The sequence below is a fragment of the Lissotriton vulgaris genome, chromosome 1_1 (assembly GCF_964263255.1).
Source record: "Lissotriton vulgaris chromosome 1_1, aLisVul1.2, whole genome shotgun sequence".
In the NCBI taxonomy this organism is placed as follows: domain Eukaryota; kingdom Metazoa; phylum Chordata; class Amphibia; order Caudata; family Salamandridae; genus Lissotriton; species Lissotriton vulgaris.
This window is the reverse complement of record NC_141685.1, coordinates 289,957,085-290,101,263: the sequence shown is the minus strand read 5'-3', so window position 1 is coordinate 290,101,263 and position 144,179 is coordinate 289,957,085.

Below are 144,179 nucleotides of genomic sequence, written 5' to 3'. Positions count from 1 at the left end.
AGTGCAACAGTAGGGAAAGCGTTGGATAGTGGGAGGGTAAAAATTACTATTCCCACTCCATAGAGCACAACAGTAGGGAAAGCGTTGGATAGCGTAGGGGTAAAAATTACTATTCCCACTCCAGAGAGTGCAACAGTAGGGAAAGCGTTGGATAGTGGGAGGGTAAAAATTACTATTCCCACTCCAGAGAGTGCAACAGTAGGGAAAGCGTTGGATAGCGTAGGGGTAAAAATTACTATTCCCACTCCAGAGAGTGCAACAGTAGGGAAAACGTTGGATAGCATAGGGGTAAAAAATACTATTCCCACTCCAGTGAGTACAACAGAAGGGAAGTGTTGGATAGTGTAGGGGTAAAAATTACTATTCCAACTCCAGAGAGTGCAACAGTAGGGAAAGCTTTGGATAGTGGGAGGGTAAAAATAACTATTCCCACTCCAAAGAGCGCAACAGTAGGGAAAATGTTGGATAGCGTAGGGGTAAAAATTACTATTCCCACTCCAAAGAGTGCAACAGTAGGGAAAGCGTTGGTTAGCGTAGGGGTAAAAATTACTATTCCCACTCCAGAGAGTGCAACAGTAGGGAAAACGTTGGATAGCGTAGGGGTAAAAATTACTATTCCCACTCCAGTGAGTACAACAGTAGGAAAAGCGTTGGATAGCGTAGGGGTAAAAATTACTATTCCAACTCCCGAGAGTGCAACAGTAGGGAAAGCGTTGGATAGTGGGAGGGTAAAAATAACTATTCCCACTCCAAAGAGCGCAACAGTAAGGAAATCGTTGGATAGCGTAGGGGTAAAAATTACTATTCCCATTCCAGAGAGCGCAACAGAATGAAAAGCGTTGGATAGTGTAGGGGTAAAAATTACTATTCCCACTCCAGAAAGTGCAACAGTAGGGAAAGCGTTGGAGAGTGGGAGGGTAAAAATTACTATTCCCACTCCAAAGAGTGCAACAGTGGGGAAACCGTTGGATAGCGTAGGGTTAAAATGACTATTCCCACTCCAGTGAGTGCAACAGTAGGGAAAGCATTGGATAGCGTAGGGGTAAAAATTACTATTCCCACTCCAGTGAGTGCAACAGTAGGGAAAACGTTGGATAGCGTAGGGATAAAAATTACTATTCCCACTCCAGAGAGTGCAACAGTAGGGAAAACATTGGATAGCGTAGGGGTAAAAATTACTATTCCCACTCCAGTGAATGCAACAGTAGGGAAAACGTTGGATAGCGTAGGCATAAAAATGACTATTCCAACTCCAGAGAGTGCAACAGTAGGGAAAGCGTTGGATAGTGGGAGGGTAAAAATTACTATTCCCACTCCAGAGAGTGCAACAGTAGGGAAAGCGTTGGATAGCGCAAGGGTAAAAATTACTATTCCCACTCCAGAGAGTGCAACAGTAGGGAAAGCGTTGGATAGCATAGAAATCAAAATGACTATTCCCACTCCAGTGAGTGCAACAGTATTGAAAGCGTTGGATAGCGTAGGGTAAAAATTACTATTCCCACTTCCGAGAGTGCAATAGTAGAGAAAGCGTTGGATAGCGTAGGAGTAAAAATTACTATTCCCACTCCAGAGAGTGCAACAGTAGGGTAAGCGTTGGATAGTGTAGGGGAAAAAATGACTATTCCCACTCCAATGAGTGCAACAGTAGGGAAAGTAAATACTTCATATATATTTGAAAAAAAAATCATATTAATACCAATTACAAATTAATTAAAATTAATTCCCAATTTAAGATATTATAATAATTATTCAATTTAAAATAATAAAATTAATTTAATTACTAAAAATAATTACCTATTAATACAAAATATTTACAAATAACAATAAATGATTAAAACATTTAAAAATAATTAACAATTAATTCAAAATAAATACCAATTTATGTATGAATGCATTTAATTAATTACAATTAAATGACTCCCCACCCAATTCCCCTATAAACCCACAACCCACTACAAAAATTAAATACATAACATTAACATAATTATCAATTAATCAATTAATAAAAATTAATTACCAATTAAAATTAAATAATTACCAATTACAAATTAAATTACAATTAAATCTAAATAAATACCAATAAAAAAAGTTATTAAATTATTTATAATTAAATTACTTCCCACCCTATTCCCCTGTAAACCCACAACCCACTCCAGAAAATAAATGAATAGAATTAACATAATTATCAATTAATAAAAATTAATTACCAATTGTATTTTAATGAATTGCCAATTAAAAAATAATAAACAATTAATTGTAAATAAATACAAATAAAAAAAATATTTATTTAATTATAATTAAATTACTTCCCACCCTATTCCCCTATAAACCCACAACCCCCTCCAGAAAATAAATAAATAAAATTCACATAATTATCAATTAATCAATTAATTAAAATTAATTACCAATTATATTTTAATTAATTTCCAATCAATAATTAATTAACAATTAATTGTACACAAATACCAATAAATTAAAATATTTAAATGATTATAATTAAATTACTTCCCACCCTATTCCCCTATAAACCCACAACCCGCTCCAGAATTATATTACGCAAAAATTAAATACCATAAATTGACTTAGTTACTTACCCAAAATTCGATATTTTTGTTGTCTATATTCTATCCATCTATATTTTTGTTGTCTATATTCTGTCCCTCAATATTTTTGTTGTCTATATTCTGTCTCTCGATATTTCTGTTGTCTATATTCTGTTCATTCGATATTCTGTCCATTCTATATTTTTGATTCAATATTATTGTCCTTCTATTCGATATTTTTGTAGTCTATATTCTGTCTTATCTATATTCTGTCTACTCGATAATTTAAACTCGATATTTAAATACCTCGATATTTTTGTTGTCGTTATTATGTCTGTATACCCTCTCAGACATAACACTGTGCTGCCATACATCCACAAGTCCAGGGTTCAAAATATATCAATCATGAAAGAAGACATAGTACAACATGACTTTTTGCACCCAGACAAAACTAGCATCAACAAAAAACACAAGTAATGCAATGAAGAGACGCATAAGATTTCAGTCAGTACACAGAGCTTCACTGGGAGCTGAAGTAACTCATGCAATACTCTTCTACCCTCACAGGAAGCCACTTTCTTCTTAGCGGCCTGTCCCATTGAACAGCACTAGGAACATTTCCAACACTCAAACTTCAGCACACTTCTCCACTCAAGTCCACCAGAGACTCTTTGGGTAAACCCTAACCCGTCACGTCACTTCATCGACCATGGCTATGCATTTCTCCCTTCAAAAAACACCTTACAAATAACCCTAAGAAAATCATCACCTTCTGGCAAACCATTTCTTTCGATGCAAGAAACAATGATTTCAGGATAGGATTCAGTTCAAGTTTATTATATGATTAATTAAAATCGTTACAAATTTCCCAAAAATAAAATATCTTTTTATTCACTGTTAAAACCAGACTACATTAAATAATATCCTGTTGGTTACAAGTGTAGGTACTTTACCAACGAATAAAATACTGAAAATACAATGATTAAAATTGAGTCCAACATCCATGACACCTAACCAGTTAAATTCTTAATATGTTTTACTTTCAGTCAATTTATTGCACAACTGGCTCCGCAGGGCCCATGCCCTGTCGGTCACACCTCTCTGATCTCCTCCTGATCAGCTTGACGTAAAAGTTTTCTTACTTCTACCAGGTATTTTACTCTGCAGGCCATATTTATGGAGGAACCGTCCAGCCAGCGTATTACGGCTTGCCTATACGTGCGGATGTTCAGTTCATTAAAAATAATGATTCCATCTCTCCTGTTCATTCACTCTGTCTCACATCTCCTTATATGTTACGTGGCTTGCCTGACAGGTTCCTGGACAATAGTGTGTAGGCTACCTTGTGCGAAAAACTTGCCAAGGGAGATACTTGAAACTCCTCTCTCCGCTCCCCCAGCTAATAAAAGTTAGTTTTTTAACTGGGTTATGACTTTTGAGAGTATGACAAAGGAACTCCTGCATAGTCAATAAAATAAATATGGAAATCTTGCCCACAGAGGCCAAGAATGTCAACATGCATCTGCTCACATAACTTGATCCTAAATATCACACACCTGTAAGACATTGTATGGGGCCCAAGAAAAATAGTGGGAGTACTAATTAGCATACATAATTTACAAGTACGTCACCGATATGACATCACCATTGAGGCCATGCTTCCCCAAATGATTTTCTCCTTATGGGCTCATAAAGAATATTATATAAGGTCTTAAGTAAGTTGGAATTGGGCCTTATAAATCATAGTAAAAAGATAGTTTTCGCATTATTTGAGGACGATAAAGATAAAAATTCCAGGGAGTGGAAAAAACTGCTGGCCCCTATTAAAACCCTGGATCTTACCCAGAAAGTAATTTAAAACAAGCATTTACAATGCAACGGTTTCGCCTTTGCAAAAGTTAGAGCTATTGGCATTGTAAATGACAAAATTTTTATTTATGTGTTGGTTTTGAAAACAGATAAATAAATGGCATTGTCATTTACATTGCCAATAGCTTAATCTCTTGCAAATGTGAGACCTATTGAACCCTACTGGACGAGCTCAGCAGACAGCAATTACTTGCAGACGTGTTCTATAACACAACAGTGACACTGCTTAATCCAGCGCTTCACAATAGAAACAGAAATGATACATGAGAAGATTACGAGTGAACAAATTACAAAAGCAGACGTTAAGTTACATGAGGCAAAAGTGACAATTGTGAGCGAACAAAACACACGAGGTAGCAAAAGGTACATTATAGGAGTAATATACGAACTCGAAAGTTTTAAACCGGCATCCCGGAGCGGCCACGTACGCTTGTTCAAGACGGCGGAAGGGAGACACAAGAGAGGGGCCAGGCATTAACGGTACAACTGTGAGAGCAGAGGAAGAAGCATACACATGAGTCAGAGTCTCAGCGACTAAGCGAGCTAAGCCAGCGCGTAACAGATGAATCATAAATAAATGGCATTATTATTTACATTGCCAATAGCTTAATTGTAAAATAAATGGCATTGTTATTTACAATGCCAATAGTTTTGTAGCTCGCAAATGCATAATCTATTGCATTTACACCCACACAGAGCCACACATACAGAGCCACACATACAGAGCCACACATACAGAGCCACACATACAGAGCCACACATACAGAGCCACATACACAGAGCCACATACACAGAGCCACATACACAGAGCCGCCCACACACCCAGGAGAGCAAACACAGCGAGGGGGCAGGGAAGCAAGCACAGCGAGGGGCAGGGAAGCAAGCACAGCGAGGGGGCAGGGAAGCAAGCGCAGCGAGGGGGCAGGGAAGCAAGTCCAGCGAGGGGGCAGGGAAGCAAGCACATCTATGGGAGGAGGAAAACGCATGCAATGCAACTCACCTAGCTCTACACCAAATGACACTGCAATCTGACTTACAGCCACAAAGGAGCCAGCATTATCAACCGTCACTGGGAGGTTAACATGCAAGACAATGCAACATAGCCAGGAGGCAGCATGACACGGGACACAGACAGAACCATCAGTTTTTGGGGCGGGAGAACCAATAAATCAGTAGACTGTCCTGTTAGATTGAATCCACTGAGGGTGGCGGGGTGACCCCACCATAACCGAGCGCAAAGACTATTGGAAGGTGTGTGGGGGGAGGGGGGGGGAGTTAGGCCACAAACATCTGAGCCCTGGAGGAAATTCCTGTTATCCAATCACAGCCTGATCTAATTCCTCAGTATGGATAATAAAATGTACGTGCCCAGTAGTCAGTAGGAAAAACAGCACGTGTAATAAAACCGACTGAGGACAAAAACCCCAACGATACACAATGTTTAATTTGCTTGCAGACAAGCTCTATTAATGTTAAAAGTTGCTCGTGATTTGCATTTGGGAGTCTCTGTCTGACGTGTCATGGTGGGTGAGAGACACTGAGCCTCGAATGTCTGAAACTTCAATTCTGAGTTTCCCTCTAAACAGCATGTTTTAAGTGTGGTGGGTCCTGTAGGGTTTCAGACATGGCAATAATTAAAAAACAGACATCGATTCCCTGGAGCACTATATATGCACCCACGCCTCTAACTTTACTAGGAAAAGCACTGATCCATTTCCCAACTATTGACTGAAAACCCCATAAGGTATTTAATACAGCGCCTGGAGACCCCCACGGGTGATTAGCTGCGCTTTACAAATCAGCAATGCAATCCCCGTTTACATTTTACTTCATCCTGCATTGTCCAGGAGTATTTGCTTTTTTTTTTTATTTTACAAAAGTTTGCGTTCTTATATTGCTGTTCACTAAACATAGGACTCTTTCAGCACATACTGCCTCTTTGTGTCTGAGTGAATTCAGGTGGTAGGTGGGCGTTTACGGGCCGCGATGGAGCGCTCTGGAAGTGGCGTCAGAAAGCAGCGCACGTTTCCCCCAGTGACTAATTAATACAGCTGTGCAAACGATATGCTTATTCAATCTGTGATGGCTGCCTATGTGTCAATCGTATTTGTGGGGAAATGTGAAACAAGTAGAAAGATGTGCGAAAAAAAAGGCACACATATCTACCAGGGTGAGACACTGAAGAAGACAAGTGGTACCAATGGGAGAGCCGGGGCGACTGCACCACTACAAATACCACCCCTTTCACAGACCTTAGCAGAGTTTAATACAAGGTCTCATTTTCAGAATATAAACATTTTCAAAAATAAGTATTCACAACAAAATCACTGTGGTTATTCATTTGCCTGATACAACTTGCAAAAAACTGGCAAAGCCAATCGGCCTGGCTTGTTTTATGCAAATGTTTGTTGTAGAGTGATATGTCTGGCAGCAATAAGGGAAAGGTCACACCGATGCATTCAAATTGACTGGTCAGGATTTTAGTTGACATGGTTTTCAGCCATACTGTAAAATGACATAGGCCAGGTCTCCTGTACAAGATTCCTACCATAAACACAATTTTCGTACAATTAAAGAGGTGGTTGAAAAACAAAAACACACGTGTAACTGGTAGCTGAATTTCGCACTAAAGGAGGGGTCAGTAGGGGTCATTGAAACAAACCAGCAAGTGAAACTGTGGGAGGACCCCTGCCAGCCGGAAGAGGGAGGACAAGGGTACCCCGTGAGGAGGGGGCGTCGAAAACAAAGAGGAGGGAGGGGGCAGCGAGGACAAAGGGTAGCACTAGACATGAAACAGAAGAGATAGGCCGAGGCACAGAGGTGTTTGAAGCCCTTTCGCCGCTACAACCTAGAGTACCTGTTTTCAAATGCCTAGCACCCCCTCTAGGACCAATGCTCCTAATGAAGGCGGGGCGGGGGGCTTCCTGTCATTGTGATACAAGGCACATAAACATTGCTCAAGGGCAAACGGAGGGAGGGGGGCTATGTCTGATAGCAGTTTAGGGTCATGAAAAGAGATTTAACCCCCCAAAACATCCCTTGTGCCCAAGTAGACAATAGAACTATCACAGCACTGATACAATTGATCAAGTACACCGTCCTCAACAAAGTGCTACAAATAAAGGTACGTTTTGTCTCGCCGTTGCCTACGTTAAGCCGTTAAGCATCAAGCCTTTGTTGACCCCACAAGTCCGGGCAGCAGATAGATGGTTTAAATGTGAAGGGGGCTCTCCCGGTAACACCCTGTCTCCCAATAACGGACAGAGTGTATGCACGACGATATGTCACCGTTAAAAACAATTAAAACTTCCAAAACCACAGAAGCGGTGTATTGAAACGAGTCACTACACAACGTTCAGCGTGGAAATAAAATACAAATTACAAGCAAATAAAAGTGAAAATCATGAATATACAAGAAACGCCTGTGTTTACTGGGGAGGAGGACCACGCAATCCCAGTGCCCCCCCCCGCCTCTTTCTATTGCAAGTCGTGACCTACTGGTCACACTGGCAGCTGGGGACTTTTTTTTTATCATGAATGTAATTTTTACATTTCATGCGTTTTTATATAGCGCAGACTTTACCCGAAGGTGTGAGAGCGCTTCACCAAAGGAACAGTACAGCCACTCTGAGAGGCAACCCCAGAGAATGAAGGGCTCCAACACGCCGCCCAGTGCCACTCTTACATCGCGACTGCTTCCCCCATGAGCCACAGCATTGCCCTCAGAGTCACCGAAGCAAAACCAACGCCAGACCGCAGGCCCGAACTCCACTCTTTCCCCCCACCAAAACACAGCGTCCACAACAGCCCGACATACCCAAGCTTACTTGTCTTAAGTCACAAATGTATTAGGCAGTAGAGTCGGGCAACTACTATACAGCCCGGCACTCAGTTAACTCCCAATTAAACTACCCTTACCAGCATGCCCTTGTGGTACCTGCGCACTGAAGGGCCTCAGGATGCTTGCCACGTCTTGCTGTCAAACAAGAAAAGCAACGGATTCAAACTCGAGCGTCTGAGTATCCAATAAATGCCACTGAGGTTCGGCAGGTTGCAGTATTCCGCAAATGAACTGGAACTCACTTTTCTCGCAATGTTATGGGAGGGTGTATGCTGGTTTGTAATAGCAAGTGCTCCCCGTTCCCTTTTGGAACAAGTCCCTCAAAAAGCAGCGACAAATAATTTCTCATGCTGCCTCACCTTCAGCGCTGAAGTGCCGGACAGCAAAGTCTGCCCATTTGTTATCCCAGGTTATTGCACGGCTACAGGAGCCGGTATCCGGCATGTTCAGGACGCTCCAGCAACACAACTTCCAGAAACCCGTAGGTACCTTGCCCACTCACTACTCCTGCTGGAGCGGGTGCGGTGGCTACCTCCCTGGGAACTCACAGCTCAACCGGCAAAGGCAAGCAAGCCTTGAACAGAAAGGCCGAGTCGAGTTCCTTTAGCACTGGTTGCACCAACAACAAGAGGCAACACGGCGAAAGGGGGGGGAGAGGCGAAGAGGAGACCACGGGTGCCGTCAATGCCGGCCCAGATTCGGGGGCGTTGACGAGAACAGGCTTTCGGCTGACGTAGCCAAAAGAGAAAAATTCTCGGGAACGCCCCCGAATCTGGTCCGGGATTGACGGACAGAGCCCTCTCCCAATGGCTAGCCTCCATTTATGGAGCTAGCCAATGGGAGGAGAGGGCGGATACCCCACCCCACAGAGTAAAACATAAGGTTTTCCTAGCGCATGTGTACTTCGTACGCATTTACTAGGCAAAACCTAAAAATGGGAGAAATATGAAGGCCTGGAATTAACATCTAAGATGTGGGATGAAGTTAATAAACGTAACTTCAGTGTGCTAGAAGGGGCCAATTGGCGCCGGACGCTATTTTTCAGAACACCACAATTTCTCTCGCAAATTAATCCTAACTCGCTGAGCATCTGTTTCTGCTGCCTAACCGGCCCTGCAGCCAGCTGGACTCATATAATCGGTCAGTGCCCTCTTTTGCAGAGGTTTTGGAAGGAAATATTCCTATTTTTGGAATCTGAATGGCAAGTTAGGCTAGTTTTGAATATTTGGTTGAAGGCTTAGGGATATGTTACTTAAACAAAAGGAATCCTACTCATAGTGGACAGGGAGAGTGTAGACCACAGAATTGGGGGACACTCAGTGTTTTGTAAAATACCCCTCACACACCAACAGGCCCCTTGGTGTCATGCTTCATCATCGGGGTCTTCGCACCCCTCTAACGGGATGCGGCGTGCTGCGACTACGCGGGAGCACTAGAAGGGTAGACTATGTGTGGTGTGTGTGTAATGTAAGTGATAGGGTATTGATGAATGTGAGTGGTGAGGTATGGTGAAGGTTTAAAAAGTACCTGGCTCGTAGGCTTCAAGAAAAAACTTTATTCATAACCTCGGGCTGGTACTAGTAAAAGAAGTGCAATGTGAGGTTAGTTGTCATAATTATGGACATTACCTCTGGTGTGCGTCGACATGTTTCGGAACTTGTGTTCCTTCTTCAGGACGGGGGCACAACTTCCCCACCTTACTCACGTATCTTTATGAAAAAAATTTTTTGTGTATAAATAACTAAAAAGTGAATTTATTTACAGTGATAAACTAAGGCTATGGTGTGCCTACAGCGGTATAAGTCTATGCAGTTGCATGACTCATTATGTAATGTTTTCTGGCTTCATGAGCATTTCCAGAACGTCGGGGTTGGCTGATAGATTCGTAATAGAATCTGGACGAGATTACCTTCGTGTTACCCCTAACGCTGCTCCGCTGGCTTAGGGATATGACCCTTCTCTCGGCCTAAGCATTACATGGGTAAAATTAGTTTATATCGCAATGGCGCCGGTGGTCAGATCCTTCCTGCTACAAAAATGGTGATCATGCCAGATTCCAACAGTAAGGGAGTGGATGCGGAAATTGTGGCAAGTTAGAAATAGTGAACGGCAATATGAAATGCGTTCTGGGGGGGATCAAGAAGTTTGAGAAACTTTGGGAAGGGTTTCTTGAGTTATAATTCCGATACAAGGGATAGAGTCATATCGCTATTTTGCACATCTCAACTCTGCTTGCACTTTGGATACTTGTCTATCATAGGAAAGCACTACAAACATTCGTTTTATTTTATTGTTTTACTTCATGTGGGCTCTAATATTAGCTAGTACTATTCTCTTTTATAATGTGTATTATGCATGTCATATTTATTGATGGCTTGTGCATGTACAATATTTATTCGCTGGTGCGAATTGACGTATTGTAATTATATTTTGGATCTCAATAAAAATATTTTTAAAAGAAAAGATAGAGGCCATGCGTTGTACACATAATATGTAAATTACTGAAGAAATGACTGAAGGTACTAAAATTTTTAAAGTGAGATGTGATACTTAGGAATTACATTTTTTTTAAAGCATTTAATAATAAGTGTAAACAAATTATACTGGGTGTATTTGTTTACTGTTACTGCGAGTTTGTGCATTGCTTGTGTTCATTTTCCAGCTTCAAAGGTTTTTGTTTTTGTTTTAATTTTTTTTATTGAGCGTGAATAGCAGCATGCTGAACAAAGTACATGAAACAGACAAAAAATTACATAAAATCCAACCACATATTAAAATAAGCAATAAATAGCATACTCTCATATTCTATTTTACATTATAAACATGATAAGTAAGGGGAAAGGAAAGGATATAAAATTTACATAAAATCCAATCTCATATTTAAAAAAAAAAAAGCATTAAATAGTGCAAATTCGTATACAATTTCACATGATATACCACACCAGCCTCCCAAATAGCACCTCCGACTAAACACATTTTGACAAAAAACGTACGGATTGTAAAATACCAACCACTAACTTGTGTTCAAAACATAGCCCTCCCAAGTCAAACTAAATCTCCGAAGCGCCCCTATCCTTTTCGCATAAGCCTCTTCAAATTTATGGGCCCAGTCTAACTTAAGCAACCACTGACCCAGTGTAGGGATCTTCTGAGATCTCCAATCCTGCAATACTAGAGATCTAGCGACCGCTACGGCTGTAAACACAAAGCATTGACTATGGCTTGGTAGCTGACTGACTGCATAAGAAAAGCCAAAGAGAGCCAACGGTATAGATGGTAAAATAGCTATTGACATACAACGCTAATAAACCCAAACACCTCCTCCCAAAAATGATTTAATCTAGGGCATTTAAAAAATATATGTGTCCAGTCGCCTGCCTCTGACTGATTACATCTAAAACAATCATTCGGTATTCACGGAAACCATTTATGTAACCCGAGGGGGGTGTAATACGCCGACCATCTTGAAAGAAAAGACATCCTTTCAAAATTTGCCGCCCTCAGAGCCTTATGACCAAGTTCGCAAACTTGTTTCCATTCCTGGTTATTAAACAAGCAGTTAGTTTCCTGGGCAATTTTTGGGAACATTGTTTCAACGAGAATCTTATTTGTGTCCTGTCGCAATAGCCTGTACCAGGCACCAATACCAGTTAAATTCCGCTCAAAGGTTGCTTTAAAATTGTTCTAGCTCTCGCATTGATTTCTATGTAATTAAACTAAAGAAATTGTGTGATCTGCCTAAAGCTTAACCAGAGATCACGGCTCTGAGGTTCAAATTGTTACAAAAGAATCCCATGTTACCAAATTAATGCCATTAAAGAAGTCGACTAGCCTGCAAAAACCTAGCTTATTATATAACTGCATCGCCTTTTGCGGGAACTGGAGGCCCCATAGCTCACAGTCTTGAAGGGAGGAACATGCATGGCATGTTGGAACATTATAGCTTTTATTACACCACTGTATACGGTTTAGAAATATGTTTCTATATATAAAATTTTCCTAATAAAATCACTTGAAATAAAAACCTTATATATTGTCTTTTTGGTAGCTTTGAAGTGCGTAGGAATGCTGATAGCTTAACTGCACTTTCTTTCAACATGAGACTAAATAGAAAATTATCAAAATTCGAGAAAGTGGCCACTAGCTGTGTTTTTAAACTAAATAGCGCAGCGTGGTAGTAGGTAGTTAAATGGAGTAATGCAACCCCCCCGCTCTACATCTAATTGTTAAATGGATAACTTAATCTGAGGTTTTTTGTGGCCCACACAAACTCCCGGATTACCTTATCTACTTCATTAAAATATGAGATTAGTATTTTTAAAGGAAGATTTAAAAACAAAATAACAGCAAGGGAAGTATCGACATCTTTACCTAGGAGACTTGCCCTATTATAGTCAGTGGTAAAAGCGACCATCTTTCTAACAGGTTTTTTATTTTAACAAGTGTTTTAACATAATTTAAATGAAAAAGTTGAGAAAAATTGGCAGTAACGTAGAGGCTCAGATATCTAATAGGTTTTAGAGGCAGAAATGTTATCCCTTCCGGGAGATCAATTCCTGATGCATTAAATAAGAAAGCTCCATTTTGGACTGATTGATCCTAAAACCCCCCAGTTCTGAAAAACGCCTGAATCTCTCCGAGAGCTTCCAGCTTTAAAGGTAAAAAGTGATTCGCAGTTGCTGTTTGTTAAGAAATGAAAGGGTTAAAAGTGTGGAGTTCAAGGTTTATTCTCAGACAAGAGCTTAAAACCTAGTCCACTCTTGAGCTGTTCCCATGGAGTGCTTCAAAGAACAGAAATGGTCGGGAGGGATAAATACCAAAGTACTACACAAGTCAGGGATTATAAATTCCCTAACTGGGGGAACCCAATTCTCGATATTATTTTAGAACTATTTTATGTAAAATGATCACATGCCTAGTCATCATCGTGTTTACTAATTTTATTTGTAGTAATCCATACTTCAAAGCAATCAATCTTTTTTTACATACTTTTATTTATCATATCAAATGCACATGTATACATACATCTCTATTTCAGCGAAATACCTATATACACATTTTTAAATTCACAATGCAAAAAACACTCTATCACAAAAAAGTTATTCTTTTTTCACCCAAAGAAATGCTACTAAATCAAAGGGAGTGCCCCCCGATTTAATCAGGGGGTCCACTAAGAAGAAGTTGTGCACCAACACAATCGGTTCTACAAAGTTCTGAACCAAAATTCCAGATTGTGTTCAACCAAACAGTTCAATCAAGTACAAAATATCAACAGACTCCTCTTGTCGAAAATGGCATGTCGACGCGGACGCGTTTCGGCCTTCAGGAATCTTGGCCTCCTCAGGACAAGGGTGAATAGAGAACTACTCTTCCAACAAAAGCGTAGTCTCAAGAAACATCCAAGGACTAGATCACTTCCTATCTGATAAAACAGGGACAATCCTTCAGAAAAAAATCGCTAGTGGCCCCTTACATGGCGGCCCACCGTCCTCTTTAATAGTTCTTGCGGTGTCCGCCAGCTCTTCGAATTCCGTGGTAATTACACGTGGAAAAACTCAGCTACTTCCAACCAAGCACAACATAATTTAAATGAAAAAGTTGAGAAAAATTGGCAGTAACGTAGAGGCTCAGATATCTAATAGGTTTTAGAGGCAGAAATGTTATCCCTTCCCGGAGATCAATTCCTGATGCATTAAATAAGAGAAGCTCCATTTTGGACTGATTGATTCTATAACCCCCCCAGTTCTGTAAACTCCTGAATCTCTCTGAGAGCTTCCAGCTTCAAAGGTAAAAAGTGATTCGCAGTTGCTGTTTGTTAAGAAATGAAAGGGTTAAAAGTGTGGAGTTCAAGGTTTCTTCTCAGACAAGAGCTTAAAACCTAGTCCACTCTTGAGCTGTTCTCATGGAGTGGGCATTGCCAGTGGATGGAGATTAAATAACACCCTGAAGTCAGGTTACACACATACACGTGGCACGACTCTTTTTCTTTCAGCCTCGGGCTGAGGGGAACTGAGTTCCCTTTCTATAAATAGTTCTGGAACTTCGTACACCTGTGTCCACCTCGACTATGGCCTTGTGGTTACATGAACTTTTCTAATGAAACCAGTGGCAACCGGGCATAAAGGTTAATCACCTTTGCGCCCCTTGCTAAGTTTTATGCCATTAACTTTTATTTTGGTATGAGAGTAAACCTTAACTCCAGGGGAATTTGGGTATACATAATTATTACAAAATTCGGAGGCTCTCATTGGTGTCATTAATCATCCTTATATGATTTATTAGCAATATTTACTGTTTTCAAATAATGCATAAAGTAAAAAAAAGACCACTACACCATTGCAAAAGTGTCATTGTAGTTTATACATACAACAAAACCCAATACATACAGTACAAGGTGTCCCTTGTGAACAAATCCACCAAACAGCAATGTGTACAATCAAGAAAGAAGTGACAAGAAAAAGCGTGTGGTTTTTTAACTATAAACATCCCTGACTAGTCTCATGTCCATAGGCCTCGCACGCCTTTGAGTGTTATACAATCAGGCCCTTTATGTTTGTTTGTTGGTATTATGTCAATAACGTTTCGGTAACTTCCTCTTGATATCGGGTCTTATCAGGACATGGAGATGTTTGGACATCGTAAAAACTATATATAGGAGTATTTTAGGCAATTCAATAATATGATGGTAGAACAGATAATCACATACCTCTTGAACAGCAGAATAAGGGAACCTATACTATAATAGTACCACCAGGCTTTCATTTTTTTTATCTCCCTTGTGAATTAATTGTCTTCAATATTGGTTAGATTTGCATCTGTTGATCTTTTTATTGCCCTCGCAGGTTTTTTCCCCTGAGTGAGTATGTTTTGATTTTTGTTGGTTTACGCTGAGTGCAAATTTCTTTAAACAACCACATTGGTTAGGAAAACATCAATCACTGTTTTGCTGTGCTAGCGGACAAAATGTATGTGCAATCAAAGACCGTTATTTTAATGTGTGTGAGAGTTTGTATGTGTGTTTGATGAAGAAATAAAAAAAAGGTAATTACTTATTGAAACTGTATAGGGAGATGATTTGTACATTCCTTTGCTATTTGTTTTGAATACCCTTTACAATGTTGATCCTAGATAATAAAGGAAAGTACATATTTAACTATTATGGGGTTATTACTGATTGAATCTGTATTTAAATATGATTTATATATTATTTCCCTATTTTGATTTGAACTGTCTTTATAATGTTTATATTATTTAATAAATGAAAACACATTTGTAAGAATTCACGTACCTAATTCTTGATGACAGAGGTATTGGAAACAAACTGTACATCAGGGGTCTCCAAACCGGTCCTGGATGGCCGGATCCATGCCCGATTTTTTGGATATCCGCATTGAGATACATGTAGTTATTTTAAAAATCTGGCATGGATCCGGCCCTCCAGGACCGGTTGGAAGACCCCTGCTGTACATGATTGAAGCAATATATAAACCACACATGAATAAATATATTGTATACTCATGAGATTAAGGTAAACAGCGTTTCTATGTCGTTTATTCTGATATATAATCCCCTCTCAGCCACATGTATTGTGAGATCCCTTTACTGTTGGTATTCTCTGTTCATATATTCTTAATTCGGTTTAAGCAAATTAGAGCCATAACAGACTTCAACAGCAAATATGTTACATCAGTCAGATTGTAATGATTCCCTTTGCAGCTCCTGATTACAAAGTAGACAAAAAATAGATACCTATATGGGCATCAGAGAATAACTACAAATAAAACAGAGCAGGTCGTACTTGTCAATGTTTGCCAGACAACAAAGGGAGAAGTAACAAGACTTCCGCAAACTTCAGTAAAAGGAACAAAACATTACAAAGGGCACAGTGGCGTGTATCGAAATGCAATCGCATCTGCATGGTATAGAAATAGAATCACACAACTCCCCATGGGTATGACTAACTTGGGATGGATCATGTTGAGTCTGAAGCGGGTTGATAAAAAAACGATGACTTATCAATCAATAACTACGGCTCTAGTGCCATGAAGTACTTAATTTGTAAATAAATTAGTGCTGGGCCATTCTTAGGAGGATACTGCAGCTTGCACTACCCATCGCCCTCACCAACGCTGCCAATGGCAGACAACACACTACTAACCATCACACCTTACAATTGTGACAATTCAGACTATTCCAGGCCCCCAAGGCTATAAGATTGGTTTGGGTGGCAGTCAATAGTCATTTTTGATCTATATTGAATAAATAAACAACTGTTGTTGTGCTCATTTTTAGACAGCAGTGCCACCATGTGGCATACTGTTACAATCAAGTGCAGGTGCAGAGCACCGGAAACCACCGGCTCATATTAAGCACTGCTTCTATTGGAACATAGGCTTCAGCAGAGGAAGTATTCAATTCCATCCGGTCTCTGTCTTTAGTTTCCAGGGCCATGGTGGCCACCTTGGTCCAGGAGAAGTTGCCGTCACAACGGCTTCAGAGCGATTAAAAATCTCAGGGCGTCCCAGTTTATCAAATCATGTTGGTATTCACTCACCTGTTCATCCATACATTAAGGCACTCTGTCGTTCATCCGTGCTTTCGTGGGTAGATTCAGTGTCACTGAACCATCCCTGCACTCGCTGATACCTGGATTATTTCATCATAAAATTTCTCCCACAACAACTTTCAAACAATGAAGCATATTCATTTACAAAAGGACAAACCTATAACGCCAAAACTCTGAACCTGCATTGACGCTGCATTGACGCTCTGCGAGGGGGCTCGCAGCTTACCTGGACATCGCCGCTCACCGGATTTACTGGGCATTTGGGCACAGCTGGGCTCCTGACGCTGTGGTCTCCCCCAACGGCGAGCTGCTGACATCGCTCGGCCGCGGAGCGGGGTTGAGACTACAGCTCCCAGCCTGCCCTGGGAGATCGCCGACCACTTCCTGCTTTGCGCAAACGGAGGCGCATAAAGGCGGACAGCCCTACCAAGCAGCGGGAACGCCAAAACTCTGAACCTGCATTGACGCTGCATTGACGCTCTGCGAGGGGGCTCGCAGCTTACCTGGACATCGCCGCTCACCGGATTTACTGGGCATTTGGGCACAGCTGGGCTCCTGACGCTGTGGTCTCCCCCAACGGCGAGCTGCTGACATCGCTCGGCCGCGGAGCGGGGTTGAGACTACAGCTCCCAGCCTGCCCTGGGAGATCGCCGACCACTTCCTGCTTTGCGCAAACGGAGGCGCATAAAAACAGACAGCTTCCTCCGCAACGCGGACGCGCGCGGACGGCACCGGGCGGAGCCCGGGCAGAGGGCGGGCCGTCTGTGGCCGTCCGGGGCCGGAAGAGGCCGGGCCGGGCTGGGCTACATCCCTTGGCTCCGTAAAGTGGGCACCAAGCCAACTGGACAATGGCTTCAGGTACTCGATCCTGTAAGACAAAGAAATCTGCAGGAGACGTCGTTTTAGGCACTATGGACCAGTTTATAACCCGAGCAGTTTCCATAGTCGAAAAGGAGATAATCCTGGCAGAACGAAGGCTATCCCGGGATTCTACGAGTATGTCTAACAAGCGCTCATCTCTGGGCGCCATTGCTCTAGCTGCTAGCCCTGGACATATTTCCCCAACTCCATTGTTGACAATTGATTCCCCAACAATTGACGAGAGAGTGAGCCGGATTAGGGCTAGTTTAGAAAGGGTAACTACCACCGCACCAAGCATTGTACTTGACCCGACACACTCCAATTCCTCCGTCCAAAGTTTCTCATCGCAAGGGGGACAAACTCTGGATTGCAATCCTGAAACCCATGAAGTCTCTAGCCCCCCTGTGCCTTCTAGGGAAGCTGCGAACTCTCCACTCACTGTAGGACACACCGAAGCCAGTACTCCTAGAGCAGTAGTTCCCCAAACCACACCTGCAGAGAATCTAGCTTTAGGCCCAGTCTCACAAAAGAAGAGAAAGCGTCCCGCTAGCCCCCGCAGGGGAGGCTCTCTAAAGCCCCACAGTAAAGTAAGTAGGAACATTGTACCCAAAGGGGGCCCTAGTTCGAATCAGGTTCCTCACCCAAAATCACACGCCACCCACACCGGAGATTCTTCATTGGAGGGCACTCCTGGTCAAATGGCTCCTATAGATACTAGCATTTTCCCTCAAGTTGAGAGCATAATTAAGTCTGTGGTGATGCCTCTCGTAGATAAGATTGACGGCCTCACTCGCAAACTAGCCTCACTTGAACAGTCAATGCTGGACAACTTTTACGCGGTGAAATCATTAGTCAAATTTCACGCCAAGGCCCAGGTTGAAGAAAACGGAGGGCTAAGGAGTGGTGCTGTCCCCTTAGTCCCCTCTATTTCTATAGCCCACCCTGAGCTCATATCTTGCCAAAAGATGCCCGCCTTGGGAAAGGCTCCCCAATTGCAGCAACCCAACACCGGAACCACACCCCCACCACCAACTCCTACTCCTGAGTCTAGTCTGGCCCGACCAAGGAACAAAGCTAGTACCCAGGCTCCCAAGGCACTTAAGGTTAACTTTGCTGTAAATTCCAAGCCTATAGTGCCTAACACCAAGGTACCTGGAAACACAGTGATCGCAACGAAGGGTGATACAACCCCATCCCCTCCAACTCCTGCCAAACAGGCCGTGCCCAAACCTCCAGCAAAAACCACGGTAAAATCTCCGGCTAAAGACAGGGCAAGAAGGCACACGCCAAATGCTAGCCTTCCCCCTGGCTGTAAGCCTTATGTGGTAATTCTAACGGGGGTCCCTGAGCTCGAAGAGGGTTCTTGTGAGTCATACTCTGACCTTAAACACAAGACGCTCTCCTGGCTCAAAGCTAATAGACCCCTCCCAGGGCATATTGATGGTAGAATAGCCTTCGTCCGACGCGTGGGTTGGATTGGCAACAGACGTAAGAATATTACCGGGGACTGTGTGTTGATCAATTTCAACGACCCCAGAGCAGCAGGCATGATCTGTAGTCAGCAGTCGCATTATAATTTCTGCGACATACAAACTAGGGATTTGGGGTACTTCTATCACCCCCCTCCTCTAATGGGGCCTAAAAAATCCTTTCAAGATGGGGGCAGAGGAGCATGGTTCCCTCATTATCCAACTTTGGACCCCAGAGCAAGGGCATGGACACCTACTCAAGCAGCCCCCCCACAGGGTTGGGGCTGGTGACTTGATAATTTAGTGGCAACCAATGCCTCCCCCCCTAGGGTCAATACAATACGCATAGCTGGGGAGGTACCCTTGTCCAATAATGTTGTGCCCCAATCCCCGTCTAACTTAATTATGCCCTCTCTCTCAGGCGACGGGTCAGAGAATAATGAGTTAGTGGATGGAGCTCAAACTCCCGGTCCACAGGGTGGGAATGCCGGATGCGATGAGCCCCTGCATCATGCATCCCTGAAAGCCATTAGTTGGAATGTGGCAGGCTTAAACAGCAAGCTAGATGTCCCGGACTGGGTGGCGCTCATTGAACCCCACTCAGTCTGTGCATTCCAAGAGACGTGGTGCGTAGAACCAAGGCACCGAGTGGGCCATGCCTCCTTCTTTGTCCCGGCAGATATTCCAACATCGGGAAGAGGTCGCCCCTATGGAGGTCTCTTAGTTTGGGTAGATATTTCCCTGGGATGGAGGGTACACCATCATCCCCAAAAATCTCCAGACTTGATGCACCTCACCGTAACATGCCCGAGGAGAGCTGAAAAACTGGAGATTATTAACATCTACACACGAGGGGCCTCTGGGAGAGCCTTGTCACCAACGCTCTCGGACCTGGAGGTAGTCTTGGGCGAGTGTAGCAGCGATTCATTAATTATGGTCATGGGGGACTTTAATTGTACATTCGAGCCCTTGTTGCCCGATGAATCCCTGGATTTGTATGACGAAGATTCAAGGAGAGGTGTCCCGTCACTTGATCTTCCAATTATAAACAGTTGGACCCCCAGAATCATCCAGCTAAATTCCCTCACACTGGAGCACGGCCTGAGAGCAGCCAATGGGAGGACACCCTCAGACTTAGCGGGGGCACACACATATAATAGGGTTGGTCATTCATCCCGGATTGATTATATCCTTTTAAACTTTTCTTTGTGGGCTCACATGAAGGATATGATAGTCCTACCTTCCCTGGATAGCGACCACAACGCTCTCTCCTTGACCCTATCATACTGGTGGAGGAAGTCTCACCCAGTTTGTGGAAACCATGATACACTAGCGACAGGGCCATTGGGAGGGGTGGTTCCATCAAACTGCTTAAGACGCCTGAAATGGGACAAAGTGGCAATAGATGAAGAGAAACTGTTATGTATCAGAGCTGTTACTTCTACAGCCTGCGCCATTTTAGAAAACGAGCCTGTCAGCCCAAATCGGATTACAGCGTTGTTCTGTGAGGTCTCGCTGTCAATTGGGGACCTATTCAAGGCTAAAGTAAAAAAGGGAATCACTAACCGCGATAAGCGGCAGGGCAAACCCGGATGGTACTCGAAGGAGTGTCGTGCTAGAAAGAGAGCACTGATATTGGCTGTAAAAAGTGGAGACGCAACCTTAATAGCTACTAAACGAAAGAGCTACAAAGCGGAGCTTAAAACAGCAAGGAGAGACTGGGAAGACGAATTTTGGCAGGAACTCCGAATCGCCAGTATTGGAAAAAACGCAAAAGGTTTCTGGGACTTATTACGCAAGAAAAACAGACCCCTTGACACAGTCATCACCTGCAACATAACTGAGGATCTATGGTACTCACATTTTTCGAAATTGTATACAGCAACTGCAGCTGAAGCGATGGATTTCGCAATACCACAGTCCTCTCGAGTTGAGGAGAGACCTGAGGAAAGTCTGTTTACCAAGAAAGAAGCGGAAGGTGCAATAAAATCTCTTGTCCCGCGCAAAGCGGCTGGCCCCAATGGACTCCCGGGCGACCTGCTCCGTGCAGACCTAGGCGATTGGAGTATGTTAATTTCATCTGTATTGAACGCTGCCATGGCGGGTGCTCCTCTGCCCGCCTCCTGGATGGCCGCCGAAGTGGTCCCTCTGCACAAAAAAGGCTCAAGAGAAGACCCAGCGAACTACAGGCCGATTAGCCTGATAGATTGTTCGCAAAAAGTAGCAGGCAAGGTCCTCCTAACCAGACTACAGCAGTGGGCAGATGAAAACAGGATACTCTCGGATCTCCAGGCAGGGTTCCGAACTGGTACAGGAACAATTGAGCAATCGTTAAGGCTACTTATGATTCACTGGAAGGTCGTCACGATTGGGAAGGGCACTTTATATCTTGCCTTTATCGACCTCCGGACGGCCTTCGATTTGGTCCCCAGAAACAACTTATGGAAAGTTCTTAGTGATCTTGGCCTGCCACCTTATCTGCTTCACTTGATCATGAAGTTCCACGAAAACAACTATGCCCAAATTCGCTGGGGTCCGAATGGTCAAAAGACCCGAAGAATAGATGTGAATAGAGGAGTGCGGCAAGGGTGCGTTCTTGCCCCAACACTCTTTTCGCTCTATGTAAACGGGGTGGTGGAACACTTGTCAAGGATACCAGCAGATGCCCCTCGCCTGGCAGGTCGTTTAATTCCCACCCTGCTTTTTGCGGACGATACTTTGCTCCTGTCAAAATCGCCAATGGGCCTACAACAGCTTCTCTCTGGCTTTGACGATTTTTGTAAACAAAGAGGACTCTGTATAAATACAGACAAAACAAAGTATCTCATCTTGAATCCTCCGCAAAAACATGGCCCTCCACCAACATTGGGCTCCGTTGCATTGAACAGGACTAAGACCTTCGACTATCTGGGTATCCGGCTGGTGGACTCCATGAAATGGGACCAGCATCTAACCAAAATGTTGCTAAATTTGAAAAGAGTAACCGGGACCCTGCTGAAAGAGCAGAGAGCAGCCTCAACCAAACCCATAGCTGCAGTTTTGGACATTTACTCGGCCAGAGGAGTAAGCGCCGCCTTGTACGGGGCGGAGCTGTGGGGAATGTCGAACTTGAAAGATCTTACTCGAGCTGAGAACACCTTCTTGAGAAGCTTGAGAAGCTTGATGTCCCTCGGCCCTTCTGTCCCCATCTTGCCCCCCAACTGGACATGGGCTGTCGGGCGATTGAAGATCTAGCAAAGCTACGCCCTTTGCTTCTGTGGGCCCGCGTCTGGAGAGTCCCTGAGCTCTCAAGTTATGCGGATGGTCTGCGGGAGATATTAAGATCGACAAGTGGCTAACGGATATCAAAGCATTACTCACCAATCTGGGGCTGGAAGAAGCATGGTACCAACAGACAGCCCCGCCCAAATCAACGATAAAACAGCTTTATTGGAACTGGGTGGCAAATAGAAGGAATTCTTCTACCTCGATTTGTAAGTCGACCAGAAATTTTATGGAGTCCAAAGATGTCCCCATTAGAGAATTGTATTTGGACATTATCTCAGCCCCTTGGGAAAGATCTCTGTATTTCAAATTTAGAATTGGTCTTCTCCCCGTAATGGAATTTACTAGTCATTGGAAAATTCCCTACCAGACTGCTCCTTGGTGCCCCTTTTGCCCAGAGCGCCATGAATCTGTCCCTCACTTTTTATTCGAGTGTCCTGCCTATAAAGTCCCACGGTCAAAATGGTTAAAACCCATGTGTCGCACACTGGGAACTAGACACTGTAATGTGGCACTAAGGATTCTTCTTTCAGACACCCGTACTTTTTATGTATGCGCCACCTCGAAGTATCTTGGGTGGGCTTGGCGGATTCGGTCAAAAAGACTCAGACAAATTGTTTAATTATGCTTTTACTTTTATGGTCTGCTTCAAAACCATGCCTATTTTAGGTAATTTAACTATTTTTCCCCTAAATAATAACAGTAAAAATTGCAGTCCCAGATCATGCAAGGGTTTTTTTTTAAAAAACTTGTTTTTATCTTTAAATGCTTTGAAATGAATTTTACTTGTATGTACGCTTTTTAAGATATTTTTATATGTCGAAATAAAGCCTTTTTGACTGATTGACTGACTGACTATAATTACCATTGTCAAAGTGTGTTAAGTGCGGAGTCAATACCACTCACATAAAGTTGGCGGGAAAACACCTGTGGGTGAGACAGGATTGTAGACAGGTGTGATGCTCGATTGAACGACGGATTTCGGGTGCTTCAGCCGACACAGGCCTACAGGTGAGCCTGATTTAAACTGAGGATCAAGATGCTGCAGAGGCTTGGTGACTCTGGATAAAGCCACGCTGTTCGGGGTCTTTAAAGGCACCCGTGGGTTTGGGAGGAGATTGTGATGCTGCAAGCCTGTCAGGTCTATTGTGTGTTTGTGCCAATACAAGCTGAACACTTGTGGGGACGAGGGGCGGGGGCAGAGCACTTGTAGGTGGCATCCTGCCACGGGGTGCACGAGGCATCTGTTTCTGGGGGAACTGCAGTACATAGCTTGAAACACAGTGCGGCATTAGCAAAAGCCACTCCTTAATTTGTAAAAAGAAAAAAAACCCTGATGATTCCACTTCAAATCTCTTTTTTCAACCACACAAGAAAGGAATAAAATCCAAAATCAGCCCTCGCTGGAATGTTCAAACCAGCCCCGTGCTGCAGGTTGCAGCCACTAAGAATGGGGATGTGGGGGCTTCGTTACTGGGTCACCCTGCAGCCTACCGGGAAGATGCCAGGCTGGCAGAATGACCACTACACCCCACTCTGTCTGGCTCTTTTTCCATTCTTGCGTTTTGCCCTGTTCACTGTTTTCCTCTTCAGAAGCTGCCTTTCTCTGTCTCAAAGTTTGATGATGAAAAATAAGTTCCGGTTTTCAAAAGTCAATGCGAGCGCCCAATATTTGCAACCACCGGCACAAATTAAGCAAGGCGTGTTACTCTATATGATACCCTGTTCTGTTCGAGTGACTGTTGGTGCTGAACCCAATGAGACAGTAGTGTGTGATGGGGTCTCATCTTAAAGTCTTTGCACCCACAGCAGCCGGCCTAAGCACAGGGCCAGACAGCCATGGGGTGCAGTTTGACATGGAGGTGCCTCGTCGATGCTGTGGTGTGTGTTGGGCGCACATCTATTTGTGGCGTGGTGTCAGAGTCCCCTGCTCCACAGGGGGACGACGACGCACGAAGAGCTGTGTAACCTGCACACTAATGCATGGCTACATTGTGAATGAAGGGTCGGCACGTCCAACAGCAGACACTTGGAGCACACACTGTGCTGGACACAGGATATGGTCAGTGCCTGATATCCGAGCGCCTGGTCAGTGGGGAATGAACGCAAAGGTCAAGGGGTATCTGGTGGCAGAGGTGCAGGAAAGCTGGCCCTCACAGCAGGAGCAGAGAAGCATGAACACCCCCAAAATGTGCTGAGCGAGCACCTGGGTGGCACATTGATGTGAGTGCAGAAATGCTCACTCCGGTGGCGGTCTGTCATCTTCCATCTCGCGCGCCTTCCTCTCGGATCCTTAGCAAGCTTCATTGGCTGCCTATTAGGAAGGTGTCATCTTTAATCTTTGTTGTTCGACACACAAAGCTCTTCTAAAGTCTTGGCCAGTTTATTTGCCTCCTCGACTCAATCTTTAGCTTCCTTCAAGACATCTGATATCTGTGGGCAAGGCGCGTTTGGTGATTCCCTCGTATTTGTACCTCAGGATATGAGGGCAGATCTTTCTCCTACACAGCCCCCATCACTGGAATAAACTCCCTCTTAGCCTTCGCTCGTGCCTAGATTACCCTTCCCTTCATGGGCGAGCGAGTTGGAACGCTACCACCATGGCCGAAGAGGCGTCAGGGTGCCTTGCATGGCTACTAATACTGCCACAAGCTAACTAGTGGGGTGTGGGCTTTGTCACATGGATATAAGCCCAATTAGGTTCATTGCTACAGAACCTCTTTTGTATCCTCCTTTCACCCCTTTCTTTCCTGCTTCTTTCTTTTTACCATCCTCTGCCTAATTTTGCCTAGTGATTGCTCCTGATGTCTTGTAGACTTCAACTTTAAATCAAACTGTTGGTGGTACCGATGGTCCTTTTGTTGGAGCGTTGTGCATTTTGTTTATAGCTGTTGTGCAACTCAAAGCTTGCTTGAATTGCTGCATGCTTTTTTGCAATTAATTCTTATAACCTGTTCTGTTTTCCATTTGTTGATGATCTAAAAGTGGATTTTGTTATATAGTTGGGAGCACCCTTCTACCTCTTACCCTAATCCCTCTCCCCAAATCATATATGCCCGGCAAAAAAAACTGACGAGAAAATCCCTCCCAGCTCTACCTCGCTCCACACATCCCAACTCCCCCCACCCCCCCACTACAACCCTTACCCTAATCTTTGCAACTCAATTCAACTCTCATCTCACCTGATTCATGCACCATACCTGCCAGCCTGAGGCTGAATGCGTATAGTATAATAATGTTACGACATCCTCTTAATGTTATATTTTCTTGCTCATCTCTCTAATACCCATTCCGTTCATTGTTATTTTTGTGTACTGTACTTGTTTGCTTTTTCTTTTTGATACATTTGTCCTGTATTCTTTTTACTATCATACCTACAATGTAAAGCGCTCTGATACCCTTGGGTGAAGCAAGCGCTATATAAAACTTCAATAAATAAATGAATAAAATAAATAAATAAATAAAAAAGTCAAGAGGGGATTAGCTAAATATATATTTCAAAGTACCTGTAACCACAGCACTTCAAACTACGTTTGGCGAACCTCGTAACAGAAATGCTAATGTATCTGTTTATAAAATTAATAAAATACTTTGAAACCAAAGAAGGAGCTTAAGACTTGGTTGTTTTAGACTCCCTCCTCTTCTCTTCTACTGCAGTGCAGCGTCAAGATACTACTTTCGGGGTGTAATGTGCAATATCAAATGACCAAACAAAAATATATTTTTTTTTAATCGACCTGCGGTGCGGGCACGGCTGCAGGCATTGCGTTCTGTGGGTGTCGTGGACACATATTGTGTAGCCCAGTGCTTGAAATGGAAAAGTAGAAGTGCAGGTACCAGAGTACCTGATTTTTTCTGAGAAGTGCTGTTACTTTCCAATTAAAAGTATAGCATTTCTCTTGAGAAGTGCCAGTACTCTCCTCTCAAAATGAAAAAGTGCTGGTACTCCGTACCAAACAGTACCGGCCCATTTAAAGCACTGGTGTAGCCCATTAGTATGTCGTGTGTTGGGTGTGCTCCAAGTTAAAGACGTGGTTGCAACTTAGTAAAAAGACATACTAGCTGTCCTCCTGCTCTGTCTCCCAAAAAACAGGCCTATGGCAGAACCAACACGGTTCATCAGAGCACCCTTTAATAACCTGAGTGTATGGAGTCGGGATGCAACAGGTCACCCTTACAACTGTTTATAATATATTTAAATATTGTTTATACAACCCACGTATGGAGTATCCTCAAGTTAACCAATGTGTAGTGCCGGCAGCAACATCCCTGACCAAGGTAAGGCAGAAATTTGTATAAAGCACACACGTTCTGCCTAAACCGGGCATCATTTTACGTAATGTCTGGCATTTTGCGTTCTAATTATTAAACAATAATGCCCATGGATTGTGCCATTATGTCACTTCGGGTAACTGGATTTCATTCAGGGAAGAACTCTGGGGCATATGTATAAGCTCCTATCGCCACAGGACCGTCACTTTTTGCTTTTTCCATGTGTGCTGCCTTGTGCAGTACACTAGGAAAAAGCAAAATGCCAAGGTTTGTTTATATACAGGAAGGTGCACCTTCCTGTACATAAACAAACCGTTTTATAAAATGCAATTTTGTGACTTTCATGTGTGCTGCATTAAGCAGCAAACATGAAAGTTACAACATGGCATTTTAGGACTGTTTATGTGCAGGAAGGAACACTTTCCTACACATAACCAATCCTTCCCTGCACACAGACACCCTTGCGCTCTGGTGCAAGGGTGCCTGCGTTGGCGCTAAGTTATTAAACTTGGCGCCATCGCCGGGGGAAACACAGGGCTGCACCACATTCTTGTAAATATGGCGCAGCTATTAAAGGAGCTGAGTATAAAAAAGACAGCAGAGGAACTAAATACTCCCCCGACACACTGTGAAAACCTGGCATCCTTCTTTATTGATAAGATTCAGAAGATATGTAATGTTTTCCCAGCCAGGCCATGTCTCAAAGCCTTAGCCACCAGGGCTACCCACAAACTCACTGAGATTCCTCCAGTGAACCAAGAGGAGTTCCTCAAACTCTGTGATAAGATTAAAACAGGTTCACCTGCAGACCCCCTAAAACCTGAACTTTTCAGAGCAAAGGACTGGACTTTTCTCAGTCCTCTCCAAGACATTATAAATCTATCCTTTTCCACTCGCATCATACCCACCAGATGGAAGCAAGCCTGGGTATCCCCCATCATTAAAAAACCCACATTAGACCCCTCTTTGCCTGAGAACTTCAGACCCATCTCGCTGCTCCCCTGGCCAGCCAAAGTAGCCGAATCCCATGTCAACACCATTCTGACTAAATTCCTTATATCTAATTCCATCTTAGATAATTACCAACATGGCTTCCGTGCAGGACATAGCACCGAGACGGCACTCCTGAGTGTCACAGAACATCTCCGGTCCATTCTGGATTCTGGTAAGACGGCAGCACTGATACTTTTAGATCTCAGTGCTGCCTTCGACACAGTGTCTCACGACGTGTTGCTATTCCGGCTGGAGGAGGCAGGAGTATCGGGACAAGCCCTAAACTGGTTTAAGGCATTTCTATCAGACAGGTCATTTCGGGTTTGCACTCCCCCGTTCCTGTCGAAAGAACGCCTTATCAGTCAAGGAGTATCGCAGGGGTCTGCACTCAGTCCGACCCTATTCAACGTTTATGTTCAGCCACTGGCTGAGGTGGCCAAGAGATGGGGGTTGTCGTTAGTATCGTACGCTGACGACACCCAGCTAGTGGTAACATTGAGTAAGGATGATGGACTGAGTGCACAGAATTTTAAACAAGGCCTTACTGACATTACAAACTGGATGACCTCAAACATTTTACAGCTTAATGCTGGCAAAACCGAGGTCTTACTGGTGGGAAAAGAGACGGCGGCCTGGGATGACAGATGATGGCCCGAGGCACTTGGTAACTTGCCTGAGCCTAAAAGCCAGGTGAAAAATCTGGGAGTCTGGATAGACTCTGCCCTCAACTTTACCCACCAGACAAAAAAGGTGGCGGAAACGTGCTATGGGATCCTTCGGAACCTAAGCCTATACTAAAGTTTTTCGACCCCCAGACATGTCAGCTAGTAGTCCAGTCAGCTATCCTCTCACGACTGAACTACGCAAACTCTCTACTTGTAGGAGCGAACCAGACATCAACGAGTCCAAAATGCAGCGGCTAGAGCACTGACAGGCCTCCCTCGTTGCAAATCTGTGAGTAGTACGCTCATTAAACTTCACTGGCTCCCGGTGGAGAAGAGGATCCATTTTAAAACCTTATGCCTCGCATTCAAGGTCTTGAAAACTACCTCGACACCTATGCTGAGCCCTCTATTAGCAGCATACTCACCCCGTCGTGCCCTCCGTTCGGAGGGCCAAAACTTGGCAGTCGTCCCCCGTTTCAAGCTGGCCCGAATGGGCGGTCGCTCCTTCCGGCACCTCGCGGCAAGGCTCTGAAATGCTTTACCTTCTCAAATTTGCGCACTCAACGACTTGCTGTCATTCAGAAAGGCCATAAAAACCCATCTTTTCTGCTAAATTTTCTAGGTATATAATCCATGATCTCCTTCCGCTGTTGCTTACTCCTCTTCTTTCTGCAAGCGCCGGGACCCCCCCTGGCTGGGGCAGCCGTGCGCTATATAAGATCCCATAACATTAACATTAACATTAACAGCCTTGCGTTTCCGAAGTTGCGGAGTGTGTCGTTAAGCCCAGGAGGCTAATGACGCGCTCCGCCACTTCTTTGTACATATCCCCCTCTGTCACAGAAGAAAAGGAACAATGCAAACGAATTGAACACGAGCATCTCCAGATTTTACACTATTTTTTAAGCGCAAAATACATCCTCGCATCCAAAAAGGATGCAAGTAAGTTTTTTGAACTAATTAAAATAGCGCAAAAAGCCAGACTGACATTTTCCCCACTAACGTGTAATTTAGTGTGATTTTGAGGCACTTAGCATAATTTCCTTCGAGGCAATAACACCCAGACTTAGGTGTATCTCACACCCTTCTTCGGTAACTGATGTCAGAATTAAAGCCCACCCTTGTCATCAGTCGCGGCACTTCCCTCGTAAGCCGCACTGTAACTCACCATTCACGGAAACAACCACTCCTTATGTAGTAGTCTGCAATGTGCCTGGTAAGAGGAATAAAGCGCTATCCACGCAGAAATCCAATACAATGCAATAGGAAAACCTGGAAACATTGCTAATAACTTGAAGGTCAGAAGTGGAGAACTTCACACATCTTCTTGGATAAACATAGAGTGTGGCCCACATGCATCAAGCATTTTTGGAGTCGCAAACGGTGCGATTCCTTAAAATCGTCCGTTTGCGATTCCAAAAATGCTTTTTGAGATGCATCATGCTTTTTTAGAAATCACAACTTTTTTGCGATTTCTAAAATTGCGATAGCATTTCAGAAATCGCAATTTTGCGATTTCTAAAATGCTATGCATCATTTGATTTCAAATTGCGAAATTTGAAATTGCAAGTGCAAATTACCACGAAGTTAAACCTCGTGGTAATTTGCGAAATTGTTTAAAAAAGCACAAACATGCATTTTTTAAACTGTAAAGTTACAGGCACACATTTCCTTAGGACATGTGTGTATGTAACTTATACTCAAAAGTACATTTCATGGGTGAAGGGGGGGTCATTTGGATCCCCCTCTCCACCCTTGAAATGCATTGCTGAATTGCGATCTCAAATTGCGAATTCGCAATTCCCATTCATTCCTATGGGCATTTTAGCCCATAGGAATGAATGCGAATTGCGAATTCGCACTTTGCTAATCACATAATATTTGAGAATCGGTAAAAATTGCGATTTTTACCGATTCTCAAATATTTTGCGAAAATGTACATGCATCCCATTTTGCATTTCCTAATTTGCGATTCCCTAAAAATCGGAAATTAGGAAGTGCAAAATGAAACAATGATGCATGTGGGCCACAGGCTCTGGATCAGGCACCAAAATGATGTTTGAGGAGACGGCACCAGCAGTAGTGTCAGGTTACTGCCACTAACATTGATGTCCTCAGAGAAAAGTGTCTCAAACCATTTTGCGAGAAAGTCTCTCTCTCAGAGAAATGAGAATTCAGATAAGTTCGAGAACTTGCTTCAATCACAGACACAGAAGTCGGGCACGTAGAAGTGCCTTAATTGTACTCTGCCCCATTCATTTAATTGGTCCACAATTTATTCCAATCTTAGTTGATGCGTGAGGGAGATCTGATACACATAAGGTAATGGGAGGAGTTCTTGCAAATAATCTAACCACTAGCAATTGCTCGGGTACCATTCCAACCCATACTTTTTGTACCCACTCTACCACCTCAGTTTACACCCAGCTGATTGCAAATCCCACTTGATCCTGCTGCAATAGGATCAGTCCAGCCCGAACTGCCAATCCAGGTCCTCTCTGAACCAGAACACAAGCAACCCAAGTGGCTTTTGGCTTAGTTGGACTTCTTCAGTTGGATGCCGCTTTGTTTCAGTGGCACAGTAAGCACAGGGCCCACGTCTGGACATACCTGTGGCCACTTAGGGTGTTACATCAAGCACACAAATAGTGTTACCATTGGCAATCTTTTGGGTGCATTGCAACCCATTACTTTTTTTGCATACTAAGCTACCCAAGATAGAACTGACCTTATGCAAATCAGCCTCCCATCACCTTTTGTGTGATTGATGTAATGTCATAAGTGCCAAGTATATGTCCAGATGTGGTTTCCTTGCTCAATGTGGAATACGATTTAATCTGTATCTCAATGATTGGTCCTAAGAAGCTGAAAACAGCCCGATGTTGCTTGTGTTCCCTTTTGAAGGAGGCCTTGTCTACCCGTTCAGGATGAACTGTTCCCATGAGGAGTGGGGTCTGTGCTGATTTTCCTAAGGCTGACCACTGTCTAGATTGGCACAGTGGGTGAAAAATAATGGGTTAGATTACTACCCTGAGTGAATTCCAGTGGTTAGGCTGTTTGCAAACACTCCTCCCATCATCTTTCCTGTGATGGAGATCTGATGCCAAGATCATCACGTTGATACTCAATCACCATCAGAGGTTCTTGGGTGTCCACGCATCAGCCACCAGCAGTTTTACCCATCACTATGTACGAATGTAGGTATGTAGTAGTTGTATAGCGCACACATAGTCAAAAGGAATTGGAGAGCTGTACCCGTTCAAAGGTAAAGAGACAGCCCACATATGATAGGAGGAGTAGCTGGTTGGTCAACTGTGACTGCATCATAATGTCATGTTCTTCAAAGTAGTGAGTGTTTACTAGCCGACACACACTACACACAATCCTTACCCAATCCACATGTGAATGTTAAAGCTGCAGCTGGCAAAATGCAGTCCTATTTCTTCACTGAAGGCACACACTCTTTTATAGGAAATAAACCAAATAATAATCAGTGATGTGTTAAAGGGCTGGTTTGTGTTACTATTTGTCAATAAACACTTTACACATAATCTAGGTTTGATCACGACAACACGGATACCACCGCTATGCTCACGTCATGAGACCACCCTAGACCTGTCCTGAACATTCAGATCAATAGTTGTCCTTCTTCAGTTTTTGTAATGGCTGCTTATCCTACATGTCTAGTTATTGCATCACTGCTCAACTAGTATAGGGAGAGTTTGTTATCGGAAGGGGGCCTGAACCTGGGTTCCAGACTGTGGTTTATCCAGTAGGATACATGGAGGATGCCTTTGCAGCAGATAGTAACGAGTCTCAAGCATTCATTACAAACATCATTAAAACAATATGGTACACTATGTACACTCACTTCCAGGGCTGTGTCAGAGAAGTAAGGCAGATGTCAGTCGATAGGCTGCTGGATGGGTGCAAGGACGCACTCGGCATTCGAGGTCTAATCCAGGGGCTCGATACTCCACCTTCACACAGTTAGGTGGACAAGAATTGAAGTGCAGAGTCCCTTGAGCAGCTTCTCATGGCTTTATTACACTCAATGGGCCCGATTCACAGACCTAACTTAAGACAAAATCCTAAACTTACTACTTATGGTATTCACAGAAGTTAGGATTTTGTCTTAAGTTTGTCTTAAGACACACTTAAGACATACTTAAGACAAACTTAAGACAGACTTAAGACAGACTTGTCTTAAGACAGACTTGTCTTAAGTCTGTCTTAAGGCTGTCTGTGAATACCATTCGTAGTAAGTTTAGGATTTTGTCTTAAGTTAGTTCTGTGAATCGGGCCCTATCTTTTTTAGATGTCAGGCGTGATGCAGAGGGCCTGAAGGTATTTACTGGTGTAGCCAGGATTTCCAGGAAAGTTGGATTTGGGGGCAACATTCAGCTCCTTGGACCTAGTAAGGCACCAATTAGACTGCAGTGTTCAACAGAAAAGGGGAATTTTTTTTATTTTAACCCCTTGGCTGCGGGGATAATTCCCCCGCTGTGCTGGGGGGTGGGGGGAACGCACAGCGCCCCGGTGATCTTGACAAGCTCGGCTCGTCATGCAGCATGATGGCGCTGTGCTTATGACGAGCTGAGCTCGTTATGGCGACTCCCATTTCTTTAGAACGTTCAGCAGAGCAGGGGAATTATCCCCGCATGTGAGCGCCGGGTGGGTCATGACGAGCTGAGCTCGTCATGAACACAGCGCAACCGTGGCTCATAACGAGCTGAGCTCGTCATGAGCATGGGAGGGGTTAAAAGAATTCTTTCTTCACTTTAAAAGCCTTGTTCTTGCAGGGTTTCAGTCAATAACATGTCAGAAACCAGAGAGTATACTTGCATAATTGTCTCAATGGGAACTAGTCGAACTTATCAACTTAAGAGGTCTACCATATCCTGCTGGCCAACAGAGCACTTTAATTTAGTTCATCAGTGCAGGTCTCGACTAGCTGCCTCTCATAATGACAATCAGATATGGGATGATATTACTAAAGTCCTGTGCTTAATTTGTAAAAGAAAACAAATTATCCCTTGGTACACATAGATTAAAAAAACATACTATCAGTGGTATAATTTGTACTTGGCATTATGCGTCTAGATAAAATATAATAAACCCCATTTACAATCCCTTACTCTAAACACTGACTAACACACTAAAAAATGATTTTTTTATTTTGTTAATGCAATTCTTGTTAAAACACTATTTTTTTCATGGCAAGACAAATACATCCTAACACAACAATTTAATTTAACCTGGTCAAAAAACAGTCTGTATAAAACCTTGGGGCATATTATCAAGAAATGGTGTTAACATTATCGACACATTAGCGGCAGAAAACTGCTGCTAAAGCGGCAATAATGGGCTTGATAATATGCCCTTGTGAATTCCCATAGCAGCCCAGGTTCTAGTGTTAACCTGGGCTGCTATGGGAATTCACAAGGGCATATTATCAAGGCCATTATCGCCGTTTTAGCGGCAGTTTCCTGCACTAAAGCGGCGATAATTTTATTGCAGTTCTTGATAATATGCCCCAAGGTTTTATACAGACCTGTTCTCGAGTTGTTTTAAAAAAAAGGGAAATAAAAGAAAAGAACTAGCAGAGCTACCAACTTTTGGATTCAGGGTATATTGAAAACACTTGTCACTGTCCCTGAATATTAGATAAAACACATTTAGGGACTGATTCACAGAACTAACTTAGGACAAAATCCTAAACTTACTACTTTTGGTATTCACAGAAGTTAGGATTTTGTCTTAAGACAGACTTAAGACAGAATCCTAACTTAAGTCTGTCTTAAGTCTGTCTTCATAGAAAATCCTAACTTCTGGGAATACCAAAAGTAGTAAGTTTAGGATTTTGTCTTAAGTTAGTTCTGTGAATCGGGCCCGCAGACTTTTGACCAGTGTGTCTGTGCTGTGCCAGAGATCTGGTCAAAGAGGTCATGAAAGAAGATCATACATTCAAAGCGGTTCTGAACAGGGGCCCCCTTCTTACTTTGGCCCGGGGCCCCTGAAATCCTTAAGATGTCCCGGTGACAGGTACACATTTTATGCATGAGCTGCGCAACACTTCCAGACCCTTTTGGGGTTAGACCTTGTCATTTTGTGTTGGGACACAGAGGCACATTATTTTAATTAGAAAATTGAAACCCCAGGTTCCAGTATGCAAGGTAATAATATCCGGACAGCGAAGACTGACTAAAAGTATGAGGTGTCACACATGACTGGAGCACTGTTAAGCCATTGTAAACTAATATGGTAACATCTGCAAAATCAGTTCGAAACTAAAAGTCGTGTTACAGACAGAACAGAGAAGAAAGACAAAAAAGGTGGCATTGTGTTTTTTGCGGGAAAATACATAATTACACAATCAAGGGCGGCATGCATTGCAAACCACCCTGCAAGTACCAGTAAGATAGAAACTTAAGCTGTGTGCCTCGGTATGATTCAACAAGGCCTCTACCTTTACTTTCACTTGCTCAGGCCGTTTGCCTCCCTAGAGAGTCTCCAAGGAATTTCCATTATTGTGGGCATTGTCATTTCTAGGAGGCGTTACCGCTGACTGTGGTATAATAGGGAAAAGCAATGGGCCCGATTCACAGAACTAACTTAAGACAAAAACCTAAACTTACTACTTATGGTATTCACAGAAGTTAGGATTTTGTCTTAAGTTTGTCTTAAGACAAACTTAAGACAGACTTAAGACAGACTTAAGACAAACTTAAGACAGACGTGTCTTAAGTCTGTCTTAAGTTTGTCTTAAGACAAACTTAAGACAAAATCTTAACTTCTGTGAATACCATAAGTAGTAAGTTTAGGATTTTGTCTTAAGTTAGTTCTGTGAATCGGGCCCTATGTTCCTGTTCTTTCCATGCATATTTTCCGACAGACATATTGGCTTCTTTGGGCAGGCGAGTGTCTGGATGAAAAACCTGGAACAAAAGGCCCGATTCACAGAACTAACTTAAGACAAAATCCTAAACTTACTACTTTTGGTATTCACCGAAGTTAGGATTTTGTCTTAAGTTTGTCTTAAGACAAACTTAAGATAGACTTAAGTTAGGATTTTGTCTTAAGTCTGTCTTAAGTTTGTCTTAAGACAAACTTAAGACACAATTCTAACTTCTGTGAATACCAAAAGTAGTAAGTTTAGGATTTTGTCTTAAGTTAGTTCTGTGAATCTGCCCCTCAATCATCACACTGTCTATCACATTAGGGGCCAGATGCTTTATCAGGTTGTGAACTCGCAGAATCAGGCCGTTTGCAACCAGAAAAAAACTAATTTTTTACGTACCAAACCCTATTTTACAATTCGGTATCCTATTACTGAATTGCAAAATGGGTTTGAAATTTGATATTTGGAAGGGCGTGTGAAGGGCGTCCCCTCTTAATAGTGAGTTGCAGCGGTATGTGTGAATAGTTTGCAACCGAAATGAATTAGCAAAACATTCACATTTAACTGCTTATTTCAAGGTGGAGATATCCATTCACAAACAAGAAGGGGTCCTTATGGGACCCCTTCCCCTTTGTGAATGGTTGTAAAAATGTTTTTAAGACCAAATTTGATCCCACTTTCAACTGCCTATTCTTAGAAAATGAAAATAAAACTTTTCATTTTTGTTTTTGAAACACATCCCGTTTTCTTTTAAGGAATACGGACTCAATTTATATATAAAAAAACATGGTATTATTTAAAAGCAATCACAATCATGGTGATCTGTTGAACCCAGCAGGCCACCATCCCTGTGATTTTAGCGATTCACCAATGGGTCGTGAATTGTGATCTTCCTCACGAATATTAATGATGTAAGTCTATTTGTGACCCACTGGGAATCTCAAACAGTGTAAAACACACTGTAGTACATAGCTGTGTAAAAATACTTAAGAGCGAATCACACAAATTTGCTGTTAGGTAATCGCAAACACAAACCTATGTACATCTGGCCCCAAATTATTTATCCTTCTATGCATTCTGTACAAAAATAATCCTTTTATGAGTCTTTCACTCTAGGATTGGCAAAGCGAATAAGGCTGACTTTAATGTGATGAACAGCATTTGTAAATGTTTGTGTTTCTATACGTTGGCAAATTAAAGCCAGAACAATTGGCTTTGCCAACCCTTGTCTTACGTTGTCTTTGTATCTCAATCTAAATGAGCACGTAAAATGCTTGGCACAGGGTAGCAGGTGAGTATTAGGGTCTTTACGGTGACCTGGCCAAAACTTCAAAAACCTGACAACCCTACCCATGACAAGGTACAATTGTTTGAAAAAGACCTCAGAATGTGTCATGTTAATTCTGGTGGTGTAATTGGAGGACAATCATATGTTTGCAATTTCTTTACATTACGTATTTATGATGAACAACAAAATGTTCCCACATTAATCGAAAATGTCTGCCAGAAAAAAATGTAAATTTCACTAATATTGAAAAATATTTACAAAAAACGTATGTACTATTCATTTCTCAGAAAAATCTATTTTGACGACTTTTTTTTACAGCGTTTAATCTGGCAATTCTATTAAAATATGATACGTTTTTCACAGAATTTAAGAAAGTCCTATAATTTTGCAAACAACTATTTAAAATCTGTAAAAGAGTTACTATTCCTTGATGAGTGGATAAAACGGAGGTGATTTCTGATGCAGCAGAGAGGCTAGCACCCACTGAAATGACAGGAAACTGTACAGAATGGAGGAGAGGATATGGGAGGACATCAGAAGGATGAGGGATATGAATATTCTTTTTAGATAAACATTCCAGATAGCATTATAAGACTGCATTGCTGTGCCTGCAACAGAGTGAATGCTTAGATGCATAGAGAGGGATGTAATCACCAGAAAAAAGCTGTGATGCTGTTGTAGGTGAGTAAATACCAATAGTTATGTTGATGTTATCACACCAGATACAGCGCTGCTGAATGGAGGATGGTATTAGACGTCAAGCAAGTAAGGGGTAATATGCTCCAAGGTTTTATACAGACCTGTTCTCGAGTTGTTTTTTTTTTTAAAAAAAGGGAAATAAAAGAAAAGAACTAGCAGAGTTACCAACTTTTGGATTAAGGGTATATTGAAAACACTCGTCACTGTCCCTGAATATTAGATAACAACAGATAATTTAGACTTTTGACCAGTGTGTCTGTGCTGTGCCAGAGATCTGGTCAAAGAGGTCATGAAAGAAGATCATACATTCAAAGCGGTTCTGAACAGGGGCCCCCTTCTTACTTTGGCCCGGGGCCCCTGAAATCCTTAAGATGTCCCGGTGACAGGTACATATTTCATGCATGAGCTGCGCAACACTTCCAGACCCTTTTGGGGTTAGACCTTGTCATTTTGTGTTGGGACACAGAGGCACATTATTTTAATTAGAAAATTGAAACCCCAGGTTCCAGTATGCAAGGTAATAATATCCGGACAGCGAAGACTGACTAAAAGTATGAGGTGTCACACATGACTGGAGCACTGTTAAGCCATTGTAAACTAATATGGTAACATCTGCAAAATCAGTTCGAAACTAAAAGTCGTGTTAGAGACAGAACAGAGAAGAAAGACAAAAAAGGTGGCACTGTGTTTTTTTTGGGAAAATACATAATTACACAATCAAGGGCGGCATGCAAACCACCCTGTACGTACCAGTGAGATAGAAACTTAAGCCGCGTGCCTCGGCATGACTCAATAAGGCCTCTACCTTTACTTTCACTTGCTCAGGACGTTTGCTGCCCTAGAGAGTCTCCAAGGAAGTTCCAATATTGTGGGCATTGTCATTTCTAGGAGGGGTTACCGCTGACTGTGGTATAATAGGGAAAAACAATTGGGCATATTATCAAGGGGGTTTATCTCCGCTTTTTTGGCTTTAAAAGCCAAGAAAGCGGAGATAAAATTATCTCCCTATTACCTAGCTGTCGCTAACACCAGTTAGCAACAGCTAGTAGGAATTAGCGACCATCTTGGGCCCCGCTTTGCATGTCAGAGATCTTTATCACTAATGACATACAAAGTGGGCGTGCCAAGATGTTAGTGACTGTAACAGTCGCTAACATCGCTATCTCCTATTACCAACTTTTGAAGATATTCGCGCTAAGCGCGAATATCTCCATAAGCTAACACCTGCCCCGAGCAGCTCTTAGCCATGTTGTCCAATGGTAGGTGGATAACATGGCTAAGAGCATTAGCTCGGTAATGCATGAATATCGCTGACTTTCCATTGATATTCATGCATATCGGCCAATTTTTATCGCTTAGGAGATAAACCTTGATAATAGCAAGGTTCCTAAGCGATAAAAATTGCCGCAGCTCGGCCATAAAAATATTGCCGCTAAGCCAACATAGCGATAATTATCGCTAGTTGTTGGTAATATGCCCCAATGTTCCTGTTCTTTCCATACATATTTTCAGACAGACATAGTGGCTTCTTTGGGCAATCGAGTGTCTGGATGAAAAACCTGGAACTTATTCATCTCACTGTCTATCACATTAGGGGCCAGATGCTTTATCAAATTGTAAACTCTCAGAATCAGGCCATTTGCAACCAGAAAAAGCATTTTCCATGTACCAAACCCTATTTTGCATTTCGGTAACCTATTACTGAATTGCAAAATGGGTTTGAAATTTGGTATTTGGAAGGGCGTGTTAAGGGCGTTGCCTCTTAATAGTGACTTGCAGCGGTATATGTGAATAGTTTGCAACTCAAAAGCAGTAGCAAAACATTCACATTTTACCGCTTACTTCAAGGCAGTGATATCCAATCACAAACAAGACCCTTTGTGAATGGTTGTAAAAATGTTTTTTGAAGACCAAGCTGTGATCCCACTTTCAACTGCCTACTCTTAGAAAATGAAAAGAAAACTTTTCATTTTTGTTTTTGAAACACATCCCGTTTTCGTTTAAGGAATACGGGCTGCATTTATATATAAAAAACATTGCTTTATTTTAAAGCATTCACAGTCTGTTGAACCCTGCAGGCCACCATCCCTGTGATTTTGCAATTCACCAATGGGTCGTAAATTGTGACCTACCTCACGAATATTAATGAGGTAGGTCTATTTGTGACCCACTGGGAATCTCAAACAGTGTAAAACACACTGTAGTACATACCTGTTTGAAAACACCTATTAGCAAATCACAAAATTTTGCTATTAGGTAATCGCAAACACAAACCTATGTACATCTGACCGCAAATTATTTATCCTTCTATCCATTCTGTAAAAAAATAATCCTTTTATGATACTTTAACTCTAGGATTGGCAAAGCCAATAAGGCTGACTTTAATGTGATAAACATCATTTGTGAATGTTTGTGTTTCTATATGTTGGCAAATTAAAGCCAGATCAATTGGCTTTGCCAACCCTTGTCTTACGGTGTCTTTGCATCTCAATATAAATGAGCACGTAAAATGCTTGGCACAGGGTAGCAGGTGAGTATTAGGGTCTTTACGGTGACCTGGCCAAAACTTCAAAAACCTGACAACCCTACCCAAGGTACAATTGTTTGAAAAAGATCTCAGAATGTGTTATGTTAATTCTGTTGGTGTAATTGGGGGACAATCATATGTTTGCAATTTCTTTACATTACGTATTTATGATGAACAACAATATGTTCCCATATTAATCAAAAATGTCTGCCAGAATTTTTTTTTAAATTCACTAATATTGAAAAAAATATTTACAAAAAACATATGTACTATTCATTTCTCAGAAAAACCTATTTTGACTACTTATTTTTTACAGCGTTTAATCTTACAATTCTATTAAAATTTGATACGTTTTTCACAGAATTTAAGAAAGTCCTATAATTTTGAAAACAACTATTTAAAATCTGTAAAAGAGGTACTATTCCTTGATGAGTGGATAAAAGGGAGGTGATTTCTGATGCAGCAGAGAGGCTAGCACCCACTGAAATGACAGGAAAGTGTACAGAATGGAGGGAACGATATGGGAGGACATCAGAAGGATGAGGGATATGAATATTCTTTTTAGATAAACTTTTCAGATAGCATTATAAGACTGCATTGCAGTGCCTGCAACAGAGTGAATGCTTAGATGCATAGAGAAAAAAGCTGTGACGCTGTTGTAGGTGAGTAAATACCAACAGTAATGTTGATGCTATCACACCGGATACAGCGCTTATGCTGAATCGAGGATGGTATTAAACGTCAAGCAAGTAAGGGGTAATATGTTCCCAATCAGCCCGCAAATATGAGGTCAATAAATATTCTTTGTAGGAAATAAATCCTTTAGAGTCAGGAGTAAAATGAAAACTATGAAGGTTTATTAAAATAATGTACGGTGCAATACAGAAGGCAAAAAGTAGAACTCAATTAAGACTGCATAATAATCAGTTTAAGGAATTAACATAAGACTCAGTCAAATGCAGCAGTGAATGACATGAAGTCAAGGCAAAAATATTGTAAGTCCAAAGCATAAGACAAACCGACAAGTGTCCTCTCTCTAAGGGGTCGATTCCGATCCTGTAAGGAAGGCCTTCCCAGAGCCTTCCTGAGCTGTAGCCTCTGACCGACTCATACTGGAAGCCACGTCTTCCAAACGAAGTAGTACGATGCTCAAAATCATTACTTACCAACAACTTGGTAACTTCAAATCCGTCTCCATTTTCCAAACAGGAAGCCTCTGTAAACGCTGAATGGAGTCTTACGGAGGCATATTCCCAGCCCGATTATGACCGGCCAAGTACGATGCGTACTTCCCATGCGCCGAATCCATCGCCACTACCCACACACTTCAGAGCATCCGATGAGGAGTATTTCAGCTCTGATTCGCACCACAACACAATCCCTGCGATCGAGATGGTGCAGCCATGTAGCCTATTGCTCAGGTCATACTCTTGCCTATGGCCAATACTACAACCCCAACCGACTCGTTCATCTCAGACAGTAAGTCAGACACCTACCACACACAAAAACGCCACTACCCCAAGAAAGGCAACATTGCCCACAGCTTCTGCGAAACCACAGTCACTATTGTGGTGGGGGATACTAGCAGCATTGTCCCCCCCCAAAAAAGGGGGGTGTATGGCTAACACCACCAGCATAGTTTACCCTATAAGGAGGGGTGGCTAACACTCCCTGCATCTTCTAACTAATAGGGGGTGAATGGCTAACACTACCAGCAATCTAATGCCCATAGGGGGGTGTATGCCTAACACAACCAGCAATCTAATGCCCATAGGGGGATTTGATGGCTAACACTCCCATCATTGGCTACCCTATAAGGGGGGTGGATGGCTAACACCCTCCTTCACGCATCTTAGTACCTGTTCCTGATATCATCCATTGTGTGCTTGAGCATTCACCTTGTCAACTATCCTCTCCCACAACTTATTTCTCATGGACAGGGGAGTCTATTGGACTTGGTACCCAAATAACTGTGGCTTAAATCTGAGTATTTAATCTACAAGTGCTCCCAACTCCTTCTCTGTAAAACGTGCCTGCTTTGGGGGCATGGGGAGGATGATTGTAAAGGTGAGTGTAGGTGTGAATAAGTAGAAGAGTGTGTGTTTGAGAGTGTATTTTACCAAATATAATGTATGCAAGTTGTGTGGAGGGTGAAGTGTGAGTGTATGAGGCAGAAAGCAGTACATCTGTGGCTATGTCTGTGTCCTCTCAGCAGTTCAGTTGTTGCAAAGGAACATGGTCATCTTTTTTGCCCTTTATGTAGGTAGATAAGTGGGAGTGACTAATGATTTTGAATTTTGTTTGGGCGTGGCCAATGCTTGTCTTCCTAAGATTTGAAATTTCCCAGTTGCATTTTCTGTTACAAGCCAACACGTTTAAGACTGCAATGTACCCATCATCATCTGTTCGCAGGTTGAACCGTGTCTGATTCATGCTCGCAATACTATGTTTCAGCATTCATAAACGAGTCGGTTACAATTTCTGTCACAAGCCGACATGTTTCACAGACCGCGTCGTACGCATCGTCATCTACTGGCGTTTGAACCGTGTCTGATTTATGCCCGCATTGCTATATTTCAGTGTTCCCATACCATTCAGTCAGATTGGGCTTGTTTCCGGATGAATTGATTGTACGAAATGGACTCCTAACATGTCGGTTGGAGTTTACATCCATGATATCATACTACATCGTTCGTACAGCTCACGGTCGACTCGTTTGGAATGCATTCCCGAACAGAGTGATTTCTGAATGAGATCGGAAACATGCCTTTAAATTGGTAGTCGAAACAAAAGACAAGACTGGCTCACCTCTGTGAATGCATTATTTTATAGTTTATTTTACAGAGGAAGTCAATGGAAATCACATGGGCATCATAGGGTGAGCAAACAGAGTAAATAATTGACAAATCACAATACAGAATTACACAACATCATCTACTGCTACCATTCTAACACTAGACGCTAACTTTAGTAATAAGCCTTGTTCTACTTTCATGTCTTCGGATTTGACAGTACAAACTAGCTACAAACCAATTGAAGCCATACAGGTGAATAGGCATATGGGATCATACGCAGGAAAAGTCTTGAAAGTAACAAAAGGTTTCCTCCATGGTTCATTGAGTACAGCATGTCAATACAACCCATTTTGAGTGCACATTTTAATTAAGTGCAGCAAACAGAAGAATGAAAACACACATATCATGAGTGAGTTGAGGCCCACTTTAGGACTAGTCGTGTCAAGCAGAGAAGAGTACAGTTCTATTAGGCGTAGTACTGTTGTTACATTGCAGAAATATTCACAATGTTGGATATATCAATCATACATTTTATTAGACCAAAATCATCATCATCAATACTCCCGATTCATTTTAATCCATCATCAAGGTCCTACAATGTTTATTTATAATGCATCGTCCATCAGCTTTTTGCACTGATTCCTCCAATCATAAACTCAAGCCTTCATGTTCCCCAACTCACACACGTCATCATCATACCTTTTTCTTTTCTTTGTAGACGTTGCTGGGGCTTTCTTGACACATGTTTCATTCCACCCGCTGAATTGGCAGAAATCCGCCAATCGCTGTGTGATTGAATTTTTCTCCTGCGATGCTCCAGAAAATGAGAGTGAGATTTGGAGTCCTATAGTAAGATTTTCCAAAGGGGCGGTCATGAGCTGTCATGGTCAGAGGGCTGCTTCTCTAATAGATTTACTACAGCTTTAATAAATGTTCTACTCAAGAGACAGCAAACCAACTTGAATCACCATGCGCTCTTGTACAACACCTGGTGCTGTTCGTGCTGATTTTACAGTGCTGCTCGTGCTGCCGATGCTAAATTGCAGCGCAAGCAGATTGAGCTGCATATTTTCCACCCATTGATCTTGCAGAGTTTTTTTGTATCTCTGTGAAAGTCTGAGGAGTGAAAACTCCACAAGTTCCATCCACCGCTATTTCAAACCTCTGAGACTTTTCATGCATCATACACAAATAACACTTTGGGCCCGATTCACAGAATTAACTTAAGACAAAATCCTAAACTTACTACTTTTGATATTCACAGAAGTTAGGATTTTGTCTTAAGTTTGCCTTAAGACAGACTTAAGACAGACTTTAGACCGACTTAAGTTAGGATTTTGTCTTAAGTCTGTCTTAAGTCTGTCTTAAGACAACCTTAAGACAAATCCTAACTTCTGTGAAAAAAGTAGTAAGTTTAGGATTTTGTCTTAAGTTAGTTCTGTGAATTGGGCCCTATGGTCCTGTTCCACTCTCAATCTTGGATGTATTTTTCCAAAGTCTGAATGTTTCTTTACCCTCTTCTTCCAACTCAATCTTTCTTTTTATTTCCCAATTTCAACTACGTCTCACCCTTCTCTCATTATACTCCTCTATAAACACACCCATCACTCAATGAACGCACTAACAATGAATCTTCTTAGCAAATTAGGATACGTAATTGGTTTAAAATGTCTATTCGTAGAATTGAAATCCTTAGTTTCAAGAAGTATTTCCAATTAGATGTTGTAGTCTATAAGATATGGCATTAGAAAAATGTAATCAAAGAAAACAAATCAAATACATTACATGACCATGAATAAGTTAACAGGAATTGAAGGTAAGTAAAAGCTTCTGCAGCAGAAGATGGCAAACATGTACAATTATAGCAACCCTTAACCTCAAATATTCTGGCATTTTTGGACAATAGGTTTGTTATTTTAATGTTAAGGGGGTGCTTCTATAGCGCACGGCTACTCCGAGAAGTGTCCCGGCGCTGTCGGAGCCTCAGCAAGTCCAGAGAGGGGAAAGACGGATGAATGACAGGAGCATAGCTCAGCAGGCGATGTTATTGCAGGAAGAGGAAGGTCTTCAAGTCTTTTCTGAAAGCCAAAAGATTGGGGCTGGATCTCAGAGAGAGAGGAAGATCATTCCACAGCTGCGGGGCGAGGTATTTAAAAGAGCGCCCACCACAGCGAGCTGTTAAATAATTCAGTTTGAATATTGTGTAATCACTGGCAATTTGTATTGATATCTCGATAAAGTAAGGACAATGATCTTTTTGGAAATGATTCCTTTGCAAATTGTAGCTGTAATACACTATAGTCGATCCGGTTCCCTATCCAAAATGGCCGACACGTTATTTCGAACGAAAGGGTCTTTTCCCTTTTCTTTATAAATAATTTGGGCCACGTACTTCCACGAGCTCTTTGGGTGATTGTACAACTAATTTTGATCAATAGCCCCTATTGTCTTTGAATTTCAAAAATTCCTTCGACCCTCGGCAAGCCTTGGGACATAGTCCGTTTTCTATATCCATAACGGACCGAAGGCTCAGACACACTCGGAACTTAACGCCGGGCGTTTGGGATCGACCAAGAATTTACTTGGTGAGTGTGGCTTATATTTTTATCAACCTTACAATTTCGATTATTTTAGATATAACGCCGGTACTGACAAAATGCTGTTGTACCTTTAGGGAGTCGATATGCATCGGAAGCCGATGGGCTGATTTAATTCACCCTAGAAACTGCCATATTCATCCAGCTGATCGATAAAAGGGGCTGTTTGGTGGTTACTTAATGGGTAAGACTGACTTGGAAAACCGTTATATGCATATCAAATGCTATTGCACTCCTTTAGGACTAAAACAACATTGGCTCCTGTCTCTCCTTGTTGTAAATAGGACCTAATTAGTCTCTATGAAAATCGAAGAAGCAGAGACCTTGAGCCTGCACAACTGGTTGAACAAATTAATCAGGCCTGCTGTATGAAAAAGGTAATTACATGCACATATTAGGCTGAACTAGTGAATGTGAATTACTATAGGATTGGTCCAGTGACCATCTTGTTATATCTTTAGGTATTAATTCCCTAACTCCTGGAACAAGAGTGAAAACATTTCCACCTTATCCCCTACTTCCATTAGGTAAGCCAATTTCCCTATCATGGTACACGGCGATACTTGTATGATCGCTATAGTAAGGCAATAGCTTGACACGTATACTAATTCTGTTTCAGGGCTTGTGCTACTCTTCTGGCTGCCCACAATTGTAGTCCTGATGAAGACTCGCATGGCCACGGTCTAATTTGCCTTAAGGCCTCAAGACGAGTCGAAACGTCGACGCTGTATAATCTCTGTCCTGGATGGTGTTACACACTTTTAGTGCAATACAAACTTGGAAGCAATGTCTCCATAAAAAGTGTCTAGAACCTATGCTACACGCCAGGCCATTTGCAAATTGTCTATTGTGCGAATCGACTGCATGTATATATAAAATTGAATTTTTTTTTACTCTATGCACTTTCTCTACTTTTCTATTTAGCACCCTACACTTTCAATTTTCTGCACTTCTCTTTTTGGGCAACCAAAACTTTTTATATATTGAGATAGCCATGAATGCAATGAATTAAAATTGCCCTGAATTTATAAATATTGCTGTTGCTTTTTTGTTTTCGTGTAAATAAATATTCATTGAATGAATTGGACTGATATGTTGGACATGTCCCATAACTAAGAGAAGGTTTTGAATATTCACTTGATTTATTTGTCTTGCGTAGAAATAATTGTCTGAGACCATTGTTTTTTAATAACATTTACTGCCCAGGTCTTTTTGACGCTTTGGGTTACCCCATTTTCTTAATGGCCACCTTTAAGCAGTGATACTGCGAGGGTTTTGTTTGTTAAATGTTTTTGTAATGTTGACTTTTGTGTCTACTGTAAGTTGTATATTGAATGACCTAAACACTAGGAATGTCAGACAAAGAGACCCTCTCGTATAGTGAGGATTATATTGAGAAACTCCTACAAGAGGAAGGCGGGGGTACGTTCCTGGTGGTTAATATTGCTATTGGTAATCTGTCCCTGAATGAGAAAATCTCCAAATTAGAACTCTTGGAGAAGAAGCTTATTAGAACCAGGCTCCATGGCCATACATTAGCCAAATATTTACGGTCCAATGTAATACCGATTGGACTACAGGTACGGAACGAGCCTGCCAATGTCCTTGAGAACCCCAAATTCAAGGACAACTTCAGCTTCATATCCAACACCTGTTCAAGACATTGGATGGTATTGGGTATTGAGACTGCGGTGGAGGAGGTCGAACGGTTGACAAGGGAAATTGCTGACCTCAGGAAGGAGATCACTGAGGACAAAGCTCTGTCCAACGCTAAAGAGGCGTTGGAGAGACTAGAGAAAACTATAAGGGAATTTGACCTATATACACAAGGTACTAAGTTGGACAAAGTTGCTAAGGATATTAAAGCATATGACAAAAAAGTTACATACCCTTATCTCAAAGAAGGTTATTACACCAGAGATCAGCGGGGTGGTATAACCAGCAGAGGGAGGGGTGGATACAAGAGATTCAACACCTTCTCCGGCTCGTCATACACTAGCAGTTCGGACAGTGAGTCTGAATGTACAGGTGGCGCTACAAACAATCTTGAGCAAAATCCCCCTGATCAACAAACTTTTTTAGCAGAGGACCAATGGTGGGGTACACGAGGGAGGGGACGCCCATGGGGCAGACCCAGGGGGCAGCGCTCCACCCGTTGGAATCGAGGTGCAGGAAGGGGGAACAAACAGGTACAGTTTCAACAGGACTCCCATGGCGAGATCCGAACACGACGCCAGCACTACAGGTGGTAAGAAAGGCCCCTGATAACCCCATCATCAATATATCCGATTATGAACTAAATATGAGTGAGCAACAAATTTTGTGTAAGGGGCTATCTTTTGTCCCTACCTCCATGCCTGATAACTTCACTCTTAGGATGGAACTCTAACAGTTCTTCAGAAAAGTCAGATTAAAACACTATTTCCTTAAAGTTCCTTTTAAACCTGTTTTCTCCGGAAGTGGCCTCAGACCTCCCTCTAAGTTCAATCCTCCAACACACCTAATTGACCATAAAATCAGAACGTATGAACAGGTGGTACTACGAGACGTAGACAAAATTCTAGCAGAAAGACGCTACGTCTCGTACAACATCTCTAAATCAGAGAGAGAAGCTCTGGTCACTTTGAAAAACAACAGCAATATTGTGATAAAACCCGCGGACAAGGGTGGCGCGATTGTTGTCCAGAGCTTTGATAAATACAAGAATGAAATATTGTCTCAATTGTCGGTGGCAGGAAATTATACCCTCCTTAAATCCGATCCTACAAAAAGAATCAGTGCATCAATTAATAGAATCACCACACAAGCACATGAGGATGGTATAATTACCAAACAAGAATTTGAATTCCTGAATAATAAGAACCCACGTATGCCAACAATTTACACGCTGCCAAAAGTCCACAAACGAATGGAAGACCCCCCTGGAAGACCCATTATTTCAGGGTGTGGTTCTTTACTGGAGACTCTCTGTAAATACATAGATATATTTTTAAAACCTATTGCTATATCTACTCCAACATATTTAAGAGACACAATGAATGTGATCCAGCTAGTGGATGGCCGCATATATGACCCTGCGACGAGTACATTGGCCACTATGGATATTATGGCTCTGTATACAAATATTCCGCAGCAAGCGGCATTAACGTGTATTAAGAATGTTCTGAATGAGAGACCTACACCCTATCAAGTTCCGACAGAATTCATTATTCAACTACTCACTCTGGCGATGACACAAAATTTCTTTACATTCTTGGGCCACTTTTACATCCAGACAAAAGGTGTAGTGATGGGGGCAAGGTTTGCCCCCAACCTAGCTATAATATATATGAGTGAGTTTGAACATCGATATGTCCTCAATGTGCAAAATCCATGTTATGATCGTATTGCCCTATGGGCACGCTACATCGATGATGTGCTGCTAATTTGGCAAGGAAGTAGTGAGCAACTGACGGAATTCCATAAGGGGCTTAACACCTGCTCAGATGACATCCAGTTTACTTTGGAACATAATAGGATTTCAATTAACTTCCTGGATATCCAGATCAAATCGGATGAGGGAAAGCTGTATACCACCCTGTATCGCAAGAGCAGCGAGCGTAACACTCTATCCATACTAATATAATAAAGAGAGAGCCCAAACCTTTGAGGCGGGTAATCTCAGGAACCACAGCACCAATCACAACACCCAATACAGCGTTGGAAAGGGCAGTTGCAGCAGAAGGACATAGGCTATGCAGACGCCCACCATATACATTTAAAAAGTAATAGAACCATGCCAGAAAAGTAGTCCCTTGTGGGCGTGTCTGCGTTGTGCTGTGAGCTTGTGCTGGGGGGGCGTGATAAATGCTGGGGGCGGGCTGGACTGTTCCCATGAGGCACAGGGTCAAGCCTGATTTGCATATGGCCATGTCTGAACTTGGGTGGTGTGGAGTGCAAAAAAAACGATGTATTTAGGCCCAGATCTCTGTACTGGGGTGAATGTATGACATTGTTCTGCATTCTGTCCATCAACTGTTGTTTTTGCACTTGTCACCCCGAGTGGGATGGGTATGCTCAGACGTGAGTCCCATGCTCTCCACACCACTGGAGTCAAGCTATCCTGGCTGAAGAGAGCTGGTAGACAGCTGATAAACAGAAAATGGTCCTAGGATGCTTGAGGCTGGTCCAGGAATGACATGGCTTGGCAGTGCGACCTGGAATGTTCCCATGAGGCACAGGGTGAAGGCTGATATGCATATTGCCATGTCTGAACTGGGGTGGTGTGGAGTGCAAACAAAAAGATGGATTTAGGCCCAGTTATCAGTATCGTGTTGAATGTATGACATTGTTCTGCATTTTGTCCATCAACTGTTGTTTTTACAATCCGCACTTCATGCCATGTCTCAAATTGTGTGCTGGGGGTGTGGGCATGTGCGTGGCAAAAAGCTGTGTCAAATATTTAATTGTGTTTTCTTCCCAGGTTCTGTACATTCCAGCTCCGGGTGTCCACCCTGCTCCCTTTAAATACCCCTGCACCCCATAATCAAAACCCACCCTTACTCCTTAAAATACCCCAACACCCTTAAGCACTAACCCATCTTAACCCTATAAATATACCCTGTACCCCAAAACCCAAACCTATACCTAAATCCTAAAAATACCCCTGTACCCGCAAAACCAAACTTACCCCTGAACCCTAAAATACCCCTGTACCCCAAAACCCAAACTTAGCCCTGAACCCTTAAAATACCCATGTACCCCAAAACCCAAACCTACCCATGCACCCTAAAAATACCCCTGCACCCCAAAACCCAAACCTAGCCCTGAACCATAAAAATAACCCTGTATCCCAAAACCCAAACCTACCCCTGAACCCTAAAATACCCCTGTACCCCAAAACCCAAACCTAGCCCGAACCCTAAACATACCCCTGTACCCCCAAACCCAAACCTAGCCCTGAACCCTTAAAATACCCCTGTACCCCAAAACCCAAAACTTCCCCTGAACCCTAAAAATACCCCTATACCCCAAAACCCAAACCTAGCCCTGAACCCTAAAAATACACCTGTACCCTAAAACCCATACCTATCCCTAAACGCTAAAACTACCCCTGTACCCCATAACCCAAAACTATATCTGAACCCTTAAAATACCCAAACACCCCAAAACATATACCTCAGTACCCCAAAACACATACCCCTATACCCATACTTACCTTATCCAAACATTAAAAAAAACATGCTTTTATCATTCATGCATTTACAACGAATTTCGTTGTAAATGTATGCGTGGTAAAAGCATATAAAATGTAATGCCATGCGTTATAATGGTATTGCGGAGTCATGGTACTTTCATAATGAAAGTATGCGGAGTGATGGTCTGCGGAAAGAAAGTTGCGGAATAATGGGTGTTTACCCTCCCCCGGTAAGTACATTGGTGGCACGGCGGCCCACATCTCCAGCAACATACTCATATTTTTTCACCACCGATTTGAAAAATGCACAGGTCTCTCTCATTGATGGCCAGCACCGACATACACTTTTAGACACACCTCCCGCCACAAGTTCTAGAATTACGAACTTTAGAACTGGGGAGCTACGTTCGAATCTCGGCATCAGGTCAACATCCTGTGATTCCAGGCAAATTGCTTTGTCTCCCCGTGCCTACCACAAATTAATGTGTTCTTCTGTAATGTAAATTGTGCTCATGCCATGTTGTCGAGTTCGCGCTATATAATACTGCAAGGAAAAATAAAGTAGGGAAACTCGAGTTCACACACTACTGAACACGCACTCTTAAGTGCATCAGCAGTGCACTGTGAATCGGAGCGTTTCACAGGCCTGTCACAGATAAGAAATGCTATCAAAACGACATCCTACAAAACAATATACTACTGGCCAGCAGCAATTTATACCCGGACAACGTCGGGACGGGCTGCTAGTTAAGGTATACGAGTCATCATTCCCGCAACCTCAGAGATAACTTGCCATTTGGGCAATTCCTGAGGTTGCGGAGGAACTGTACCAAAAAGGAAGACTACTTTAAGGAATCCTCCTCGCTCATTGTGAGGCTTCATGAACGAGGATATCCAATGCGACTCCTAAAGAAAGCTCGTAAGAGGGCATGGCACAACCATCTCGAAAATCTATTGGTTCCAAACCCAAAAAAGCAAGGTGAAGATCGCCTTGTGTGTGTCACTACTTTTAATACTAAGAGTAGCTCCATCAAGAAATCTATCAACCACCATTGGCATCTGGTACGTGAGGAACTAGGGGGTGCACCTCCCCCATTGCATGCATTCCGTAAGGGAATGAACGTGAGGGATCATCTGGTTCGATCACTTCTACCCACGAACCAAGTCTCGGGGCAGACAACTCTCTGGGACCTCCCTCCCATTAAGGGACATACTAAATGCGGCTCATGCCGTGCATGCCCTTTAACGAATGAGTGTAAAACATTCAGCTATAACAACAAAACCTACACCCTTACACAACACAGTAATTGCAATACCACAGGGGTCATTTATGCGATCATATGCCCATGTGGTTTCCTGTATGTGGGTCAAACTACACAAAAAGTTAAATGTAGAATCCTCCAGCATTGCAGTCGCATTAGATGCAAGATACCGGGAGCACCCCTTGTGGAACATTTCACCACTTTCGGACATGACTATAACAGCCTTAGATTGTCGGTGATAGAGAAAGTGACCACCCATGTACGGGGTGGTGATTTTGGAAACACACTGAATCTAAGAGAATGCAAGTGGATATATTCACTTAATACTTTGAACCAAGGACTAAACTAGCAGGAGGAAATAAATAGACAGGTGTCTCTCCTGAAAATTTAGTAGGTCTTATTAAATGATCTGGAATACTAAGAATGCACTGTTGTAACACATGATCCCTGGTTTGTCATTGATTTAGATATAAATCTGTATATTTGAATGTTTTTCAATGTCATGATCTTGTGAATCTTGTGTTTTAATGAATTTTGTGTTTTTGAAATACCCAATGTGAATATATGAACTACCAATGATGGTGGTTACCGGATGTATACACACAAATATGCCAAGATTATTTTTCTTGATGTTTAGAACTGTTAAATAATTCAGTTTGAATATTGTGTAATCACTGGCAATTTGTATTGATATCTCAATAAAGTAAGGACAATGATCTTTTTGGAAATGATTCCTTTGCAAATTGTAGCTGTAATACACTATAGTCGATCCGGTTCCCTATCCAAAATGGCCGACACGTTATTTCGAACGAAAGGGTCTTTTCCCTTTTCTTTATAAATCATTTGGGCCACGTACTTCCACGAGCTCTTTGGGTGATTGTACAACTAATTTTGATCAATAGCCCCTATTGTCCTTGAATTTCAAAAATTCCTTCGACCCTCGGCAAGCCTTGGGACATAGTCCGTTTTCTATATCCATAACGGACCGAAGGCTTAGACACACTCGGAACTTAACGCCGGGCGTTTGGGATCGACCAAGAATTTACTTGGTGAGTGTGGCTTATATTTTTATCAACCTTACAATTTCAATTATTTTAGATATAACGCCGGTACTGACAAAATGCTGTTGTACCTTTAGGGAGTCGATATGCATCGGAAGCCGATGGGCTGATTTAATTCACCCTAGAAACTGCCATATTCATCCAGCTGATCGATAAAAGGGGCTGTTTGGTGGTTACTTAATGGGTAAGACTGACTTGGAAAACCGTTATATGCATATCAAATGCTATTGCACTCCTTTAGGACTAAAACAACATTGGCTCCTGTGTCCCCTTGTTGTAAATAGGACCTAATTAGTCTCTATGAAAATCGAAGAAGCAGAGACCTTGAGCCTGCACAACTGGTTGAACAAATTAATCAGGCCTGCTGTATGAAAAAGGTAATTACATGCACATATTAGGCTGAACTAGTGAATGTGAATTACTATAGGATTGGTCCAGTGACCATCTTGTTATATCTTTAGGTATTAATTCCCTAATTCCTGGAACAAGAGTGAAAACATTTCCACCTTGTCCCCTACTTCCATTAGGTAAGCCAATTTCCCTATCATGGTACACGGCGATACTTGTATGATCGCTATAGTAAGGCAATAGCTTGACACGTATACTAATTCTGTTTCAGGGCTTGTGCTACTCTTCTGGCTGCCCACAATTGTAGTCCTGATGAAGACTCGCATGGCCACGGTCTAATTTGCCTTAAGGCCTCAAGACGAGTCGAAACGTCAACGCTGTATAATCTCTGTCCTGGATGGTGTTACACACTTTTAGTGCAATACAAACTTGGAAGCAAGGTCTCCATAAAAAGTGTCTAGAACCTATGCTACACGCCAGGCCATTTGTAAATTGTCTATTGTGCGAATCGACTGCATGTATATATAAAATAGATTTTTTTACTCTATGCACTTTCTCTACTTTTCTATTTAGCACCCTACACTTTCAATTTTCTGCACTTCTCTTTTTGGGCAACCAAAACTTTTTATATATTGAGATAGCCATGAATGCAATGAATTAAAATTGCCCTGAATTTATAATTATTGCTGTTGCTTTTTTGTTTTCGTGTATATAAATATTCATTGAATGAATTGGGCTGATATGTTGGACATGTCCCATAACTAAGAGAAGGTTTTGAATATTCACTTGATTTATTTGTCTTGCGTAGAAATAATTGTCTGAGACCATTGTTTTTGAATAACATATACTGCCCAGGTCTTTTTGACGCTTTGGGTTACCCCATTTTCTTAATGGCCACCACAGCGAGCACGACGGATCATGGGAGTGACTGCCTTGGCCTGGGAGGAAAAGCGCAAGGATCTGGATGGAGAGTAAAAGCAGACCCATTTCTGAAGATAGCGGGCACCTGTACCATGCAAAGCTTTAAATGCGATGGTCAGGGCCTTAAAGATGATACGCTTCTTCATGGGAAGCCAGTGGAGAGTCTTGAGAAGCTCACTGGCCCTAGCTCTTCTGGGGAGGCCGAAGATGGCACGGGCCGCCGAGTTCTGTACCACCTGTAGACGCGATAGGAGGTAGTCAGGCAGACCAAGTTAGAGAATGTTAGAATAGTCCAGCCTAGAGCCGATCAGGGCCTGGACAGTGATCTTCCTGTGTTCCAAAGATAGAAGCGGCAGGAACTTCCTCAGCATCTTTAATATGGCAATGCATTTGCCGACTAGTCCTGACACCTGGGCCCCAAAGGAAAGACAGTTGTCAACCTGAATGCACAGGTTTTTTGCGGCCCCTGAGTCACCAGTGGGAGGGAACATGGCTGCCGGCCATCAATCTTTCCATTTGGGGTCAGCGGGGCAGCCGAAGAAAAGAACCTCGGATTTATCGGAGTTGCACTTGAGGCTGTGCCGACTAAGCCAGTCAAACACAGCCCCAAGGTAGCCCCGGATAGATGCCCCGTGGAAGTCCTGTCCCCTGTCGCAAGTGAACAGAAGTTGAGTGTCATCAGCGTACGACACAATCTGAGCCCCAAAATCCTCTGCAAGTGCCGCCAGAGGGGTCATATAGATATTAAAGAGTGAGGGGCTCAGAATTGAGCCCTGCGGCACTCCGACCTCCAGAGGCGGCATTGCGGCAGAAAAAGGTGGAGCCCAGATCGTTTGCTGACGGCCAATGAGGAAAGACCTGAACCATCTGAACACCGTCCCCCTTAGACCTATCTCCCAGAGTCTAGATAGGAGGCGGTCATGGGGGACTGTGTCGAAGGCCGCAGATAGGTCAAGCATCACCAGCATAGCTTTTCCTCCCCTGTCCAAGGTTTCTCTAATCACTTCAGTGACCTCAAGCAGAGCTGTTTCAGTGCTCAAATTTGAGTGGAAGCCAGATTGGGATTTGTGCAAGATGTCATTGGATTTTAAAAAGTGGGACAGGGTGGAATGGACATGTTTTTCGGCCACTTTCGCCAGAGCTGGCAAAAGGGAAATGGGTCTATAGTTAAGATGTAGTTCCGAGTTCAAATTGGCTTTCTTCAGAAGGGGCAAAATGAGGGCCTGCTTCCAAGCTTGAGGTAATACACCAGTGTTAAGCGAGAGATTGAGAATAGGGTTAATAAGATGATTAAGGGTAGGGGCCATGAGTGCCAGGAATTTAGCAGGGCACGGGTCAAGAGGGGAACCAGATTTTAATTTGGAGAGCAGGTCAAGGGAGGACTGAAGAGATAGTGGAGGAAAGTTCCAAAGGGAGGGAGTGGTCGGGGTCAGGGGAGGGTCAAGAGATCTTGAGAAGGGAGGGCGATCCTGGGTAGTGGTCCCGAAGGAGACCTGGATAGTCCTAATTTTATTGGTGAAAAAGTTTGCCAATTTGGAGATCCAGGACTCAGAATGAGTCAGTTTGGGGGTGGCCCAGAGAGGGAAGATGAAATCTTTAACTATCTTAAAGATTTCTTTACCAGAGTTGGAGGCACCATCAATTTTGCTGGCCAGATAAGATTTTTTGCAAGCCGCGATGTCATGATGATAGTCCCTGATCAGTGCCCTATAGGTTTCTTTGGCGCTGGCGTCATAGAGTTTGCGCCAGGTCCGTTTGGCTTGTTTGCATTGTCGTCGTTTAGCGGCCAGAGCCGGAGAGAACCAAGGTGCAGAAGATCTAACTGAGCGTGGCTTTGGCGGAATAGGGGGGGCGAGGATAGCCAGTTGTTGCGTCAGCCAGTCCTGAAGAAGATCGAGATCGGTTACAAGCGATCCTGTTAGTGGGCAAGGGTGAGTTTCAAGGGCCTTGGACAACATGGCTGGAGAAATATGCTCAAAAGCCCTAGAAGGAAGCGCATCACGCCAGTGTCCGTTAGCAACTTTCTTAATAGTAAGGGTGATCTCAAAGTCCGCTAGAAAGTGGTCTGACCACAATACTGGGGCAAGGGAGGTCAGGACGATAGGGACAGTGGAGAAAATTTGATCTAAAATGTGTCCTTTACAGTGAGTGGGTGAGCAAAGGTACGGCAGGAACTGTAAGGCAGATGTGATGTCATTAAGCTTAATACTGTCCGGGTCGTCCTCCTTATCCATATGGATATTGAAGTCGCCCAATAACAGACAATGGTCAGATCTAAGGCACAGTGTGGAGATCAGTGCGTGCAGTTCTTCAAGGAAGGTGCCCATGGGACCGGGGGTCTGTAGACCAGCAGCCCAGTACAGGATTGATGAGGGGAGAGAGAGAGGGAGAAGGCAAGAACTTCACAGCCTATGATGTTGTCCACTGGAATAATGGAGCAAGCAATGCTCCTGTCAATGACCAGGGCAACACCACCCCCCTTTCCCTTGACTCTATCTTTCCTGTATATCACATGGCTCGGGGAATGGCGCCGGCAATGTCAGGTCCCGCGCCCTCCCCAAGCCAGGTTTCAGTCAGGAATAAGCAGTGAGGTCTGGAGTCTGTTAAAAGGTTGTAAATATCGACCGCATGCTTGCTTAAGGATCTAGTATTAAGCAACATACAACTAGTACTAGGAGAGGGAGGGGTCAGAGAAGCGATGCGGCGATCGCCAGGTTGCCAGCCACAGGCCGGACACTTGTTGGTCGACCGGTGCGACTTAGGAAAGACCGCAGCACATGAGTCATTCGTATGTCTCAGAGTAAAAAGCTCGTCCCTTGTGAAAGTAATCATCCTATGGAGCAACCAAAAAATAGGGACCACGCCCGGTCGCCTCCGGGACGCTGACCGGCGCAGACGGGCTTTCCTTCGGCGCTCCTTAGGCGCCTCCGCAGCGCGCGTCCGCTGCGGGAGAGGAGCGCACTTAGTTTTAAGGCGTCGCTGGCCGTCCGGTGCGAAGCTGCACCACTAGACTGCCGCCCGTGCAACTGCCTACCCCCAAGATGGTTGCCACCAAATGCGCGTCAGCAGGTCCCTGGGACTCCCTAAGCACCTCTATGTGCCATCAGGAAGGCTGGGAAGGCTGCAGGCAGTGTAGCGCGGCGCGAAAATAAAGAGATGCAGGTAAGGAGGTAAAATTTTAAAAGTATAGAAAGCTCTAAGGTCACCCGGCTTCCGCCTCAGGTGCCTGAAAGTGCGAAGTGCGGAGCAAATAGCAAGAAAACACAGAAGCTAGTAGTCAGCTTTTAGAGACTGTGCAAAATGGCATCACAACACAGAGTGAAGGAAAAAGTTAAAAACAAGTTTAAAACAATAGGTTTGAACAGACATTATCCTTAAATTACATAAAACCCTATTTCTATGTTTCAACTTTACATTTACCAAACTATTATTTGAAGTGGTTAGCTTTTATTCTTATTTGTAGGAGAATCATATCCAACTGTCAATATTAGACCCAACAGTAGGCCAACTAATAATATTGTTATTAAAACTAATGGCTACGTACAATTTTGAACAGCATATCACATTCCTGGCTGTCATACAAAGCTCTAAGACAACAAGAGAAAGGTTTAAAATCAGAAACCATCTAGCCACTTTTTTATAGGTGATAACAAAACAAAAACTCAAAGAACTCCAATTCTGTTTTTCAGGAAGTCCAGTTCACTCTATCAGTTCAGTCCATATATCAATAGTTCAAGGAAATCCCAAAACCTTTGTCTGAATACCTCAGGGAAAAACAAAAAAGACACACTTATAAAACACATTGCACACAAAATTCAAAAGTTTCAAAGAAGGAAAATTTTAGTCACAAAAATGTAGTATTTGTATTAATTCATTAAAATGTATTCATTGAAATGCTCTGACTCTTCTCTTATTGTCTCTGGTCTTTTTACTTTCTTGTTTACTCTTTTCCTGCTTCTCATATGCTCAGTCCTCTGGTCTCCTCGATGAACGTTATCAGGCACAGATTCACTCGTGACAACAACTGTATCTTGTTAAACTGTCACCAGATTCTTTATTTCATCTGAAACAGTTTGATCTCATCTTTCACAGCAAGCTGTTTTCCTCTGTGAGTCCTTGTTATTTGAGAATTCAGATTTGCTCTTTGATTCGAAATCTTTTCATTGTCTACTGTTGTTTGTTATTGTAATTTTTGATCTTTATCCTATTTTTCATCTCTAGATCAATGTAATGAACTGGAGCTTGACTTTGCAAATCAGTGGCTGTGGTCACCCCTTCTTCATCCACAGCCCTCACTCTCCGTGTGAGAGGCATGGATACACTCTGCCAAGCCTCCATACTTTAAAGCACTGCTTGTCACAAGTATTATTTGAAATGGCCTCTTCCATCTGTGCTCCAGGCACGTCTGTCGAACGTGCTTCTTCACCGAAACCCAGTCGCCAGGCTGAAGGGTGTGGGACAATACTTTCTTTGATGAAGGTGTAGCCAAATTCACCTGGTGAGAGGTAGTACACAAAGTATCAACCAGGCCTTTGCAGTAGTCCAGTATAATGTCATCACTAATTGACACAAGTGCAGCTGTCAAGACTCTTGGAACCCTGATGGCCCTTCCCATTAAAATTTCATGAGGAGAGAGAACAGTTCCTCTGGAGAATTTCTGATGCTCATCAGTATGAAAGGGAATGTGTCAGGCCATTTTAAAGAAGTTGAGGCGCACATTTTTATCAGCTTAGCTTTATAATGTTGTCATTTTCTCACTGATTCCCAATTTTCCGGTCTATAAATACAGTGGAATTGCTGCTCAATTTACAAAGCTGTACACACCAGGCTCATTATTTCTTTTGAAAATGCACTTTTAAGCAGCCTAGTGTCTTTACCTGAACATTCCATAATCCCTCTTTCACTGTATGTCTTAAATCATGAGGCAAATAATCCTTTGTAAGAACTGAGACCGAATGAACTCTAGATTTTTCTGATTTCTTTTTTTATTGTAAATCTTCCACTTGGGTTTGCATTGCAACATCATCTGGTAAACGATAAATTATGCAATTTGTCTTACAAATGAGGCCCCTCCTTAACATGTTCACAGGACTCATGTCACATAGTAAAAACTAGTGGCTATTTTCTAAAAAGGGTTTTTACTGGGACATTTGTCGAAGCCTGACTAGTATTCTCTTTTTTACTAATTCCTACAGCTTGGATTTGTTCTCCTAAAAGAGGTAGGTTTGGAACGTTCATTGGACAAACTGAGGACTGGGTAGATACAACAAAACAGCCCAGAATGCTATTAAGTATCAAATGTCTTAAATGCACAATGAAATAGATTTACAACAAGATTGTTTTCCCAAGAAAGAGTCGATATGATCTTGCGATCTTGAAGTTCATCCTTAATTCATATGTTTTTGTTTAAAAATATTTGCAACCGCCAAAGCATTTCATCGCCAATCGTACTTCTTTAGGGCTACAAAAGTACATTAAAAAACACTATTTAGAACATTGAATACAGACATTTAAAACATACGAACCAGGTCAATTTTACAACAGACATCAAGATCATTGTTAACTAATTATACTGGGATTTTTTTTTCTACATAAAGGATGTACATGGAATACATACAATCCAAGTACCCAGTTCCATTAATCAAAAAATTGAGGAGCAAACCTATGTATGAATGAGGTCTTATTTTCATTGTATTTAATTCTCTTCCATAATAGCTTCTTTAAGACTGAGGGCCAGATGTAGGACAATATCATTTACCAATTCTAAAATACCGAATTTTACCGATTCGGTATTTTACAATCGGTAAATGATATGTAGCTAATGGAGCCAGATGTGGGTAAATATCATTTACCGATTCTAAAATACCGAATTTTACTGATTCAGTATTTTAGAATCGGTAAATGATATGTAGCTAATAATTCGTAAATTTTACAGAATTGGTAAAATTCGGTATTTACCGATTTGGTATTCCCCATTTATCCCTATGGGCCTGGAGGCCCATAGGAATGAATGAGAATTACGATTCGGTAAATACCAAGGGCTAGATGTAGGTAATTCCTATTTACAGACTCTTAAATACCAAATTTTACCGAATCGGTATTTAAGAGTCTGTAAATGGGAAGGGGGCAGATTTAGGTAATTCCGAATTTAGGAATACCGAATCTGTAAGATTCGGTATTTACCGATTCGGTAAATACTGAATCGGTATTGCCCATTGATTCCTATGGGCCATGAAGCCATAGGAATCAATGGGAAATACCGATTCTGTATTTACCGAATCCTGCAAGGGTGCAGGGGGTGTCACTTTGACACCCTCTAGCACCCCAAGTACAGGCTTGTGTGACATGTGGCACACATACACGCCCGTAGGGCATGTCTGTGTGTCACATGGCACAGGTTTGCATGCACAGATGTGCATGCATACCTGAATTCGGTATTTTACCACACAATAGGATTGTGTGGTAAAATACTGACTCTTAAGGGCCTGTGGCCCTCTTAGGAGTGTCAGCTACATATGGATTTACCGATTAGGTAAATATACCGATTCGGTATTTTACTGATTCGGTATTTTACCGAATCGGTAAAATTACCGATTTGGTAGGCCCCCTACATCTGAAAAGCCTAATACCGGTAGGAAGCGGCCGAAATCGGCCGTTTCCGACCGGTATTAGGGCTCCTACATCTGGCCCCAAATCGGTAATAGGGGGTAGACTCACAAGGGTGGCAGGGTGTCACATTGACACCCTGTTGCACCCCTGTATAGTGCATGGGTGCACATGTGGTAGACATACATTCCCTAAGGGCATGTATGTCTGCCACATGGCACTGAATAAAAAGCACAAAATTGCTTTTTAAAATTTATTCGGAATTTACCACCAACTAATAGTTGGTGGTAAATAACGAATCCTTAAATGTATAAAGCACTCACTTAAGTGCTCTCTACATGAAGGATTCGGTAATTTACCGAATCGGTATGTTAAGAATTTGGTAATTTACTGATTCCTTAAGTTACTGAATCGGTAAATTACAGAATCTTACAATTTGACCACCTACGTCTGAAAAGCCTAATTCCAGTCGGTAACGGACGAAATTCGGTAATTTCGGCCTTTACCGACCGGAATTAGGCTTCCTACATCTGGCCCTGAATCCTTTGTTGGTATATTGGATGTTTACATATCTCATGGACAATGACAGTGCTTAGATATATTGCATCATCATAAGAGACATCATGGACAAATATACACATACCTCAAAATGTAAACTGTGCTCGTTTGTATAAATGTTGCCGTTGTATTAAACCAATTGATCTATAGAAATCAAGATATATGGACACATGTATTTACTGGTCTTATATTTAACTACATTATAGTTATTCAAACGGACAATACTTTTTTTTTTTTTTTTGTGTCCTCATATATGCCACCGGTAGATGTTAGCTCTAAATGGGCGTACTTCAGGCCACTGACACAAACCTTCCTTTCCTCCCCTTGTGTTTGTGGATAGCCAGTGAAGGTTGCCCAGAGGTAGGGTTATTTCCAGTCCAACTCCCTCTCGCGATGTTACTTGCTACATAGGGAGGACAGGACCACTTGACCTCTGGCATAATCATTGGACTTTTGTTATTATCTCTCGCTCCATGTTTTTAAGGCAGACCAAAGCTTAACAGACTTTACCCCTCCACATAATGTATCTAATCTACTCACCGCCATGATGTTTTTGAGACAGTCAGCAAATTTTGGAGGGAGTTCTGACTTCCACTCTTTACAAATCTCTCTTCTGGCGATCACAACCACATAAAAAATGAACTGTGATATATAGCTGTTAATGTCATAATCAGATTGAAAAACAAAGAAAACTAATCTGGGGGTACATATGATTGGTAATAACAGTACCTCTTCCAGAAAACCGCACACCTGTCTCCAATAGTTACCTATTTCAGGGCATTCGACAAACATATGTGCATCATCTGCTGCTGGAAGCTTACATCTAGGACAAGAATATTGTACCTTTGAAATTTTTGAGAGTTTCGCCGGGGTCCAATAAGCCCTATAGACTGTAAATAAGTGGTTTCTTCTCAAATTCGATGGTTTAATAATTTTTTGAGACATTATGAAAGAGTCTGTCCAAACTTTTATTATGTTATCTGAAATCTGAACTGTGGAGGTATCCCATAATTTAATAATTTCTGCCTCCAGATTATCTTTACTTCCCACTAAGATTCTATACCACTCAGCAATCTCACCCTTCCATCCCTTCTTCCTACTTATTAGTTCAAGCAGAGGGTTCTCTTCTTCTGTTTTCCAATTTTGACTCCCCCACCAGGCAGACAGTTGGTAGAACTTGAATCTTGTAATGGTACCCTCTGTTAAGCTTACTAGGGTTTCCCAACTTAATAATGTCGAAGCGTCACAAAGGTCCACCCATTTTGTAAGACCAGCTTTCCTCAATGGAAGAGCCAATTGATCCAATAAGCATTCCAGAGTGCCGGGGGAGTCCCAAATTGGGGCTTGAGAGTGGTAGTAAGGGATGCCTAAAATTTTCCGTATCTGTTGCCAATTATCTAGGGCTGTCCGTAGGAGCTTCAGGCGAATTTTTAAAAAAAACTTTTGATCACCAAACTTAAACAAAAAAAAATCTGCACTATATGGGAGGTCTAATAGCATAGCCTGAAAAAGTCTGCCGTGTGAAGTAGAGTCCTGCTTATTAGCTAGAAGTCTAAAATTTTTGAATGGGAAGGCGTAGCAATAAAGAAGTAAGTCTGGAAGTGCCAAACCGCCGAGTTTTAATCCTCTCCTCAACTTCTTCCAAGCTATTCTGGGAGACTTTGTAGCCCAAATAAAAGAACCTATCCTACCTTGCAGGTTAAAGATATCTTTTTTATTAAAGACTAAGGGAATGGAATTGAATAGAAACGTTACCTTTGGCAAGATTGTCATTTTAACTAGATTCACCCTACCGTAGATGTTTAAGGGTAGGGTGTTCCATCTAGTCAGGAATTTTTTTACCTCTTTTACTACGATTAACCAGCTGGTCTTAGGAGTATCTTCCAAATTTTGAGTAAGATGAATCCCGAGATATCTGATTTTGGATTTTGCTTCTGGGATAGGAACAGGGTTATTCCAGCTCATTATATCAGTTTTGTCTCTGTTGATACTATACCCAGATACTGTACCAAAATCCTCGGCCAATTTAAATAATCTTGGTATTGCTTCCTCTGGATTAGATGTATAGAGGAGGAGGTCGTCTGCATACAGGGCTGTCTTGAGTGCCAAGTCTCCTATTTCAAATGGTTTGATTTCTGGATCTTGTCTTAGGGAACATACAAAGGGCTCAATATATATCAAATAAAAGAGGAGATAGGGGGCAACCCTGCCTTGTCCCTCTAAAAATGCTCAGCCATTCGGACAGACTGCCATTAACCAAAATATTGGCTCTAGGGCCCCTATACAAAGTTTCAATTCCCTTAACAAAGATCTCTGGGAAGCCAAATTTTATCATTGACTTCCATAAAAAAAAAGAGCCAGTTCACTTGATCAAACGATTTAGCCGCGTCTATTGCTACGATGGTAAGCGGCACCTTCTTTTCAATTGCAATATCTATTGCTCCGATGACTTGAAAAGTAAGTTCATTCAATTGACGGCCTGGTATAAATCCCCTCTGGTCTGGGTGGATAATTGATTTTCTAACTTTAGCAAGCCTGGACGCCAAGATACCCGAATATATTTTTGAATCTGAATTTAAAAGAGAGATAGGGCGGTATGACTCTATCTTTTCCGGGTCTTTGTTCGGTTTAGCTATCAAAGAAATTGTGGCATCTAGCCAGGAAGACGGAATTTGTTCTCCTTGGATGAATATTTTATTAAAGAGTCTCTGTAATGGGGCTAAAGTTTCTTCCACCATATCTTTGTAAACCTCTGTCGGGAGTCCATCAGGGCCGGAGGCCTTATTTCTGGTCATCTTTTTCAGTTGTGACCTAATCTCTCCCTCTGTTTTCTCCGCGACCATGAAAGCTTTATCTGTATCACTCAACTGTGGCAACTCTCTTAAAGTCCACCAATTATCCAATTCTCCCACCGGCCGATTGATCTTCTCTTGATATAATTCTTCATAGAAAGTTCGGACAATACTTCTGATCATTTGAGTAAAGCGTCATCTAAAAGAAAATTACAGAGGCAGGCTACACGTCAGAAATACTATCCCTAGGTTAGGGAAAATTTGTTTAAACAATTTTCAGTTTGGCAAGTCCTCATTGATCAACTTACTTGAAAATACGTATGTCCAAGCAATGATATTGTGTGAGTTCAAGGGCTCAATGATAAAATTGTATCCTACAAAAGAGTACACAAACAAGCGATGTATCAAAACCACTCTCTCTAGCCCAAGGTAGCTTTTAAGATAAGAGAGACCCTTTGTTGATTTTATTAGTCATTATATATATAAGCTTTAGTAAATTAATTGACAGTGACTTTGATATTTTACGCACTCCTTCTGTTCCGTTTTCAGAAACATTTCCAAAAAACTTCATAAAAAATTGCATTTTGCACAACGATTATCGGATCATAGTGGACCCAGGAGGCCGCTTTCAGCAGCAATCAAGTGAGTAACATAAATAAATGCCCTTCTTCTACCAAGGACATCTCACTTGACCTTGATAACTTATGAGCCCCCTCTTTCCATCCCTCCTTCACAGCTTCCTGACAGAAAAGGCTACAGTTGAAGTACAGGTATGATCTGAGTGTTTGCTGGACTGAATGTTAAGTTGAGAGTTGCCCGAGAATATGACTGACAGTATGGTTTTTGAATTTATGTCTTTCAGATTATTGTCACACGGTCCTGAGGAGAATCCCATGATTCTAGGGGATTCGAAACGCGTCGACCTTGTTTATCTTAATATTTAGGCCAATCATTTGTAACTTTATTCAAATGAAAAATTGCTGATGGTCTAATTTTTGATTGTATAGTAAATATATTGTCTCCTCAATATAGTTGAGTTGGTTTCACCTGCCATTATAAATAGGACTAGTGCAGGGCCATCACGCTTAATCACACCCTTTTCCCTTCCTTTCTTTCATTTTTGTGTCTGTCTGAATGTAATTTTGTGTGTATCAGTTGAGTGTTTTCAATTCAGTCACGTGTACTCTTTTCCATCTCTAAATTCCTCACTCATTTCCACCTTTAAAAAAAACTCTTTTTTAAAACTTTTAGCGCTTAGGGCCCCTTTTCTCCCTTTATATGTTTTTATGCAAAATATGTTGGACTGAGTAAAAGCCAACTATCTATTGTTTCCTCTTTTGCAATACCAGAAAAATCTTTAAGAAAAAGAATAAGTGAAAATACAAAAAAATAAATTCATTTGATTAGATGAAATCTTGACTGAAAGAGTGGTCTGTGAAAATGAGAGATTTATAACTCATTTTCCTTGTTGATTCTTGTAGTAGTTGCGCAGTACTGGCATCTAGTTTGTTGACTATAATATTGGCGTAGCCTTACTGCGCTTAAGCCAAAACCCTCGTTGTTGTCTACCTGTTTGCAGATGTAGCACACAGAGATGTATTAGATACATTGTTTACATCGCAGCGAACATGGCGTAAAAAGGAAGGGCCTCCTCCTAGTGCAGATCAGTCAAAGTTCTAAGAATGACTTAACGCACAGTTTTTACACTTTATCTCAATTGGCCCATATGACAATAATGAAAGGCCCCTTTTAACTGTTTTACGGGCATCCTATTAGGTGTTAGATCTAATTCACACTTAAGAATCCAATTACATATAGTAAATAAAAATGAGGACCTTATAGGAAGTAATGAAATTCGTTGTAGCGTTCAACCCTAAGGTTACACATTGTAATCTACAAATCCAACATGCTTCCAACTGTCTGAGTTGTAACGTCCTGTCACCTCCTCTGGCATTAACACCAATACAGTCTATTGCATGAAATGTGATGTCCCTGTTATTTGGATGGACATCAACAATGTGTTGTGCTACCGGATTCCTCACATCTCCATTCTTCACACATCTTGCATGTTCTAGGATGCAGATTTTTAAACTCCTGATACTGCCCCCCGCGTAGATTTTATCACATGCACAGATGATTACATACACTGCATGTGTTGTGTTGCAATTGATAAATTACATTACTTGATATTCCCTATGGCCATTATATTTAAAGAATTTCTTTTTTTTTGATCCATATTTGCAGACTGAACAACCGCCACAGGTATAAAAACCTTGCAGTTGCTCAGGTAGCCACGTTGATAGAGATATCTTAGGTACCTTAACATGGCTTGGGCATAGGATATTCTTTATCGTAGACCCTTTTCGATAGATTACTTTAGGTTTCTTTGGAACAAAGTCAGATGGAAGAGTATTGGATTTAAGTAAATGCCAATTTTTTCTGAGTATGTTGAAGATATGATTACTGTACATCCCATACTCAGTTACAAACGCACACTAGCCTTGAGTAGTATTAGCAATAGCCCTTTTCCTATGAATTAGGCTATCCTTCCTTTTGGATTTCCTGATCTTACATTCTGCTTTCTTGAGGCAATTAACATCATAGCCTCTAGCCCTAAAATCACGTTTGACCTTACTTATTTTGTTCTCAAATATACAGTCCTCACTACAGTTTTGGCGTACTCGTACCATCTCGCCATATAGTATGGCAGCAATTGTTGTCTTGGAGTGACAGCTAGTGGTGTGTAGCACACTATTGCAAGCAGTCGGTTTTCTGTATAAATCACTGTGGATTACCTGATCCTTCACATAGAGCCTGAGGTCCAAAAAAGTTATCTCATGTTTAGAGCTACTTAAAGTTAGCTTGATGTTACAGGCATTATCATTAAGATAAAGAAAGTATTTGTTGAGTTCTTCGGAACTCCCTTTTCCATATCAGAAAAATGTCATCTATATATCGTGCATAAAAGAGGGTATTGTCAACCCAGCTTCTGGCGTAGCTCTAATAATGAGATTACTTTTTTGGACCTCAGTCTCTATGTGAAGGGTTAGGTAATCCACAGTGATTTATACAGAAACCGACTGCTTGCTTTGTGTGCATGGGTGAGGAGCTTAAAGGTGATCCTCTTGTCACCGGGGAGTCAGTGTAGGTCTCTCAGGTGGGGGGTGGTGTGGCTGCCACGGGGAGCATTGAGGATCAGTCGGGCGGAGGTGTTTTGGATGCGTTGGAGTCGTTGCAGGTGTTTGGCCGAGATACCTGCGTAGAGTGTGTTGCCATAGTCTAGCCTGCTGCTGATGAGGGCCTGTGTTACTGTTCTTGTTTCAGTCGGGATCCACTTGTAGATCCTGCGGAGCATGCAGAGGGTGTTGTAGCAGGAGAAGGAGACGGCGTTGACCTGCTTCGACACGGAGAGGGAGCAGTCGAGGATGAATCCAAGATTGCGTGCTTGGTCGGTAGGTGTTGGTGGTGTCCCCAGCGTGGTCGGCCACCATGAGTCATCCCAGGCGGAGGGGGTGGGTCCGAGGATGAGGACCTCTGTCTTGTCCGAGTTCAGTTTCAGTCGGCTGCTCCTCATCCAGTCGGCGACGGCCTTCATTCCCTCGTGGAGGTTGGTTTAGGCGGTGTGCGGGTCCTTGGTGAGGGAGAGGATGAGTTGTGTGTCGTCGGCGTAGGAAATGATGTTGAGGTTGTGTTGGCGGGCCACTTGTGCGAGGGAGGCCATGTAGACATTGAACAGTATCGGGGTGAGGGATGAGCCCTGGGGTACGCCGCAGATAATGGTAGTGGCTTCGGAACGGAAGGGTGGGAGGCGGACTCTTTGGGTTCTGCCGGAGAGGAAGGACGTGGTCCAGTCGAGGGCTTTTTCTTGAATTCTGGCTTCAGGGAGGCGTGTTTTAGAGTACGGTGGCAGACCCTGTCGAAGGCGGCTGACAGGTCTAGGAGGATGAGGGCTGTTGTTTCGCCCTTGTCTAGTTGGCGTCTGATGTTGTCTGTGGCGGCGATAAGGGTGGTCTCGGTGCTATGGTTTTGTCTGAATCAGGACTTGGATGGGTCCAGGATGTTGTTGTCTTCGAGGTGGCGGGCTAGTTGCGTGTTGACGATTTTCTCGATGACCTTTGCCGGGAACTGGAGCAGGGAGATGGGCCGGAAATTCTTGAGGTCCTTGGGGTCCGCCTTGGGCTTCTTGAGGAGGGTGTTGATTTCGGCATGCTTCCAGCTTTCTGGGAATGTCGCTGTTTTGAAGGAGATGTTGATGATCTTCCGTAATTGGGGGGCGATGGCTGCGTATTCTTTGTTGAACACGTGGTGCGGGCATGGGTCTGATGGTGATCCTGAGTGGATGGAGTTTATGATCTTGCGTGTCTTAGCGTTGTTGACGTTGGTCCAATGGGTCAGGCGGTTGGTGCGGGGGGTGTTCGCAGCGGTGGAGTCTGGCGTGGTTGGGCTGGTCATGGTGTCGAAGCCGTCATGGATGTCAGCGATCTTCCGGTGGAAGAAAGTGGCCAGTGAGTCGCACAGTTCTTGGGAGGGTGGGATGTCGTTGACGTTGGTGCTGGGGTTGGAAAGTTCCTTCACGATGCTGAAGAGCTCTTTGCTGTTGTGTGCGTTGTTGTCCAGGCGGTCTTTGAAGGAGGATCTCTTGGCAAGTCTAATGAGTTGGTGATGTCTGCGGGTGGTGTCCTTGTGGGCTGCATGGCTGTCTGGTGTGCGTTTGTGGAGCCATTTCTTCTTCAGTTTCCGGCAAGCATGCTTGGAGGTCTGGAGTTCGGCGGTGTGGCTGGCTTGGCGGTTGGAGGGCTTCTTGAGCGGTGCGAGGGAGTTGGCGCAGTCGGTGATCCACTGTCTGAGGTTGTGGGCGGCAGTGTCTGGGTCAGTGGGGTCGGATGGCGGGTTCTGGCCGAGGGTGTTGGTCAGCTGCTCTTCGGTGACTTTGCTCCAGCCGCGACTGGCGGTTGTTGGGCGCGGTGGTGCGTGGTTGTTTTATTGAAGGTGAAGTGGATGCAGTGGTGGTCGGTCCAGTGGAGTTTGGTGGTGTGGTTCAAGGCGATGTGGGTGCTAGTAGAGAAGACGGGGTCCAGCGTGTGTCCTTCGGCGTGGGTGGGTGCGGTGATGAGCTGTCTGAGGCTGAGGTTGATGAGGTTGTCGGTCAGGGTGGTGGAGTTGGCGTTGTTGCTGTTCTCGACGTGGAAGTTCAGGTCCCCGAGGAAGATGTAGTCTGTGGAAGTGAGTGTGTGGATGCTGGCGAGGTCGGCGATGGAGTCGCTGAACGGTGCCCGGGGTCAGTGGGGTCTGTACAGGAGTGTTCCTCCGAGGGTGGTGTTGGGATCGGTGTGGATTCGGAAGTGCAGGTGTTCGGCAGATTTGATGGTGTTGTATGCGTGAGTGTATACCTTGAGGGTGGACTTGTGGACGATGGCCACTCCTCCTCCGATTCCGTTGGCGCGATCTCTGCGGGTGACCTTGTAGCCGTCCGGGATGGCAATGGCGATGTCGAGTGCCGAGGAGTTGTTCCACAAGGTCTCAGTCAGGAAGGCTGCGTCTGGGGCGGCAGTGTCGAGCAGGTCCCAGTTCCATAGCTCGACGGTGTGTTTGCGTGCAGAGCAGGTGTTGAGGAGTACGCAGCGGAGGAAAGACAGTTGCCTCAGGCTCAACTCAGACAAGACCGAAGTACTCAGCTTGGGAACCACCAAGTCCGGTCCTAGGAGGTTTGTTGGCTCTGTTGCAGGTGAAGTTGCAGGTGCGGCAGGAGAAGGTTCCGTGGGTGCGTTTCGGGGCGGCCTGGAAGCAGGTGATAACCCGACCGGTGTTGAGTGCGAAGAGAGTGCTGGCGTCCTAGCGGAGCCTGGCGACGTGGTGTTCTCGGTGTCCAGGGGTCCTGGCGCTGGGCGCGGTCCAGTCACGGACGGGCGCAGACGGGCTTGCCTCTGGTGCGCCTCCGGCAAATGGTATTGGATGGCCATTCACCTCACCACCTACATATAGTTTGCTCTGGTCTACCTCTCAGACTGCACTGAGCATGCAATCTTTCTACCCCCTCAGGCACCATCACTGCAAATTTGTCGCTATTGCTCAAAACCATGAAAAATCATTATTAATCATTAAAAGGCATGCTGGAACCCAGGCATTTTGTTTCACATGTCCTGCTGCATTATTGGAGCTAAAGCCACATTTACATTTAATTGCCTCTGATTCTACATGTCTTGCATAGAGGGCAGTTGGGCTGGTACAGTTAACAGGAACATCCCATTCTGCGCTATCTGGATTGAAGGCTGGGTCTGTTACATTCTCGCTTCCAGTGTCCAAGATGCCCACATAGTGGCATAGAGTGCTCTTCTTCAACATGTACATTTTCAAATCCGTTCCATTAGAATTATTCACAAACCATCTACCTCTACCGTGAGAAATGATATTTGACACACTATTTCCCCACACATTTACTTACTGAAGGTTCAGATTTAATGTAGATAGTATCAAAACTGATTCCATAACCTGTTTCTTACCATTTTGCACAATCATTAGCTTATTTTTTATCTTCATCTGCTTTTCATCATAGCAATAACTACAATACTTCACATTCTAAAGTATTTCGTAGATACACTTGGTCTGCAAACACATCACACTCTATTGCATTTGAGAACTAAGCTTCAGACTCAAACCCAGTACAAAATTAACACAAAACCCCTAATGCCTTCTTTTGTCAGATCTTCAACTCCACTATACTTTCTATATAGATCTGCCTAAGTCTCTCGTAGCAAACATACACTGATTCCATTGTGTTGGGTACCTCCCATAATTTCTGACCAATTTACCCCTTTCTCTGGAACTTTCTGTTTCAAATGCCCAATCATTTCCTTGTACTTTACATGACAACAGCAGCAGGACTATTATGAGAACGTTTTCATGGAGTTCCTGTGTTGGCCATGTTACTGCCGTTGAACTCACCCTACAAATTCTTTGGAACAATAAACTCAAATAACTTATTCAAACCTACACAATTAACACTAGTCTCTCTCCCTCCAATTATCTGGATTTTCCATAAACTTTGGAATGTAGGTTATAAATGTATAGAGATCATATCTCTGCCAAGAAATATAAAGAAAATCACCTCCAAGTAATTCTTGCAACGGAAATACAGACACAGCCAATCCAACTTCAGACTCCCTTGTAGACGGTATTGCTTCTTTTTGTGCTTCAGACATTTTCTTCTTTGCTTTGCCACCCCCTTTTTGATTCCATTTATCTTTGTAGTTTTTCACATTTGACCAATTCTCAACGCTTTTAATTGATTCTAAAATAGGTGCACGTTGGGGTAATAAATCTATTACATTCTTTTCTTCTTCATCCAGATCCATTTTATAGCTCCTAAACTGTGGTTGAAGTGCTATCAGAAAGTATGAGAACTGTGATGCTGCACGCAATGGGGCGGGTGGGAGAGCACAGGGGTGGAATCAAAAGCATGGCTAAAAAAACAAAATATTCTGTTTCTGTTTTTTACCTTCAGGTAACTGCACATAAAATAACACACATCTTAAAAGAAAAATAAATACAAGTTCAGTTAATCAATGTGAAAGAAATCCTGGTTGGTGCAGCGGAGAATAGTGACTTGTGTAGATTTAGTGCTACAAGGTTCCAGTCTGTGACAGAAACTTCTGTTAATATGTAAATCAATATTTGAAACTTGCATTGCACACAGTATAAAATAAGCTGCTTCAACATGTAAAAAAAGATTTTTTGATGAATATATAGATTTTAGTAATAGGCTGACTTGGAGTAGGGCAATTTCTTTTATAATTGTGTTTTAAAAAAGCACACACTTCACAGCTCAGCTGGTAACTCAGTGGTATATGTCTCAAAAAGAATACATCTTGTAATCAGGAAGCTTCAGGCGATTTCCATCAATTAAAGCAAATCTAGGCTTCCAAGCACTCTTTACAAGGGCAGATTGACCAGTTGGGCACATTTACATTTCTTTCAGGCAAGCAGGCACCAAGGCAGGAAGGCTTGTTTAGCTGCCTGCACCTACCTTGCTTTTGCCAGCTGAAGTGTAAGGCATGGAGCACACTCCCTGCTGTGAACTTCAACTTAATCAGTTTAGATATAAGAATGATCCAGTGGAGAAGTGTTGCTCAAGTGGAGAAGTGTTGCTCAATGGTTAGAGGCGGCAGACCCGGAGGCAGAGGTCGGCCCGGGACCAGGGTTCAATTCCCGACGCGGCCGGGTGCAGGACCAATGTCAGCGGGCCCGATAAATCTCGCCTTGGTGCCACTCTAACCATGGGGTCCCATGCTGCAACTCTGGGCAATAGCTTGCTTAATCTCCACTCTGGCCCATCACTGCCGGGGATGCCTGGCTGCACCTTGGGGATGCCCAGTAAAGGGACCATCTCACAGGGAAAGCCAGGACGGGTTCCCCAGTGGTACAGCGCTGGGACGCTCCAGGGTAACCACACGCTCTATAAATCCAACATTCATGCATTCATTCATCCTGGGATGGATATATTTTTTCAAAAAGTAGGAGAACTGTTTTGCTTAAATTAAGAAAGTATAGACACGTTCTGTACCTCATATCTCCGCCACTTCGGCCACTGTTCCTATGCCACTCTTTTCTATTATATAGATTAATGTTACAGTCTTCTGCTAACCCTTCAAACCTTAACATATACGTTCCATGCACACCCAGATGCTGCCATTCTTGCTCAGGAATTTCCATTCATCCTCGCTATATGTAGTCAATTTTTCTGTGCCATGGGCAATGTAAACTCTTGATAAATCTGGCGCAATGTTTTGAAGCACACACTGTATGGTAAACTCCTAGGGCCTCATTTATGAGAAATGACGCATCGCTGCCTTTTCAAGACCCACCAAGGTCTCTACTATCACTTTCATTGGCTCCGGATTTTTTGCTGCCCCAGACACTTCCCATGGAATTTCCAAGAAGAGTGAAAACACTCAAATTATCATGGCTGCTTCAAGAAATAGTTGTGTCAATCATAGAAAAGTGCAGTTCTATTAAGTGTGGTATTGCTGTTTCAATGCAGAAATGCTCATAATGTTTAAAATGGCAATCACACATTTTATTAAATCGAAATCAGCTCTAACATCTGCCCCCTTCGATTGATTTAATCAATCAACAAGATCCCACAATCCATATTTATAATACAGCATCCAACAATTGCAGTATTTTGCATCTCCTTTCTTCCAAGGCCTTAATCTCGTGGTAAACTCAAGCCTTTAGGTTCTTCATCTCAAATGTATCATAATCAGGCATTTTTCTTTTCTTTGTAAAGGTTGCTGGAGCTATCGTCACACACCCACTATCTGGACCCCTCTTGAAGCAAATCACCTCAAGAAATGTCAGCAAAAGTATAAGACAAATTCTACACAAAATAATAATAGTGGGTTTAGAATTGTCTTTAAAATACCACCCACGATACTGCCAAACCACTCACCAACTTTTGCAAATCTATTCCAATTTCAATGAACCAAATACCAACTATATCCCTAATCCGTGAATCGGAGCCTTACTGACTGTAAAATAGTGTCATACACGAGGGGCTCACGGCCCGATTCACAGAACTAACTTAAGACAAAATCCTAAGCCTTACCACCATTTTGGTATTCACAGAAGGAACTTACTCATTTTGGTATTCACAGAAGGCACTTACTCATTTCGGTATTCACAGAAGTTAGTAGTCCTAACTTTAGGACTCCTAAATGCCTTCTGTGAATACCGGAAGTCTTAAAATTGGGATTTTTCTCAGTTTAGTAGTAGTAAAGTTAGGACTCCTAACTTTAGGACTCCTAAACTGAGAAAAATCCTAATTTTGAGACTTTCGGTATTCACAGAAGGCATTTAAGAGTCCTAAAGTTAGGAGTCCTAACTTTACTACTCCTAAACTGAGGAAAATCCTAGCTTTAAGACTTTCGGTATTCACAGAAGGCATTTAGGAGTCCTAAAGTTAGGACTCCTAACTTCTGTGAACACCGTAATGAGTAAGTGCCTTCTGTGAATATCAAAATGGTAGTAAGTTTAGGATGTTGTCTTAAGTTAGTTCTGAGAATCGGGCCCTCAGTGTGTAACCCATCACAATCACCTCAATCTTCTGATCTGCAAGTCAGACTTCTGTAACCAACTTCAGAGATCCAGGAAGTGCGGTGGCAATTGGACCTAATGTGGAAGAAAAATATGCGACAGGCCTTTTACTTTCACCATGCTCTAGAACCGAAACAGATAGAGCACACCCTTCCCCTTAATGACTGATCAGGTAAAATGCTTTTCATAATTTGGCATTCCAAGAGCACAACAGAGTTTATCTCTGAGCTTTTTAATAAAAATATATTTTTTATTACATTTTCAACCGTAACACAGCTACACAGTCCTACAGAGTTACAGTGCATATAGACTAGTCTCACATAAACACCAAGACCGTCCTCAATGACAGCAGCACATCATTCCTCGCCCCCCCTATCTGCAATAGATTACAGCAAAAAAGACTCGGGAAGAGGTGTGGCGCCTCGGCTAGGGCGACTGACTCCGGAATCTGGGGATCACAGTTCGATCCCCGGCACCGGCTGCAGATTAGCCCAGCACCATGCAACTCTGGGCAATAGCTTGCTTAATCTTCCCGACGGCCCCCAGCGCCTAGAGACCCTTACGGGTGATTGTGTGCTTTACAAATGTGGATTAATATTGACCGGGCAAATGGTGCGGTTCGAAGAAACAGGGTCTGTTCAGTAATTTAAGGTGCCCCCACTGGCTGCAGCTCCGAGCAATCCCACATCAATCAATCAGTGGTTTATAGAGAGCGGCTACTCACCCGTGAGGATCTCGAGGCACCTGGGGGGTGGGGGGGGGAGAATGCTGATCCATCTGGGTGCTGGATTTAGTTAAAGATCCAGGTCTTGAGATTCTCCCTGAATTAGGTCAGCGACGGGGATTGCCTGAGGTGGTGAGGTAGGGTATTCCAGGTCTGGGTGGTGAGGTATGAGAAGGATCTTCCTCCGGCTCTGGTCTTTTGGATCCATGAGACGTTGGCCAGGGTCAGTTGGGCGGAGCGAAGGTGTCTGGTGGGTAGACGGAATTCAAGGCAGTGGTTCAGCTATGCTGGTCCTGCATCGTGGAGGGCTTTGTAGGCATGTGTGAAGAGCTTGAAGGGGATTCTGTTGTTGAATGGAAGCCAGTGGAGTTCTCAAAGGTGTTCAGTGATGTGGTTGTGGCGGGGATGTCGAGGCTGTCTGGTTGGTACATGGAATGCAAGGCAGTGGTTCAGCTATACTGGTCCTGCATCGTGGAGGGCCTTGTAGGCATGTGTGGAGAGCTTGAAGGTGATTCTGTTGTTGAATGGAAGCCAGTGGAGTTCTCAAAGGTGTTCAGTGATTTGGCTGTGGCGGGGATGTCGAGGCTGCAGCGTTTTGAATGCTCTGTAGTTTCCTGAGGAGTTTTTGGGTGGCGCCAGCGTAGTATGCATTGATGAAGTTGAGTCCGCTATTGATGAGTGCGTGGGTGGCTGTCTTCCTGTATTCAGTAGTCATCCATCTGAATGTCTTTTGAAGCAGGTGGAGCAGGTGGAAGTATGATGAGGATTAGGTGTTGATCTGGTGGTTCATTGTGAGTGAGGAGTCCAGTTTGATGCCGGGGTTATGTGCGCGATCCTTCGCGGCAGGTCACCAGGTGTTGTCCCAAGCTGAGGGGGTGGTTCCCAAGCTGACTACTTTTGTCTTGTCTGAGTTGAGCCTGAGGCAACTGTCTTTCATCCATGTGGTAGAACCCCATATCCACCCTCCCACACCTTGGACAGTCCCTATGCGTGCCCCCAAAAATTCTGAAATATCTAAGCTTGAGGAGGGAACTTATGCATTTAGCATCAAATGGCACTAAATCCGAAACATTGCTGTGAGTAAGCCTCAGTGAAGGTTTTCCAAAATGAGGAAAAGTTTGAAGTCCAGTGTCTACTGTGACGGCAAACCACTCTGCAAGAAATGGTAAGGTAGAAATGAAAGCATGCCCTTCGTGACACAACAAGGCACTTTTGTGAGTGACGTTCCAGTGGAGAGCATTCTTCCGACACCAAATGTGCAGAAATGTATTGGCATGTGAGATCATGTGGCCTGGCCATTGCTGCACCTTGTCTAAGGAATGTTGTATGTTCACAGAGTCACCTTCCTAAATCTAACATTTAAATAGCTCAGAGAGTAGGCAATTTTAAACGAGTGTTTAAAAAAGATATAAGGGGGAAGGGTAGGTGTACACTATCCTCCTTGGCCCCAACACAGTGAATTAAAAGGATCACGTTGGGGCCAAAATTAAAATAAAATAGGTTCATTTTGTCCTGACCCTCTGGCAGTCCAGTTGGATTGCAGATAAAAAATAATAAAATGGTGGCAGCCATTTTTATATCCATACTAATATAATAAAGAGAGAGCCCAAACCTTTGAGGCGGGTAATCTCAGGAACCACAGCACCAATCACAACACCCAATACAGCGTTGGAAAGGGCAGTTGCAGCAGAAGGACATAGGCTATGCAGACGCCCACCATATACATTTAAAAAGTAAAAGAACCGTGCCAGCAAAGTAGTCCCTTGTGGGCGTGTCTGCGTTGTGCTGTGGGCTTGTGCTGGGGGGGGCGTGACAATTGCTGGGGGCTTATGGTACGTTCCGCCCTTCGGGCTGGACTGTTCCCATAAGGCACAGGGTCAAGTCTGATTTGCATATGGCCATGTCTGAACTGGGGTGGTGTGGAGTGCAAAAAAACGATGGATTTAGGCCCAGATCTCTGTACTGGGGTGAATGTATGACATTGGTCTGCATTCTGTCCATCAACTGTTGTTTTTGCATTTGTCACCCCGAGTTGGATGGGTATGCTGGCTGAAGACGGCTGACAGCTAGGAATCGGTCATAGGATGCTTGAGTCTGATCCAGGAAAGACATGGCTTGGCAGTTCAGCCTGGAATGTTCCTATGAGGCACAGGGTCAAGGCTGATGTGGTGTGGAGTGCAAAAAAATGATGGATTTAGCCCCAGATCTCTGTTTTAGGTTGAATGTATGACACTGTTCTGCATTCTGACCATCAACTGTTGTTTTTACATTCCGCCCTTCATGCCATGTCTCATATTGTGTGCTGGGGGTGTGGGTGTGTGCGGGGTGTGAGTTGTGTCAAATATTTCATTGTTCTTTCTTCCCAGGTTCTGTATATTAGAGCTCCGGGTATCCACCCTGCTCCCTTTAAGTACCCCTGCACCCCCTAATCAAAACCCACCCTTACTCCTTAAAATACCCCAACACCCTTAAACACTAACCCATCTTAACCCTATAAATATACCCTGTACCTCAAAACCCAAACCTATACCTAAATCCTAAAAATACCCCTGTACTCCATAAACCAAACCTACCCCTGAACCATAAAATACCCCTGTACCCCAAAACCCAAACCTAGCCCTGAACCCTTAAAATACCCCTGTACCCCAAACCCCAGACCTACCCCTGAACCCTAAAAATACCCCTGCACCCCAAAACCCAAACCTAGCCCTGAACCATAAAAATAACCCTGTACCCCAAAACCCAAACCTACCCCTGAACCCTAAAATACCCCTGTACCCCAAAACCCAAATCTAGCCCTGAACCCTAAAAATACTCCTGCACCCCAAAACCCAAACCTAGCCCTGAACCATAAAAATAACCCTGTACCCCAAAACCCAAAACTACCCCTGTACCCTAAAAATACCCCTATACCCCAAAACCCAAACCTAGCCCTGAACCCTAAAAATACGCCTGTACCCCAAAACCCATACCTATCCCTAAACGCTAAAACTACCCCTGTACCCCATAACCCAAAACTATATCTTAACCCTTAAAATACCCAAACACCCAAAACATATACCTCAGTACCCCAAAACATATACCCCTATACCCATACTTACCTTATCCAAACATTAAAAAAAACATGCTTTTACCATTCATGCATTTACAACGAATTTCGTTGTAAATGTATGCGTGGTAAAAGCATATAAAATGTAATGCCATGCGTTATAATGGCATTGCGGAGTCATGGTACTTTCATAATGAAAGTATGCGGAGTGATGGTCTGCGGAAAGAAAGTTGCGGAATAATGGGTGTTCACCCTCCCCCGGGTAAGTATATTGGTGGCACGGTGGCCCACATCTCCAGCAACATACACATATTTTTTCACCACCCATTTGAAAATTGCACAGGTCTCTCTTATTGATGACCAGCACCGACATACACTTTTAGACACACCTCCCGCCACAAGTTCTAGAATTGCGAACTTTAGAGCTGGAGAGCAATGTTCAAATCTCAGCATCACCTAAACATCCTGTGATTCCAGGCAAATCGCTTTGTCTCCCCGTGCCTACCACAAATGAATGTGTTCTTCTGTAATGTAAATTGTGCTCATGCCATGTTGTCGAGTTCACGCTATATAATATTGCAAGCAAAAATAAAGTAGGGAAACTCGAGTTCACACACTACTGAACGCGCACTCTTAAGTACATCAGCAGTGCACTGTGAATCGGAGCGTTTCACAGGCCTGTCACAGATAAGAAATGCTATCAAAACGAAATCCTACAAAACAATTTACTACTGGCTGGCAGCAATTCATACCCGGACAACGTCGGGATGGGCTGCTAGTATATATTTATATTTCATCCAGCTCGAAACACCATGCGAATGATGATGGAAAAATAAACCAGTTTCTTTGCATCTGATAATGGAGTGGTAACATTTCTTTCTGGAGGGGAGTGCGCCAGCAATTTCTTGTTGCTTTTGTGATTGGAGAATATATATATATACATGTGATCAAGGGCAGTTCCTGCCCGAAACGCGTCATGCCTACCTTAACTGCGAATGGATAATAAACCTTTGCTGTGAACACTCTGCGAGCCGTGTGGTGGTCCGTATTTTTCTGTGGTTTCAGCCTGGGAAGCAGAAATTAACCTATATATATATATATATATATATATACATATATATCCATAGTCACAAGACGTAACAAAGTAACGTCGATGCACTCCACTCCGAAATCAATTACCACCGTAAATCAAATGTGGTCCAAGGTTTCTTTATTTAATTCCTTACAGCATGAAAATCAGGCACCTGGAACAAAGTCCCAACGCGTTTCGGCGATAAACTCGTCTTGGAGGACGTGAAAATGGACACGCGCACACACTCCCCCCCTCCCCTCTCCTCCCCTCCCCTCCCCCACAGGCATACACACAGGCACGCACGGACTTCACATCAGCCCTGGGCCCCACTCACCGACTGCGCTCTTCCGGCGGGGCTCCTCACGGCACGTCTCCTCTTCTCAATCGGGGCTCCCTCAGGTCAGAGGAGCCCCGCAACAGGGGCCACACTCCTCCTTCTCCCCGGCCCCCTCTTGGGGACCCGGGCTACCCAGGACCGGCAGGGCGCTTCATGCGCCGGCAGGCCGTCTCACGGACCTCAGGAGGCGGGACTTCCGGGTCGCCGCGAGCAGCGCGGCGGCACTCTCGCGATCAACACAACAACAGGAGATGTGCACGCGACTGGCCGCTGGCGTCTCGCGTCTCTTCCGCCTTGTTTGCAAGAGTGATTGGTAAGAACAGCACTTTTTTTATTTTTTAAGCTCAAATCGACCCCACCCGCCCCCATCGTAACTTGCTCCACCTCACTGCCAGTTGGTGCCTTTTTATTCCATTTGTTTCTTCTAAAGGCTGTGTGTGTATATACACGGCTCCAAATGTTGGCCTTAAATGCGTATGATAGCAAATGGGGTGGGAAGTCCCCAAAACACATAATGAACATGCTTAGTCGTTTCTCCCCACGAAATCCTTGTAGGATATACTAGTAAATAAAGTAAGTGTACACATTAGTTTAAGTTAAAACCGTTTCTGGGTATGCATGGACAATTGCCCCCTTGGAAGATTGACACGGGGTAGCTCCATTATTTGCTCCATTAGTATTTTTCACCACGCTTTCAGACGCCTAGTCTTATTTGCACGAACAGCTTGTCCCAGGTTTCTATTGGTATTTTAATGTAAATGTGGTAGCATTGTAGCAAAATAATCTACGTACTCTCTACCTGGAAAAACGATGGCCTCGTGTTTTTTTTTTCTGTTCATGTTAAGAATGAGAGAATACACCTGATGGAGCATAAGGTTGGTAATGTGCCTATAGTTCCGCAGTCGTGACTGTCAGTTTTCACTTATAAATGTGTAAACCTCGGAGCCTCCAACTAAGTGGCCACTAACTGTTGCTGTAGCTAATCGACTACATTTGCATGATGTGCATTGTAAAAATCTATTAGGTCAGGCTGTGAACCATGTTCTTGGATAAGGGTCGTTTTCGGCATAGCTTTCTGCCTTTGACATCCCATCTGAAGGATCGGTTTCAGCAGCTAATGGATCTCTGAACATCTTTATGGACAATTGTGGACATGTAACCTCTCTAAGTGCCAACACTTAGCACCAAGTTTGTTAAATAAACATTTTTTGCACATTAACCCCTGATGTGGCAGTCGGATAGCGTTTAGGCCATGAAGAAAAGGATGGTTTTAAAGATGCATCCCTTATGGTAACTTTCTTGCATTCAAGAAGTCTTTCAGTGCTCCCATCAACAGTAGGCGATTGGGCTTCCTTCAACATTAACGTTTATGGGGTCAACACACAGACTTAGGATGAGCAGCAAAGAAGGCCATTCAAATCAAGCAGTAAAGCGCCAGTTCATCGGACTAATAGCCACTTTGCCACATGTGGCACGCTATGTTTAGCGCTGTTCATTGTGCAACTTGACATGGAAAGTGCACTTGGGGAGGGGGACATGCAACCAATTAAAGGCTTGCGTCCAATGGGGACACTAAGGAGGGAACTCTTGTAGTCCTTCAGACTGAAGGTTTCTAATCTCATAGCATATACTTGAAATGTGGAAGGGGGGGGGGGTGTTATCACACCGTTTTAGCTCCCAGGAATGCCAAAGATTCACGTAAATACAAAACATGTTGCATTACAAATGCTATAGGTGTCACATTTGCTAAAGTTATAACTATTGGCATTGTAAATGACAAAGCTATTAATTTAGCTATTTTCAAAACCAACACATAAATAAAAAAAATTGTCATTTACAAGACCAATAGCTCAAACTTTCCTAATGCGAGACCTATTGCATTGCAAATGCTTGTTATTGTATTCGACCCATAAGATGAGGTTCCCAGGGCCAATTAGGGCTCAGTGATGGGGGCTTGCAGGCCATAGTCCCCTTAGATTTTGGCCCTAGGGTGGGCTCCCTTGGCCACAAGAAGGCTCAGGGAGAGGGCCACACAACATCCTCCCCTTTTTATTGTATGTTGCTCTGAGACTATGGGGTCCCGCTAGCCAATTTGGGCTCAGCTAGGGGGGTTGGAGGTACATGCCCTTCTCCTCTTAGATTTTGGCCTAGGGGCCCAAGAAGACTCAGGGAGGGGGGCTGCACACACCCCTTCTCTGTTTAATTGTATTTGGACCTGGGGGATGAGGTCCCTGGTGCCTTCATATTGACACTGGCCCTTGGGCCATTTAATGCTCGGGCTGCATGCCCCTTTCTCCTTAATATATATGTCTTTGCTTTGGAGAATGGGGTCCCCAAAGCCTGTAGGGCAACCCTATGCTGAGCTTGCAAACGCTGTGCACAGCGTTGGGTTGGCAACCTGCTGGGTGCTTAAATATGGGGCATGGCGGCAGGCAAAGCACTTTGGCCAACCCAATATACACGACTAAGACTGGGCATACATGGGATTGGCAGCCTGTGGGGTTTGGACATAGGACCTGGCCACATTCCATCCCTGCGGCCTACCTTCGGCCATGTGCAGCGAGGGGTTGGCTTTACTTATAATAATAAAATATTACTTTGAGTAAATAAAACATAGACATTCATTGAAAAAAATCAATGATTAAAGTAATGTTATAGTTAGGTGTAATAAAAAGATCTGTAAAAAGCCCTTAGAAATTCACTGATAAAAATAAAGGTAAAGTGACATTATAGTAAGGTTAATATGTCAGTGACAACATTAACGTTTTAAACTCAAAATACAACTGAAGTTAGCTCAGCTACTTATAACTGGTGATGCACTGCTTATTGCCTCGCATATGACCTGTTCTATCATATCATTTATGACATTACTGGTGACATCTCAAATGACAACATTGATAACGTGGTTGATGACAACACTGATGACATTATCCAAGTTTCTTTTGTGCACACTTCTCTATAAACAAGTATGGCATTAGATGTCTTAAAGTAAGTACAAAATAGATCATGATAATATGGAGCGTCAATATTGCCATCATATATGCAACCCCTTAGGTGAACCAAGCTTGTGTAATTGCAACATTGACCCATCCCTTCCCGAGTGACATATGTGCAAAACAGGTAGAGGAGTACTCTTCTACTGGCAAAAAGTAAACCATGTGTGAGCTCATTTGTTCTCATATAAAAGCTGTGCTATGCTGAGCAGTAGTGGCAGAGGGTTGACGCCCTGGTCAATTTTGTTAGCGACTTGAATGGTTCTCTGTAATTTGCCATCTCGCCGTACACTTCATGAGTACCCTAGTACATGTTTACTATCAACCACAGACAAAAGGGTAACCTGTACTGTACACAGGGTTAAATCAGTAAACAGCTGTTCAGAGATAACCAAGTTCTTCCAGATACTCAAGCCCTGTTTCATAGCTAATGCCCTTCTATGGAAACTCTTTACCTGTTTCAAACCCCTCTCAGTCACTGAACCAACATTGAGAAAAGAAGTGGATATGAGTAGAAAAGTGGGTACTGTAAATGGTATTTACTCTATGGAGAGAGTTTACTGCTGGTAGCTCCTCCGCAAGGGCATAAGATCTTTGCCCCACTACCTGGCGCGGAACCAGCAAACAAAAAATTAAGATGATGCTCTAGCATCCTTTTATTTTTCATTTGAGAGCTCTGAGCCTGCTTGTGCAGGTAGGGGCAGGGCATGGGAGGATGGAGGAGGAGTGCTTGTGCTCTCCATAAGTAATCATGTGTGTTTGGCCAGCTGTCTCTGGCCGACCAACACATGTGCGCTTAGGTTTCTCCAGCCCGGCTGCATTCAGCAGCTGGCCTGTAGAAACCCCACTGACTCTATGACCTGAGCAGGGCGTCTTTCCTGCCTGCTCAGGCAGGGATTGGCTAGGAGTCTTTCCCAGGGGCTGCTAAAACCCAGGAAGAAGCCAGCAGGAGCGACATGTCACAGTACATGTTTAAAATGTATTATTACTAACATGACCCCGCACGCTCCCCCTACGCGCCCCCGCCCTTCCCACACCCTTTGTTAATGGCGGCCGCCGCTGCTCATTGCAGAGAGGGGAACTCTCATAAGAAATGCACCACAGAGTATTAAAAAGATCTACTAAGAACAGTGAACACACTATGCAAAATGTGTCCAAAGAGCGACTATTCACTTAAATTATCCAAGGCCTGGAGGTGTTTAAAATCATACTACCTGCAAACTTCATACGGTGATGAAAACTTTACAGATAGCCCACCTTCTGAAGTAACTTTCTCAGAAAGCTAGATCTTGTTCCAGAAATTTGATTTTTGTGATTTGGTGTTAATCCGTTCAGTAGTTTTTGAGAAATTAAGATTCAAAAATATTTATATAACTGAACAGTTGGAGAGTCTTTAGAGCTCATTATCAAAATATAGGGCATTTTAATTGGCTGAGCAGTCTTCTTTTTTCCCTTCGGCTACCTCTCTCCCACGGGACTGAGAGTCCAGCAGGAGTGAGCGGTCTGATTGGCTAGCCACAACATGAAAACAAATGTTGTTGCAGCCATTACAGGGATATTTGAGACAGTGGGCCCGATTCACAGACTCAATCCTAAACTTACTACTATTTTGGTATTCACAGAATGCACTTACTACTGTTGGTATTCACAGAATGCACTTACTACTTTTGGTATTCACAGAATGCACTTACTACTTTTGGTATTCACAGAATGCACTTACTACTTTTGGTATTCACAGAATGAACTTAATACTTTTGGTATTAACAGAAGTTAGGATTTTGTCTTAAGTTTGTCTTAAGACAAACTTAAGACAGACTTAAGACAAACTTAAGACAGATTTAAGACAGACTTAAGTTAGGATTTTGTCTTGAGTCTGTTGTAAGTCTGTCTTAAATCTGTCTTAAGTTTGTCTTGAGTCTGTCTTAAGTCTGTCTTAAGTTTGTCTAAAGACAAACTTAAGACAGACTTAAGACAAACTTAAGACAGACTTAAGTTAGGATTTTGTCTTAAGTCTGTCTTAAGTCTGTCTTAAATCTGTCTTAAGTTTGTCTTGAGTTTGTCTTAAGTCTGTCTTAAGTTTGTCTAAAGACAAACTTAAGACAAAATCCTAACTTCTGTGAATGCCAAAAGTAGCAAGTGCATTCTGAGAATACCAAAATAGTAGTAAGTTTAGGATTGAGTCTTAAGTTCATTCTGTGAATCGGGCCCTTATTTCCCTGTTCAAATTCTTTTTTTAAACAATATAAGGGGGCAGGGTAGGGCTATATTGGCCCCCTAGCTCCCTTTTTTAAAAACATGTTTTTTTGCTGCGATACCACATTACCTCAGCAAGACCACGGTAACAAAAATGAATAAATGTTGAAAGCCTTTGATTTTTACATTGAAATGACCTCGAGGGCCCAGTGGTCAAAGAGAGGGGCAGAGGGGCATTTTATTCAAAGGGGAGAGAGGCACATAGCCAACCTCCCACAACCTCTTCGAGACCCCAAGGACCTCATGGGAGGGGAGACATGCACCCACCTCCCTCTAAAAATGAATAAAGCCCCAGGGCATGGGGTGGCCAGGGCCTGTAAAGGCTTGTGAAGGGGGCCGCACAACCTGTCCCCTATATAATTAAAATAATAAAATAAAATTGCTGGCTTCTGCCGGAACCCAAGATGGGTGCTGACAGGGGAGCCAGTGGACCATGGGCACCCTTGGGCTCCCCCTTAAGCCTCCAACAAAAAATCAGCATGAGCACCGGGTGGGCAGCAAGACACCCAAAAGATAAAGTGAAAGAAAAACATTTAATAATAAATGAGTTGCAGGAGCCGCTCATTCATTATTCTCTGTCCTAGCAAGGAGAGTTTGATAATGTTGACAGTTTATTTTTTAATAAAGCTTTATGATTTTATTTTAAATGACAATCTCTTTTAGTAAACTTTGAACTGTGTGAATTAATGAAATATGTATTTTATTATAATTATTGGTCCTTTTCTGACAAAGACACAACATGTGCATTATATATGCTGATATCCTGATCCCTTCATGAAGCCAATAGGACCACTTTTTTGTATTTTGGTGTTCTTCTGACCAAAGGTCTGTAGCTTCGCCTTACTTAAAATACTTCCCCTTATATTCAACCTTTTGTGTCTGCTGGAGTTTTGGTGTCAGACCCAACAACCAACCCCAGTTGTTCATGGCATGTGTGCAGTGGGAGGGGGTTGGGCACCAGCAGGAGTTGGGACGGGAGTAGTGCCTGGCCCAGGGCCACCTCCACATTGTGGGGTGGCTGCCCGCAAGGAGTTATACGTGGGTCGGCCAGCCCAATGCTGCACACAGGCAAAGGCTGTGCGTAGCGTGGTGTTGGCTGCCCACGAATGGTTGGTTAGAGTTATCTCAAGGAACTATAATTTATGCCCTAAAGTCATGCCCCTGCCATGCACATTGTTGTTATCAATTATGTCATTTCGTATGCTGCAGTCAGGGATGTTGTCAATGGACATGTCATAAGTGATTTAATATGGGAGGTAATTAGCAGTGCATGGCGAAGGAGAAAGTTATGTTTACTTTAAGGCACAAGTTATGATTATATCATAACTTTTGCTTGGAATGGTATGGTAAAGTATGATATAGTATGGCCTGGCACTGTTTACTATGATATTGTATGGTATGGTGTGGTCTCTGCTTCAATAGTATGTTATGGTCTGTCATTGTATAGTATGGTATAGCCTGTCATTCTACACTATGGTATGGTCATCTTTGTTACAATGTACACATTAAGCTATGGGAAGAAATGCAATAGGAGTGGCCAAACAAGGGACAAGTGCTTTACAGTCTAAAGTTGTTTTCACGCTGGAGTTTTTAAAAAGGCAAATGTGGTGCACACAGACAAAGTAGTTCTTTATTAAATGGCAATTAGTTTGGGATATCTATTTAGGGAACTTATATGAGCATCAAAATTACACTCAATTGGAAGTGGCATAACTATGTGGAAAGAGCAGAAAATCACATCAATCCATGGAATAGTTATCTTGGGCCCGATTCACAGAATGAACTTAAGACTCAATCCTAAACTTACTACTATTTTGGTATTCACAGAATGCACTTACTACTTTTGGCATTCACAGAATGAACTTACTACTTTTGGTATTCACAGAATGAACTTACTACTTTTGGTATTCACAGAAGTTAGGAGTTTGTCTTAAGATTGTCTTAAGTTTCTCTTAAGTCTGTCTTAAGTTTGTCTTAAGACAAACTTAAGACAAAATCCTAAATTCAGTGAATACCAAAAGTAGTAAGTTCATTCTGTGAATGCCAAAAGTAGTAAGTGCATTCTGTGAATACCAAAATAGTAGTAAGTTTAGGATTGAGTCTTAAGTTCATTCTGTGAATCGGGCCCAGAATGTGTACAGAAAAAGTTGGGAAGAAATGTGTTTAATTTTGAGTAAAAAAAAACACAATACTTGGTGATATAGCCATGAATATTGACATGTAAATAGGGGTGGGCGGATTGTTCCATTCAGCCCGCAGAATTGGCAGAATTTTGGATGTTCCACGTTACTTCTTACCTTTTTCTTTGGAGTTCTGGCCAAATTCCACCAATTGCCACGTGGCAGAATTTTTTTCCTGCAAGACTCCATAGTATGTGATCTTGCAAGCAAGATTTAACCTCTCCTAATGCAATTTTCTAACACTGACATTTGCCAGCGTTGGAAAGATTAGATTAGATTGGCTGCTGCTCACAAAGATTTTCTATTCAAGCGGCAGCAAAATCAACTCAGAAGGCCACATGCTCTTGCCCAACTCATTGTGTTGTTCATGTTGACTTTAGAGCTGCTCGCTCTACCTGCTCTAAATTGAGGCATACACTGCATATTTTTCGTCCTGTGGTGGAATTCTGCGGAATCTCGCAGCGTTTGTTTGTAACTCCGTGTAATTCCGCGGAGTGAAACTTCACGAGTTCCGCCCACCCCTAAACTCCTTCTAGCCAATTGATTCCAGTCAGAAAAAAAAGTCCACAAAAACTTGCTCAGCTTAACTTTTTCGGTCATGTCTCCTGAAGCTCCTCTACATTTTTTGTTTTGACAATTGCTTGCAGGACCCCTAATCCAGTGTAAGTCTGTGCCTTAGTACGTCACGGTCACACAACCCCTCGTAAATATTATCATATAGTATGAACACAGTTTATGAGATGGAGAATGAGTGCTGCCCAAAGAGTACACATGGGCCATCCCCCTCTTCTCCTTCCTGCTATCCTTGTGATAATGTAGTGTGGAGAGAATCCATTCAGCTTCCCAGTAGGGGCACACCTGAGGGTAAACCTAGGGGTCCCTGCTGAGAGCCAGAGGACTCTGCTGCCCCACACTCCACTAAGAGCCACCATGAGGCACTAAGCTTCTGCCAACTGACCACCATTGTGAATATAACTCAGACCTGCCCAGCAGCACATAGAACATCATGAGGACTTCAGTCCTCCATGAACCCTTTGCTGGAGGTTATTTGGAGTCTGCTTCAATTTTAGGCTTTATTTATTCCTTTCTTTTTTTTTTTTGGTGGGGCTAGATTAAAATAAACATTTATCACACTAGGAAACACTCTTTAGGCTCTGGAGTGTAGCAATTAAACATGTATTTTTAGTAGTTTGCACATTTTATATCAAAATGATTTACTACAAATGTAAAACAAATACATAGCAATGTACAGGCAACACCTTCAGCTCGTAAAGCGCTATAAACTACTAGCTAGTAAATACTTTGACGCCTCTTATTTACAGGTGCTAACAATCTGCCCACAGATATCTTTTTATCTCATATGTAAGCCTTCCAATGCTGTGTGAGGCAAAGGTTGGCACATTTCATAGCACAACCTTGTTCCTCTTTCATAACAACAGCAGGCATGGCATATGCTTCTATATTTTTCTCATGTGCTTCCTGAAAGCTACCTCTCTTTGCTTGTAACCTGCCTTTCTGTCCTTGTAAATTACTCTTCTTTTACTCAATATGACTAATTCACTCAACAGTAGGACAAATTGTACAGGTGGCAAGAAGCCTGGAATAAGCTGTTGGATGGTTGCACACAGGCATGCACAGCATTGATTGCAACAAGCTGTTGTATTCTGCTTTAGGTGTCTGTATATAGATTTTCCTGATACATGTACTTATATAGGCACAAGTCACATTGCCCTTATATAGGCATAGGATCTCTGTCCTTATATAGGCATTAACCATGCTATCCAAATACAGGCATGGTCACCTACATCCGTCCACTCCCAATGTCACAATGAGTTCTTAGAAACCAGACCCTTAAGCTGTTGGGATTTTCCCTAGCCCAGGATTATTGATTTCTCCATGAACTCATTTATTATGCATGGACCGTTAGTCGTGAGTGCTGCTAGCGCGATTGTTTGCTTGTATTTTTTTAAAAACCTTGTCCTGCACTGTTGTTTTTAACCACGCTGTACTTACTTGCACTAGGCACTTCCCCCAGGCTCGTGTGCTCCGACCCCGGCCCACCACAGCTGACGCTGCTTGAGTGGAGGGTGGACACACACGGCCTGACACTCCCCTTGGCACGCCCAATGCTTCGGCTAGGCGGCAGGCGGAGCAGTAGTTAATCGGCAAGCAAGGAGCACGCAGCCGAGTCGTGAGTGCTGCTAGTGCGATTGTTTGTTTGTATTTTTTTTAAACCTTGTCCTGCACTGTTGCTTTTAACCACGCTGCACTTATTTGCACTAGGCACTACCCCCAGGCTTGTGTGCTCCGACCCCGGTCCACCACAGCTGATGCTGTTTGAGTGGAGGGCGGACACACACGTCCTGACACTCCCCCTGGCACGCCCAACGCTTCTGCTAGGCGGCAGGCGGAGCAGTATTTTAACCGCTATGAATCGACCGCGTAGCAGACGCGCGCAGTGGGCGCGCCGCTGGCGCCCCGAAGGTGCGCCAAAGGTAAGCCCATCTGCGCCCGTCCGCGCTAGACCGGGCCCAGGGCCTAGCTCTGTCACCCCTAGCCCCTTCCGCACCCCATTTTATTCTAGGGATTTTCTCTATCAGCTTAGACAGACCCCGCAACCGTCCTGTGCACACTCCATCTCTATCGGAGATTCCAACAGTCACTGCCGCCACTGCTCTTACAAACTTGCGGCCCATGAGCCCGACCTCTCCAAACACTCCCCTTACAACTTGGCCCTGCTGAATTGCAGAGCCCTGCCCAAATACGCTCTTGAGATATCTATGCTCCTACAAGACCACCGCCTGGAGGTCCTGTTTCTAACAGAAACCTGGCTCCCCCCAGACTCCAACTCAGACGTTGTTCAAGCTTTGCCTCTGGGCTTTCTTATCCAACGCCTTGATAGACCGACCAGGAAGGGAGTGGGTATAGCAATAATACATAAAGACCATCTGACCTGCCAATTTAGTGACAGCCCCATTTTAGACTGGGAAAATGTCCATTTCCTCATCCAATTCTCCCCCCTTAAATCTCTGACTGGGATACTCATCTACCGTCCTCCGGGCTCTCCAGGTCAATTCTGCAGCTCTCTCTTGGAATCTTCCCTCGCCATGGCCAGCACCTCACCCAATTTCACCATCCTATGGGATCTTAACCTCCATTTCGATAATCCCGGAGACATAGTGGCCACCGAATTGGCATTAGATATCGCAGCCTACCAACTCCACCTTCTGAACGGCCAACCCACTCACATGAAGGGTCATCTCCTGGACCCCATTTTCTCGAATCTCATTGACTTTAAAGTTCTGGACCCTGTCCCTGTTCCCTGGTCAGACCACTTTTTAGTCCCTTTTAGCTGGCACATTCCCGTCACCTCCTGTTCCAATGCCACTCCCAGCACGTCGCTGGACTAAATTAGCCACAGACGAGTGGAGGCGACTGTTGGAACTCTCCCCCCAACAAACGACCCCGATATTCTAGTAGCAGACACCAGGTTCTCTGCTTGGATTGAAAATTCACTTGACATTATTCTCCACGAGATACCTGCCCCCATTCACAGTGAAAAATCCAAATCCCCTTGGTTCAATAAGGATCTTCGCCTCCTAAAAAAACTGTGTAAAAAATCCGAAAGAGCTTGGAGGAAAGAGTACTCCCCTCAAAACAAGAAAGAATATAACCATTTTATTCTAATCTACAAAAGGGCCCTTAAAACCACACAAGCTGCCTTCTTCAAGGAAAAAATCAGATCCGCCACCAGCTCCTCCAGGGAAACCTTCCGCATTGTAAAAAAGCTCCTTAAAATCCCAGATCGCCCCCTCCCTTGGACCCCTCCAACAATCGCTGTAATGAGCTTGCGGAGTTTTTTGATGATAAAATTCAGAATATTCTAAAACTCCTGCCCCCAATAAATCAGACCATCCCTTGGAACTCCTAACCTCTGAGCATCTGCAAACGGATGTTTGCTTAAAATCATTCTCTCTCATCACGGGGGACATTCTTCTTCCCATTCTCCAATCCATTGAAAGCGGCTCTCTGCTGGACCCAGCTCTGCTACACATCCTAAAAACTGTTGCACCTACCATCATTCCCCCGATGGTTAAATTTATCAATACTTCCCTCTCCCAGGGCATCGTCCCTCAAGCTGGAAGAGGGCCATTGTAAAAGCTCTCCTAAAAAAACACATCTTGACCCTTCCGAGCTGGGTGATTTCCGCCCCATCTCTCTACTGCCTGGAATCAGCAAGGTGGCCGAAAAATTTGTCAACCACCAGCTCTCGACTGTCCTTGAATCCAGTGGACTACTCCGCACCTCCCAGACAAGCTTCCGTCCGGGACAGGGCACTGAAACTGCTCTGATCGCTGTAGTGGAAGAGGCTAGAAAGATCCTAGATTCAGGAGGATCAGTGGCAGCGATCCTCCTGGACCTGAGTGCAGCCTTCGATACTGTAAATCACTCCACACTGGTTCACCGGCTCAAGGGATTGGGAATCTCCAGGTCCGCACTATCCTGGCTGAAATCTTTTCTCCATAACCGATCCTTCAAGTGCTAGAGGGCAATTTGAAATCCACTGTGACCCCTGTACACTGCGGAGTTCCCCAAGGCTCCTCCCTGAGCCCCACCCTCTTTAACGTGTACATGTCCCCCCTGGAGAAAATAGTCGCCCTCATGGTGTTAAACTTGTGACCTACGCTGACGATACCCAGCTCTTCGTGTTTCTGAGCCAGTCTGACCACCCCCTGACAACCTCTATTCCTGCCTTCAAGACATAACGCATTGGATGGACAGCTGACACCTCAAACTTGACAGTGAAAAAACAGAGATTTTGGTACTGGGCAACCAATCTCACTTTCTTCCCAAGACCTTGTGGCCGCCTTGCATGGGCCCGGCACCAACCCCAAAACATGACATTAAGAGCCTGGGAATTTGGCTTGACCAGGACCTCACGTTTAACACCCAAGCCAGGAAAACCGTGGGGGCCTGCTATGGCATTCTCCGAACCACCCGCAAAATCCTTCCTCTCCTCCCACCTGACTCCAGGAAGCTCCTAATCCAGGGCCTCCTCTTGTCTAGACTGGATTATGGTAACTCCCACTATCTTGGCGCCCATAAGGAAGTCGTCGCCAAACTACAGGTCGTCCAAAACTCCGCAGCCAGGCTCCTCACTGGCACTAACAATAGGTGTTCAGATAAACCCACCCTAGGATCTCTCCACTGGTTCCCTATACAGGAGAGAGTTCACTTTAAAACTTTATGTACTACCCACAAAATCCTCCATGGCAGAGGCCCCCCTATCCTAAAATACATAATTCAACCCTAAAAAGCCACCACGAACCTTCGGTCTGCTAACCAACATCTAGCCTCCTTGCCTAGAATCAAGAGGGCACGCTCCCAAGCTGTGGAACTCTCTACCCCTTGGTATGGGCGCTGAACCCAACCTCCTCGCCTTCAGTAAACTCTTGAAAACCTGGCTCTTCCCATAACTTCCATCTCTCCCGCCAGCTCACTCACCAGCGCTGGGACGCTTCTGGGCAGCCATGCGCTTTATAAATCAGTCTTTCATTTCATTTCATTTCATTATACCCTAAGGGTTCATTCCTGACGTCTTCCTCTGCCCGACTCTACGTCAATACTAACATTCCTAGCCATCTACCAGGGATAAATATACCTTCCCTTTTCATGGCAAAGCAAGGCTGCGCGGCTGCACGACTTGCCACAGCAAGTAAGGAGGAGACCTCGACTTAGAGGAGCCAGTGTCCCGGCCTGATGCACTGACAAGACGCTGTCATACCTGCTCGCAGAGAATCTAGCTTCCAGTGTTCTGACTCCCTTCGCGGGGTGTTAGAGTTCGAAACCCGGAAAGAGATTCCAACCTCTCTCATTCTAAGGTATGGAGCTGACTAGAACCTAGAGGGACTCTTGGCATACCAAACTATAGCATACCACACTATAGACTACAACACCTACTTCTTACCTCGTACTACACTTAGGTTAGGTACACTGGGGTAGAACTAGTTAGAAGCATCAGACGAGTATCCACTTTTTAGCCTATGTTATTTATGTATATGAATATGAATATGTGTCATAGCTACAAGACAATGCTATTGCAGTAATATTTCTTTCTTTTGCTAACGCTGTACATAATATATCTCGCATACTGTCTTATGATTGTAACAGCACATATTTCTTACATGAGAAATAAGACTGTTCAATAAATGCTTTTTATTGAAATGCCCTCTATTCTTTCTGTGTAACTCTGAAGACACTAAGCATGCACGATTAGCTGAGTGAAACTGTTATCTATTGTTTCCATGATTCTGAGAGTGCTCCGATTCTAAAGGGAAACAAAATTGTCATGTTTATGCGGTTGCCAGAAACTACTCCCTTCTTGTTTATAAGGAGTTTCTAGTGGCCTCTGAGTTAGCTGGCACACAGAGTAATTACGTTTAATATACTTGATAGGGGCATACTGACCTAAGTCCTATGCCAAACCTATAGTGTATATTATTCCAATGCGCAGAGCCTATTAGGGAAATAGGAGCTACACTGCAAAGAAAGACACTGCTTGTAGGCAGGCACAGCATTGATTGCAACAAGCAAGACACTGCTTGTAGGCATGCACAGCATTGATTGCAACAAGCAAGGCACTGCTTGTAGGCATGCACAGCATTGATTGCAACAAGCAAGACACTGCTTGTAGGCGTGCACAGCATTGATTGCAGCAAGCAAGTCACTGCTTGTAGGTATGCACAGTATTGATTGCAGCAAGCAAGACACTGCTTATGGGCATGAACAGCATAGAGTGCAACAAGCAAAACACTGCTTGTAGGCATGCACTGCATTGATTGCAACAAGCAAGGCACTGCTTGTAGGCATGCAAAGCATTGATTGCAACAAGCAAGGCACTGCTTGTTGGCATGCACAGCATTAATTGCAACAAGCAAGACACTGCTTGTGGGCATGCACAGCATTGATTGCAACAAGCAAGGCACTGCTTGTAGGCATGCACAAAATTGATTGCAAGAAGCAAGGCACTGCTTGTAGGCATGCACAACATTGATTGCAAGAAGCAAGGCACTGCTTGTAGGCATGCACAACATTGATTGCAACAAGCAAGGCACTGCTTGTTGGCATGCACAGCATTAATTGCAACAAGCAAGGCACTGCTTGTAGGCATGCACTGCATTGATTGCAGCAAGCAAGACACTGCTTATGGGCATGAACAGCATAGAGTGCAGCAAGCAAAACACTGCTTGTAGGCATGCACTGCATTGATTGCAACAAGCAAGGCACTGCTTGTGGGCATGCACAGCATTGATTGCAACAAGCAAGGCACTGCTTGTAGGCATGCACAAAATTGATTGCAAGAAGCAAGGCACTGCTTGTAGGCATGCACAACATTGATTGCAACAAGCAAGGCACTGCTTGTTGGCATGCACAGCATTAATTGCAACAAGCAAGGCACTGCTTGTAGGCATGCACAGCATTGATTGCAACAAGCAAGGCACTGCTTGTTGGCATGCACAGCATTAATTGCAACAAGCAAGACACTGCTTTTGGGCATGCACAGCATTGATTTCAACAAGCAAGGCCCTGCTTGTGGGCACGCACAGCATTGATTGCAACAAGCACGACACTGCTTGTAGGCATGCACAGCATTGATTGCAACAAGCAAGACACTGCTTGTAGGCATGCACAACATTGATTGCAACAAGCAAGGCACTGCTTGTGGGCATGAACAGCATATATTGCAACAAGCAAGGCACTGCATGTAGGCATGCACAACATTGATATCAACAAGCTAGATACTGCTTGTAGGCATGCACAGCATTGATTGTACCGAGCAAGACACCACTTGTGGGCATGTGAAGCATTGATTGCACCAAGCAAGACACCGCTTGTGGGAATGCAAAGCATTGATTGCAGTAAGCAAGACACCGCTTGTGGGCATGCACAGAATTGATTGCAACAAGCCAGACACTGCTTGTGGGCAGTCTCAGCACTGAATGCAACAAGACAGACACCGCTTGTGGGCAGTCACAGCATTGATTGCAACAAACCAGTCACCGCTTGTGGGCAGTCACAGCATTGATTGCAGCAAACCATACATTGCATGTGGGCATGCACAGCATTGATTGTAGCAAACAAGATACCTCTTGTAGGCATGCAATGCAATGATTGCAACAAGCCAGACACCACTTTTGGGCGTCGGCAGCATTGATTGTAACAAGCAAGACACTGCTTGTGGGTATGCGCAGCTATTGATTGCAACAAGCAGGACCCCGCTTGTGGCCATGCAAAGCATTGATTGCAACTAACAAGATACAGCTTGTGGGCATGCACAGACCTAATTGCAACAATCAAGACACTGCTTGTGGGTATGCGCTGCTATTGATTGCAACAAGCAGGACCCCGCATGTGGCCACGCAAAGCATTGATTGCAACTAACAAGATACAGCTTGTGGGCATGCACAGACCTGATTGCAACACTCAAGACACTGCTTGTGGGAATGCACTGCGTTGATTGCAACAAGCTAGATACTGCTTTTACAAAAGCAAGTAACTGATTTCCCATGTCCCAAAGCTACTTTTCACTACAGCAAACTATCAGTTGGTTGTTCGCAAGTTAGAAAGTGCTTGAGGACTAGTAGAAAATCGGATGTAAAAACAATCATTCAATATAATAAATAGAACAAGTATTGGCTGCCACAAGCAGAGCATTGGTGCAAAAACTAGGATTGTGAGAAATGTGCAGAATTCACTTTTGCATAATTAAGTAAAATTTGGGTAAAGTGACTTGAAATTATGCATATTTATGCAAAATACAAATCTGTCATTTAGCACTATAGTTTAGTGTGTAATGAGTCCTCGCAAAAAAAATTGTTACATTTATTGAAGACAGCCGCATGTGGTCAGATCTTTTCAGAAGACTGTCAATGAAAAAATTATTGAGTACATAACTGAATAACCAATCAAATTAATACATAAATGAATGAACGAATACTCAACAGCAGTCCCCCGCAGGAGACTTATGTCGACTTCTATAGGTGAGACCTCTTCGGACCCCAATGTTTTCTAACATCTGTTGAGCACCTTGTGACCTGCACAAGCAATCTGGAAGGGCTCCCCACAAGATCAACTCCTGCAAGTGTGTATGTGACAATGGTGACATAGCTAATGAACACATATATTTTTAAACCAGCTTTTATCAATTTGATCCACTTTGTTTTCCTCCCTTGCCATGTATGATGCAGTGAGCTAAAAAACGGTGATGGATCAAGCCCTGATCCTTGGACTGGGTAAGAGTGGTCTGCTTAATTCAGACACTCTGTTCATCACCACCCCCTTTTCTGAATCATTTTTGTCCACCATAAGCGTGGAAGGGTATACTCAGATGTGAGTCCCTAGCTCATTGCACCATCAGGATTCAAGCAAGCCGGGCCGAAGACGGCTGAAATGCCAGAAACCGGTCTCCGGTAGCTTGTTTCCTTCCCAGTATAAGAATTGGCATGGTAGTTTGGTCTGCCCTGTTCCCATGATGCACTGGGCCAGGGTCAGACTAATTTGCATATAGCCAAGTTCTGAGCTGGGATGGTGCAGTGAGCTAAAAAACGGTGATGGATCAAGCCCTGATCCTTGGACTGGGTAAGAGTGGTCTGCTTAATTCAGACACTCTGTTCATCACCACCCCCTTTTCTGAATCATGTATGATGGTCCAGCATCCAATTGGCGGGCCATCTCGCCAGAACAGGTGACATTTACAGCCTACCTACATGGTATTTCGAGTGTGAAGGCTCAAACTCTGAGACTTCATAGCTATTGAGGTTTGTGATCAATAGAACTATCGAAAAAATTATGTAGAAGCCATGATGGAACGCGCTGTGGTGGTCCCACGGGCGGGGCAGTATTAAAGGCTCATTGAGCCTTTTTACTGAACTGCTGGGGGACCGCCACCCTGCTTGCTCGCCAGGCAACGATTTGTATTGATAGAGCGCGCAGGTCACCCGACCAATATTACCAAATATGCACACTTGGGCCCATAAAATATTTCCGTTATTCTTAGATCAGGTAACCCACACACTACTATCAGTAGTTTGGTTCCTTTCTGTTTATTTCCATGTACCTGACTTACCAATCCTCGTTCCAGGTACCTAAGATCACCATGGATCTAGGAGCTAGCTGTGGAGAAGGTAGACCATACAAATATCATATACCATTTCACTTTCTTTGTACTCTTTATAATAACCACAAACGCAAGAAGTTTCAAAAACCTTTATCTAATTATCGTTTTCTTCAGTTTCAATGAGCCACAGGTTAACACAAATCAAGCTATCTAACACTAAGATTAAGAAAATAGTATAACGATGAATTAAAGTAAGAAACATTTAGAAATTGCGAAAATAAAGGGCAAGGGAAAATAAGGAACACGCTAAATTTAGATCAACAGATTTGTAACTTTGCTAAAGGCGGGTAAGAAAAGGGAACATACTAGTCAGTACAGACTTTCAGTTATCACTAACTGTCTATAAGAAACAAAACTTTATTTGGTTTGTCTTGATGTTTATTCACTAACGGGAGGGTAAGAATGGAACAACTATATGTGCATCTGATTAGGAAACTTTCTAAAGGTGGGGAGAGAATGGAACATGCTAATACCCCAATTTGCACGAAAAACCTTATTTATAGAGAAAACAGGGTAAAGGACCATAGGCAATTTGCTTTATTAGGGAGAAGGAGAGACGTTTGGGAAAGAGAAACACCCACGCAATTTTATATTTACCTAGGACAGAATGAAAACCAACCCTGGCCACGGGTCGGTTGGAAAAGGCGGGAAAGGACCCTCAAGGACTTAGGCTGCTGGTAGACGAGCAGGTACAGCTTATGGACAGTCAGGACAGGATAACCCCAGGATATGGCTCGGGACCGGGCTCACCAAAGGGAACAACCACCACCTGCAGCTTCGGATGCAACGCCTGCAAGGAATCTGCCAATAACCACGATTGGGTTTTTCGAATCTCCCAGCAAAGTGCTTCGCCAGCACTTAAGGTTTCTCCACCCCAGACTGAGTTTGTGGAAATTATGGACAGAGTGCTCCGCAGCTCTCTGTATTAATCACCTATAGAGTTCGTTGGGTCAGTAACAGGTCAGCTATTCGGACAAGTCGAACAATTTCTCTAGCTAAACCTAGGCCAATTATACTGTTTTCGGGACCCTGTATCTCCCACAAATGTTGCAAGTGTAAGGTTCCCTAATTTCTGATTGGGCAAGAGAGAAGGTTAGGTCATGGTACCTCCTAAAATTCTGGCTTTCTCAGACTTAATATTCATTTTTCGAACCCACCCCTTACATTCCAGTTCCCATGACAAGAGAGGTTTCAGCAGACAATGGGATACACAAAATCTAATACATTTGTTGCCATTGCAGGTACAAGTCAGCTTCTTCTAGCAGGGTAGAGAGCAGGTTCCCAGGAGCATCTTGGCTTTGGCTGCCAGCTGGCTGGGTTCCACTGCTGCATGACTTTCTTTTCCCCCGTCACATGACTGGTTCTATTCGGGCTTCAAGATGGAGTAGCGGTGCTTCCCAGGCCCCCCCCCGAGGATGTTACATGAAAAGTAAACGGAAACGAGTTAGAAACACAAGAAAAAATGAATACACTGTATACCAGGAATGGCTATAGTACATTACATTACACTCCCTTACTTTATAATAACTATAGCATTAGGAGTTAAGCAGAACAAACGGCTTTGCCAAAGCAGCAGTGCAAGCATGGAGCATGTGAAAAACAAAGCGGCCATGTTTAGCAATACTGCGCATGAGCGACAAGTTCCCTCCAGAACTGCGAGTGCGTCACATCACGTGGGTATGACCGACGCATGCGCAGACTAGATTCCCACAAAGCAGCAACCATATTATTAGCAAGCTTCATTATTATCAGTAAACACATAGGCAAGCATCGCTGGGACACCCTCGTGTAGTGAAAAAGTGCAATTATTAGTAAGACAAACATATTGAATTAGCTTTGTTAATGTTATTCGAGGTTCTTGATACAAGCAAGTCGCGTCACATGCGAATACTTGCTCCATCAATCCCCTCTTTGATGATATTTACTATCATCACTATCTTCTGAACAGCGCTCCACGCTGCAACGACTCCCTTCCTTCTGGCCGCCATTCACGAGGGCGAGGCGCGCCTCGAGACACGCCCCCTCAGTTGGCCACGCCCCCCTCACCAGGCACATAAATAGCGCGCGCCGACGCTAGGCGCTGCACTAACAACGGACTCCTGAGGCGAAAAGCCGGGAGCTAGGCTCTGCTTGATTTTAATATTTGCCTGTGATACTGTGTTTTTACTACTTTCCCGACCTACCTGCACTCTGTTGGCATCTTCTGAACAGCGCTCCACGCTGCTACGACTCCCTTCCTTCTGGCCGCCATTCACGAGGGCGAGGCGCGCCTCGAGACACGCCCCCTCGGTTGGCCACACCCCCTCCAACATCGTGACCCTTCACCATAAATCATGTGTCTTGGCAGGAAGCGCAGCGGACGAGCGCAGCGGGCGCGACGATTGCGCGCCGAAGGCGCGCCTAAGGCAAGCCCGTCTGCGCCCGTCCGTGACTGGCCGGGACTAGGGGCTCGTCACTCTGCCCCGCTTATCACCTATACCCCGGACCAACTTCGTTGCTGCCAGGGCCCCTGGCCCATCTCGGCCTCTATCTGCTCTCGCATTTCCTCTCTTGGTCTCACTCCTGCCACTCCCCCACTCTGTCCTCTCTCTACAGCTGACACCTCTCTCACGTCTTGTAGCACCGTTCCTTCATTAACCCCTAGAGCCTTTTCAGCCTTCTATCTTAACACCCGGTCCGCTGTTGCCCATGCGCATGAACTCTCAGTCTTATTGGATCTTCATGCTCCTGACCTTCTTTTTTTAACTGAGACATGGTTCTGCGATGACTCCCTCCCTGCCCTACTATCCACTCTACCGGCCACCTACTATGCCCTCAGGGCGGACCGCCCTTCAGGCAGAGCCGGGGGTGGCGTGGCGGTCATCGCACGCACCAATCTTCCCTTCCAAATTTTATCTCTACCTGACATTGCGACCACTGAATTCCTGGTGATCCGCACAGTCTCCACCTCTCCCCCCCTGACCTGCTTCCTCACCTACCGTCCCCCTCAGTCCCCCTTACAGTTTCTCCCCGACTTCTTGGAGGTCCTGGCCACCATTACAGTCAACAATTCCTCCATTCTGCTCCTTGGCGATTTCAATTTCTGGCCCTCCGACTCCGCTGAATGCCCATCCTCCAAGGAATTCTCCGAAACCCTTCACTCCCTCAACTTCATTTCTCATGTCCACTCCCCCACCCACATCAAAGGTCATAAGCTCGATCAGATCTGGTCCCTGAACTGCCCTGTGGAATCACTCTCTATTACCCCTTGTTCCTGGTCTGATCACCATCTAATCTCATTTCTTCTTCCCATCCACCCTCCAGCTAAGCCCCCCCGGCCTAAAAACACCTGGGTCCGATCATGGGGTCGTGTCAACCTGGAGAATCTTTCTTCCCTCCTTACCTCCTCCCTTCCCTCCCTACAGGGTCTTCCCACCCTTTCCCAGGTCGACGCCATAGATCAGTGGCTCTCCTATGGCCGCGACTCTGTTGCCCCGCTCAAGCGCATCACCTCCAAACGCGACAAGGACGCCAATCGGTGGTTCACCGAAGAGCTTAAAGCCACCAAATTAAATGTACGCCGCGCGGAGCGGGCATGGAGGAGAAATTACTGCCCCACTCTGAAACTGGAATACACTAACATCCTTATCCAGTACAAAAAAGACATCTTGGAGGCAAAAACATCTTATTTCTCCTCCAAAATCCTAGCCGCGGAAAACCAGTCCAAGGAGATATTTACCATCGTCCACAATCTGGCGTTCTCGGACAGAACCACTCCTAAGCCGGCCCCGTCCGAAGAACTCTGTTCCTCTCTCAATAATTATTTCATTCACAAAATCACTACCATCAAGGCTAACATCCCGCCCCCTTCCCCCTCTTTTGTTGACCCCCATTGCCCCCCCCCCAAGGGCGTGCTTACCTCCCTTCCCCCTATCACTCGGGAAAGCTTGATCACCTTGGTGCCCCTGGTCAAATCCGGCTCTCCACTAGACCCCTGTCCCGCTCACATTCTCCGTCATATCTTTGTTTCCTGCCCTGACCCTCCCCTTCACCTTCTTAACAGCTCTCTTGCCCAAGGCCTTGTTCCTAAACCCTTGAAATCTGCGGTAATTGTGCCCATCCTAAAAAAACCCGGGGCAGATCCTTCTGTCCCTGCCAATTTCCGTCCTATCTCCCTCCTACCATTCTTGGCCAAGGTGCTCGAGCGCCACGTCACCTGCGCTCTGAGCTCCTTTGTGGAGAATTATGGTGCTCTTGCCCCCCGTCAAGCCGGTTTCCGCCCCGCACACTCTACGGAGTCCGTTGTCCTGTCGGTCTTGGACACCCTCAGGGAGGGCATGGACACTAATCAGTACCAGGCTCTTGTGCTCCTCGATCTCTCAGCCGCCTTCGATACGGTGGATCACACCATCTTACTCTCCCGTATCAGGGCGGCGGGGATCGGGGGGACTGCCCTGGTCTGGTTGTCCTCCTTCCTGAGCGACCGCACCCAGGCTGTCCGCCTGGGCGACTTCACGGCGGACGTCCGGAAAGTTCAGTGCGGGGTTCCCCAGGGTTCTTCTCTCTCTCCCCTCTTGTTCAATCTGTATATCGCTCCCCTAATCTTCTCTCTTCAACAGATGGAGGTCGGCGTATTTAATTATGCGGACGACCTCCAGCTTGTCTTCAATCTATCTTCTCCTTCCTCTGTTCTTAACTTTCAATCTGTTATGCTTCACATCAGGGACTGGATGAACCACAATCACCTTAAACTCAACCCCGATAAGACCGAGCTGGTGTTGACGGGTGGTTCATCCAGCCCCTGGTCTTCTCTCTTCTGGCCCCCTTCTCTTGGCCCCTCTCCTGTTCCCTCTTACTCAGTTAAAACACTTGGCATAAAACTTAACTCTCAACTCACCCTTCACTCCCAGGTTAGCTCTGTGGTATCTTCTTCTTTTCTTTCACTGCGCACTATTCGCAGGGTGTCTCGTTTCTTCACTTTTTCTGCTCTAAAGCTCATCATCTTGGCCATGGTGGTATCCCGCCTGGACTATGGCAACGCCCTGTATGCCGGCATCCCCGCATACAGTTTGCGTCGCCTACAACAGATTCAAAACCAGGCGGCCCGCCTGGCCTTCAAACTCCCCAAATTCCACCACTCTACCCCACTTCTGAAATCGCTACACTGGCTCCCTGTGCGAGCCAGAATTCAATTCAAGCTCGCCTCCATTACTTTCCGGGCCCGGCACGGACTGGCACCTGCGTTCATCTCTTCTGAGATCGTCTCCTATGTTCCCACCAGGGAACTTCGTTCGTCTTCCCAGTCCCTCCTCACCATCCCACGCTATCGGAGAAAGAAGTGGGGAGGCTCCAAATTTGCCACCCTCGCCCCTACCCTCTGGAACTCCCTTCCCCTTGAACTCCGCACCATCACCCTCTACCCACAATTCCGTAAACAACTCAAGACCTATCTTTTCACGAAATCTTTCGAATAATAACCTTCCTGTTCCCCCAGCTCTTTTAACTTAGGATCCTGTTAGTAATAGCGCCAAGAAACCGCAGGTATACGTGCGCTCTATAAGAAATTTTAAATTCAAATTCAAATTCAAATTCAAATCACTATGAATGGAACCAGATGCCAACTTGTCACATATCTTCCATTTCAATCTCCTCAATCGTTCGATTCATCTTTTCTTTCGTATCTTTATTAGGGTGAGAATTTTTCATCTTTTTATAAATTTTATTATTCAGTTCCTCCAGTTCCAATTCATCCACATTCCTTTTCACTCCACTCTTATTCACAGTATACCTTTTCTGATGTTTACGACATTTACAACAAATGAATATAAGAAACACTACTATACTAATGCCCATGATTGGCAATAGGATTTTACTCAAAAGACTTTTCCCTAGGTTAGCAAACCAATGACCTACAGAGGAGAGACCATCTGTTAGTCTCTTCCAGGCACTGTCAACTTCCAGTAGTTTGAGCTCTTTTCCCAAATTTGTAATATTCCCCACATACCTTTTTATTTCCACACTTTTATCAGGTATGGAAGTGCAACAATGTTGCGCTTTCAACATTCTACAGACTCCGCCCTCTTTTGCTAATAAGGTGTCAAGAGCAAGCCGGTTTTGTAAAACCATAGATCTGATCGCAACCATCTCGGTATTGACCATCAGGAAACCTCCAGCAGTGTCAGTGGATAACCGATCCACTACTGTGGATAATTTGCAAATTCTGTGTGTATTCAGAGTCACTCCCACTGCAGGTATCAATGCACTAAAAATATCTCCCACTATTTCTCCAGCACTCTCTCTTCTTGTGCGTGCTATTGTGTTAGTCTTTTCAATGCTTCCAGTGTTTTTCCCCACAAGTGTTTTTCCCCACATGGTATATCTTTGGAAAGACAATACCAAAATAACAGGTTCCGTACCAATGGTCCGGTAATTTGAAGTAAGCCTTGTTTCCGCATATAAAATAAATTCCAGGAAACACAGGCTCTGACCCATCTTTGAATCCCCAACCCCAATTACCTTGTAATTATGTTCGCACTCACTGGAACCAATGAATATGTTTTTATAATAACTAGTCATTTCTCTATGAAGACAAAGCTTCCCTTTTCTTTTCGAAATCCAGCAACAAGGCAGCATTTTCTCTACCATTTGAGGTACTTTCTGTTTTCAGGGTTCGATTCCCGGCGCGGCAGGTTTCTGGACCAGGGTCAGCGGACTCGATAATTCTCTCGCCTCGGTGCCCACTCTGATCAGCGATCACACTCGGCAACTCTGGGCATTAGCTTGCCTCATCTTCACTAACGGCCCCACCAGACCGCCGGGGATGCCTGGTCTCACCCTGGAGATACCCATTAAGGGACCATCTCTCAGGGAAGCCAGGAAGGGTTTCGCAGCGGTCGAAGCACCTTGGGACCCTACGGGTAAGTAGTGCGCTATATAAATGCCTATACATACATACATACATCTGTATATATGGTTACTCTCTTGTTTTTCCCAGCTTTACAGGCTCTTGCCAATGCAATCAATTCGGCTACTTGTGCAGACTTGACCCCAAACAAACAGGATGCTTCTACTGCACGTGCTAGGGTGCATACTGCATATGCAGCACTCAGACCTCCATTCTCATGCCTTAGACACGAGCCATCTACAAACAGTTCGAGATCTTCAACCGGCAGGTGCATTTCCCTAATATCTGGGCGGGGCTTTGTACTGAACTCGGTTAGGTCAATGCAATCATGCTCGACCTTGCCCTTTGCTTCTGCTATGAGGGAATCGGGTAATAGGGTTGCTGGATTCAATAAGTTACATCGAGTAATGGTTACATTTGCTGCACCTACCAGGATCCTTTCGTACTTAGTCAGCCGACTAGGAGTGAGATACTGGGTTTTAGTTCGGGTCAGTAAGATTACAACTGCATGGGGAACATATACAATTACAGGATGTCCCACGACGATGGATTCACTCTGCTCAAAACTCATGCAAGTTGCAGCTACTGCCTTCAGACATCCAGGCAATCCAGCAGCCACTGGATCTAAAGTGGCAGAAAAATATGCCACAGGACGTCTAGTCAAACCATGTGCTTGGGTCAGAACTGGCAATGCACAATTGTCACGTGTCACAAAACAGTGCAAATTCTTTCGAGTAATCAGGCATTCCCAATGCAGGAGCAGTACACAGACAGTCCCGTAAATTTGTAAAAGCTGACATGCTTTCTTCATCCCACTCCACTGGGTCTTTTGCTCCTTTCGTGGTCATTTTTATCAATGGTTTTGCTAAAACTGCTAATCCCACAATCCACTGCCTACAGTATCTTACAACCCCAAGGAACATTCTGATCTCTTTCTGAGTGCGGGGTAGATGCATGTTTTTAATTATCCTGATTCTTTCTGTGGTTACTTTCCTGATACCTTCCTCTATCTGGTGCCCCAGATATTTCACTGAAGAGGTACAAAACTGTAATTTGTCTGGTGATACTTTATGCCCCCCTTCCCCTAAATGGTTCAGTAAGGCAGTGGTGTCAACAACACAGTCATTCCGACTTTTAGACGCCACCAAGAGGTCGTCTATGTATTGCACCAGCACTGATTCTCTAGGTAAGACCAAAGATTCAAGGCACTTTATCAAAATCTGATTAAAGATTGAAGAGCTTTCAGTGTACCCCTGAGGGACACGATTCCAGATGTAGACATGACTGTCGAATTCAAATGAGAAAAGAAATTTGCTGTCTGGATGCAATGGGATTGAAAATAATGCATGGCATAAGTCAATGACGGTGAACCATCCAGCATTCCAGGGAATTTGGTACAAGATCACGGCAGGATTTGCCACAATAGGACAGCAAGGAATCACAATTTTGTTTACCTTGCGAAGGTCCTGCACTACCCTGTACTTACCACTCGGTTTCTTGATTCCAATTATGGGTGAATTACAAGGACTACTCATTACCTCCTGTATGATATTTGCTTCCAACAATCTTTTTACTTCGATGGCAACCCCTGCTTTCAGATCTGCACTCATTCTGTACAGTTTGGTATTTGGGTAGACTGCATCTTCTCTTATGGCTATTTTAATTGGGTCAACATTTGCCATTAATCCTACATCTTTTCCCGTAAAATCCCACACCTCGGGTTTCACTGTCTGTTGGAGTTCTTCAGGTAAGTCTTGTATTGTCAGTCTTTTAATTTCTGAGTCAGGCCTAATTAACATTAGTTTGTAAATTCCATCTTCATCTGGGATCTGAATTTAAACGCCTTTTGGTGTGCAAAAGATGGTACAATTCATTTTGCACAACAAATCACGTCCTAGTAAATTTACAGGACTCGAGTCACAGACTACAAATCTGTGCATCTCTTTGAAGTTCCCTATCGTGATCTCCATTGGCTCAGTTACTGGGGTATTACTTAACTGATTAGAAACACCCACTACTTGGATTGCTTCTCCCGAGAGGTGTAGGTTTGGGACATCTGCTGTTCTCACAGTAGAACGGGTAGCACCAGTGTCCAACAGAAAGGTGACGTCATTTCCTTCAACCTTTCCTTCAATGTATGGCCCGACTGGTCTACCGGCAAGGAGGATCCTAGCACGCACTCCTCGTCCTCCCCCCTCAGGCACTGTCAGTAAGCTTCATCACAGAGGAATGTATCATTCAACAGGAATTGCGAAGTTGCTGCATTTCTATCCTCCCTTCCTTCCCAAACCTCTGCTTCTTCACTCTGCTGTGCTCTATTCCTATAGTTTGGCCTAGGTGCCTGAGGCAGCAGTGGCAGCTTTACCTGTTGCTGAGTCTTTCATGGCCCCTCTTTCTGCACCTGTGGATTCAAATCATTATTGGGCATGTTAGCATTCTGTAGTGCTGGACACTCGTCTATCCAGTGCCCTATCTGTCCGCACCTGTGACAGGGGAACTTCTTCTTGGCTTCCTCTTGGCTCATTTTAACTTTGGGCTTCCCTCCACCCCCAGGGTTTTGATTCTGAGTATTAGTATTCATTTTACTTAACTGCTTTTCTTGTTGCTCTGCCAGTTTCACTTGTGCCCACATGACCTTCTCTTTTAATGCTTTCCTTTGATTTTCCATGTCGTCTTCACAATACTTAGCGTATTTCAGGACCTCATCTATAGGTTTAGCTTGCCAACAGATTTTATTGTCTTTAATCCACTGTGAAATTTCAGGTCTTAACCCTAACACGAATCAATAAATGAAATGGGTCATATCCTTCATCTCAATGTTATCTATTCCACTGTACGTTTTGAACACCTGTAACAGTCGTTCATAATATGAATGTACAGTTTCATCACAATTTTGGGTAGTTCTATCTATACGGGTCCAATCAGTTTCTTTTGCAGGCACCTTTCCTTTCAAGTGCAGTATTACCTGGTCATATTTCCTCATTACATCTGCGGAGGGGGCTCCTGTCCTCGGGTCTCGGGGGTACTCTTCACTTGGCCAATCAACAGCAATTTTACATTCTGTCCATAAGTCTACAGGAACTACAATGTCAAAGAATCCATCTAGATCTTTCAGGAGACATTTTTGAACGTTAATAAATCTCTCAACCTGTCTGTACCACTCTACAGGTTTCTCTCATAATTTTGGGAAATCATTTGTAAATGACACAATATCATGTTGGGACCATGGAACATGTACATATTTCCCACCTGGCACTTCTCTCATGGGATACAATGGTTCAGCTTTATCTGTTTCCTTTAGGAGATACTCAGAGGACACATGTCGGGACCTACTGTCTTCCTTCTTCTTTGCCCACCTGGCTTTCCATTTTTCTAGGTCTCCCCACTTCTGTAACAGGTGTAACAATTCTTTTATCTGCACCTTTCTCCCTGACACGTTCATGTTTTCTAAGTCTTTGTCAGAAAATTCTGCTCTGCATGGTTTCTGTAATATCTTGGATCTGCTGACGTCTATTCCCATGTTAGCTGCAGTGTCCATCAATTTCTCGTGGAATGTTCTGGTATTCCTGGTAATACTTTTACATATGAACAGCAGCTCTTCCTCATTAAGAGTGTTTATTCTGTCTAATCCCACGTTCCCAGCCATCAGTTCTTCCAATTCTATTCTTAATTTGTAAATATCTAATGGTTTTGGCTGAGGAGTTTCCTTCTCTAGTTCTCGAGTCCATCGATCTATTTCTTCCGAAGTCACTACCGTGGCACTCCGGGTACCTGAAGCTGTTTCTATCAGGACTTCTCGTGCGCTAGTCTGACCGCTCTTCCTTGGTGCTCTCACTTCCGGTTCTCTTATGGGCAAGTCCATGAAGGAAATTACAGATTCACATTCACTTGTCTGGTCATCAACTATTAAGGGCTCTCTTCTTGGTGGCGCTACAACTGGAGAAATAACTGGAGTTCTCGGACTAGCCTGTCTATCCCCGTAAAGAGGAACAACTGGTCCAATAGTTACTGGAATTGTCAGAGCTTCGGGATTTGAATTTAACTGCATTATTTTCTGTATCAATTCAGTTCTCTGTTTAACTAAAGCCTCTCTCTCTCGGTCCTGTAGGACACTTTCTATGGAGTTGTCATGTACTATTTGTGGAATTAAAAGGGGATAAAGATTCGGGTCAGTTGGAATGGTCGTGCTTGGTCCCTCACCACAGGATGGTCCATAACATGGAACAGTTGTATCAGGCATGCTAAATCCCTCTTTATTATTAGGCCTATAACCTATACCTGCTGTATCAGATGCACTGGCCCTCCTATTACTGGGAGGACTAATGAATGGATTTTTTGAACTCAAGGATCTAGATTCTTCATCATATGGAGGTGGATTTTTCGTTAATAAATCCTCCAAATATTCGTCTTCCGAATCCCCCGTGGTCATTAAGTGTCGGGTTTTCTCTGTCCTTTTCCCTTCCATGGGTTCATCTACTCCTCGTACTGGAAACAGTCCTTCTATCATATTCTGTCTTCACTGCTTCATCTTTTTCTCTTTAGCTTCTCCCTTCAATTTTGGATACCATTTACTTATTCCCTTGTCAATTCTGGGCCTGTCTCGCTCAAGGGCCTCAATCTCCCATTCCTCTAAGGCCTCATATTGTGTCAGTCTTGGTCTGGGGTGCAAGTCATTCATTCGGTTCCTCAAATTGAACAAAATTCTACTGTTAAAGGTACCATCCAAAGGAAAAGCGTCTTTAGTATATTTCACCCAATTTTCTAACCATACACAGGTATGATACCCTTTGTCAAACATCATAAATGATGCGGGAGTATTGGGTGGTGCAATAATAACTCCTTCTCTAGTTTTTATGGGCTTGTCTTTCTTGAAATAATTCTTCATTTTGTCTACGAAAGTCATTTTTCTCTTGCTCTCGTACATATTGTAAGGTCTGCCTCTTAACATCCGATCCTTACCAAAACCTAAATATGTCGGATCAGGCAAAAATTCGGGATACCACATATACCTCACAAACCTAACTCGTACCTTTGTTTACAAATGTTCTTCCAATGCTAGCGCGCCTAGTAAATTTCAACAACCAATCAATACTGAGATTATAAAAACTTCAACCAATGGGTGCACTGCCTTTTTCGTGAGACGCGATCTCACGCTCCGGCACTCACCCCTCCTTTACAATAACATCTCCACTACACACCCGCTGTTCTGACCAATACCAGCGCGGCACAGAGTGACGTCAGCGCAGCTCCGCAACTGACTCCCTCCTTCACAAGGTAACGGAAACTTGATTTCTTTCTTAAAGTGCAAGTGCTCTATTTAGTTTACAACGTATAACATTCGCCACTGTACTCGAGACAGGAAAGGTTTGTTTCACTACAAATAGACTTCTTCTGTCTACTTTTCATACACTGTGGATAGACCCTCCTGCCTACCCTTCACACAAGCATTAGAGAACCTGCTACTTCTTTGACTCATCCACTCTTTCTGGGATATATACTAAGTTCAAAGTTTCACTAGCGAACTCCTTTGCTATCACTCAAGCTCCGATGTACCTACTACTCCTTCCTCGTGTGACCCTTACTAGGTAATATCACAACTGAAGTTTCAATAGCGAACCCGTTGCTATCATTTATTCAATTTATTCATACAGAAAAACCCTAATTAGCGCTTCCAGTTCTGCCTAACCATGCACTAATTTTCCTCGATGTAAGTGACCTCTCTGCGAGGTGGATTCTCCTCACCACCCGCTATTCTACCCCCAGGAATTCCAGACAAACATATAACAATCACTAACAAATTGGGTTAATACATTTATCAATATAGCAGTATTTCATAAAAATATTTCAAAACATTTCATAACATTTCAAAGCAATTTTACTTTCGATCGATCGATACCTTTGGCAGCAATAAAAATTTTAGCAGCAATTTTATTTTACACAGTTATCAGCAAGTAACCTATCTACCTATCTCAACTAGTCATAACCATCCTCTGCTTACCAGAAAATCTACTGATAGAGCGCACATGTCACCCAACCAATATTACCAAATATGCACACTCGGGCCCATAAAATATTTCCGTTATTCTTAGACCAGGTAACCCACACACTACTATCAGTAGTTTGGTTCCTTTCTGTTTATTTCCGTGTACCTGACTTACCAATCCTCGTTCCAGGTACCTAAGATCACCATGGATCTAGGAGCTAGCTGTGGAGAAGGTAGACCATACAAATATCATATACCATTTCACTTTCTTTGTACTCTTTATAATAACCACAAACGCAAGAAGTTTCAAAAACCTTTATCTAATTATCGTTTTCTTCAGTTTCAATGAGCCACAGGTTAACACAAATCAAACTATCTAACACTAAGATTAAGAAAATAGTATAACGATGAATTAAAGTAAGAAACATTTAGAAATTGCGAAAATAAAGGGCAAGGGAAAATAAGGAACACGCTAAATTTAGATCAACAGATTTGTAACTTTGCTAAAGGCGGGTAAGAAAAGGGAACCTACGAGTCAGGACAGACTTTCAGTTATCACTAACTGTCTATAAGAAACAAAACTTTATTTGGTTTGTCTTGATGTTTATTCACTAATGGGAGGGTAAGAATGGAACAACTATATGTGCATCTGATTAGGAAACTTTCTAAAGGTGGGTAGAGAATGGAACATGCTAATACCCCAATTTGCACGAAAAACCTTATTTATAGACAAAACAGGGTAAAGGACCATAGGCAATTTGCTTTATTAGGGAGAAGGAGAGAAGTTTGGGAAAGAGAAACACCCACGCAATTTTATATTTACCTAGGACCGAATGAAGACCAACCGTGGCCACGGGTCGGTTGGAAAAGGCAGGAAAGGACCCTCAAGGACTTAGGCTGCTAGTAGACGAGCAGGTGCAGCTTATGGACAGTCAGGAAAGGATAACCCCAGGATATGGCTCGGGACCGGGCTCACCAAAGGGAACGACCGCCACCTGCAGCTTCGGATGCAACGCCTGCGCTACCCCCTCTCTGCAAGGAATCTGCCAATAACCCCGATTGGGTTTTTCGAATCTCCCAGCAAAGTGCTTCGCCAGCACTTAAGGTTTCTCCACCCCAGACTGAGTTTGTGGAAATTATGGACAGAGTGCTCCGCAGCTCTCTGTATTAATCACCTATAGAGTTCGTTGGGTCAGTAACAGGTCAGCTATTCGGACAAGTCGGACAATTTCTCTAGCTAAACCTAGGCCAATTATACTGTTTTCGGGACCCTGTATCTCCCACAAATGTTGCAAGTGTAAGGTTCCCTAATTTCTGATTGGGCAAGAGAGAAGGTTAGGTCATGGTACCTCCTAAAATTCTGGCTTTCTCAGACTTAATATTCATTTTTCGAACCCACCCCTTACATTCCAGTTCCCATGACAAGAGAGGTTTCAGCAGACAATGGGATACACAAAATCTAATACATTTGTTGCCATTGCAGGTACAAGTCAGCTTCTTCTAGCAGGGTAGAGAGCAGGTTCCCAGGAGCATCTTGGCTTTGGCTGCCAGCTGGCTGGGTTCCACTGCTGCATGACTTTCTTTTCCCCCGTCACATGACTGGTTCTATTCGGGCTTCAAGATGGAGTAGCGGTGCTTCCCAGGCCCCCCCCCGAGGATGTTACATGAAAAGTAAACGGAAACGAGTTAGAAACACAAGAAAAAATGAATACACTGTATACCAGGAATGGCTATAGTACATTACATTACACTCCCTTACTTTATAATAACTATAGCATTAGGAGTTAAGCAGAACAAACGGCTTTGCCAAAGCAGCAGTGCAAGCATGGAGCATGTGAAAAACAAAGCGGCCATGTTTAGCAATACTGCGCATGAGCGACAAGTTCCCTCCAGAACTGCGAGTGCGTCACATCACGTGGGTATGACCGACGCATGCGCAGACTAGATTCCCACAAAGCAGCAACCATATTATTAGCAAGCTTCATTATTATCAGTAAACACATAGGCAAGCATCGCTGGGACACCCTCGTGTAGTGAAAAAGTGCAATTATTAGTAAGACAAACATATTGAATTAGCTTTGTTAATGTTATTCGAGGTTCTTGATACAAGCAAGTCGCGTCACATGCGAATACTTGCTCCATCAATCCCCTCTTTGATGATATTTACTATCATCACTATCTTCTGAACAGCGCTCCACGCTGCAACGACTCCCTTCCTTCTGGCCGCCATTCACGAGGGCGAGGCGCGCCTCGAGACACGCCCCCTCAGTTGGCCACGCCCCCTCACCAGGCACATAAATAGCACGCGCCGACGCTAGGCGCTGCACTAACAACGGACTCCTGAGGCGAAAAGCCGGGAGCTAGGCTCTGCTTGATTTTAATATTTGCCTGTGATACTGTGTTTTTACTACTTTCCCGACCTACCTGCACTCTGTTGGCATCTTCTGAACAGCGCTCCACGCTGCTACGACTCCCTTCCTTCTGGCCGCCATTCACGAGGGCGAGGCGCGCCTCGAGACACGCCCCCTCGGTTGGCCACACCCCCTCCAACATCGTGACCCTTCACCATAAATCATGTGTCTTGGCAGGAAGCGCAGCCTAAGGCAAGCCCGTCTGCGCCCGTCCGTGACTGGCCGGGACTAGGGGCTCGTCACTCTGCCCCGCTTATCACCTATACCCCGGACCAACTTCGTTGCTGCCAGGGCCCCTGGCCCATCTCGGCCTCTATCTGCTCTCGCATTTCCTCTCTTGGTCTCACTCCTGCCACTCCCCCACTCTGTCCTCTCTCTACAGCTGACACCTCTCTCACGTCTTGTAGCACCGTTCCTTCATTAACCCCTAGAGCCTTTTCAGCCTTCTATCTTAACACCCGGTCCGCTGTTGCCCATGCGCATGAACTCTCAGTCTTATTGGATCTTCATGCTCCTGACCTTCTTTTTTTAACTGAGACATGGTTCTGCGATGACTCCCTCCCTGCCCTACTATCCACTCTACCGGCCACCTACTATGCCCTCAGGGCGGACCGCCCTTCAGGCAGAGCCGGGGGTGGCGTGGCGGTCATCGCACGCACCAATCTTCCCTTCCAAATTTTATCTCTACCTGACATTGCGACCACTGAATTCCTGGTGATCCGCACAGTCTCCACCTCTCCCCCCCTGACCTGCTTCCTCACCTACCGTCCCCCTCAGTCCCCCTTACAGTTTCTCCCCGACTTCTTGGAGGTCCTGGCCACCATTACAGTCAACAATTCCTCCATTCTGCTCCTTGGCGATTTCAATTTCTGGCCCTCCGACTCCGCTGAATGCCCATCCTCCAAGGAATTCTCCGAAACCCTTCACTCCCTCAACTTCATTTCTCATGTCCACTCCCCCACCCACATCAAAGGTCATAAGCTCGATCAGATCTGGTCCCTGAACTGCCCTGTGGAATCACTCTCTATTACCCCTTGTTCCTGGTCTAATCACCATCTAATCTCATTTCTTCTTCCCATCCACCCTCCAGCTAAGCCCCCCCGGCCTAAAAACACCTGGGTCCGATCATGGGGTCGTGTCAACCTGGAGAATCTTTCTTCCCTCCTTACCTCCTCCCTTCCCTCCCTACAGGGTCTTCCCACCCTTTCCCAGGTCGACGCCATAGATCAGTGGCTCTCCTATGGCCGCGACTCTGTTGCCCCGCTCAAGCGCATCACCTCCAAACGCGACAAGGACGCCAATCGGTGGTTCACCGAAGAGCTTAAAGCCACCAAATTAACTGTACGCCGCGCGGAGCGGGCATGGAGGAGAAATTACTGCCCCACTCTGAAACTGGAATACACTAACATCCTTATCCAGTACAAAAAAGACATCTTGGAGGCAAAAACATCTTATTTCTCCTCCAAAATCCTAGCCGCGGAAAACCAGTCCAAGGAGATATTTACCATCGTCCACAATCTGGCGTTCTCGGACAGAACCACTCTTAAGCCGGCCCCGTCCGAAGAACTCTGTTCCTCTCTCAATAATTATTTCATTCACAAAATCACTACCATCAAGGCTAACATCCCGCCCCCTTCCCCCTCTTTTGTTGACCCCCATTGCCCCCCCCCCAAGGGCGTGCTTACCTCCCTTCCCCCTATCACTCGGGAAAGCTTGATCACCTTGGTGCCCCTGGTCAAATCCGGCTCTCCACTAGACCCCTGTCCCGCTCACATTCTCCGTCATATCTTTGTTTCCTGCCCTGACCCTCCCCTTCACCTTCTTAACAGCTCTCTTGCCCAAGGCCTTGTTCCTAAACCCTTGAAATCTGCGGTAATTGTGCCCATCCTAAAAAAACCCGGGGCAGATCCTTCTGTCCCTGCCAATTTCCGTCCTATCTCCCTCCTACCATTCTTGGCCAAGGTGCTCGAGCGCCACGTCACCTGCGCTCTGAGCTCCTTTGTGGAGAATTATGGTGCTCTTGCCCCCCGTCAAGCCGGTTTCCGCCCCGCACACTCTACGGAGTCCGTTGTCCTGTCGGTCTTGGACACCCTCAGGGAGGGCATGGACACTAATCAGTACCAGGCTCTTGTGCTCCTCGATCTCTCAGCCGCCTTCGATACGGTGGATCTGGCGTTCTCGGACAGAACCACTCTTAAGCCGGCCCCGTCCGAAGAACTCTGTTCCTCTCTCAATAATTATTTCATTCACAAAATCACTACCATCAAGGCTAACATCCCGCCCCCTTCCCCCTCTTTTGTTGACCCCCATTGCCCCCCCCCCAAGGGCGTGCTTACCTCCCTTCCCCCTATCACTCGGGAAAGCTTGATCACCTTGGTGCCCCTGGTCAAATCCGGCTCTCCACTAGACCCCTGTCCCGCTCACATTCTCCGTCATATCTTTGTTTCCTGCCCTGACCCTCCCCTTCACCTTCTTAACAGCTCTCTTGCCCAAGGCCTTGTTCCTAAACCCTTGAAATCTGCGGTAATTGTGCCCATCCTAAAAAAACCCGGGGCAGATCCTTCTGTCCCTGCCAATTTCCGTCCTATCTCCCTCCTACCATTCTTGGCCAAGGTGCTCGAGCGCCACGTCACCTGCGCTCTGAGCTCCTTTGTGGAGAATTATGGTGCTCTTGCCCCCCGTCAAGCCGGTTTCCGCCCCGCACACTCTACGGAGTCCGTTGTCCTGTCGGTCTTGGACACCCTCAGGGAGGGCATGGACACTAATCAGTACCAGGCTCTTGTGCTCCTCGATCTCTCAGCCGCCTTCGATACGGTGGATCACACCATCTTACTCTCCCGTATCAGGGCGGCGGGGATCGGGGGGACTGCCCTGGTCTGGTTGTCCTCCTTCCTGAGCGACCGCACCCAGGCTGTCCGCCTGGGCGACTTCACGGCGGACGTCCGGAAAGTTCAGTGCGGGGTTCCCCAGGGTTCTTCTCTCTCTCCCCTCTTGTTCAATCTGTATATCGCTCCCCTAATCTTCTCTCTTCAACAGATGGAGGTCGGCGTATTTAATTATGCGGACGACCTCCAGCTTGTCTTCAATCTATCTTCTCCTTCCTCTGTTCTTAACTTTCAATCTGTTATGCTTCACATCAGGGACTGGATGAACCACAATCACCTTAAACTCAACCCCGATAAGACCGAGCTGGTGTTGACGGGTGGTTCATCCAGCCCCTGGTCTTCTCTCTTCTGGCCCCCTTCTCTTGGCCCCTCTCCTGTTCCCTCTTACTCAGTTAAAACACTTGGCATAAAACTTAACTCTCAACTCACCCTTCACTCCCAGGTTAGCTCTGTGGTATCTTCTTCTTTTCTTTCACTGCGCACTATTCGCAGGGTGTCTCGTTTCTTCACTTTTTCTGCTCTAAAGCTCATCATCTTGGCCATGGTGGTATCCCGCCTGGACTATGGCAACGCCCTGTATGCCGGCATCCCCGCATACAGTTTGCGTCGCCTACAACAGATTCAAAACCAGGCGGCCCGCCTGGCCTTCAAACTCCCCAAATTCCACCACTCTACCCCACTTCTGAAATCGCTACACTGGCTCCCTGTGCGAGCCAGAATTCAATTCAAGCTCGCCTCCATTACTTTCCGGGCCCGGCATGGACTGGCACCTGCGTTCATCTCTTCTGAGATCGTCTCCTATGTTCCCACCAGGGAACTTCGTTCGTCTTCCCAGTCCCTCCTCACCATCCCAAGCTATCGGAGAAAGAAGTGGGGAGGCTCCAAATTTGCCACCCTCGCCCCTACCCTCTGGAACTCCCTTCCCCTTGAACTCCGCACCATCACCCTCTACCCACAATTCCGTAAACAACTCAAGACCTATCTTTTCACGAAATCTTTCGAATAATAACCTTCCTGTTCCCCCAGCTCTTTTAACTTAGGATCCTGTTAGTAATAGCACCAAGAAACCGCAGGTATACGTGCGCTCTATAAGAAATTTTAAATTCAAATTCAAATTCAAATTCAAATTCAAATCACTATGAATGGAACCAGATGCCAACTTGTCACATATCTTCCATTTCAATCTCCTCAATCGTTCGATTCATCTTTTCTTTCGTATCTTTATTAGGGTGAGAATTTTTCATCTTTTTATAAATTTTATTATTCAGTTCCTCCAGTTCCAATTCATCCACATTCCTTTTCACTCCACTCTTATTCACAGTATACCTTTTCTGATGTTTACGATAATTTACAACAAATGAATATAAGAAACACTACTATACTAATGCCCATGATTGGCAATAGGATTTTACTCAAAAGACTTTTCCCTAGGTTAGCAAACCAATGACCTACAGAGGAGAGACCATCTGTTAGTCTCTTCCAGGCACTGTCAACTTCCAGTAGTTTGAGCTCTTTTCCCAAATTTGTAATATTCCCCACATACCTTTTTATTTCCACACTTTTATCAGGTATGGAAGTGCAACAATGTTGCGCTTTCAACATTCTACAGACTCCGCCCTCTTTTGCTAATAAGGTGTCAAGAGCAAGCCGGTTTTGTAAAACCATAGATCTGATCGCAACCATCTCGGTATTGACCATCAGGAAACCTCCAGCAGTGTCAGTGGATAACCGATCCACTACTGTGGATAATTTGCAAATTCTGTGTGTATTCAGAGTCACTCCCACTGCAGGTATCAATGCACTAAAAATATCTCCCACTATTTCTCCAGCACTCTCTCTTCTTGTGCGTGCTATTGTGTTAGTCTTTTCAATGCTTCCAGTGTTTTTCCCCACAAGTGTTTTTCCCCACATGGTATATCTTTGGAAAGACAATACCAAAATAACAGGTTCCGTACCAATGGTCCGGTAATTTGAAGTAAGCCTTGTTTCCGCATATAAAATAAATTCCAGGAAACACAGGCTCTGACCCATCTTTGAATCCCCAACCCCAATTACCTTGTAATTATGTTCGCACTCACTGGAACCAATGAATATGTTTTTATAATAACTAGTCATTTCTCTATGAAGACAAAGCTTCCCTTTTCTTTTCGAAATCCAGCAACAAGGCAGCATTTTCTCTACCATTTGAGGTACTTTCTATATTTTCTGCGCATTTAGGAACTTTCTGAGTTTTATCTTTAGCTTTCCTTTGGAAGCTTTCTCTTCTTTTTTCTACCATATCTAAAAATTCCTTCTCCTTTTCATGTAGAGAACAAGTCAGGTTATTCTTGCGTGCGTCATCTATGTTAATTTTACCTATAGTTAGAAAATAATCACCCATATATTTAGCTACATTTCTAGTCGTATGTACAGGGTTCAGGTTTCTTCGAACAGGAATTTCAGAAAATGTCACGTCAAGATTGGAGTAATAATACTGTAAAGGTCCTTTTCTGTAAAATAAGCTAGTCAGTATGCTACAGGAAATTCCATAAGTCAAGGGTAAGTGGTGGTAAGTCACGCCTTAAGCCACTGAAGTGGGTAGCTTCATGCAGACATAACAGGCATCTATCTCCATTGTCTCTACATAATGTACTAATAGATTTGCAAAAACATTTAAATGAGTTTTGTTCCGGATTTTATTAAAGTGTAAGTCTTCCTCATCTGATGCTTCTAAGTCTAGTTGTGTCTGTTTCAAGCTAAGTGGTCTGTCCAATGCATCTATACTTTGTGGAGTATTTCTAGTATGTGTTTCTACAGTGTCGTCTGGTAAATTATTATTGGGGTATAAACTTGGGTTTTCGCTCATCATAAACGGAATGGTTATAGTCAGTCCTATCCAAAGTATTATAATTAGTGCTACACTACATACACATATTTGACAACACGTTTTACACCAATTACGCCTAGGTCTTCCATTTACACTGGAATCAGACATTTTGGGCTTAAGAGAAGTTTTTCAACCCCTCTTTGTAACTTTACACAGGTTTTCTTACACCGAGCAACTTCAGGTTGACTCTTCTTCTTCGGTGCTTTGAATGGCAATCACCTCTTCGTCACTTTCGTAACTTATCTCAAGATCTTCGAACTCTTTCAGTACCAGAAAAGTCCATTCAGGATCCTGATATTTACTGTTTTGTTTCTTTATTCGGGCACTTCTTTTTTAAGTTTGCCTCCAGCTCTCTCCCTTTCACTGGCGGCTTGTTTTCTGTCCTCAAGCTTTTCTTCTACAGTCTTTAGTCTTAGTCTCAGTCTTTTTATGAATCTTGGTTCACTTTTCTTTTTCTTAAATCTTTTGACTGGCACTGGCACTGTCACTGGGCTTTCTTCTAGTGATCTTTTATTTTCGTTCAGTTGTGGCACATCTGCTTCAATTATTCCCTACCTATCTGACTAGTTCCAGGTCTTGGGTCATTTTCTTCTACCTGGTTACTAAGCTGGCCTTGTTCAGGTGTATGTTGGATTTGGCTTTGCTTGGTTTCAGTTTCTTCTTCTTGAACACTTTTATCTATTTCTATCTGATCCTGTTCAAGCACTTCGAACCCTTGATTTTCTTCCGCTTGAACCTTTGCTCTATTTTCTAATTGTCCCTTTTCAATCTCTGGAGTTCTTGGAGGTGTGTCGATAACTTGTTCTGTCCCTCTCTGTTCTTCCTTGTTGTCTGATCTGACATGGACCTCGATAATCTGGTTATCCTTTTCTATTCCTGTCTCGTCCTCACTATCCCACTCTCTATCTAAGTAGGTGTATCTTCTGGTTCTTATAGGATCGAATGTCAGGTCGACTACTGGGACCCACTCATCTTGACTGGTGCTTGGTTGTTTGTCATCAGCTACTTCAGGACCAACGTCAGGAGACCTCTCAGCTGCGCAACCTTCAGCCTCAGTTTCTTCGTTTTCCGTCACTCTTTTTGTATGACTGGCGTGGATCCACTTCGGCACACCTGCACACTTCACCGCTGTCGTGGTAACAAGAATCACTTGTCTCGGTGTACCCCACTTCGGTGCAAGACAACTCGATCGGGTGTGTTTCTTTAGCACAACCCAATCCCCTGGGTTCAGATTATGGGCTGGAGTGGTTGGCCTGGCGACGGCGTCTTCCCCAATCTGGTGAGAGATAGAACTCACTTGGTCACCCAGTTGCTTGCAGTACTCTAGCACCAAATCATCAGAAATGCTTAGCAGTTTGTGTCCTGGTACCCATGCTTGTCGCATTACTCTTCCCATCAGTATCTCATGGGGGCTCAGGCCTGTCTTCCGATCTGGAATACTTCTGATTCCCATCAGGACAAGGGGCAAGGTGTCTATCCAATTCATTCCAGTAGAATCACACATTTTTCCTAGCCTCAATTTGATAGTGCCATTCAATTGTTCTACCACTCCAGAAGCCTCTGGGCGATACGCACAGTTCAATTTTTGGGTAATTTTGAATGCTTCACAGAGCTGTTCTATTATTTCATTGTGAAAATGTCTACCTCTGTCTGATTCAATTGTAACTGGAAATCCGAACCTTGGTATCAGTTCCCTTAGTAACAACTTGGCTACAGTGATGCCATCATTTCTCTTCGCAGGATAAGCTTCTACCCATTTTGAAAATAAGCAGACAATGACAAGGACATACTTCATTCCTTTACAGAGACGCAATTGTATAAAGTCAATCTGTAATCTGACAAAGGGACCTTCTGTTTTCCCAATTGTACCTGCTGTGAGTCAAGTCAAGTCAAGTCAAGATATTTATATAGCGCACTACATACCCAGAGGGTCTCAAGGCGCTTGAAGAAGGGTGGGGAATTACTTGTCGAATATCCACGTTTTAAGTTGCTTTCTGAATGCAAGGTGGTTCTGAGTAAGGCGAAGGTGAGTGGGAAGTGAGTTCCAGGTTTTAGCTGCAAGGTAGGAGAAGGATCTACCTCCGATGGTGGTTTTGTTAATGCGCGGTACAGTGGCAAGGGCTTGGTTGGAGGATCGTAGCTGGCGGGAGGGGGTGTACTGTTTTCTTTCCCGGATTATACTGCTGACAAGTTAAGCACATCTGGCAAAGTGCCTCTGCAATGTTCCTGAATTTCGAATTGTACCATGTCTGGTTAAAGACACGAACCATAGCGTCCCTGCCTATATGTCCATCTCCATGTGTTAGCCGGGCCATAGGAGCAAGCAAGCTGTCAGGCAAAACAGGCATACCATCAGTGGAAACCATAACACCATCCTCACTCCTTTCCTGACAACCAGACTTTCTCCACCTTTTCTTTTCTTTTGGTCCTGCTGCGTTTTGCAAATCTTTCAGTTCTTCCCATGATTGCACATCTTCAAGCACCATAAGTTGGCAGCTGTTTCCATGTCCCCCCAACTTGATGTTTACTGACATTCGATAACGTGCACAATATTGGGCTAGTTGGTCAGCATATCGATTACCTGCTGTCACATTGTCATTGCCAGATTTGTGAGCAGCACACTTGACCACTGCCAGTTCTTTTGGTAACTGGATTGCCTCCAGTAACTCCTTTACAACTTTTCCATTTCTGATAGGAGTACCCGAGGAAGTCAGGAACTCCCTTTGCAGCCACAATTGGCCGAAGTCATGCCCAACCCCGTAACCATACTGCTATCTGTGAAGTGAAGTAGTGTGGCTCACTGGTTAGAGGCGGCAGACCCGAGAGCAGAGGACGGCCCGGGACCAGGGTTCGATTCCCGGCGCGGCAGGTTTCTGGACCAGGGTCAGCGGACTCGATAATTCTCTCGCCTCGGTGCCCACTCTGATCAGCGATCACACTCGGCAACTCTGGGCATTAGCTTGCCTCATCTTCACTAACGGCCCCACCAGACCGCCGGGGATGCCTGGTCTCACCCTGGAGATACCCATTAAGGGACCATCTCTCAGGGAAGCCAGGAAGGGTTTCGCAGCGGTCGAAGCACCTTGGGACCCTACGGGTAAGTAGTGCGCTATATAAATGCCTATACATACATACATACATCTGTATATATGGTTACTCTCTTGTTTTTCCCAGCTTTACAGGCTCTTGCCAATGCAATCAATTCGGCTACTTGTGCAGACTTGACCCCAAACAAACAGGATGCTTCTACTGCACGTGCTAGGGTGCATACTGCATATGCAGCACTCAGACCTCCATTCTCATGCCTTAGACACGAGCCATCTACAAACAGTTCGAGATCTTCAACCGGCAGGTGCATTTCCCTAATATCTGGGCGGGGCTTTGTACTGAACTCGGTTAGGTCAATGCAATCATGCTCGACCTTGCCCTTTGCTTCTGCTATGAGGGAATCGGGTAATAGGGTTGCTGGATTCAATAAGTTACATCGAGTAATGGTTACATTTGCTGCACCTACCAGGATCCTTTCGTACTTAGTCAGCCGACTAGGAGTGAGATACTGGGTTTTAGTTCGGGTCAGTAATATTACAACTGCATGGGGAACATATACAATTACAGGATGTCCCACGACGATGGATTCACTCTGCTCAAAACTCATGCAAGTTGCAGCTACTGCCTTCAGACATCCAGGCAATCCAGCAGCCACTGGATCTAAAGTGGCAGAAAAATATGCCACAGGACGTCTAGTCAAACCATGCGCTTGGGTCAGAACTGGCAATGCACAATTGTCACGTGTCACAAAACAGTGCAAATTCTTTCGAGTAATCAGGCATTCCCAATGCAGGAGCAGTACACAGACAGTCCCGTAAATTTGTAAAAGCTGACATGCTTTCTTCATCCCACTCCACTGGGTCTTTTGCTCCTTTCGTGGTCATTTTTATCAATGGTTTTGCTAAAACTGCTAATCCCACAATCCACTGCCTACAGTATCTTACAACCCCAAGGAACATTCTGATCTCTTTCTGAGTGCGGGGTAGATGCATGTTTTTAATTATCCTGATTCTTTCTGTGGTTACTTTCCTGATACCTTCCTCTATCTGGTGCCCCAGATATTTCACTGAAGAGGTACAAAACTGTAATTTGTCTGGTGATACTTTATGCCCCCCTTCCCCTAAATGGTTCAGTAAGGCAATGGTGTCAACAACACAGTCATTCCGACTTTTAGACGCCACCAAGAGGTCGTCTATGTATTGCACCAGCACTGATTCTCTAGGTAAGACCAAAGATTCAAGGCACTTTTTCAAAATCTGATTAAAGATTGAAGAGCTTTCAGTGTACCCCTGAGGGACACGATTCCAGACGTAGACATGACTGTCGAATTCAAATGAGAAAATAAATTTGCTGTCTGGATGCAATGGGATTGAAAATAATGCATGGCATAAGTCAATGACGGTGAACCATCCAGCATTCCAGGGAATTTGGTACAAGATCACGGCAGGATTTGCCACAATAGGACAGCAAGGAATCACAATTTTGTTTACCTTGCGAAGGTCCTGCACTACCCTGTACTTACCACTCGGTTTCTTGATTCCAATTATGGGTGAATTACAAGGACTACTCATTACCTCCTGTATGATATTTGCTTCCAACAATCTTTTTACTTCGATGGCAACCCCTGCTTTCAGATCTGCACTCATTCTGTACAGTTTGGTATTTGGGTAGACTGCATCTTCTCTTATGGCTATTTTAATTGGGTCAACATTTGCCATTAATCCTACATCTTTTCCCGTAAAATCCCACACCTCGGGTTTCACTGTCTGTTGGAGTTCTTCAGGTAAGTCTTGTATTGTCAGTCTTTTAATTTCTGAGTCAGGCCTAATTAACATTAGTTTGTAAATTCCATCTTCATCTGGGGTCTGAATTTAAACGCCTTTTGGTGTGCAAAAGATGGTACAATTCATTTTGCACAACAAATCACGTCCTAGTAAATTTACAGGACTCGAGTCACAGACTACAAATCTGTGCATCTCTTTGAAGTTCCCTATCGTGATCTCCATTGGCTCAGTTACTGGGGTATTACTTAACTGATTAGAAACACCCACTACTTGGATTGCTTCTCCCGAGAGGTGTAGGTTTGGGACATCTGCTGTTCTCACAGTAGAACGGGTAGCACCAGTGTCCAACAGAAAGGTGACGTCATTTCCTTCAACCTTTCCTTCAATGTATGGCCCGACTGGTCTACCGGCAAGGAGGATCCTAGCACGCACTCCTCGTCCTCCCCCCTCAGGCACTGTCAGTAAGCTTCATCACAGAGGAATGTATCATTCAACAGGAATTGCGAAGTTGCTGCATTTCTATCCTCCCTTCCTTCCCAAACCTCTGCTTCTTCACTCTGCTGTGCTCTATTCCTATAGTTTGGCCTAGGTGCCTGAGGCAGCAGTGGCAGCTTTACCTGTTGCTGAGTCTTTCATGGCCCCTCTTTCTGCACCTGTGGATTCAAATCATTATTGGGCATGTTAGCATTCTGTAGTGCTGGACACTCGTCTATCCAGTGCCCTATCTGTCCGCACCTGTGACAGGGGAACTTCTTCTTGGCTTCCTCTCGGCTCATTTTAACTTTGGGCTTCCCTCCACCCCCAGGGTTTTGATTCTGAGTATTAGTATTCATTTTACTTAACTGCTTTTCTTGTTGCTCTGCCAGTTTCACTTGTGCCCACATGACCTTCTCTTTTAATGCTTTCCTTTGATTTTCCATGTCGTCTTCACAATACTTAGCGTATTTCAGGACCTCATCTATAGGTTTAGCTTGCCAACAGATTTTATTGTCTTTAATCCACTGTGAAATTTCAGGTCTTAACCCTAACACGAATCAATAAATGAAATGGGTCATATCCTTCATCTCAATGTTATCTATTCCACTGTACGTTTTGAACACCTGTAACAGTCGTTCATAATATGAATGTACAGTTTCATCACAATTTTGGGTAGTTCTATCTATACGGGTCCAATCAGTTTCTTTTGCAGGCACCTTTCCTTTCAAGTGCAGTATTACCTGGTCATATTTCCTCATTACATCTGCGGAGGGGGCTCCTGTCCTCGGGTCTCGGGGGTACTCTTCACTTGGCCAATCAACAGCAATTTTACATTCTGTCCATAAGTCTACAGGAACTACAATGTCAAAGAATCCATCTAGATCTTTCAGGAGACATTTTTGAACGTTAATAAATCTCTCAACCTGTCTGTACCACTCTACAGGTTTCTCTCATAATTTTGGGAAATCATTTGTAAATGACACAATATCATGTTGGGACCATGGAACATGTACATATTTCCCACCTGGCACTTCTCTCATGGGATACAATGGTTCAGCTTTATCTGTTTCCTTTTGGAGATACTCAGAGGACACATGTCGGGACCTACTGTCTTCCTTCTTCTTTGCCCACCTGGCTTTCCATTTTTCTAGGTCTCCCCACTTCTGTAACAGGTGTAACAATTCTTTTATCTGCACCTTTCTCCCTGACACGTTCATGTTTTCTAAGTCTTTGTCAGAAAATTCTGCTCTGCATGGTTTCTGTAATATCTTGGATCTGCTGACGTCTATTCCCATGTTAGCTGCAGTGTCCATCAATTTCTCGTGGAATGTTCTGGTATTCCTGGTAATACTTTTACATATGAACAGCAGCTCTTCCTCATTAAGAGTGTTTATTCTGTCTAATCCCACGTTCCCAGCCATCAGTTCTTCCAATTCTATTCTTAATTTGTAAATATCTAATGGTTTTGGCTGAGGAGTTTCCTTCTCTAGTTCTCGAGTCCATCGATCTATTTCTTCCGAAGTCACTACCGTGGCACTCCGGGTACCTGAAGCTGTTTCTATCAGGACTTCTCGTGCGCTAGTCTGACCGCTCTTCCTTGGTGCTCTCACTTCCGGTTCTCTTATGGGCAAGTCCATGAAGGAAATTACAGATTCACATTCACTTGTCTGGTCATCAACTATTAAGGGCTCTTTTCTTGGTGGCGCTACAACTGGAGAAATAACTGGAGTTCTCGGACTAGCCTGTCTATCCCCGTAAAGAGGAACAACTGGTCCAATAGTTACTGGAATTGTCAGAGCTTCGGGATTTGAATTTAACTGCATTATTTTCTGTATCAATTCAGTTCTCTGTTTAACTAAAGCCTCTCTCTCTCGGTCCTGTAGGACACTTTCTATGGAGTTGTCATGTACTATTTGTGGAATTAAAAGGGGATAAAGATTCGGGTCAGTTGGAATGGTCGTGCTTGGTCCCTCACCACAGGATGGTCCATAACATGGAACAGTTGTATCAGGCATGCTAAATCCCTCTTTATTATTAGGCCTATAACCTATACCTGCTGTATCAGATGCACTGGCCCTCCTATTACTGGGAGGACTAATGAATGGATTTTTTGAACTCAAGGATCTAGATTCTTCATCATATGGAGGTGGATTTTTCGTTAATAAATCCTCCAAATATTCGTCTTCCGAATCCCCCGTGGTCATTAAGTGTCGGGTTTTCTCTGTCCTTTTCCCTCCCATGGGTTCATCTACTCCTCGTACTGGAAACAGTCCTTCTATCATATTCTGTCTCCACTGCTTCATCTTTTTCTCATTAGCTTCTCCCTTCAATTTTGGATACCATTTACTTATTCCCTTGTCAATTCTGGGCCTGTCTCGCTCAAGGGCCTCAATCTCCCATTCCTCTAAGGCCTCATATTGTGTCAGTCTTGGTCTGGGGTGCAAGTCATTCATTCGGTTCCTCAAATTGAACAAAATTCTACTGTTAAAGGTACCATCCAAAGGAAAAGCGTCTTTAGTATATTTCACCCAATTTTCTAACCATACACAGGTATGATACCCTTTGTCAAACATCATAAATGATGCGGGAGTATTGGGTGGTGGAATAATAACTCCTTCTCTAGTTTTTATGGGCTTGTCTTTCTTGAAATAATTCTTCATTTTGTCTACGAAAGTCATTTTTCTCTTGCTCTCGTACATATTGTAAGGTCTGCCTCTTAACATCCGATCCTTACCAAAACCTAAATATGTCGGATCAGGCAAAAATTCGGGATACCACATATACCTCACAAACCTAACTCGTACCTTTGTTTACAAATGTTCTTCCAATGCTAGCGCGCCTAGTAAATTTCAACAACCAATCAATACTGAGATTACAAAAACTTCAACCAATGGGTGCACTGCCTTTTTCGTGAGACGCGATCTCACGCTCCGGCACTCACCCCTCCTTTACAATAACATCTCCACTACACACCCGCTGTTCTGACCAATACCAGCGCGGCACAGAGTGACGTCAGCGCAGCTCCGCAACTGACTCCCTCCTTCACAAGGTAACGGAAACTTGATTTCTTTCTTAAAGTGCAAGTGCTCTATTTAGTTTACAACGTATAACATTCGCCACTGTACTCGAGACAGGAAAGGTTTGTTTCACTACAAATAGACTTCTTCTGTCTACTTTTCATACACTGCGGATAGACCCTCCTGCCTACCCTTCACACAAGCATTAGAGAACCTGCTACTTCTTTGACTCATCCACTCTTTCTGGGATATATACTAAGTTCAAAGTTTCACTAGCGAACTCCTTTGCTATCACTCAAGCTCCGATGTACCTACTACTCCTTCCTCGTGTGACCCTTACTAGGTAATATCACAACTGAAGTTTCAATAGCGAACCCGTTGCTATCATTTATTCAATTTATTCATACAGAAAAACCCTAATTAGCGCTTCCAGTTCTGCCTAACCATGCACTAATTTTCCTCGATGTAAGTGACCTCTCTGCGAGGTGGATTCTCCTCACCACCCGCTATTCTACCCCCAGGGATTCCAGACAAACATATAACAATCACTAACAAATTGGGTTAATACATTTATCAATATAGCAGTATTTCATAAAAATATTTCAAAACATTTCATAACATTTCAAAGCAATTTTACTTTCGATCGATCGATACCTTTGGCAGCAATAAAAATTTTAGCAGCAATTTTATTTTACACAGTTATCAGCAAGTAACCTATCTACCTATCTCAACTAGTCATAACCATCCTCTGCTTACCAGAAAATCTACTGATAGAGCGCACATGTCACCCAACCAATATTACCAAATATGCACACTCGGGCCCATAAAATATTTCCGTTATTCTTAGGTCAGGTAACCCACACACTACTATCAGTAGTTTGGTTCCTTTCTGTTTATTTCCGTGTACCTGACTTACCAATCCTCGTTCCAGGTACCTAAGATCACCATGGATCTAGGAGCTAGCTGTGGAGAAGGTAGACCATACAAATATCATATACCATTTCACTTTCTTTGTACTCTTTATAATAACCACAAACGCAAGAAATTTCAAAAAACATTATCTAATTATCGTTTTCTTCAGTTTCAATGAGCCACAGGTTAACACAAATCAAACTATCTAACACTAAGATTAAGAAAATAGTATAACAATGAATTAAAGTAAGAAACATTTAGAAATTGCGAAAATAAAGGGCAAGGGAAAATAAGGAACACGCTAAATTTAGATCAACAGATTTTTAACTTTGCTAAAGGCGGGTAAGAAAAGGGAACCTACGAGTCAGGACAGACTTTCAGTTATCACTAACTGTCTATAAGAAACAAAACTTTATTTGGTTTGTCTTGATGTTTATTCACTAACGGGAGGGTAAGAATGGAACAACTATATGTGCATATGATTCAGAAACTTTCTAAAGGTGGGTAGAGAATGGAACATGCTAATACACCAATTTGCACGAAAAACCTTATTTATAGAGAAAACAGGGTAAAGGACCATATGCAATTTGCTTTATTAGGGAGAAGGAGAGACGTTTGGGAAAGAGAAACACCCACGCAATTTTATATTTACCTAGGACAGAATGAAAACCAACCCTGGCCACGGGTCGGTTGGAAAAGGCGGGAAAGGACCCTCAAGGACTTAGGCTGCTGGTAGACGAGCAGGTACAGCTTATGGACAGTCAGGACAGGATAACCCCAGGATATGGCTCGGGACCGGGCTCACCAAAGGGAACAACCACCACCTGCAGCTTCGGATGCAACGCCTGCAAGGAATCTGCCAATAACCCCGATTGGGTTTTTCGAATCTCCCAGCAAAGTGCTTCGCCAGCACTTAAGGTTTCTCCACCCCAGACTGAGTTTGTGGAAATTATGGACAGAGTGCTCCGCAGCTCTCTGTATTAATCACCTATAGAGTTCGTTGGGTCAGTAACAGGTCAGCTATTCGGACAAGTCGGACAATTTCTCTAGCTAAACCTAGGCCAATTATACTGTTTTCGGGACCCTGTATCTCCCACAAATGTTGCAAGTGTAAGGTTCCCTAATTTCTGATTGGGCAAGAGAGAAGGTTAGGTCATGGTACCTCCTAAAATTCTGGCTTTCTCAGACTTAATATTCATTTTTCGAACCCACCCCTTACATTCCAGTTCCCATGACAAGAGAGGTTTCAGCAGACAATGGGATACACAAAATCTAATACATTTGTTGCCATTGCAGGTACAAGTCAGCTTCTTCTAGCAGGGTAGAGAGCAGGTTCCCAGGAGCATCTTGGCTTTGGCTGCCAGCTGGCTGGGTTCCACTGCTGCATGACTTTCTTTTCCCCCGTCACATGACTGGTTCTATTCGGGCTTCAAGATGGAGTAGCGGTGCTTCCCAGGCCCCCCCCCCGAGGATGTTACATGAAAAGTAAACGGAAACGAGTTAGAAACACAAGAAAAAATGAATACACTGTATACCAGGAATGGCTATAGTACATTACATTACACTCCCTTACTTTATAATAACTATAGCATTAGGAGTTAAGCAGAACAAACGGCTTTGCCAAAGCAGCAGTGCAAGCATGGAGCATGTGAAAAACAAAGCGGCCATGTTTAGCAATACTGCGCATGAGCGACAAGTTCCCTCCAGAACTGCGAGTGCGTCACATCACGTGGGTATGACCGACGCATGCGCAGACTAGATTCCCACAAAGCAGCAACCATATTATTAGCAAGCTTCATTATTATCAGTAAACACATAGGCAAGCATCGCTGGGACACCCTCGTGTAGTGAAAAAGTGCAATTATTAGTAAGACAAACATATTGAATTAGCTTTGTTAATGTTATTCGAGGTTCTTGATACAAGCAAGTCGCGTCACATGCGAATACTTTCTCCATCAATCCCCTCTTTGATGATATTTACTATCATCACTATCTTCTGAACAGCGCTCCACGCTGCAACGACTCCCTTCCTTCTGGCCGCCATTCACGAGGGCGAGGCGCGCCTCGAGACACGCCCCCTCAGTTGGCCACGCCCCCTCACCAGGCACATAAATAGCACGCGCCGACGCTAGGCGCTGCACTAACAACGGACTCCTGAGGCGAAAAGCCGGGAGCTAGGCTCTGCTTGATTTTAATATTTGCCTGTGATACTGTGTTTTTACTACTTTCCCGACCTACCTGCACTCTGTTGGCATCTTCTGAACAGCGCTCCACGCTGCTACGACTCCCTTCCTTCTGGCCGCCATTCACGAGGGCGAGGCGCGCCTCGAGACACGCCCCCTCGGTTGGCCACACCCCCTCCAACATCGTGACCCTTCACCATAAATCATGTGTCTTGGCAGGAAGCGCAGCCTAAGGCAAGCCCGTCTGCGCCCGTCCGTGACTGGCCGGGACTAGGGGCTCGTCACTCTGCCCCGCTTATCACCTATACCCCGGACCAACTTCGTTGCTGCCAGGGCCCCTGGCCCATCTCGGCCTCTATCTGCTCTCGCATTTCCTCTCTTGGTCTCACTCCTGCCACTCCCCCACTCTGTCCTCTCTCTACAGCTGACACCTCTCTCACGTCTTGTAGCACCGTTCCTTCATTAACCCCTAGAGCCTTTTCAGCCTTCTATCTTAACACCCGGTCCGCTGTTGCCCATGCGCATGAACTCTCAGTCTTATTGGATCTTCATGCTCCTGACCTTCTTTTTTTAACTGAGACATGGTTCTGCGATGACTCCCTCCCTGCCCTACTATCCACTCTACCGGCCACCTACTATGCCCTCAGGGCGGACCGCCCTTCAGGCAGAGCCGGGGGTGGCGTGGCGGTCATCGCACGCACCAATCTTCCCTTCCAAATTTTATCTCTACCTGACATTGCGACCACTGAATTCCTGGTGATCCGCACAGTCTCCACCTCTCCCCCCCTGACCTGCTTCCTCACCTACCGTCCCCCTCAGTCCCCCTTACAGTTTCTCCCCGACTTCTTGGAGGTCCTGGCCACCATTACAGTCAACAATTCCTCCATTCTGCTCCTTGGCGATTTCAATTTCTGGCCCTCCGACTCCGCTGAATGCCCATCCTCCAAGGAATTCTCCGAAACCCTTCACTCCCTCAACTTCATTTCTCATGTCCACTCCCCCACCCACATCAAAGGTCATAAGCTCGATCAGATCTGGTCCCTGAACTGCCCTGTGGAATCACTCTCTATTACCCCTTGTTCCTGGTCTAATCACCATCTAATCTCATTTCTTCTTCCCATCCACCCTCCAGCTAAGCCCCCCCGGCCTAAAAACACCTGGGTCCGATCATGGGGTCGTGTCAACCTGGAGAATCTTTCTTCCCTCCTTACCTCCTCCCTTCCCTCCCTACAGGGTCTTCCCACCCTTTCCCAGGTCGACGCCATAGATCAGTGGCTCTCCTATGGCCGCGACTCTGTTGCCCCGCTCAAGCGCATCACCTCCAAACGCGACAAGGACGCCAATCGGTGGTTCACCGAAGAGCTTAAAGCCACCAAATTAACTGTACGCCGCGCGGAGCGGGCATGGAGGAGAAATTACTGCCCCACTCTGAAACTGGAATACACTAACATCCTTATCCAGTACAAAAAAGACATCTTGGAGGCAAAAACATCTTATTTCTCCTCCAAAATCCTAGCCGCGGAAAACCAGTCCAAGGAGATATTTACCATCGTCCACAATCTGGCGTTCTCGGACAGAACCACTCTTAAGCCGGCCCCGTCCGAAGAACTCTGTTCCTCTCTCAATAATTATTTCATTCACAAAATCACTACCATCAAGGCTAACATCCCGCCCCCTTCCCCCTCTTTTGTTGACCCCCATTGCCCCCCCCCAAGGGCGTGCTTACCTCCCTTCCCCCTATCACTCGGGAAAGCTTGATCACCTTGGTGCCCCTGGTCAAATCCGGCTCTCCACTAGACCCCTGTCCCGCTCACATTCTCCGTCATATCTTTGTTTCCTGCCCTGACCCTCCCCTTCACCTTCTTAACAGCTCTCTTGCCCAAGGCCTTGTTCCTAAACCCTTGAAATCTGCGGTAATTGTGCCCATCCTAAAAAAACCCGGGGCAGATCCTTCTGTCCCTGCCAATTTCCGTCCTATCTCCCTCCTACCATTCTTGGCCAAGGTGCTCGAGCGCCACGTCACCTGCGCTCTGAGCTCCTTTGTGGAGAATTATGGTGCTCTTGCCCCCCGTCAAGCCGGTTTCCGCCCCGCACACTCTACGGAGTCCGTTGTCCTGTCGGTCTTGGACACCCTCAGGGAGGGCATGGACACTAATCAGTACCAGGCTCTTGTGCTCCTCGATCTCTCAGCCGCCTTCGATACGGTGGATCACACCATCTTACTCTCCCGTATCAGGGCGGCAGGGATCGGGGGGACTGCCCTGGTCTGGTTGTCCTCCTTCCTGAGCGACCGCACCCAGGCTGTCCGCCTGGGCGACTTCACGGCGGACGTCCGGAAAGTTCAGTGCGGGGTTCCCCAGGGTTCTTCTCTCTCTCCCCTCTTGTTCAATCTGTATATCGCTCCCCTAATCTTCTCTCTTCAACAGATGGAGGTCGGCGTATTTAATTATGCGGACGACCTCCAGCTTGTCTTCAATCTATCTTCTCCTTCCTCTGTTCTTAACTTTCAATCTGTTATGCTTCACATCAGGGACTGGATGAACCACAATCACCTTAAACTCAACCCCGATAAGACCGAGCTGGTGTTGACGGGTGGTTCATCCAGCCCCTGGTCTTCTCTCTTCTGGCCCCCTTCTCTTGGCCCCTCTCCTGTTCCCTCTTACTCAGTTAAAACACTTGGCATAAAACTTAACTCTCAACTCACCCTTCACTCCCAGGTTAGCTCTGTGGTATCTTCTTCTTTTCTTTCACTGCGCACTATTCGCAGGGTGTCTCGTTTCTTCACTTTTTCTGCTCTAAAGCTCATCATCTTGGCCATGGTGGTATCCCGCCTGGACTATGGCAACGCCCTGTATGCCGGCATCCCCGCATACAGTTTGCGTCGCCTACAACAGATTCAAAACCAGGCGGCCCGCCTGGCCTTCAAACTCCCCAAATTCCACCACTCTACCCCACTTCTGAAATCGCTACACTGGCTCCCTGTGCGAGCCAGAATTCAATTCAAGCTCGCCTCCATTACTTTCCGGGCCCGGCATGGACTGGCACCTGCGTTCATCTCTTCTGAGATCGTCTCCTATGTTCCCACCAGGGAACTTCGTTCGTCTTCCCAGTCCCTCCTCACCATCCCAAGCTATCGGAGAAAGAAGTGGGGAGGCTCCAAATTTGCCACCCTCGCCCCTACCCTCTGGAACTCCCTTCCCCTTGAACTCCGCACCATCACCCTCTACCCACAATTCCGTAAACAACTCAAGACCTATCTTTTCACGAAATCTTTCGAATAATAACCTTCCTGTTCCCCCAGCTCTTTTAACTTAGGATCCTGTTAGTAATAGCACCAAGAAACCGCAGGTATACGTGCGCTCTATAAGAAATTTTAAATTCAAATTCAAATTCAAATTCAAATTCAAATCACTATGAATGGAACCAGATGCCAACTTGTCACATATCTTCCATTTCAATCTCCTCAATCGTTCGATTCATCTTTTCTTTCGTATCTTTATTAGGGTGAGAATTTTTCATCTTTTTATAAATTTTATTATTCAGTTCCTCCAGTTCCAATTCATCCACATTCCTTTTCACTCCACTCTTATTCACAGTATACCTTTTCTGATGTTTACGATAATTTACAACAAATGAATATAAGAAACACTACTATACTAATGCCCATGATTGGCAATAGGATTTTACTCAAAAGACTTTTCCCTAGGTTAGCAAACCAATGACCTACAGAGGAGAGACCATCTGTTAGTCTCTTCCAGGCACTGTCAACTTCCAGTAGTTTGAGCTCTTTTCCCAAATTTGTAATATTCCCCACATACCTTTTTATTTCCACACTTTTATCAGGTATGGAAGTGCAACAATGTTGCGCTTTCAACATTCTACAGACTCCGCCCTCTTTTGCTAATAAGGTGTCAAGAGCAAGCCGGTTTTGTAAAACCATAGATCTGATCGCAACCATCTCGGTATTGACCATCAGGAAACCTCCAGCAGTGTCAGTGGATAACCGATCCACTACTGTGGATAATTTGCAAATTCTGTGTGTATTCAGAGTCACTCCCACTGCAGGTATCAATGCACTAAAAATATCTCCCACTATTTCTCCAGCACTCTCTCTTCTTGTGCGTGCTATTGTGTTAGTCTTTTCAATGCTTCCAGTGTTTTTCCCCACAAGTGTTTTTCCCCACATGGTATATCTTTGGAAAGACAATACCAAAATAACAGGTTCCGTACCAATGGTCCGGTAATTTGAAGTAAGCCTTGTTTCCGCATATAAAATAAATTCCAGGAAACACAGGCTCTGACCCATCTTTGAATCCCCAACCCCAATTACCTTGTAATTATGTTCGCACTCACTGGAACCAATGAATATGTTTTTATAATAACTAGTCATTTCTCTATGAAGACAAAGCTTCCCTTTTCTTTTCGAAATCCAGCAACAAGGCAGCATTTTCTCTACCATTTGAGGTACTTTCTATATTTTCTGCGCATTTAGGAACTTTCTGAGTTTTATCTTTAGCTTTCCTTTGGAAGCTTTCTCTTCTTTTTTCTACCATATCTAAAAATTCCTTCTCCTTTTCATGTAGAGAACAAGTCAGGTTATTCTTGCGTGCGTCATCTATGTTAATTTTACCTATAGTTAGAAAATAATCACCCATATATTTAGCTACATTTCTAGTCGTATGTACAGGGTTCAGGTTTCTTCGAACAGGAATTTCAGAAAATGTCACGTCAAGATTGGAGTAATAATACTGTAAAGGTCCTTTTCTGTAAAATAAGCTAGTCAGTATGCTACAGGAAATTCCATAAGTCAAGGGTAAGTGGTGGTAAGTCACGCCTTAAGCCACTGAAGTGGGTAGCTTCATGCAGACATAACAGGCATCTATCTCCATTGTCTCTACATAATGTACTAATAGATTTGCAAAAACATTTAAATGAGTTTTGTTCCGGATTTTATTAAAGTGTAAGTCTTCCTCATCTGATGCTTCTAAGTCTAGTTGTGTCTGTTTCAAGCTAAGTGGTCTGTCCAATGCATCTATACTTTGTGGAGTATTTCTAGTATGTGTTTCTACAGTGTCGTCTGGTAAATTATTATTGGGGTATAAACTTGGGTTTTCGCTCATCATAAACGGAATGGTTATAGTCAGTCCTATCCAAAGTATTATAATTAGTGCTACACTACATACACATATTTGACAACACGTTTTACACCAATTACGCCTAGGTCTTCCATTTACACTGGAATCAGACATTTTGGGCTTAAGAGAAGTTTTTCAACCCCTCTTTGTAACTTTACACAGGTTTTCTTACACCGAGCAACTTCAGGTTGACTCTTCTTCTTCGGTGCTTTGAATGGCAATCACCTCTTCGTCACTTTCGTAACTTATCTCAAGATCTTCGAACTCTTTCAGTACCAGAAAAGTCCATTCAGGATCCTGATATTTACTGTTTTGTTTCTTTATTCGGGCACTTCTTTTTTAAGTTTGCCTCCAGCTCTCTCCCTTTCACTGGCGGCTTGTTTTCTGTCCTCAAGCTTTTCTTCTACAGTCTTTAGTCTTAGTCTCAGTCTTTTTATGAATCTTGGTTCACTTTTCTTTTTCTTAAATCTTTTGACTGGCACTGGCACTGTCACTGGGCTTTCTTCTAGTGATCTTTTATTTTCGTTCAGTTGTGGCACATCTGCTTCAATTATTCCCTACCTATCTGACTAGTTCCAGGTCTTGGGTCATTTTCTTCTACCTGGTTACTAAGCTGGCCTTGTTCAGGTGTATGTTGGATTTGGCTTTGCTTGGTTTCAGTTTCTTCTTCTTGAACACTTTTATCTATTTCTATCTGATCCTGTTCAAGCACTTCGAACCCTTGATTTTCTTCCGCTTGAACCTTTGCTCTATTTTCTAATTGTCCCTTTTCAATCTCTGGAGTTCTTGGAGGTGTGTCGATAACTTGTTCTGTCCCTCTCTGTTCTTCCTTGTTGTCTGATCTGACATGGACCTCGATAATCTGGTTATCCTTTTCTATTCCTGTCTCGTCCTCACTATCCCACTCTCTATCTAAGTAGGTGTATCTTCTGGTTCTTATAGGATCGAATGTCAGGTCGACTACTGGGACCCACTCATCTTGACTGGTGCTTGGTTGTTTGTCATCAGCTACTTCAGGACCAACGTCAGGAGACCTCTCAGCTGCGCAACCTTCAGCCTCAGTTTCTTCGTTTTCCGTCACTCTTTTTGTATGACTGGCGTGGATCCACTTCGGCACACCTGCACACTTCACCGCTGTCGTGGTAACAAGAATCACTTGTCTCGGTGTACCCCACTTCGGTGCAAGACAACTCGATCGGGTGTGTTTCTTTAGCACAACCCAATCCCCTGGGTTCAGATTATGGGCTGGAGTGGTTGGCCTGGCGACGGCGTCTTCCCCAATCTGGTGAGAGATAGAACTCACTTGGTCACCCAGTTGCTTGCAGTACTCTAGCACCAAATCATCAGAAATGCTTAGCAGTTTGTGTCCTGGTACCCATGCTTGTCGCATTACTCTTCCCATCAGTATCTCATGGGGGCTCAGGCCTGTCTTCCGATCTGGAATACTTCTGATTCCCATCAGGACAAGGGGCAAGGTGTCTATCCAATTCATTCCAGTAGAATCACACATTTTTCCTAGCCTCAATTTGATAGTGCCATTCAATTGTTCTACCACTCCAGAAGCCTCTGGGCGATACGCACAGTTCAATTTTTGGGTAATTTTGAATGCTTCACAGAGCTGTTCTATTATTTCATTGTGAAAATGTCTACCTCTGTCTGATTCAATTGTAACTGGAAATCCGAACCTTGGTATCAGTTCCCTTAGTAACAACTTGGCTACAGTGATGCCATCATTTCTCTTCGCAGGATAAGCTTCTACCCATTTTGAAAATAAGCAGACAATGACAAGGACATACTTCATTCCTTTACAGAGACGCAATTGTATAAAGTCAATCTGTAATCTGACAAAGGGACCTTCTGTTTTCCCAATTGTACCTGCTGTGAGTCAAGTCAAGTCAAGTCAAGATATTTATATAGCGCACTACATACCCAGAGGGTCTCAAGGCGCTTGAAGAAGGGTGGGGAATTACTTGTCGAATATCCACGTTTTAAGTTGCTTTCTGAATGCAAGGTGGTTCTGAGTAAGGCGAAGGTGAGTGGGAAGTGAGTTCCAGGTTTTAGCTGCAAGGTAGGAGAAGGATCTACCTCCGATGGTGGTTTTGTTAATGCGCGGTACAGTGGCAAGGGCTTGGTTGGAGGATCGTAGCTGGCGGGAGGGGGTGTACTGTTTTCTTTCCCGGATTATACTGCTGACAAGTTAAGCACATCTGGCAAAGTGCCTCTGCAATGTTCCTGAATTTCGAATTGTACCATGTCTGGTTAAAGACACGAACCATAGCGTCCCTGCCTATATGTCCATCTCCATGTGTTAGCCGGGCCATAGGAGCAAGCAAGCTGTCAGGCAAAACAGGCATACCATCAGTGGAAACCATAACACCATCCTCACTCCTTTCCTGACAACCAGACTTTCTCCACCTTTTCTTTTCTTTTGGTCCTGCTGCGTTTTGCAAATCTTTCAGTTCTTCCCATGATTGCACATCTTCAAGCACCATAAGTTGGCAGCTGTTTCCATGTCCCCCCAACTTGATGTTTACTGACATTCGATAACGTGCACAATATTGGGCTAGTTGGTCAGCATATCGATTACCTGCTGTCACATTGTCATTGCCAGATTTGTGAGCAGCACACTTGACCACTGCCAGTTCTTTTGGTAACTGGATTGCCTCCAGTAACTCCTTTACAACTTTTCCATTTCTGATAGGAGTACCCGAGGAAGTCAGGAACTCCCTTTGCAGCCACAATTGGCCGAAGTCATGCCCAACCCCGTAACCATACTGCTATCTGTGAAGTGAAGTAGTGTGGCTCACTGGTTAGAGGCGGCAGACCTGAGAGCAGAGGACGGCCCGGGACCAGGGTTCGATTCCCGGCGCGGCAGGTTTCTGGACCAGGGTCAGCGGACTCGATAATTCTCTCGCCTCGGTGCCCACTCTGATCAGCGATCACACTCGGCAACTCTGGGCATTAGCTTGCCTCATCTTCACTAACGGCCCCACCAGACCGCCGGGGATGCCTGGTCTCACCCTGGAGATACCCATTAAGGGACCATCTCTCAGGGAAGCCAGGAAGGGTTTCGCAGCGGTCGAAGCACCTTGGGACCCTACGGGTAAGTAGTGCGCTATATAAATGCCTATACATACATACATACATCTGTATATATGGTTACTCTCTTGTTTTTCCCAGCTTTACAGGCTCTTGCCAATGCAATCAATTCGGCTACTTGTGCAGACTTGACCCCAAACAAACAGGATGCTTCTACTGCACGTGCTAGGGTGCATACTGCATATGCAGCACTCAGACCTCCATTCTCATGCCTTAGACACGAGCCATCTACAAACAGTTCGAGATCTTCAACCGGCAGGTGCATTTCCCTAATATCTGGGCGGGGCTTTGTACTGAACTCGGTTAGGTCAATGCAATCATGCTCGACCTTGCCCTTTGCTTCTGCTATGAGGGAATCGGGTAATAGGGTTGCTGGATTCAATAAGTTACATCGAGTAATGGTTACATTTGCTGCACCTACCAGGATCCTTTCGTACTTAGTCAGCCGACTAGGAGTGAGATACTGGGTTTTAGTTCGGGTCAGTAATATTACAACTGCATGGGGAACATATACAATTACAGGATGTCCCACGACGATGGATTCACTCTGCTCAAAACTCATGCAAGTTGCAGCTACTGCCTTCAGACATCCAGGCAATCCAGCAGCCACTGGATCTAAAGTGGCAGAAAAATATGCCACAGGACGTCTAGTCAAACCATGCGCTTGGGTCAGAACTGGCAATGCACAATTGTCACGTGTCACAAAACAGTGCAAATTCTTTCGAGTAATCAGGCATTCCCAATGCAGGAGCAGTACACAGACAGTCCCGTAAATTTGTAAAAGCTGACATGCTTTCTTCATCCCACTCCACTGGGTCTTTTGCTCCTTTCGTGGTCATTTTTATCAATGGTTTTGCTAAAACTGCTAATCCCACAATCCACTGCCTACAGTATCTTACAACCCCAAGGAACATTCTGATCTCTTTCTGAGTGCGGGGTAGATGCATGTTTTTAATTATCCTGATTCTTTCTGTGGTTACTTTCCTGATACCTTCCTCTATCTGGTGCCCCAGATATTTCACTGAAGAGGTACAAAACTGTAATTTGTCTGGTGATACTTTATGCCCCCCTTCCCCTAAATGGTTCAGTAAGGCAATGGTGTCAACAACACAGTCATTCCGACTTTTAGACGCCACCAAGAGGTCGTCTATGTATTGCACCAGCACTGATTCTCTAGGTAAGACCAAAGATTCAAGGCACTTTTTCAAAATCTGATTAAAGATTGAAGAGCTTTCAGTGTACCCCTGAGGGACACGATTCCAGACGTAGACATGACTGTCGAATTCAAATGAGAAAATAAATTTGCTGTCTGGATGCAATGGGATTGAAAATAATGCATGGCATAAGTCAATGACGGTGAACCATCCAGCATTCCAGGGAATTTGGTACAAGATCACGGCAGGATTTGCCACAATAGGACAGCAAGGAATCACAATTTTGTTTACCTTGCGAAGGTCCTGCACTACCCTGTACTTACCACTCGGTTTCTTGATTCCAGTTATGGGTGAATTACAAGGACTACTCATTACCTCCTGTATGATATTTGCTTCCAACAATCTTTTTACTTCGATGGCAACCCCTGCTTTCAGATCTGCACTCATTCTGTACAGTTTGGTATTTGGGTAGACTGCATCTTCTCTTATGGCTATTTTAATTGGGTCAACATTTGCCATTAATCCTACATCTTTTCCCGTAAAATCCCACACCTCGGGTTTCACTGTCTGTTGGAGTTCTTCAGGTAAGTCTTGTATTGTCAGTCTTTTAATTTCTGAGTCAGGCCTAATTAACATTAGTTTGTAAATTCCATCTTCATCTGGGGTCTGAATTTAAACGCCTTTTGGTGTGCAAAAGATGGTACAATTCATTTTGCACAACAAATCACGTCCTAGTAAATTTACAGGACTCGAGTCACAGACTACAAATCTGTGCATCTCTTTGAAGTTCCCTATCGTGATCTCCATTGGCTCAGTTACTGGGGTATTACTTAACTGATTAGAAACACCCACTACTTGGATTGCTTCTCCCGAGAGGTGTAGGTTTGGGACATCTGCTGTTCTCACAGTAGAACGGGTAGCACCAGTGTCCAACAGAAAGGTGACGTCATTTCCTTCAACCTTTCCTTCAATGTATGGCCCGACTGGTCTACCGGCAAGGAGGATCCTAGCACGCACTCCTCGTCCTCCCCCCTCAGGCACTGTCAGTAAGCTTCATCACAGAGGAATGTATCATTCAACAGGAATTGCGAAGTTGCTGCATTTCTATCCTCCCTTCCTTCCCAAACCTCTGCTTCTTCACTCTGCTGTGCTCTATTCCTATAGTTTGGCCTAGGTGCCTGAGGCAGCAGTGGCAGCTTTACCTGTTGCTGAGTCTTTCATGGCCCCTCTTTCTGCACCTGTGGATTCAAATCATTATTGGGCATGTTAGCATTCTGTAGTGCTGGACACTCGTCTATCCAGTGCCCTATCTGTCCGCACCTGTGACAGGGGAACTTCTTCTTGGCTTCCTCTCGGCTCATTTTAACTTTGGGCTTCCCTCCACCCCCAGGGTTTTGATTCTGAGTATTAGTATTCATTTTACTTAACTGCTTTTCTTGTTGCTCTGCCAGTTTCACTTGTGCCCACATGACCTTCTCTTTTAATGCTTTCCTTTGATTTTCCATGTCGTCTTCACAATACTTAGCGTATTTCAGGACCTCATCTATAGGTTTAGCTTGCCAACAGATTTTATTGTCTTTAATCCACTGTGAAATTTCAGGTCTTAACCCTAACACGAATCAATAAATGAAATGGGTCATATCCTTCATCTCAATGTTATCTATTCCACTGTACGTTTTGAACACCTGTAACAGTCGTTCATAATATGAATGTACAGTTTCATCACAATTTTGGGTAGTTCTATCTATACGGGTCCAATCAGTTTCTTTTGCAGGCACCTTTCCTTTCAAGTGCAGTATTACCTGGTCATATTTCCTCATTACATCTGCGGAGGGGGCTCCTGTCCTCGGGTCTCGGGGGTACTCTTCACTTGGCCAATCAACAGCAATTTTACATTCTGTCCATAAGTCTACAGGAACTACAATGTCAAAGAATCCATCTAGATCTTTCAGGAGACATTTTTGAACGTTAATAAATCTCTCAACCTGTCTGTACCACTCTACAGGTTTCTCTCATAATTTTGGGAAATCATTTGTAAATGACACAATATCATGTTGGGACCATGGAACATGTACATATTTCCCACCTGGCACTTCTCTCATGGGATACAATGGTTCAGCTTTATCTGTTTCCTTTTGGAGATACTCAGAGGACACATGTCGGGACCTACTGTCTTCCTTCTTCTTTGCCCACCTGGCTTTCCATTTTTCTAGGTCTCCCCACTTCTGTAACAGGTGTAACAATTCTTTTATCTGCACCTTTCTCCCTGACACGTTCATGTTTTCTAAGTCTTTGTCAGAAAATTCTGCTCTGCATGGTTTCTGTAATATCTTGGATCTGCTGACGTCTATTCCCATGTTAGCTGCAGTGTCCATCAATTTCTCGTGGAATGTTCTGGTATTCCTGGTAATACTTTTACATATGAACAGCAGCTCTTCCTCATTAAGAGTGTTTATTCTGTCTAATCCCACGTTCCCAGCCATCAGTTCTTCCAATTCTATTCTTAATTTGTAAATATCTAATGGTTTTGGCTGAGGAGTTTCCTTCTCTAGTTCTCGAGTCCATCGATCTATTTCTTCCGAAGTCACTACCGTGGCACTCCGGGTACCTGAAGCTGTTTCTATCAGGACTTCTCGTGCGCTAGTCTGACCGCTCTTCCTTGGTGCTCTCACTTCCGGTTCTCTTATGGGCAAGTCCATGAAGGAAATTACAGATTCACATTCACTTGTCTGGTCATCAACTATTAAGGGCTCTTTTCTTGGTGGCGCTACAACTGGAGAAATAACTGGAGTTCTCGGACTAGCCTGTCTATCCCCGTAAAGAGGAACAACTGGTCCAATAGTTACTGGAATTTTCAGAGCTTCGGGATTTGAATTTAACTGCATTATTTTCTGTATCAATTCAGTTCTCTGTTTAACTAAAGCCTCTCTCTCTCGGTCCTGTAGGACACTTTCTATGGAGTTGTCATGTACTATTTGTGGAATTAAAAGGGGATAAAGATTCGGGTCAGTTGGAATGGTCGTGCTTGGTCCCTCACCACAGGATGGTCCATAACATGGAACAGTTGTATCAGGCATGCTAAATCCCTCTTTATTATTAGGCCTATAACCTATACCTGCTGTATCAGATGCACTGGCCCTCCTATTACTGGGATGGATTTTTGAACTCAAGGATCTAGATTCTTCATCATATGGAGGTGGATTTTTCGTTAATAAATCCTCCAAATATTCGTCTTCCGAATCCCCCGTGGTCATTAAGTGTCGGGTTTTCTCTGTCCTTTTCCCTCCCATGGGTTCATCTACTCCTCGTACTGGAAACAGTCCTTCTATCATATTCTGTCTCCACTGCTTCATCTTTTTCTCATTAGCTTCTCCCTTCAATTTTGGATACCATTTACTTATTCCCTTGTCAATTCTGGGCCTGTCTCGCTCAAGGGCCTCAATCTCCCATTCCTCTAAGGCCTCATATTGTGTCAGTCTTGGTCTGGGGTGCAAGTCATTCATTCGGTTCCTCAAATTGAACAAAATTCTACTGTTAAAGGTACCATCCAAAGGAAAAGCGTCTTTAGTATATTTCACCCAATTTTCTAACCATACACAGGTATGATACCCTTTGTCAAACATCATAAATGATGCGGGAGTATTGGGTGGTGGAATAATAACTCCTTCTCTAGTTTTTATGGGCTTGTCTTTCTTGAAATAATTCTTCATTTTGTCTACGAAAGTCATTTTTCTCTTGCTCTCGTACATATTGTAAGGTCTGCCTCTTAACATCCGATCCTTACCAAAACCTAAATATGTCGGATCAGGCAAAAATTCGGGATACCACATATACCTCACAAACCTAACTCGTACCTTTGTTTACAAATGTTCTTCCAATGCTAGCGCGCCTAGTAAATTTCAACAACCAATCAATACTGAGATTACAAAAACTTCAACCAATGGGTGCACTGCCTTTTTCGTGAGACGCGATCTCACGCTCCGGCACTCACCCCTCCTTTACAATAACATCTCCACTACACACCCGCTGTTCTGACCAATACCAGCGCGGCACAGAGTGACGTCAGCGCAGCTCCGCAACTGACTCCCTCCTTCACAAGGTAACGGAAACTTGATTTCTTTCTTAAAGTGCAAGTGCTCTATTTAGTTTACAACGTATAACATTCGCCACTGTACTCGAGACAGGAAAGGTTTGTTTCACTACAAATAGACTTCTTCTGTCTACTTTTCATACACTGCGGATAGACCCTCCTGCCTACCCTTCACACAAGCATTAGAGAACCTGCTACTTCTTTGACTCATCCACTCTTTCTGGGATATATACTAAGTTCAAAGTTTCACTAGCGAACTCCTTTGCTATCACTCAAGCTCCGATGTACCTACTACTCCTTCCTCGTGTGACCCTTACTAGGTAATATCACAACTGAAGTTTCAATAGCGAACCCGTTGCTATCATTTATTCAATTTATTCATACAGAAAAACCCTAATTAGCGCTTCCAGTTCTGCCTAACCATGCACTAATTTTCCTCGATGTAAGTGACCTCTCTGCGAGGTGGATTCTCCTCACCACCCGCTATTCTACCCCCAGGGATTCCAGACAAACATATAACAATCACTAACAAATTGGGTTAATACATTTATCAATATAGCAGTATTTCATAAAAATATTTCAAAACATTTCATAACATTTCAAAGCAATTTTACTTTCGATCGATCGATACCTTTGGCAGCAATAAAAATTTTAGCAGCAATTTTATTTTACACAGTTATCAGCAAGTAACCTATCTACCTATCTCAACTAGTCATAACCATCCTCTGCTTACCAGAAAATCTACTGATAGAGCGCACATGTCACCCAACCAATATTACCAAATATGCACACTCGGGCCCATAAAATATTTCCGTTATTCTTAGATCAGGTAACCCACACACTACTATCAGTAGTTTGGTTCCTTTCTGTTTATTTCCGTGTACCTGACTTACCAATCCTCGTTCCAGGTACCTAAGATCACCATGGATCTAGGAGCTAGCTGTGGAGAAGGTAGACCATACAAATATCATATACCATTTCACTTTCTTTGTACTCTTTATAATAACCACAAACGCAAGAAATTTCAAAAAACATTATCTAATTATCGTTTTCTTCAGTTTCAGTGAGCCACAGGTTAACACAAATCAAACTATCTAACACTAAGATTAAGAAAATAGTATAACAATGAATTAAAGTAAGAAACATTTAGAAATTGCGAAAATAAAGGGCAAGGGAAAATAAGGAACACGCTAAATTTAGATCAACAGATTTGTAACTTTGCTAAAGGCGGGTAAGAAAAGGGAACCTACGAGTCAGGACAGACTTTCAGTTATCACTAACTGTCTATAAGAAACAAAACTTTATTTGGTTTGTCTTGATGTTTATTCACTAACGGGAGGGTAAGAATGGAACAACTATATGTGCATCTGATTAGGAAACTTTCTAAAGGTGGGGAGAGAATGGAACATGCTAATACCCCAATTTGCACGAAAAACCTTATTTATAGACAAAACAGGGTAAAGGACCATAGGCAATTTGCTTTATTAGGGAGAAGGAGAGA